This window comes from Corvus hawaiiensis, chromosome 8 (genome assembly GCF_020740725.1).
Source record: "Corvus hawaiiensis isolate bCorHaw1 chromosome 8, bCorHaw1.pri.cur, whole genome shotgun sequence".
Taxonomy (NCBI): Eukaryota; Metazoa; Chordata; class Aves; order Passeriformes; family Corvidae; genus Corvus; species Corvus hawaiiensis.
Genome location: NC_063220.1, coordinates 3,224,327 through 3,366,938, shown reverse-complemented (window position 1 = coordinate 3,366,938; position 142,612 = coordinate 3,224,327). Strand labels below are relative to the sequence as shown.

At 41.4% G+C, this 142,612-nt stretch overlaps 5 protein-coding genes and 1 long non-coding RNA gene across 11 annotated transcripts; 3 read left to right on the top strand and 3 right to left on the bottom strand.

Moving 5' to 3' along the window:
• Positions 1-58,391: 58,391 nt before the first annotated feature.
• Positions 58,392-66,060, bottom strand: TEX36 (testis expressed 36). Its single transcript, XM_048311986.1, has 5 exons — positions 65,955-66,060; positions 64,983-65,114; positions 62,893-62,973; positions 60,894-61,587; positions 58,392-58,452 (listed from the first exon to the last, which is right to left on the bottom strand). Exons 1-4 carry the CDS (start codon positions 66,003-66,005, stop codon positions 61,327-61,329), a joined length of 525 nt encoding a protein of 174 aa, XP_048167943.1. The 5' UTR covers positions 66,006-66,060; the 3' UTR covers positions 58,392-58,452; positions 60,894-61,326.
• Positions 66,061-67,647: 1,587 nt separating this feature from the next.
• Positions 67,648-89,291, top strand: EDRF1 (erythroid differentiation regulatory factor 1). Of its 2 annotated transcripts, XM_048310413.1 has the most exons (25): positions 67,648-67,799; positions 69,146-69,354; positions 70,739-70,805; positions 71,947-72,072; positions 72,566-72,690; positions 73,037-73,196; positions 74,424-74,525; positions 74,798-74,919; positions 75,587-75,698; positions 76,381-76,528; positions 76,603-76,711; positions 77,010-77,121; positions 78,065-78,325; positions 78,631-78,702; positions 78,816-78,966; positions 80,788-80,976; positions 82,023-82,223; positions 82,546-82,764; positions 83,866-84,089; positions 84,469-84,627; positions 85,055-85,204; positions 85,436-85,589; positions 85,862-85,977; positions 86,597-86,760; positions 88,484-89,291. In XM_048310413.1, exons 1-25 carry the CDS (start codon positions 67,734-67,736, stop codon positions 88,653-88,655), a joined length of 3,690 nt encoding a protein of 1,229 aa, XP_048166370.1. In that variant the 5' UTR covers positions 67,648-67,733; the 3' UTR covers positions 88,656-89,291. The 2 variants fall into 2 exon arrangements, with proteins under 2 accessions (XP_048166370.1, XP_048166371.1); XM_048310414.1 differs by lacking the exon at positions 74,424-74,525.
• An 812-nt stretch (positions 89,292-90,103) lies between these two features.
• On the bottom strand, positions 90,104-99,860 carry UROS (uroporphyrinogen III synthase). Of its 5 annotated transcripts, none has more exons than XM_048310419.1 (10): positions 99,393-99,860; positions 98,133-98,222; positions 97,407-97,490; positions 96,959-97,055; positions 95,697-95,771; positions 95,142-95,288; positions 92,592-92,675; positions 92,203-92,288; positions 91,528-91,626; positions 90,104-90,870 (listed from the first exon to the last, which is right to left on the bottom strand). In XM_048310419.1, exons 2-10 carry the CDS (start codon positions 98,193-98,195, stop codon positions 90,724-90,726), a joined length of 882 nt encoding a protein of 293 aa, XP_048166376.1. In that variant the 5' UTR covers positions 98,196-98,222; positions 99,393-99,860; the 3' UTR covers positions 90,104-90,723. The 5 variants fall into 5 exon arrangements, with proteins under 5 accessions (XP_048166376.1, XP_048166374.1, XP_048166375.1 ...); XM_048310417.1 differs by having other exon boundaries at positions 99,136-99,859; XM_048310418.1 differs by having other exon boundaries at positions 99,546-99,859.
• A 61-nt stretch (positions 99,861-99,921) lies between these two features.
• LOC125329079 (BRCA2 and CDKN1A interacting protein) lies at positions 99,922-107,767 on the top strand. The gene is made up of 7 exons (XM_048310416.1): positions 99,922-100,206; positions 101,628-101,702; positions 102,197-102,277; positions 102,975-103,067; positions 103,577-103,764; positions 104,917-105,094; positions 107,402-107,767. Exons 1-7 carry the CDS (start codon positions 100,069-100,071, stop codon positions 107,570-107,572), a joined length of 924 nt encoding a protein of 307 aa, XP_048166373.1. The 5' UTR covers positions 99,922-100,068; the 3' UTR covers positions 107,573-107,767.
• Positions 107,768-107,820: 53 nt separating this feature from the next.
• Positions 107,821-128,974, bottom strand: DHX32 (DEAH-box helicase 32 (putative)). The gene is made up of 11 exons (XM_048310415.1): positions 128,133-128,974; positions 126,287-126,477; positions 124,292-124,664; positions 122,209-122,454; positions 119,969-120,068; positions 119,695-119,853; positions 112,273-112,464; positions 111,115-111,264; positions 109,938-110,128; positions 108,915-109,096; positions 107,821-108,189 (listed from the first exon to the last, which is right to left on the bottom strand). Exons 1-11 carry the CDS (start codon positions 128,400-128,402, stop codon positions 107,997-107,999), a joined length of 2,247 nt encoding a protein of 748 aa, XP_048166372.1. The 5' UTR covers positions 128,403-128,974; the 3' UTR covers positions 107,821-107,996.
• Positions 124,660-127,975, top strand: LOC125329081. The gene is made up of 2 exons (XR_007205037.1): positions 124,660-125,318; positions 126,206-127,975. It is a non-coding gene; the product is annotated as an uncharacterized LOC125329081 (long non-coding RNA).
• Positions 128,975-142,612: the final 13,638 nt, after the last annotated feature.

Genomic DNA, 142,612 nt, shown 5'->3' with positions numbered 1-142,612 from the left:
GAGCACTCAGCTCTCACTGAAGTCAGCGTTCCAGGCATTTCCCAGAGTGTGTCTGCAGCTCAGGGGGGTACCTTGTTGGTTAACAGCCACTGCAGATCCTCGAGCAGGGAAGCAGGGCTTGCACAGCACAGCTCCTGCTCTCCCTGTCTAGCACATCAGCCTGCTTTGAGAGAACTCTGCATCTTAGGGACATAAATCACTTCATGAAAAAGTACAGAGTGAATGATTCATTTACTTTAAAGACACCAATCAAAACATTAAGTGTTGCTACAGGAAACTATCCATTTTCCTTTGGCTTAGTCAGGCAACAATTTATGCATATTTGCATTCATATATAAATTCCTCTGTTCAAGTCTAACTAACTCTAAACCAGTAAATCTCCAGCCTTCCCTCCTTTCCATGATCTCAGACCTTCACAGGACAACAGCACTGAAAAAGTGATGCACACAAACAACATCAGACCTGCCTGGCAGCCTCAGCCCCCTCTGCCCCATCTCCTGTGACCAGAGAGATGTCGATGCACATTTCCCAATGGGTCTCTGGGCTGAGCATGGCATGAGGTCCAATCCACTTAAAAAAATTATTCTGATTCATTGCATTTGTGGTTTTTTTTCAGAGTTAAACTGACAAAGCTCTATTTTCATACAACTTCAATATTTTCCTAATGACTTAACTGTCCCAAAAGCAGCTTCAACTAAAATGAAGTATTCAAAATTGTATCCCTACTAAAGATGAAAGAAGGTGAGCACTGAGTTGGAAGAATACCCTCAAGGTGCAGTAATTTTATTTAGAGTTGAGTTCTGCTTTATGTGAACCAGCAGTTTTGAGGCAATGGGTTTGCAGTTTGCAGCTATGGGTCTGATTCTGGCCTACACCCGTATGTTATTAAATAAAGCTGAAAAATATCCATAAGCAAGGCATGAGAAATTTTATGTGCTCTTTATAAATAATTATTAATTTAATTATGTCATTCAGATGAAACACTGGTGTTTCCTTCAAGTGTGCATTAGCATAATAAAAAGCTGCTTGAGAGGTACCAAAACTCCTGTAGCACAGCGTATTATGCATCCTGTATTTAACATTTACCCAGCGATATTTGGGAAAAAAAACAATTCCCTTTAATTCATGGAGCTGAAATTACACTCTTCCATTTACCCCCTGGAAAGGGAGTTATATCTGAGGCACTCTGGAGGGCTGGGAGGCAGAAGGGCCCACAGAAAACTTGTGCTGGGCAGAACAAAGGCGCGGGAGCTGCGGTGGGGAGCGAGCGGCAGCCGCAGCGCCGGGAGAGCGGGAGCACAGAGCACAGTCCATAAAGCCACAATGAATGGTAATGACAGGCAATAAAATACCCTTTTAAAAATCCAGTAAAGGATAAAGACTGTAGGCTGCAGCACTGACTGGCACTGCTGCGGCTGCAAAACATCAGCAGATTAGCATAAAGCATGGCAAGAAAGTACAACTAAAAATTATTCAGTCATACCAAATGCTTGCAGGGAATCTAGGCCAAGCAAGCAATCAAAATCAAATAGAAACAAGGTATCTGTAATCCCACAGTAAAAAGATTGAGCAACTGTACATTGCCAAGACATTTTAATACTCCTTTAGCCCACAGTTTTTGCAAACCATTAATAGAGCTATAAAAAGTGAGGAAAGCTGCACAATGCAGTTCAGACCAACACGGGAGTGTAATTCTACACCGATGTAGCACCAGTGTTAATATAATCTCTCTCATGTTACACAAGAAGCCCAGCAAGAGCATCATAAAATGCAATATGTATTTTCTCTACAAGCTTAAGTGTCTTTTAGCATAATTATTCCTGATGCTTCAGTTGTGGGAAGAAACGCTACCAATCTAAGCAGCAAGAAGGTATTTATTTGCCCTTAAGGTGCAATTACATTCTGGAAAATGGCTCTTTTTTAATTCAATGATCTACTCCTTTTGCTTGTTAGGGGTCACACACTGCTAAGACCAAAGTCCTTGGCATTAGGTGTCTGCTCCTTAAAAAGCTCAAGTTCTATATGCCGAGGTTTGTTTGTTTAGCCTTCCTGCTTTTTCTCTGGGTTGTTTTTTTTCAGCTCCTGCAGCTCTAGGAGAGTGAGTGATATCTGTTGTGGCACATGGAAAATCATCAGATCATAATTTAAAATTCCGAACACTAAATCTTTGTGCTGAGGATGCTCAAGGCAAAAAGGCCACTGAGTGGCTTTCTCTGTTGAATTGACAGAGCTACCAGTTAAGGGAAAAAAAACCAAAAACCCCAAGCCAACCTTTTATTTAAATTTTAATTTCAGCAGATTTGAAGTAATCCCATTTGAAGTAATTCCATTCATCCCATGGAATCTCTCCAAGGCGAGCCAAATCTTCCCATGCAGGCCCTGCAGTGAGCCCGGCTCCCTTGGGACGCATCTCCTGCCTGCCAGGCAGCACCACTGCTCAGTGGTGACAGTGCTCCCTCCCTGGGAACAGTCACCAACCTTACCAAAACTGCAAGCTTTAGTAAAAAACTCTCTTCTGCACAGCTGGGAGCCTTGGAAGGGAAACCCCAGGCTCTACAGAAAGGGAGAGGGAAGGAGGAGGGAAAGAGCCCCTTTATTTGATTCTTCCCCTTGGGGCTGACTTGCCCAGTGGAGGAGTCTGGGATGAGGGATGTCATCATTCCATGGCCCAAGTATAACAAATTCTACTACCTTAAATCACATTTTCCAGTCAAACATAGTTTCTATTGCAACACAATGATGGGGTGAGCCTTCGCTGGCATGAACTCCTCATCTGGGCAGCCCTAAGCCTCATGGATAAAGAAGGGGAAGATTTTTAAGGAGTAAACTTATTTTAGTGTTGCTAAAAAGAGGTAGGACTTTTCCCTTCTGGATCATGTTCTTTGTGTACCACAAAGATCCTCCAGTGTGCGAAATCCATGACTATAAAAATACACGGCAAGAGCTGCTTTTATTAAATGATTAAATGTTTCAGCTTCTCCCCTGAAACTGTGTGCTTCAGCAAGAGGATTTTGGAGGAACATATGCAAATGGAAATAATATTAAAATAATTCCTTAGTCTCCTGCAACCGTGTGCAGTGATTTAATACTATTAAATAGCAAACCCTTTTTTCATTTCAATATTTATCTTCAGTTTTTCTCAAGGAAAAATATTAAAAGGCGCCTGTACTTGATTCTCTGATTTTATACGACTGAGTAAAATTATTGTGCACTAAGCAAAGAAACTTGTACCTTCCAGCTAAAGCCAAAGACTCTGCAGAAAACATGGATCTGGTCCAAGGAGCTGTGGGCAGGGGAAGATGGAGGCAGAGTTCTCTTGGTGGGTCTCCAACTGCCCCACAGCTTGGCCTTGTGAAAGAACATGCACTTTTTGGGATTGCTGAGCTCTGGGAAGCACAAAGAGCACTGCACCAGAGTGCTGGGGGATTGCAAAGGCCCTTCAGCAGCTTTTGCTGCTATTCCTTGAGTTTGAGCACAAGCTGAACGGAGCCCAAAGTCAAAGCTGCCCCATCAGGCTGACACCCAAGGGTGAGCCCAGCGCTCTAAATCTCCGCATTGGTGCCTCCCCCCGCTGGATGTTCTTATCCACCAGGGCAGCTACAGGCACCTCCAAACGCCTTTCCCTCTGGCTGGCAGGGGGTTCAGAATAAACGTGGGCACAGCAAAAAATACATGTGCTCCTTAACCCAGTTTCAAGGAGCAACTCGGCACCGCCTTCAAAAAACCTCTCCTTGGCAGCCAGGGCTATTCCCAACCGTTGGGTAATGGGCAGGAGAAAAGGGTTTTTCACAGCAAACCAAGAGTGAGAGCAGTCAAAAGAAGGCATCCAGGCTGTTAGGCTTGAATGGCACGTGGATAATAGGCAGGAGAGCAAGCAGGGAACTCTGCCTCCTTCCCTGACACCGACTGTTCGTGTTTGTGCAGCACTTCAGCGCTGCACTTAGTTCATGCTTTACCTTAAAGTGCTGCATTTTAACTGGAGAGGAAACGTGCAGCAGCTTTCATGCCCCTGCTGTGTAACTGTGGGCAAGTGCAGCCTTTGAAATGGCAGCCTCTGAAAGCAAGGAATGTTGAGTTGTATGGAAAGGCTTTCTGGCATGGTACTGATGATTAGCGAGGGAATAACAGAGAATGAAAAGAGGGAACTAAGTCACTCTTGTCAGGCATCTCCCTTTCTTGCCTCTTGCAATATGGACATGTAACTGTGTCTAGAGATGAAATCTGGGATGGGGGATGTTGGTCACAAACGGAGGTTTTAATAATAAAAGCCCTGGGCACAAGATAAAAACTTGTAATTTGATGGGTTTTGCATGCACATGGAGTTGTGGCCATGGTTATGAACACATTTACACAATTTCCAAGAAAACAAAGAAGTCGGGAACTGAAAAAAGAACCCTCTCCTTTTGACCATTCAAGGTCTATGAATGAAGTTGGGAATTTGCACTCTACCTTATTCATTAAAATAGAAACTGCCATCACTTTAATGAGCAGCCTGAGGGTGGACAAAGTGCCTTGAATAGCTACGCACCATAGAGAACTTGGCATCCTCGCTGAAACATAATGTGGGATTGCAATTGTGGGATTTTTCCAGTGAATACGAAGTGATCAAAGATAACACTGCCCCCAAAAGAATTAAAACAGTGCAACATTGCATCAAGTTACAGCCAATGTCAATCATTACATGCCTGAGTGCACAGGATCTTTTAAATAATGTTATAGACATGCTGTGGCATTCAAAATATTCACTGAATTTCAAATTAAAATGCAAAAGCATGTTCCCCTCTCATCTGACCAGAATAGAGAACTCGAGGCACATCTTTCCAAATATTGCTCTAACGCCACATCATTTACCATCAGCTGGAGGACAGGCTAATTTTATGCAGAACTGGATGATGGGAGGACTGTCACATTAAATGGATTCCCAAAAGTTACCTTTGGCTTTGGTCTTGGGAGATGAGAAATTAACAAAGATGGAGTTACAAAAGATTGGGGAAGGAGAGGACTAATTGCAGACTGATCACCTTTCCTACTGTGAAAGAAAAAACCCTTGGCACAATGCAGAACTTGAACTCATCATTGTGTAGAGGAGAGTTTCTGGCATGGAATTCCAGCCTGAGCTGCTTGCTGGAAAAAAAAATGTTGCTTTATTTACATGCTAAAGGGAACCACCTCCTCGCTTTGGGCTGCAGATAAGCAGCCGTGGTGGGGAAGAAAAAGAAAGGGAACAGTACACCATTCTGGAAAAGGAGAGGGTGGGAGGGAATGGAGTAAAGACACATCAAAGGAAATATTTATAATATGCCACTGCAGAGGGGGAGAATGCAGAAGTCTTTTGCAAACATAACAGGGAGCTCAAAGTAATTTCAATTTCTAAAAAGGTCAGTGAGGAAATAGCAGAGAAAAACTTTACTCCAAGCCCAGGAATAGCAATAGAAATATTGGAGTATTTAACCTCAAAACCTCTATGAAAACAGCATGAAATTCAGTCTTCAGGTGGAAAGGAAAAAAACACCTTTCGTGAAGTCTATAGAAACCAACTGGGAGCAAGATAATCTACATGCTGTACATGTGCAATTAAGTGGAGGATGGAGTAAACAAATTTAGATCCCACAAAAACATGATCAACAGAAGTGAAGGGAACAAGTACACATCACCCACTACTGTGGTATTTTTTAGCATAAATTGATCCAATTTGGCTCTAATTTTCAACACTACAAGCTCATGGATTTGCACAAAGCACAGATTAGCCCAGGATCTGGCTCAGAAGCTGACAGAAATGATCTAAATCTCAAATAACCTCATGTCAGTCAAAGCCAGGCTCTCATGCTGGAGCCCTTGGCAAGCTCTGATGGCCAGGAGCTGTCCTGGGGATCCCACTGACTCCAAGAACATTCTACTTTCCCCTGAGCATGGGATCATCACCTTTTCTCTTTAACACCCATACTACTTTCAAATCTATGAGTAATATACAGCTTAATTTTGCTAAATGAATTGTAATTACAGTAATTCATGCCTGTAGATTGTGCCATTTTGTGGGAGGTTTTTGCTATGAGAGCCATTGTATCATCTTCTCTTTGGATCTACAGTTTGAGAACTGATCTCATGGAGCTCTGATAGATCAACTCATGTGTTATGGGTCTGTTTGGGTAAGGGGTTTTATTATGTAATTTCATCATTTATTTTTCTGTGAATAAAATTGCATTTCATTGCATGTCATTTCAGTCATTCACTGACAGCTCAAAGTCAAGAATGTGTCTGAATTTGCTCTTTGATTTAATTGTTTATATGACATGGTTTACATCATAATATTTCATGAAAGGAAAAGTATATAATAGACTTACAGGATTTAATTTAAGGTAGATGCTTAATTTAACATTCTTATAAATAAGAAATGGAGCAGTAGGAACAAAAGGGTTTTAAATGAGCAAGCTGTAGAACTGCTTATTTGAAGTGCTGAGAAGTGTGATCTGATGAGCAGACCACTGGACAGGAAACCAGAAACCTTCAATAGATAGTCCAGATTAGACCCAGCTTGAGATTGCTGTCTCAAGCAAGTTATCAATCTCATCTGAGGTTGTTGAGTTCTCTGTCTGACAGTGCTTAAAAGACCCAAATTTGCGATGTGTTTTTTTCCTTTAACTTTATGCCCCATTTCACATCAGCACTATTCTCAGCCTCAAAAGAACAGAAAAGATAATAGGTTGGATCTTCAGTCGCCCCTTTCACCCAAGCACAGTCTGAGCATGACCCAGTTCTCCTGTTCCCATGTCTGGGATCATCCTGCTTGTACATTCACTAAGGAACACCAAGCCTCATGGACAGAACTATCTCATCCATGCAGGGCAATGCCACACTGGTGTTGGAGATAAATTGTGCCAGGTCTATCTCCTGCACCAAGGCTTGCCACTCACAGACAGTCATTCAGGGACAAGGTTCCCAAAAAGCCCTAAGTGCTTTGAATGAATGTACATTACCATCTTCCCAGTCACCACTGGAAATCTCAGCTGGGCAGCGATTGATGTACACAAAGAACCATGGGGAAATAACAAAATACAGAGAGGGGGAACACAGCAAGCAGAGCACAAGCAGGAACAAAATAAACCTGGGGATGAGGTTGTTAATGTGAAGATCAGCAGCTTTCAGGAGCCATGTGCCAGACTGCATCTCTCTCCTCTCAGTTAGAGATTACTTGCACTGGTGGGATTTGGTGGGAGCTGGAAGACAGGCCCTCCCAAAGAAACAAGGTGCTGCCCAGGAGCTGCTTGGCAATGCCTTGCTGCTGTAGGGCAGAAGGGCTGCCTGTGCCACTTCTGTCCCAAATTCAGTAGGGAATGGGGGCTGTGATCTGCAGCCCCCCCAGATGCTGCAGCTCCCAAACCTCAGCCTATGTGGACCTGCTGCCACCACGCCCCTCTCAGCACCTGCTCTGTAGGTTGCCAACCCTCCTGCTAAAGGGCCAAAAAGAAGATTTGATGATCAAACCACCAAAGCAATGATAAAAACAACAAGAAAAAAACCTCCAACAACAAAGTCAAACAAAATACATATTCCCCTACATGTTCAGAAAGAAAGAATAAAATTCATTTTCTAAGATCCACGAAACTGAAGATGCCCAGCTGTGTGCAGAGGATTTCTGCACACAGGTTCCTGTGATCACTACCTGTGAGGATGGGAGAGTGTTGCAGAAGCAGCTGCAGGGTGAAGCTTTTCCTTTTCTCTTCCTTTGAGAGAGTAAACACAGACTTACGCAGTCAGGAGTTATTTTTAAATTTCCTTATTCTATATTAAGAAGAATAAACCGAACACTACAAACAAAGCAACATGAGTTCTTTTGTTCCTAATAAACAACGGGTTTTATACTTAAGTGCGTATATGAATCCTACACCTCAGGTCACAATTTAATCTCTCTTTAATTTAATGCCCAATTTAATCTCAATACGACAGCTAACAATTAAGAGAATGCATGTGGAGCCACTTAGTGTTTGATTGTATCGGCCGTGTATTGACGGCGGATACGGGGCTGTTTTCCCGTAGATCATAAAACTTCAGAGCAAAAGATTGCACAGTTCAGAGAAATGTCTCCTGTTCTCAGCAGCTTTCAGGATTAGGACTTTAATGAGCCATGACTGGCTCATACCCATGCATGTGTTGCAAAACCCCTGTAGTTTTAATAACCTACTTAATTAGCTAAATGTTCCATAGTGGACATTTTCAATGCAGTACTTCAGGTATGACACACTCTTTTCTATACTTAAATCTCAGTCCAAAAAATAGAGTTTGTAATAAAACCTTTGTACAAAGTGATCTTGCACAAGCTTTGTCCTTTTAGGCCATGTTCTAAGCATGGGTCAGAGGCCCCAAACATCAGTGAGCACCATCCAGGATTTGGCAAAACATGGGAACAGCCTCCTGGGCTCAGACCTCCAGTCTGTCATTTACTTGCTCTGCTTCCTTCTCTTAGCTGTTCTGCTTGGAGAAGAGAAGGCTCGGGGGCACCTTATATCAGCTTTCCAATACCCAAAGGGAGCTTCCAAAAAGGCTGGAGGGGGACTTTGGACAAGAGCATGGAGTGACAGGACAAGGGGAATGACTTTAGGCTGAAAGAGAGTAGGTTTAGATTGGATATTAGGAAGAAATTCTTCCCTGTGAGGGTGAGCAGGCCCCGGCACAGGGTGCCCAGAAAAGCTGTGGCTGTCCCTGGATCCCTGGCAGTGTCCAAGGCCAGACTGGATGGGGCTTGAAGAAACCTGGGCTAGTGGAAGCTGAGTGGAATGAGATGAGCTTTAAGTTCCTTTCCCTCCCAAACGATTCTGTGGTTCTGTGAAATGCACCATTTCCAACAGTATAGGATAATGCAACAGATAAGGAAAAACTCCTCACTCAGGTCATGCATTGTAGAGATGCAAAAATCCCACTTTGTACAAAGCAAGGGTGGGCTGTGCTCTGTGTTAGCCATGTTCACAGATTTCTATCAGTTTAAGTGTTTCAAATATTTGAATCTGTGCATGTGCCTCGCACAACCCCACTGCAGCAGGATTATTTCTAACACACAACTTTGCCTGGACCTGATCTGTTATGTTCCAGCATTCCTCAGCACAAACCTTAAAACTAAAATAAAATTACACTGCGTTTTAAAAAATCACACCCCAAGTGATTTTATATAGTAAACTATTTATTTTAAAACAAGATTAAATATTGTGCCTCACTGAAATATTTTCTCTTAGCAGAGAGCACTCAGATGGAAAATTTCATACATTTCAACTGATTTTTTGCCTGAATGGTTTTCACATATTTTTCGAAAACCTAGTTGTGTCAAATGATTTATTCTCCCCTAACAATACGGTACAAGTAGCTCGGAAGATGCAAGTGCTGAAATGGTTGACGGCAGTTGGCCAATTAAGTGCTCTCCAGCATTCTGATTTTTTTTGTGCTTTGCACATACTAATCCTTTTCTTAATGCATTGAGGTTCTATCCAGCAGAAAGAATGAGCTAACTGCAAGGCTTGCCACACGAGGAGTGGGGAAATGTACGGCGACATGCTCGTATCCAGGGGAGGTTTAGCCAAGTGTGAAGTAGAAAACACATCTCGGGAGGAGCAAACACCGAGGGAAGGGAAGGGGAAGGGGAAGGGGAAGGGGAAGGGGAAGGGGAAGGGGAAGGGGAAGGGGAAGGGGAAGGGGAAGGGGAAGGGGAAGGGGAAGGGGAAGGGGAAGGGGAAAGGGGAAGGGGAAGGGGAAAGGGAAAGGGAAGGGGAAGGGGAAGAGTAAGGGGAAAGGGAAGGGGAAGGGGAAGGGGAAGGGGAAGGGGAAGGGGAAGGAAGCCCAGCTGGGGCCATGGGGTGTCCCAGGAAGCAGGGGCAGGTGCCGCTTGGCTCAGGAGCTGCAGAAGGGCTCCAGGCACGGAGGAGCCCGGCTGGGAAAGGTCTCCTGGGCTGCTGTCTCCAGGGTGGCCCCTGGGAGGCCTCCCCAGCAGCACATCACTGCAGGAGGTGGTAACAGTGCTGCCTGTGCCAGGCAGAGCCAGGCGATTTCAAACAGCACAGCTTGGCTTGGTCCAGGCTCCTCAGGCTGCTTCTGGTGCTCACTTAGCCCCTCATGAGCTCTTGGGTACCATGAACACACAAACCTCTTCTACAGAAACATTGCTGTGTCCCATGGAAGGAAAAAAAGACACTCTAAAATGTGGTGAACTGTCTTCTCCTTCTATTAAGAAGTGGTAAGAAAGGTGATGCACGACTTTAAATAGTGTACAGAACTTGGAAGAAGTAACACAGATGTACAGTACATAAGCAGTGATAGCAGCAGAATTTTGTCCACTAAAAGACAGCACTTTGTCAACTAAAAGGAAAGAAAATCTAGTTTTATCTTCAGTGGATTTTTTTTCAAAACTTAAGATTTGTTTCATTAAACTAAAATCAACTTTCCAAGTATTCAGAAAACTTTCAATTGAATCACACTCTGCTGTCCCTGCAGTCTTTTCTTTCAGCCTTACTGATTATAAAGTAACCCCCAAAACATTTCTTAGGTTTTTCCTGGGGAGGAAAAATAAACCCCTAAAATTTCAATTGTAAAAACCTAAACTTGTATTTCAGAACCTTCCCAACTGCTGTCCTACTCAAATACCTCGTTAAGGAAGAGACACAAACATTTGTCAGGTTCAGTGAAGACACCAGATTTCTGAAGGCCAGTGAGGAAGACAAAACACTGTGAAAAATTCTGAAGTGATTTACAACCCAGACCAAATTTATTTATTGCAGATTTCTTTATCTAATCCTTCTCCTGCTGAAGTTATCTCTGCCTTCAGCATCGGATGTCGATGACAGAAGTATTACCACTACACATCAAAACATTGCTATAATTTCTCTCACATATCTATACCAGTCGCAACAGGTTGCTGTGATTTTTGCAGATAAAAACCTGCAAGAAAACTGTTTTTTTTCTTGTTAGCCAGCTGGAGTTAAAACAAGTGACAGCCAGAATGAGCAGACACTCCTGGCAGTTTCAATGAGAGGCTCTTAATTACAAGTCACAAGAGTAGGGGTCATCTCCTCTGAGGCCAGGACATTTGAATGCCTCCCTCTGGGTTACACCATTACAAGAAAATGTATTTGTCTATTTAGAACTTCAGAAAAATAAATAAATTGAGTCTGCAAATAGGTTTTTCAAGGTATGAATTTTGAAAGTTACAAACTTTGGTGTTAACATTTTAGGAAAAGTCTGAATTGCAGCTAGTCTGTGTAAAAATGCAGAGATGCTTACTAGCATTTAAGGACTACACCTTGAAGAGCTACCTATAAAACAGTGTCACTTCCTCACTGCTGTTGACATGAGTGCTGATGCTCCTACAGGGAATGGCCACCTGGCTTTGGCCATGTCCAGCAGACTCCGTTCTTTCCCACGGAGAGCTGCAGGGTGGGCTGAGTGAAAGCCTTGCTGGGATTCTCTCCTTCCACAATCCCATCCCATTTCCAAAGAGAACCTACATTCCCAGCATTGCTGATGGACTCAGAGCACTTCACCAGCTTTTAGCCTGGTCATTCTCTGAGCTGTAACTCCTAAAATAGGGTTTTTCTCCCTGGAGAAGAGAAGGCTCCAAGGACACCTTATTGCAGCCTTTCAGTACTTAAAGGAACCTGTAAGAAAGATGGGGACAAACTTTTTGGCAGGGTTTGTTGTGATAGGACAAGGGGGAATGGTTTTAAACTGAAGGAGGGTTGATTTTGATTAGATGTAAGGAAAAAGGTTTTTATACTCTGAGGGTGATAAAACACCAGCACAGGCTGCCCAGAGAGGTGGTGGATGCCCCATTCCTGGAAACACCTGAGATCAGATTGGATGGGGCTCTGAGCAGCCTGCTCTAGTGGAAGAGTGGAAGTGCTCCTGCTTATTGCAGGGGGATTGAAATACATGAGCTTTAAAGGTGCCTTCCAACTCAAACCATTCTATGAAAAATGGGAATAACCACTTTAGCACTGAGGTTGGACTGCAGTCCAAGTGAGGGCAGCACTGGGAGAAAGTCAAGGAATCTTTGCTGGGAATGCTGTCAAGAGCAAGCGGGACAAGATTTGTGCTCAGGGATCCAAATAAGAGCTGGGTATAAATTTCCTGAAAATAGATTTTCAATACATTTCACTCATTTTCTCCTGCGTTTGAACTATTCACTGCCACCTCCAGCATATTCCTTACTTGATCTGTCATTGGCTTTCTAGACCAACACATGGTTCCCTACTTTTGGGTACAGATTTATTAGGATTCCAGTTTTGTCTGAGCAACATGATATATGCTACTAAATAAAGGAGAGATTACAAATACAGGCTTTGGATATCAAGCATCATACTGTCCTCCTTTGTGAAAACAATTCAGCCAAAATTACATATATGGAAAAAAACAGTGTTAGTCAGGATGATTTATTAATTGTACATAACATGCCTGAAGGCAGATTGGGAATGGAATTCAGATGGATGGACACAGAGGAGGATTAAGCCAATAATGGCAAGGCATGGTGCAACTTCTTAGTCACAAACACTCTCATCACATGAAATTATTTTCACAGATGATGTTTATACTATAGCAGGAACTGCCTGACAGTTCCTCTCTTAAACATTACAGAAACTGAAATGCTGGTGTGATAAAACTTTTATGCTTACCAGAGACTTTCTGCAAGTCTCTTTCATATAAAAATTTGACAACCAAGCACTTTATTCCTAAGTCTGACAGGTACTCAAGTAATTTAATTGGGAAACTTGGTCTTCGCTTAAGCTCTGGCACATCAGGGCTAGATGGGACCCTTTCCATATGAAAAAGGAAAACAAGAAAGGAGATAAAAAAGTGTGGAAAATTGCACAAGAGACCACTCTTGTTACCTGAAAATAAATGCTGGGTTTTTTTCTGAGTGATTGAAAACTTTCTGTCATAGGGCTTAATTTAGCTCACGATTTATGAGTACTAGGCAGAAGTGTTCTGCACTGGTCTGGCTTGCCCATTAGCTGGCCATGGTGATACTTCGTGCATTCTCCCTGCAGTGGCCATTGCCAGAGACAGGCTATTGGAATAAACAGGCCACGCTCTAGTCCATCAAGGAAAGTCAAGAAATTCCTCTCTCTCAAAGGAGAAGGAGAGAGCAGAGGAGCAAGGATTGGTATGAGAGCCATGAGTGGCTTGGAAAAGATTTTTAATTTGTAAATAGAGGAGATCCCAATCGCATTCCCAAATGCACAAGTGGCCCTGGAAGTCCTACATTCAGAAGTCCTACCTTAAAGCCCCTCACCCCTCTCAGCTGGGGTTTACACCGACCTGTGAGCCTCAGCAGGGCCAACGCAGCACAGCCAACTCCAGTTCCAAAGAACCTTTCTGCCAACAGGAATAAGGCAAGACCAAAGAGGAGCCTCACATCGGTAATTAAACCTGAAAGGAAATCCACACTCTTTGATCCTCCCAGGTGCACGTGCTGCACTCCTTCCTTGCAATTCCCCTGTTTTGGTGAGGCAGAGGTGGGAGAAAGGCTACAGATGCTGTCAGACAAAGAGCTGGTCCCCGTTACTGTTGCAGATGGTGGAAGCAGAATCCTCTTTCTTTTCACACTATCAATTAAGCAATGTTGCCAAACCCACATCAGCTTCTCAGTCAAACATTTCATTTCTCAGCAGCCTGTGTGAAGTTTGAAAGCTACAGTATGTTCTGCCAGTGGTCTCCAGAAAGCTGCTTTGCATTGTTTTGCTTAAATGGCTACAAAAGTGCTGTCAAAGAGACACTGTCAACTGCAGCTTTTGTGTTTATGTCTTTTTTACTTAAAATAAAAAAAGAAAAAGAAAAAAGAAACAAAACCTTGTGGAGTTGAAAGAACCGATTTCTGCTTGTTTTATCAGTTCTTTTTACATTCCTTTGGCAGACATTGGATTTTCCTCTCTGCTATTCACAGTGCAAGCATATTCAATATTGAATAGACCTTTTTGACAGTTTTTGAACCTGGTCCATAAGATTCCAAATGCACTGATTCATGGGGATTTGTAAAGGTCCTGCAACATTTAAAAAAGTCTACCCCAACTCAAGAATTGTTTTACATGAGGATAATTTAAAACTTCTGCTCCTTCATCTGTGTGATTTCTCCAAGCCAGAAAGAAACACTTTCACAGCTGATTTGTCTGCCTTACGCACTGAGAGGGATACAACAGCAAACACTCCCTGCCTAGAAGTCAAGAAAATCTAATTATCTAATATTATAAGGGCTCTGCTTTTGTCTTTCAATACCTAAATGGCAGCAAAATGCTGGTGTTGGAAAGAATAGGCCACTGATCCTCATATTTTAATGAGTATCGGTGAGAACCAACCACTGGACACATTCAAACACAAACTGAATTTCTCTGTGATGGTTGTAGATTTTTTATTTTCTGCACACTCTCATATTTTGAGTTTCCCAGCAGTCTGGGTATATTTTTTTCCTCAGGTACCCCCTCCATTCCCCTAATGCTGCTTCTCTGACAACCGAAACCATGGCAGCAATAGTGCTTATGGTTTCAAACTGCTCCTGTTTTCTTACTTCAGGGGTATTTCCAGCCTGATCTTCACTCCGGAAAAGCAGATGTGAATCTGTGTAAATTAATAAATGACAATAGTGATGATTACAGTAATGTGTTACGAGCTATTCTCAGCTGCTTCCAGACACATGGAGTGGTGGTTACATTTTCTACTCCATGGTCAGCATAAAGGAAATAAATAAAGCAGCGGTTCCCAATTTGTTGTCCAGAGATTCACTGGAGTAATTCCCACATAAAGCAGTGAAGTCTACGGTCACTGAGCGCAAATTCAATACACAAGAGCCCGCATGTTCTAGTGGAAAATATTTTGGTAGCCCACAAACAAAAAAAGGATGAAAACCACTGAGGTCTGAAGCACATACAAATAGAGCATTAGATCTCTCACATGTGTCCTCCTGGGGAAAAACTCCCACAGAAAGCACCAGGAATTAAATCTATAGAAATGTCATACAGCTCTATGGAATTTCCTCTGAAGGCCTATAGAATTTAGTACAGCAGGGAGTCCTTTTCAGAGCCCTTTTTTTCCAGACAACTCGCAGAAGGATATAATTCTAATGAATAGGATTTAAAAAAAAAAAAGTAATAGATCGACAATAATCTTCTATTAAATTATTTCCCATAGAAGTATTGACAGCAATAGCAATTAACGTTATTTCATAAAACTGGAGAGATATATTGATTAGTGGATCCATTCTGTTCTGGCACAGAGAACTCAGGCGATTTATGTTACTATTCACTGTTAGGCAAAGGGGTTTGTTCTTTTTCTTTTTTTTAAACATCTGGAGTCCCATGAATAATTACTTTAATTAAAATAAGAGAGTATTTTATCTGCTCTCCTAGTCAAGAACTTTTCCTCATTGTACCTGGCAAATCCACTACTGCCATCATGTAAATACTTACTGGTCCTTTATCGTTTCCATGGATTTTTTGTGATTTAAGATGCAATTTCCCCTGGGGATTCCCAGCTCCCGGACTTTGCCTGAGCATCCCCAGGTCACACAGGGAGGAGCAGCCAGTAAAGCAGAGCTGGGCTGGCTCAGTGATGGACAAGGGACTGGTTCCATGGCCGAGACAAGCCTGGGGACAGCGGAGCTCCTTGCACAGGGAGTAAGGCAGGGGCAGCCAAACTGAAAAAGGAGAGGGAAACGTGGAATGACAAAACCATTTAGGTTGGAAAAGCCCTGTAAGACCATCGAGTCCAACTGTGCCAGCACTGCCCAGGCCACCACTAACCCACGTCCCCAAGGGCCACATCCACAGGGCTTTTAAATCCCTCCAGGGATGGGGACCCCACCACTGCCCTGGGCAGCTGTGCCAGGGCTGGACAAACCTTTGGGTGAAGCAACTCTTCCCAAATATCCAACCTAAACCTCCCCTGGCACAGCTTGAGGCCGCTCCCTCTTGTCCTGTCCCTTGTTACTTGGGAGCAGAGCCCGACCCTCCCCTGGCTGCCCCCTCCTGTCAGGTTTGCTTGCCCCAAGGGGTGGGCGACAAAGGAAAGGGGGAGGAGACATGAGGATACAGGCTCTGGAAACTCCTCCTGTCCCAGCTTTCTCCCTTTTCAGTTACAAAGGGGAGAAAAAAAAAAATGTAATGAAAACAACCTTACATGCCTTGTAGCGCAGGGGTTCGTGAACTGATTAAAATATTCTGCAGAAAATATTGAATCTATTTGCGTGTGACTATTTTCTCTAGATCCTCATTAGTTTTATCATAGATTCATCTCTAATTTTTCCTACAGTGAGGTGGCAAAATCAGATTTGCAAGGATATATCAGACAAAAGCAAAAACTCAGGGAAGGAGAAGCTGTTTCTTCCTTTGATGATGGAAATATAACTGGAAAGAAATTTTTTTTACATTTCACTTCTTCACTCCTCAAGTGTCCTTCATTCTGTCTTCTTTTCCCTCATTTACCTGAATATTAGCCTAATACAGGGAAGCAAAATATTGAATTCCACCAAATTTGGGGAGTCAACCTCACAGGAGCCTGAGCCTGATTTTTGAATTTATTTTTCCCAAAGAAAAACGTGCTCTCCATGTTAAATCCTAGCCCCACAGAAGTCAGTGGCAAAATTCCTAATGCCTTACTCCCCTGGGAGCAGGATTTGGCCCGGCAGGGATGGACAGTAGCTAAGCCCACCACCTCCCATCCCTGGAGATCTTCCCAGGGCAGCAGTAATCAAAATAATTCATTTGCAGTTCTAAGCCTTTGATGCATGACTGCTGAGAAAGAAGATTTGTGAAAGCTGTGACAAACTTACACCTCAGCTTTCAGAAAAAGAGAAAAAAATCTGTTACTGGAAAATTTGCCAATTTTTTCCCTCTAGCCCTTAATGCACAGCAATCCATTTGACCATATAATTATTACTTAAAGGAAAGGAGTTGGTAAAAGAAGCGTAATTTATGTGGGTGAACAAGGAAACAGATGAGATATATGGAAGAAATACTAGAAGAAAAATACAAAAATAATGCTGTATAATGCTGTCAGACCTAAATCAAAGTCAGAAAGGAAAAATGAGACGCTCGTGTACACAGACTATGCCCCCATCAGTTTTTGCTGGAGAAGGAAGAACCTTGGCAATCAAGATTATCTGATAATTACCTTTCTTAATGCATTAAATTCACTCAGCTTCACCTTCAGGCATTAGCTGAAGAAAATAATGACACACATCCTCATGGTTAATGGTTAAACCCTATTTCCAAGAAATCTATTACATGTGGTGTCACCTAGAAACCCACACAATAAAGCATCTTTAAAAGAAGCACTGATAGAAAAGGATGGCCTTTGGAAACATAAATAGCAGTTGTTTGCATCAAAACATTTTAACGTGCAGGCCTTAGTAATACTAATGAAAGTTTGATTGTCTTTGTTAATTAGCTCCCGCCCTCCTTTGTCAGCTGCAGAACAAACCTTCTCCTGCCAGCATCTCAGGATGCATTAGATATCATTAAACATCATTTTAAAATGAACATTTCATTTAAAAGAGATTAATTTTCAAAGTATGGCAGTGCTTGAAAACTAATCTGTAAAATGATACAGCTGCTGAAAAATACCTCCACCTCTTAATTCCCCAGTATTTATGGACAGATCAGTCCACGTGCTGCTGCTAATGAGGTTTGGAGAGCCTGTTTGATAATCTACCGGCTCACAAAGGGACTTTGCCAAGTGGCCAACCCCCTTCCCATAGGATGTGCAAACTAGCCTTGGGCCAGCAGAGAGCCAAACACGTCATCTTGCCAGTCATACAAGCTCTGGAAAGAATAAATTTAACCTGAATCTGCTTTTCATCCCTTCCTGCACATGAGGACACATCCCCTCGCAGGCAGCATCTCCAAGACAAAGTCGTGGTGGGATGATCCTGATCTCAAGGGACCAGATGCTCAATCCAGCACATTCCCCATGGTGCAGACCCCCTCCACAGCATACTTCTTTTCCAGCCCCTATCCTCTGCTATTTCCAAAGGAGTTATGGAGTTTCACCTTAAAATACTTTGCAGGGAGTTGTTGGGTTGTCCTGGGTGTTTGAATTAGTCACACCAGCAGGAACCAGAATCTTCTATGGTTCATTGCCATCATCATGGGGTCAGCATGGGAGAAGAAAAACAGACCAGAGCTTTGTAAATACAGAATGAAGCGTCATTTTTATGTAAAATTTGGGTTGGTCTTACAGAAACTGACTTTTTTTTTTTTTAATGAATAATTTGTTGCTGAAGAAATGGTCATTTCTACTCGAGAACAAGTGAGGTGTCTGTTTGCAGCATGCACAAATTCACATGCTTCCAGAAAAACCTGGGAAATGGTTCTTCCCAACTGGATGCCCTTTATCTGATGGTGCGTTTCCTCTACAGTGTAAGTTGGACCTTTCTGAGACAAAAAGACCAAGAAATTTTAGGTAATTCTTCTAAACGAATGGTCTGTGGACTCTGTCGTGTCTCCAGCTGCTCCACTGAAATACGGAGAAGGAAACCTATCAGTCACATCATGGAACTGCGTTAACAGTGCATAATGAAATGGAATTTGTTACAGGATTTGGGAAAAGAAATTAGAGATTACCAGGACAGCTGATTTTCTCCCATGCTAATATAACTCTGGTGACTCTCACGGGACTCCTGCTTGTCATGGATCTTAATTTAAGCCAACTCTTCAGCAATGTCCAGGAGTAAAAACAGAAATTTAATAACTTTGCTGAAGTCTCAGGAGTTGATGAGATTTCAGCATTATCTTTGGGCACAATAAATACTAAAATGGAAGCTGAATTGGCTTTTACTTGCTATCATTTGAAAGTGTTCTTGTTATTTTTTTTCAATGTGGATTGCTTAATTAGAAATACAGGTGCATTCACTGTGCTGTATTTCACTGCTTAGCTTAAAAAGCTATTTAAAAACTACTGATATAAAGCAAAACAAATACTTGCTGTTTAATTGGTTTTACTAAAAGCCATTTTAAATTAGTCATTTTTTAAATTAATTGATTTTAATTATACAGTGCAAATATTTATCTGTTAAGTGAGGACCCGTAAAATGAATACAGGAAATGAATAAAGGTGCCACTACAAGTGATGGAATGGAGATACTCTCTGTCAGTTACTAATGGTTGGCCATTATAAATAAGATTTTCCCTTCTGTTGTATGACATTATTTTGGATATTTTTTGTAGGGACTAACCATTAAAGCACTTCATGTATGACTCGCAGTGTAATTTTATTCTCTCAAAGTCAGGACTACAATGTACTTTTCCAGGGTCAACACCTACACAGTCTCCAATGCCCTGTGGAGTGGAGGTGAGCAGTGCTGACAGGGCCGTGTCCCAAACATTTTGTGCTGCACTTGGCAGAGCACAGCTTGGCCCAAGAGAGGCTGTTTATCAGTGATGCTGTGCAGCGCTGGCCAGGGAATGCCCCAGTAGCTTTCCTCAAGTTCTTATGGGTTGTGCTGGAGACCAAAAGCCTTTTTTATCATCCAGTGCCTGCAGCTGACGATCACATATTATCTGCAGATACCATGGCATTATTCCTCTCCTGTGCAGGACTCATGGAAAATGCTGTTAAGTCAGTCCTTCAGCTGTCCCAGGTAAAACAGCCACATTTAAACCCTGATTCTGCACATGTTGGTTACTTAAGCAGATTCCCTGGAGTTTACTGCAGGAGAAAAGCAACCCAGATTTGGTCATTAAATTTAGATTCTTTTCTCTCATCTTATTCACACAGTCAAAAAAAGGTACTTGTATCATTTTGCTTTTCAATGGATGGAATAAAATTAGCTGCATAACAAGTGTCCTTGATCATGAATTATATAAAGCGATGCATTTATTTGGAATTCCAAATACATAAAAGATGTAAAGACGGTGAATGAGAAAATACACCTGCCAAAAGAAGAAAGGATCCAATTTACCATGCATACTACAGATTATATTCCTAAAATGGCTGGAGCAGTCTGAAAATGTTATTCTAAGGGATGTACCCTGACAGTCCCCCTGACAGATGTACCTTAATTGTTGCCTGACTGAGATTTTAGGTACCTGCACTGGAGTCAGTGAGCAAGGCCAGGTGGGTTCATCTCATGGAACTGCTTAATCTTTAATGCAGTTAATGGAAACCCTGCAGCACCACAGAGACAATTCACTCTGTCCCCTGTCTGCATTCCCATCTTCCCGACAGCGATATCCAAAGTATAGCTGTGCCTCTAGACAGAAATCCAATCCACGAAAGTTAAATGTAAGGATGGTCATGCTTCAGGTGAGACCAGAAGTTCATCTCAGGCAGAGTCATCTCTTCTAGAGTGGCCAGACCAGTGTTCCAGTAAACATTTGGAAATGAAGGATTTCTTGAACAAGAGGTTGGTTTTATGTATTTACTAATCCCTCACTGGGTTTCCTTTCCATGAGAAGATGCACTTCTGCCTCTTTGAGGCTATGGGAAGCAATATGAACCTTCAGGTGCCATTCTCCACCTTAGATCCAGGTCTTAAAATCAGAATCATTCAGGTTGGAAAAGACCTTTAGGATCATCAAGGCCAACAGTCAATCCAGCACCGCCACCATGGTCACCACTAAACCATGTCCTTAAGAGCCATATCCACACGTTTTTTAAACACTTCCAGGGATGATGACTCCACCAATTCCTCTTCCAGGTTTTCTAGGTCCCTTCATCTCCGAGAGTGCTTGTCCATCAGATTAGCAACAGCAAGTCTCTGCTTTTGCAAACAAGTCCAGGGACAAAAGAGGTGGCCCTGTGATGGAGGCACTGAGGACAGTCAAACTGACTCCACAAGAAAATATCCTCTCCAAGAGATGCTCAGCTTGAGAGGACTCTGTCTTTGGTCCCAGCACTGCAGGTGAGCCTCCACAGCTCATGAGCCCAGACAAAATCTCCTCCCCGTTGAACGCTGCGTGCCAGCCAAGCAGGTGGAGACCCTCACGTTTTGGTGCCTGTGCCCTAAGATCCGTGACCATTTAAAATGACACCATTGATGGCTACCAAAAAAACCAAATGCAAAACAAAGGACCCAGTCCTGGCTCTATGGTTAAGGACCCAGAGCAATTTCAAAAGATGTAAGAAATTATCAAATTAATTTAGGTTCCTTCCAGGTCAGACAGTCCTGGGCAGCCAACTGGACTGGGTTCAGTCTGAGACCCTGGGCAGAATGGATTCCAGCCAATATTAATAATTGCTTTACTAATTGAGGTTCTTTGTTTAGAATCTACGAGTTATAATTTAGGGTCTGGGGCATCTGCCATTCCATTTCACAAAAAATTAAAGCACCTGGATGACAGTATCACTGTTTTTCAGCTCTTGTTGAGCATAACAGTTTTGAGATCTTGGAGTTTATAACATGTTTATTTTATATGGTTTGGTGTTCTCCTTGTTTCTTTGGTCCTTTGGAAATGACTAGAACCATGAATATCCTCTGGATGACAACCTTTGACCAAAGGGAATCACTGCTCAGCAATACAACCAGTTTTATCTGCATTAAAAAGGAGAAGGAGAACTCCACACCACCATTTTTCCACTTTATTTGTGCAATAATGTGAAAGCCCAGACCAACTCAGAATTATGCAAAATACCAGGACATGAAGCATCTAATTACATTCTGACTTTACTGCTATCACCTTAAGTCAAAGTAGGTGAACTATGAAGAACATGAAATAATTGCAATCAGTATCACATAAAATGCACTGTACATGATTTTAGAGTGGTTTTGGGCTAAATCTATCTTTAGCTTAGCCCCATGGTATGAAGTCCCATTTGTGCTAATAATTCCAAACCGCAGTTCAGGGGAGTGCAACAGAGCTTGATGAAAGCCAAATTTGGGGGGTGTCTGGAGTATTTAATTCCTCTGGTGCATGAGAAATTCCTCTGACTATGAAATCTTGGATATTACTCCATTGACGTTACCTCTGGCAGAGCCTCATGGAAGTGGTGAAAATGGAATCAACCTCTCAAAATCTGGGCCTTGCATAGCTGAATTTCCATGATTATATATCAAGATAGAAAACTCTAATTGCTTATATCTATGCAACATTTTATGAGATCTGCTTCAAGCCTGTAGCTATGAGATCTGCTACGAGCCTGCAGTTCAATCCATTTGCTCTTAAAATCAGCTTATTAAATAAATTTTTAAGAAAACCCTCAGCTCAGCTCAGCTCCTTTATCCTTTATTTATGCTTTGTTTAAAATTACCAGAGTTGATAAGACTGAGCGAGGTTGCTTTGCACCTCTCAGAAGATGTGTGCACGTTAAACATATTGGCAATATTTATTTATTCTGCCATCTGTCCCACCAGCTCCACATTCTCAACAGTTTGGCCTAGAGAGGGCCAAAAATCACCTGAGCATCATAAACTGAATCCCTGGCTGTCACCGTAACACATTGAGCCCACAGCTGCTGTCCTGCTGCCTGATTTAATGAGGTTCCTGAAGTATGTGGACAAGTATTCGGGCTCTTGGTTGCCATGGCGATGGAGCGGGCGCTTGGAGCGGGTGTCAGCAGCATTCCGATCAATGGGAATCGGCTCACGGCCCATCAGCCGCGGCCGGGCAGGTGCGCCCGAGCCGGCTCTGCCTGCTCGGCAGGGCTCAGGACACGGGACCTGTCCGAGGAGCAGCGCTCTGCACGGAGATAAACACGTTGTTTTTCGCTCTGTCTGTTCTCTCACTGTTTTGCAAACACAGCGTTCCATATCCTGTGAAGTGGATCACTTCCCTCCGGTTCCAGGAGAAACCTGGAATCGTGGAATCACAGATTATGCTGAGTTGAAAGGGACCCATCGAGACAAGCAGATCCAACTCCTGGCCCTGTGCAGGACATCCCAAGAATCCCACCCTGTGCCTGAGGGTGTTGTCCAAACTTGGTCAATACTACATTCACCAGAGGAAAAGGATTTGTTCATGCTTGACTCAAACGTATCTGAATTTCCCATCGCTTTTCGCAGCATTTACTACACTAGAGTAGCACTTAAATTTCTGAGGCCAAATGCTTTTCTACTGAGTCAGTTCCCCTGTTTTCAGAAGAAAAACATTGGTGTGCAATCTGTGATTCGTGTAGAAGTTTCCTCACCGAGAAGGAACTGAAAAGCAGAGTAACAATCCAGTGTCAGGGAGAAAACATGTCATCCCAGATAATTCCGGTCAGATTCCCACACATTTCCACCACAGCAGACAGGGACAGAATTTTTTCGCGTGTATTTTCAAAGCTACAATGTTTTAAGTGTATTTTTCCTTCTGTCCAGAAGCATGAAAGGGGTAATTTACCTATTTAAGTATATCTAGAACACTCAAACCTGAATGAAAGGTTGACTCAGACACTCGTCATGCCCAAAAAAGCCCAGCAATTAAACATATTTTAATCATTAGTCCAAATCTCAATCTACCACCTTATAGCCTCGCAAGACTATTCATCAAATCCAAAGGAAGCTGCTTCTTGCCCCTTTCTCAGCCCTTCTGACAGGACATTATCTTTCAGCCTGGAATATTAAAGCCCAAACAGCACCATTTCAAGGGATTAGTCACACATGTTTACATTGCATTGGCCATTCAACCTCGCTTGTCCTCAGATGGATCTTAACAATAAAGCAAACAGCTACACTGTGTAACAACCAAAGTGGGTAATCAAGGCCTCTGAACAAAGACAGGGAATTAGAGGGTTTGGGGTTTCTGTGAAAGCAGCAAAAGATGTCATCAAAGTTGGTACAAACTGACATTTAAGAAGGTATTACGTCAAGTCTCAAAAAATGCTGTAAGTATTTTGTAAGGGTAGGTGGAAAAGCACAAGACCATAATGACAAAAATTAAATCCCTCTGGGATCATCTTAGAAAACAGGATCCACATTTCAAGCGAAGAAATTCCCCAACGAACCAACTCCTCTCCGTAGGAAAAAGCATCAATAATCAGACCTGTTCCTGACATGGCATTTTGTCACTCATCAAATCCTCTGTGTCCAGAGGGAAATAAATTCCAAAGGAATTCACCTGGGGAGTAGGAATTTCCTTCTGTAAGAACTAATACCATCATTTTTGCTACAGTTCTGAGCAGATGTTTTACAGCTTATGCTGCTCACCGAAACGGAGCCTTCAAAGCTAAGCCCTCAGGAACTGAGTTGCACCAGCTCTGCACCGGAGACAGCACGGTCCGTGTCACTCCGTGGTTTGTCACTCATCAAGGTCGGTTCCAGTAAAAACACAGCAAACACAGCCCACACAATTTTATTTACAGCTGGAGATTTGTTTTATGCCATTTACCACAGTCACAGGTTTCATCAGAGGTGTCTTACAGACTGGATTTCCTCATCAAAATGGTACCATCTTCAAAGAGAGAGTGTTTTTTTCTAAACTTCCACATCCAATTTTCCTGTGGCAGCTACAGTGGCCAAGGGACGTCTACAATTTGCAGTATTGCTTCAGCTAACGGAATTTGTGACTTGGAGCCAATCCAAGACACGCTGATCTTCAGAACAAAATCCACTGCTCTGCTGGTGCTTGCTGCCAGTCCTCATCAGTCCTACCAGTCACGGGAAGAGGAGATTAAAGGCAAAGGCACATCCAAAGTCTCTCCAGTGAGGAGTGAATCATTTCAGCACTGCACCACAATGACACATTTCATCTTGGCAAACCTGTCCTTGGCAAGAAGCTACGTCTGCCATGGCATTTCATCTCGTTCTTTTCAGTCAAATTGGGTCTTATGGCATCTTTGTTACATCTTTGGCTTCCTTTGAGTAATTGGCATGGATGAAGTTAGAAAAGAGAATCTACAGTTCACCTGGAAATGGTGCTGAGGGCTGGTAACATCTCACCCTGGGACCACACGGGCTTCAGCGGCCAGTCACAAAATGCTACAGTTCATGTAAAACATCCTCCCACTGTTTGCACAGGACCTGGCCCCACCAAGCAAAGCCAAGACTAGAAGATCAATAACAAACTCTCCACTTAACCAGATATTCAGACTACTCTGATTGCCAAACCTATGAAAACTGTGTTTACTTTACCTGAGCCTTTGCATGGTATTTTCATGACGGTGAATCCTCATTTAAACAAGCAATAAAACAAATGACACTGACCCTCCCAGCATTGCAATGGCAAAACATCTGTTTTATTGAACCCAGAGGAACTTGGTTCAAGGTTCAGAACACACCTGAAGGAAAAAGTAGCACATTCCTAACAAAAACTGACTGAGCTGCCCAAGGGCAGAAAAATGAACAATTGCAATGATGTCTGAGACCTTCACTTTACTACAGGAGCAGCCAGACAGGTGGAAAAGCACTATGGACTGATCTGCTCATTGCTTTCCATACTGCACTATGAGTCTTTCCTTCCACCAGGAACATCTCACCTGCCTTCAACTTCTCAGACTGACCAGCCCAGAGCACCCACTGGGACAGCAGCAGAAACTTCCTGTAACAGGACAATGGGATGAAGGAGTTAATCAAAGCCATCCCTGAAAACCTAAGGCCGGTGTCTCCACTGACACCACCAGATAACTGCCTTAAAACTCGATAGTGTGATCCTACTCGTTTATTTCTGCAGTGGTGATTTCCACACAAAGCATTTCTCTAAAGCTGAGTGGTACAGGAAACTCTGTCTTGGGGTTTTTTTATTTGGTCTTTCTGTTTTGCGGAATATACAGAAATTAAAAAAAAAAAAGTTTTAAAATGTTTGAGATTGAGGTTGTTCTTACAATATACAGACTCCAGATTTGTAGTAGTAAATGAGAGCTCTGTTCCATCTTCTGCACAAAGACACAATTCTGACTCCTCTCCCAGCTTGGATATTAAAAGTTAACTTCAAATCCCTCCATGAAATGGATGTTTATTCTGGGGTTTTTTATATGCAGTTTTTGGCATAGTGTGATTTGGTTTATATTTACTTTTCCCCACCATAGCTATAATTTCCCCTTTCAGGATAGTGAAGTGTTCTCTAATTGGCTTTTATTTTGCTTCATACACTCTTTGCACCTCATAACAGAGCTTTGAAGAGCTCCCACTCTGCTGAAAGAATTCCTACAGAGGCTGTACTTGCTGTAAAATATGACGGCATTAGTTAAACGATACGATTCTCCGAACACATATCCCTGACATCAGCCTCCAGGAGTCTGTATTACAGGGAAGCATCAGTCCATAATAAGTCCATATACGACAGGGAGTGATGTGATCAGAGCATGTAGGTTACGGGGTTCTGGGGGTCCTGTCAGGACGGCCGGACGTAGACGGTGACGGATGGAGACGAGAGATCTCTATAGGCAGGTCTTGGGACACAGCCGGTTTATTGTAAAGGGCGTGGGTATTGGGGCACTGCTCAGAGCTGCCAGACTCAGCTCTGAGCAGGCCCAAGAGAGCAAGAGAGTGAACGGGTGAGAGAGAGAGAGAGAGAGAGTAGGAGCAAGAGTAGAAGTGGAAGAGAGGAAGAATGAATAGAAGTGTCTGAAGTCCTGGTTACAATACAATAAATCATCTTCTGTACTGAATATTCTAATTGTCACTAACCAATCTAATACAAGATACAAATCCTATAGCATTTACATACAGCCTATAAGAGTTCTTATATTACCATAGAGTGTTACATCTTAACTTCTAAAAACTACTCTTTGGACCCCTTCTGCTGAGCTAGTAGGGTCTGCTCTGACCCTTGGACCTGTTTGCAAGCAGAGGGTATTGTTCCATCAAGAGGGGATTACTTCAGTGGCCATACCATTGTTTTCTAGTTGTTCAGTAACTAAGACCTGGTATTTCAAAAGTGGCTTTCATTTCGATGTTGCCTGTAGTTTTCATATTCCCAAAATCTTTTGTCAGGCAATCATATTTCCAAGGCTTTCCTGTTTCATCTTCCCCAACAAGAGCATGTCCTACTGAAACACTTGTTCTTATGAAGTCCATGAATATTGCTTTTAAGTGTAAAAAAAGTAATCTATTCTGGAAAGACACTTATGAACAGAAAGGGGGAAAGAATACTCTCTGATCTCTTGAGCCGAGCTCTCAAGACATCAATGACTATGCACTCATTTATAATCTCCACTAATTTACTGGCTGCCCTAGAGACACACTTTGATCTTTGGGAAGATCTACATTATCTCTGCATTGCAACAGGCAATAAAAACTGTAACCCTTATAATAAAGTGGTCTAAATAATGTAGTCATAGCATCTAGCCCCCAATTCATCAAGGAAGATGCCACCTTGCACTCTACATTCTTGGCATAAATATTCATCACCAGCATGGGAAGGCTTGGCTGTGCACAACAAGTTTTGTAGTAGATGTCCTTTCTCTGCAAGTACATGTGCTGTGTGAAAGTCTGTATAATTAATGTCAAGGATCACTGCTACACTTTGAGCTGAGGATGGGAAGCTTGCTTCCCAGAGCTGGCTGGTTGATTGGTCAGATTGCTGTCATTAGAGGCTGTGGTTATTCAGGTTATTAATCTACAGTCTTGGGTACACATCGCAGCACCTCACGTTGTGGCTGCACAGGGATATGTTCAGCAGGAGGTTCTGCAGGGGAAGGAAAGCACATGGCAACCTCAGATCAGGGGCTGCAGGTGCAGAGCTGTGCTGGCAAAAGGAACCAGGTACCACGGGAGAGGTGAGGATCAGCACTGCTGCATGTCCAGCACTGAAACACTCCTGCTCCTCCACGTGCAGCTCTAGAGCTCCAGCAGCACCATCTTCTCCTTGCCGCGGCACTGTGAGTCAGGCAAGAGGGCTCTTACTGCTTCCTGTGATTCACTTCAAATCTCCTCCTGCAGACCCAGGCTCAGCTCACTCCTTCTCTCACTTGTCCTCTGCTCTGTCTCTTTTCTTTGGTGTTCAGCCCCACTCTCCCTCAGAGCGCCACACAGCCATGGAGCTGACACACTGTTTGCTGCCACAGTGCTACTTGCCCTGCCTGTGTGTCATCCCCTTCCCTCCACATCCCTACAGCTTAGTTTTTTCATTAAAGTCCAGTCCAGTGTCCAGCAACCACAAGAAATCCCATCTCCTACAGAAAAGCCCCATCATGCACCTGCTACTCAGTGCAATACAGAGATATTCCTCTAAAAGAAGCAGAAACATTCCTCTGAAGTTTCTGCTCTCACTAGTGGAAGTGGGATGTTCTGCAGTGCTGCAAAAAACAAGTTCAGAAAACCCCAATAAAACTCAGAAAAAAGCAAGGCACCAGAGCAAAGAGACATTTTTTAATATTTTGGCCTAAATAATGAATAAGGCTCCCAAGCAAACACTCTTAGGATTAGCCAAGATTATGAATGTTTCAAGACTGTAAAACAATAAAAATCACAGCCAAATGTAACAGCATTATTTAGCATATGGTACAGATAGAGGAAGAATAATAAAGTAATTAAAAGAGCTGAAAGTTCCCCATTATAGCTTCTGAATCTGTAGATCCTTTGTACAATTTCTTCATAATGGCAGAAAGCAAATCCAGCTATTGGGGCTAGAGGAAATCCCATGAGAAGCATTTTTCTTAATTGTGTATCTAAATTTCATTTTGCTGGAATAAAATGGATTAAATATTTTCTGCAGTTATAGGAGTGAGGCATAAAGCACCACCAAGGATCCCAGACCTCCTGTGCATTCACTTTCTGTCACCTGGGGTCAGTCTGGAAGAGAGATCCAACACAGAGCAGGATTCATGACAGCATGTTTGTGCCAGCTTGGGTTTGTCACGTCAGGATCAGCTTCCCAGCCTGGTGGACCTGTCTGGGAATCTTAAACAGCACAGTGCATCCACACGATCTCTTGGTGGGATACTTCCAACTGTATCTGGAGCTGAAATGGAGAGTGAGTTGCCCACTTGCAAGGCAGCCAAAGTTGAAGGAAAAAGCAGATTTGGTGCTGACTTTGCAGAGGTCCCTTTGTAACAACGCAGGTGTCACACAGGAGTGGGTTTGTTTCTTATGAGGAAGCACCTCTTCAGTGTCAGCAGTGAAATAACAGCACCAGATGCCTCCAGACCTGTCTGCACTTGTTGATCCTTGGATGCGAGAGACAGCACATGCACAGCATGGGAAATGACAGAATACACATCTGGATGCCAAAAAGCATTTACTGCAGCAGTTGCTCTGGGAACAGTCTTCCCCACCAACTAGATACATGCACAAGGGGCTGGAAAAATTACCATAGGATAGGCAGATCCAACAGCAGGTTAAAAGTTAACAGAAAGAGAAGAAACACAGCAGTATTTGGAAAAAGAGAATTAAATACACCTCCTGTCCCAGAACAGACCCAAGTTCCTGAGTGAGTAAAACAGAGAGAACTGAATTTTCACATGCAACCAAAGCCAAGAGGAGACAACATAGTGAGAGGCCTCAGCATGGAGCCCACTGCTCACCTGGAACTCGGCTGCAGGGAATAGGGAGACTCTGGCACAAGTGAGGTGCACAGAATAGCTCCCATAGTCACAAAGGAGAGGAAGCAGGAATGCCTTTTCTGGTGCAGAGGGCAGATGCAAAGGCCTGGTGTTTATATCCTGGGAACAGGAGCACCGGGTTTGGCCAGAGCTTAGCTGAGCCATGGCTGAGAGGAGCAAGATAGAAGGAAAAGGGCAGAGGGTGTATTTGAAACAGAGAACTGGGGTAGGAAGAGGAGCAAGGACCCTGGGGAGTCTGTGTGGCTCTCTGCTGGCCACAGGATGGAAAAGGAAGAGATTTCCTGTTGCTGTTGAGCAGACTCCCTGCCCCTATTCCTGGTGGCCGTACCTGCCATGTTTTCCCTCCAGGATGATGGTTTGCTCAGCAGCAGGAGCTGCTCTGGCCATGCAGGGGTTTTGCTGTAGCACTGGGAAAGGGCCTTGGCCATTCCACTGCATCTCCTGCTCCCGGCAACTGCCTCATTTGCCTGAGCCTGGAGGGGAACTGAACTCAGTGCTATTTTCAAGATGTCATAAAAATAATTTATTCAGTACCAAAAGACGCCTCTGTCTGATCAGTCTGACAGACATTAGATGCTCCATGGCTTTAGCTGCCCCGGTAGAAAGCCAGACAAATGATGGTCCAATAACTGAAGTACTATGGATTGCACTAATGAAACACAGGAGAACTTGATCCCGTAATTTGCCATGGATAAATGAGCTATTTTTTCCATTCATACCACATCTTGTCAACCATTCCTTTTGGAAAGGCTGAATCTCCATGACTGTGGGTGAAAGAGCTGAAATTAACTGATGGTATGTAACATTTATAGAAGTATGTATACAACAAGGTGGCTTTCCAGTAAGATGCTGAGATTCAAACACGTACTAATACCTTTATTTTTCTAAATAGTCTTATTTTTTAGGGGGAAAACATAGAAGTGTAGAGCAAAGCCAATTGTGTTCATGTCCTGGAGTGAATACACACATGGGAGAGCACAGCTTGTTTCTCTTTTCTGCAGCTCCAGGGCCACTCTGGCCTCACTTTTCTGCCCAAGGCCATTCCTTCCCCCAAAGTATTTCAATGCTGTTGCAATCTCTTCCTCAGCTTTGCAAGAACGACTCAAAAACTATCCAGACTGGTATTTTAAGAGTTTCAGTTTTTTGGTTTTCATTGTATTAAATTTGTGTTTCCCCTGTTAAAAGTTTTCTATTTCTGCCTTGCTGCACTATGCCCCCGTTTTGGAATTTCAGACACCTCTGGTGTGAAAATGAAAACTCCACTTTAACTGGGAGAGAAGAATCATATGCCATTTGCTGGAACATGTTTCACACCAAAAAGGAAGCAGGGAACATGCTTCTTCCTCATAATTACTATGGAATTTGTGCAGAAGGAATCTGACACAATCGACAAAAACATGAAGAAGAAGACATGTGTGTTAATGAAATATCATGTATTTGGAATTCATACGGAGATCATGACAGCTCATAGGAAGAACACACAGGAAACTCCAGCTGCAATCTTGCCATAATTTTAGCAGAAATAGCCCCATCACTGGGCAAAATGTCATGGTATAAAGTGATAATGCATTGAATTAAGAAAACTTTTAGGAAAATGATACTAGAGGTTCTTTTCCTAAATGGATGGTCATGTCTAACTAGGTTTAAGAGCAAATATGGCAAGGGGTCCTCACACAACAGAGCAGACTGCTGTTAACTTTGGCTGCTTCCTGAATTTTCAGTGAGATCTCTACTATAAAAACCATTTTGCCATTGCAAACATTAAGGAAAAAATTACCTTGCTGATCAAAGAATGCCCCCTTTTGGAACATCCCAATCCCAGAGAACACACGTATCGCATCAAGGTGGTTCTGAACACCACATTCATGGATTAAGTATTTTTCCCTGTTGGAGAAGCATGCAGTGCAGGTTAAAACCAGAGTTTACTTTATGCCCCTCAGTCATGAGCTGTTATAAAGGCAGACCAACGTTAACCACTCCTGTGTAGCCCCTGCCAGCCCATGGCTGCACCAAGCCACTCGTTTGTGCCATTTGCTTTTCAATTTCACAATTCCTTTCTAACTATATTGGCTTTTCAGCATGGCATTGAGCTTCACTTCCAAACCAGCAGCCGGGAAAAGTTAATGACCCAAAAATGACACTATTTTAAGCTCATGGTGGGCCAACCAATCCCTTCTAGCCATGGAGTGAAGGGTTTTGCCTCTCAGCCCTGTGAGGACATGAAGTCTGAAGGCTGCAGCACTCGTAGTAGTTCTGCCCCACTCAGGACCATTGAATGTAGGTGGCAGTACCAATTTTCCCTTCTCTCTCTACTTTCCATTACAGACGGGATGGCAGCTGCCTTCCAGTCCAGGACAAGATATTTCCCTGTGGATCAAGTGCTCAAGAAGAGGGGAGCACAGCATGGGGAGTGCTGGCAATTGCCTCTGGCCTTTACAAGGGTGAGTGACTGACGGATAAGCCAGGACTACATCTCTGAAGACAAATCTTGGGGCTCTGACCTTTAAACAATACCAAATCCCTCAGAAAAAAAAAATAAATTCAAGGCTTAAACTTCTGAGGAACTCTTTAGACTGCTTCAGATCCAGGGTTCCACTTTTAGAGCAATTCTTCTCAGCACTATTTTGGTTCTGTTGAGGAAAAAAAAAAATACAGGCACTACTTTTACACAGACAGGAATAGGGAAGGAATATGGGCATATTCTAGCAGCTGGAAAAATTATGCCTAGAATTAACCAATATAAGTGGACAGCATAAAGCAGGGCTGTTCTTTCTGATTTGTTTGTTTGGGGTTTTTTTTGAAATGCCACATACAGAGCCTTTATTACAGCCCCACATTCCACCTCCAGCAATGATGTCCAACTGCATCTTTTAAAAAGCATTGCATTTTAAGAAACATAAGAACACATTAACAATGGAATTAAGTAATTGGCACTATTTGTTACCCCTGATTTTTGAATTCCCATTGGCTTTTCTTATTTTCTCTCCCTCCCCTTCACAGAACAAGATAATTAGACAGAAGCAAATAAGATGTACAGAGCTAGAAAACAGAAGAGCCTGACATGTGTAGTGCATGCTGTCAGCCATATGGCATTCTATATATATTGTTACAGATGAAAATTGTACCACACACTGCGCTGTACATTAACACTGGAATGGTATACAGTAATTCATGGGCAGAAACTGATACTATCTGCTGTGTTGGCTAATAGATTTTTGAAGTTTCCTCCATAGCATTTTATTTTAAATGACAGTGTTTTCTATTAATGGGTGGGCACTGTCAGTTTGTTGACCCCGGTTGGGAAGGACGTCTTTTTGTTCCGATGGCAGCCATCATTTCTGTGAAGTGATGCATGTAAAAAAGCCAGGAAATGCAATTCACCTCACACGCAGCTGTCACTCAACCTGACATCTACATGTTGGAGTATTTTCTCAAAGTTTTCTCCATGTGACCTGCAAGTTAAAGATCAGGGAGGTTACTTTCATCCAGCCCATCCATGTGTCAATCATCCCCACCTAAAAATGAAAGTTACAAATAAACTGCAGCTCTATTTATACTCTGCTGCCTGTCCCATCTTTTCCACGTCAATCTCGCCGTCTCTCATTACAGCTACATCACGCTGCCCCCCTTCCTGCTTTGTGTATCCCAGATTAAGTGTCTTTGTTTTTCTGCCACTGTCCTTCTGAGTATGTAAAGCCCTTAATGCCTTGCCTCTCTTTTTCACCCTGTAAAACTTTGAAAAGAAACTTAGAAACATATTAGTGGTCTTTTTAAATCACTGCATGGCTACAAAGCAAACAAAACTCCCTTCTCCATGTGGACATGCAAGGGAAGCAAATACAACCCTGAAGCTGAAGTGTCTCAAAGAGAATAGAGTTGGATGGGATACTGGGAGGAAATTGTTCCCTGTGAGGTTGGGCAGGCCCTGGCACAGGGTGCCCAGAGAAGCTGTGGCTGCCCCTGGATGCCTGGAAGTGTCCAAGGCTGGACAGGGCTTGGAGCAATGTGAGATAGTGGAAGGTGTCCCTGCCCGTGGCAGGGGGTGGAATGAGATGAGTTTTAAGGTTTCTTCCCACCCAAACCATTCCGTGATTCTGTGGTTTCTTTCTGTGCCAGCTGTTGGAGCATGCTGAGGGAACTGCCAAAGGCAGAGCCAGGAACCTGGCTGTGTTTTCCAAAGTCCTTGGTGTATCACTGTCCTTGCCCAGCAGAGATGAGGGGTTTTATATGTGCTGAAAGTTGAGTTGAGCAGAATTATACCAAGGAAAAGAAAATACTACAGAAAACCAAAAACGTTACTGCAAATCATCTCTCCCAGTATTCAAACTCCTTCCTGTATTTAGAAAAATGCTTCATAAAATCCTGACCTCTTCCTAATTAACAGGGGCACCTCTGTTTCCCATCCCCTGAACACTGAACTGAAGAATAAGCTGGAAACTGCCCAAGAAATCTTGAATTACTTCAGCTATAATAAAACTTCATGGGAAGACAAGAGGACTCTCCTTCAAATCCAATGGCTTGGGATCAAGTTTCTTGTACTACCCAGGGAGATCAACTCATCTGAAATATCCATGAAAACACACAGGGAAGATTTGGGAACAGCTTCCTCTCAATTATGGAGCAGGACTATACAATTCCTTATTTTACTTACATTTTGTTGCCAAAAAACTAGTTTGGGTTTCAAACATTTTATTTGTTTCACTGTTAAATCCCAGTTCCCATTGGGAGATAAGGTGAATCAGGGCAAGGTAAGTAAATTCAGAGCCTCATCTCCATGCAGGCAGCAAATTTACTTGCAACAGTCTTCAAATGTGGTACATGGGGGTTTCAAACCTTGGCCACATCCAGGGAATCCAGAGGTGAAAGAATATTTTCTGCCTGTCTTCAAAGGAGTGTATTTCCAAGCACCATCCTTTGGGAAGTGCTTATCTGGCAGGCAAAAATAAGCTGTTGCAGTGCAAAGAGCAGAAAGTGAAGCAAATTACCTCCATATTTTTGGCTGGAAACATTATGCCAGGTAGTCCCTCTCACAGTCCTTCTCTTCTGCTCCATCAACATTTGAGTACTGCCTACAAAGAGGAGCTGGCTTCACAGAGAAGACACAGAAATGTCTCCATATATCCAAACACATCTCTGAATATCTCAGCAGGTGGGTTTTTTTTCTTAGTGGTGGGAAATGCAAATTCCAGACTTCCCAGGCAGAAGAGGGGGTTGAACCTAGGTCTGCTTCATGCTAGACAAGCATCTGACCCTTGAACGTAGGCAGGTTGGGATCACCACTTCCCTGGTTTCTTCTTTGCTTTCAAAGATTTCATTTGAAAAGTGGAGGTAAAGCAAAAAAAAAAAAAAAAAAAAAAAAAAGGAATGGTTTGATCAAATGTTGTATTTTCCTCCACAGTTTTAGTCTGGCTGCCAAATTTGGGCTGGGGGAGGAGGTCACCCAGCCAGAAGCACAATATGTTCAGTCTGCTGTGGCTTCCAGTGGATCTGCTCCCTTGGGCCTGCCAGATGGAGCTGCACACCCTCCTCTAAAGCCCCTCAGCCATATGCCAGGACTCACCCGCGACTGTGCACGGCTCCAGTTCTGCTCTTAACAACAACCAATGGAAATATTTTGATCCTTTGTCTCAGAGCACCCACAGGAAGGTTCTTCTAACCTGCCCTGAACTCCAGAGCAAGAAATAGTGCCCAGACTTCTCCTCCTCCAGCTTGTTGTGTTTTGGATGACGTTGAAATCTCTCTATTGGTGTAGGAGTTCACCAGGACTTCATCACATCCCATCAGTGGTGTGGCACAGTTACCTCACTGGTTCCCACTTCTCCAGCCATGCCAGAAGACACAGTCCTTCCTGCATTACACTCATGGCCACACGCTGTAGCAATAAACTGCCTACACAGGGCCCTGGTCATTTTTGGTCATCCCCACCTCATCCAGTGGCCTATGGCTTGTCAAACATCCCAAGAACCAGCTGCCCTGAAGAGCTTCCAGCTATTTTGAGAAACTTTCTGGAATAAGGAGGTAAAAAGTCTTCTGTGCTTCAGCTTGTCTCTCTGGAGACAAATCTCCTTCTCTGGGCTACAAAATGTGAGGAATTCCTTCTGTTTTCCGACACAGCTAAGCAGTGAGGATGGTGTTTTCGTAAGATGGTTTGTAGGAACTGGGGCTGTATTAAATGACATTTTACAGCTATTTTGACTGCATTGCTGTTTACATTTCAGACTTTCAAACCTACAGAAAACAGTCTAAATTTACCATTTAATCAAAGAATGGCCTCTGGATATTTTGATTTAGGAGATCCAGCATGTCCCAGCATCATGTTTGCTGCCCACACTCACTGACCACAGGTCTGTGCTCCCCTCTGTTCACAGGAGGGTTCAGGCACAAACCCCCCTAAGAAAGAGAGTACCCTCATAATTTTCTTGTGTCTCAGCTGGAGCACAGAGGAATGGACCGAGAAACAGGAGGAGTAAAATATTGCAGTGAACTTTTAAACTAAAATAGCAATAGAGAGTTAGATAATTAAATGGGAAACCAGATCCAAATGTCAAATAAGGAGGGAGACATCAAAGAGAAACAGCAATCTCTGATAAAGATCAAGAGAGAAAACCAAAATTTTTATGGCATATGCTGACAAATGGCTGAGGTAAAATATAACAAAGTAACTTGGTTTAGCAATATTTCTACAGATTGTCTGAACTACACTGCTGCAGAGATCAAAGGATAGAGCTGGAAACAAAATACCAAAAGAAATGACACACTACCCTTCTACCTCTTCCCCCTCTCACCGACCCCCCTCCCTTTTAAATTCATATTTCAAACCTAGGACTCAGAGGCTGGAAGTTTGTAAGAGTTTCTGGAAAGGTCACTCCATCAACTGGATGGGCGAGTGGGAACCTTTTATTAGAAATTTCTTTGCAGTATCCTGTTCTTTTCTGTCCCCATCAGAAAGGTGTTCTGAAGGCAGGTCCAGGCAGTCTCCAGCTCGGATCTCCTCTCAGCTGAGCACCAGATTTTCCCTGGGATGCTCAGCTCTCCTCTGCCTTTCTGTGTGGGACTCAGTCACATGGCTCCAGCAGATGGGTTTGCTGCAGTTTTTTTCCCAACAATGCTCCCATTGTTGTTATTGAAACTTCTCCTCCTGCTTGAGCCCAGTCCTCGTTATGTGCATATTAATCCCCTGGTTCTGATGACTGTGCTTCTCTATCAACACTTGCCATTTGTGGGCATCCTTGAAAAAGAAAGTAACTTCTTATTTTTGGTTTGCTTTGTTGACTTGCTTATCACTTTATCATACACTCCAGCTAAATATATTTGTCAATTGAGGCATTTTGAGCATTTTGTAAATAAAACAGCCATCTGTAATTTATTTAAAGTATATTTGCAGTAATCTCAAATGCTGGGACTCTTCCAATTATTTTTTTGTTCCCGTTTTTCAATTACTTAAAAATTAAAAATGAAATTTCATGAGGAAAAAACCCTGGTTTTTCCATTCTACTTGAAAGCCAGCTCTCAAGATAGCTGCTTTTCTGTATTATCAGGAGACTGGGAGATAAAGATTATCTCTGACTACATTCTCCTCTTACATGAGAACAAAGACTCTTTTAATAAATGAAACTCAGATTCTTCCTGCTCAACGAAAAAGGATTGCACTCAAAAATAAGATAGCCAGGTGAAATCCTGGAGTAGATGTTACCTGCAGGACTGAACTAGATTGAATGACTCTTTCTGGCTTAAATCTAGGGAAAGACTTGGTGGATGTAGCAGATGGACCATCTACCTGTTGCAAATGTGTGATAGTTAAAGGAAATTGCAAGGCCGTTGGAGGGCAAGGTTGGACAGGAAGCACAAATGTTGACAGATAAAAGTGGTTTAGCCAGTTTAAAATGTCTGCTTAGTTTAAACACAAAATTACTCTTCTGGGAAAGAATAAAACATCAAATGTGTGCAAAATGCTGCAGAGCCTCCGTGGAGCTCTTGTTTTCCACTGGTGTCTCCCCAGAAGTTGGCAAGTACCAGCTCCCATCTCCAGCCCCACAAGAGCAAGGCAGCTACAAGGCAAAGACAGATCACAGGGCCTTGATAGCAGGAAGAGGATGTTTACTGCTCTCCAAAGCACCTTCCCTTGCACGAAAGATGGATTATATGTAACACTGGTTAGTACTTCAAAAATTCAGGAGAAGGGGATTGCTCAGGATCACAAGGGTTAATTGCTACACTTTAGAAAACGGAGGTATGGGAAAGGACAGGCAATGAGTTGGACTGGTGGAGACTCACCCTGATATTCACCAATTCAATCTTTATTAGCAGACACCCCCAGAAATGAAGTGCATCCTAACTCCTTTTGATCCTTCAACTTCCACATTTGCCATGAAGAAAGTTCAGCAAAATAAATTGTTGATTTTAGGAAGCTATTTGTCCCCTCTGTATAAAACATGCTGACATTTCCTCCCTGTGAACCATCTTTTACCATTCATTATACTCATCCACCAAGTTTTTCCTCTGATGTCTTTCTATTTATAGTTCTGTGTCTTTTTTTTTTTTTTTTTTCATTGCCTCTTAGGACTGTGGAGTCAAAAAACAAATGTGGTGCCAGAAGAGACAACTGCCATTGGATTCTTCCAGGGCTTCCTAATCTGCTTCTGAAACTTCCTGGAATAAATCTCATCAGAGTGGTATGAGCCTGGGTTTATACAAGATAAATGTGAGAGCAAACTTTGGAAAGTTCCTGCTTAATCACAAAATAATAGAATTTTGAGGGACTTTTTGAGGTCATGTGGTTGATCCCAAGGCACAAACAGGATCATGATACCCAATGACTTCTGAGGCCAACCCACTTCCTCAGATGGCAACGCTACAAGCTGTCTGTAAGAGCAATTCCAATACTTTGCCTACCTCTGTAAAACCCGTCTGGATTTAAGATGATTTAAAATAGAGCTTCAAGTCTTGCATTCAAAACCAGACAAAACTCCTACTAATAAAAAAAGAAAAAGGAAAAAAGAATCTGGTCTGTGTAAAAGCTCTTCATGCATGGCTGTGTATTGGCAGAGATTCCCAAACTCCAAGAGCAAGGAAGAAATCCATCGCTGCTGATGACAAGCAACAGGAATTTTTCACTAGACAATAAAGCTTTTCGTTTTAATTCCCTGTGACTTCAAGATGCAGAGGATCAAGTGGTTTTGGTTTCACACTTCACTACCACAGTTTATTTGGTAACAGAAGAGGTGACAGATAACACCACACAGCATCCCAGGACACCTCTAACGACCAGACAAATCCCAAATACCTGTCTGAGACTCCATGGAAAATGTCTACCTAGCTTCTACATTGAGCATGGAGTTTAGTACATGTATTGGTGGGAAACTGTTGTTCAGTGGTGGTAATTAATGGTTGTAATTAAGTTCCCAGATTATAAGGCAAGTGATAATGAAGTGTTGATTGTTGCAGGTGAAGGAATGAGTATGGCACTGTATCCAATGGGGAGTTTGGTGCCTGAACAAAAGCACAAAACTTCATAAATTATTTTCTAGTCTTCACTTCCACCTAAAACAACTAGAAGAAAAACAACAAACTTGAAACAGATATTGATCTTGGTTCCACCAGCATTACATAAATTTAATACAAAATTACATCATTTCAATACAGTTTAAACCAGGATGAGTACATTGCAGACTGGTCATAAATCTTGCTTTCTGATTGAATTAATGACTAATACATGTCCAGCTACAAAATTCCTCATTCAATTCATAATTGCTAACATTGCAATCTCCCCTCAGTTTAAACCATATTTTTATCTTGGGCAGAAAAAAAGATCTTAACACAGCTTTGTTTCCTGTGCTGGCTCTTCTTCGGCTAGAAAGGGATTTGTGATTCCTTTTACTGTCCTTCAGTTCCCAGGATTATATTTACAAGAATTATATGAAATTTCAGGGAGGAAAAATACCTGAAAATGAGCAATTCTAAGTAGTTTATGGGGAAAACGGAGAAGGGAGAAAGTCAGGAGAGGAAAACAATAAATTGATTTTTGGTGATTTTAGAAGGGCTGAGGCATTGCCTAGAGCCATGATCCATCTGTCCTAGCTCAAAGCTCACCTGGGAACTTCCAGTGCCATGGGGTAACCTGAGTGGCACGCAGGTCCTTCCCACAGAACAAGGTACACCAAGCCCAAATGGAAAAATGACAACAGCAAATGCCTCCAGAGGCAGGAACTGTGACCCCTGTACAAAGGGACCTCTCCAGGGATCGCCCTCCCAGCTGGAAGGAGCTGGAAGAGGCTCATCAGTGTGCTTTGGAGCATAACCTCCAGGGGCTACTCCGGGGACTCAGGAGAAGGGATCCGATGGCTGAATGGGATCGGATACACCAAGGCACAAAAGTCACCTCCTGCCTCGGCTGCTACGTGACTCTGCTGCTGTTAATGTGCTGCCACTTCGGGATTGGGTTTCTCCTATTACCTGGATCAGTCAGGGATGCACAGACAGAAAAAGGAAGAAGAAAAAAATGGTGTGGAAAATCTTCAACTTCAGTTTAGACAGTGCTTTTCCTGGCTAATTCTCCCCTTTAGCACCCCCATCTCTGCCACAGCAGGCATCCACTCCCAGCAGAGTGCGATGGGACCTGCCTGGGCTGGCTGCTCTCCACTGTTTCCTGGGATCGTGTTTCCCAAAGAGACAGCCTGCCTTTGAGGAGAGCCCTCCTGCCACAGGCCAGGCACACAGGCAGGGGAGGGCGGGGGACTCCCCCACCTTTGATAGAGCTCGGGCCCATTCAAACCCAGATAAAAGGGAGTATTCACTCCCATGCTCCAGGTTGTAAGATGATCACCCACAGGTCTCAGAGCAGAACTTTCCCACAGAGCTGGGGAATACCCTGGGAGTTTCCTGCAGTTTGGGATATTAGCTGTTAGCAACCTGGATGGATCCACAGGCCATGGCAGTACAGGCACCAAAGCTGTAGATGAAAGTTAGGGGTAACAGCTGATCTAAGTTATTCCAATAAAATAACTCTGTGCAAGAAGCCACAGAGCAGCTGTTAGTTATTAATTACAATAAACTCACTACACCAGGAAATTGGCATATACAGGTACCAGAGTTATAACTAATCTCCAGCAACTGCTATCAGAACCAGTTTAGAGCAGAGGACTCCAGCGAATTTCTTCAACAATGGCAAAGAAGCCTTTGCAAACACCTACGTGTGCACGTGCAAATGTCCCTCTTACCCACAACCCAGTGTAAAACAAACATCAGGATATTAAGCTGGAATTATTCAAAATTTCTGAGTCAGATCTTCAACAACACAGGACTGAATTTGAAGGCCTTTTATTTTTCTCTCTGTTACAGGCCTTTATGGTCGACCTTTCTCCACAGTCTCCACAGACTTTATTTCCTCTTCTTTTATTATATAAAATCTGTGAGTCTCAGAAATAAAGCAGGAATCTAAAAACCTGGAATGTGAGCAATGCAGCAGTGCTGTTACTGTCTTCAGAGACATCAAGGCAGGCTGCAGTGCAGTGAAGAGGGCACCGAGGCAAAATCAATGAACACATTCCCTATGAAAAAAAACCCCTCAAAAGAAATAATAAAAAATTTAAGTCAAGAACTTAACCCAAAAATAAGTTTTCAAGGAGCAAAAAGCAAGAGATATTAAGAGGAAAACTACAGAGGAATGTGGCCTCAGTAGGATTATAGGCTTTTGGCTCTGATTCTTACCATGAGTAAGGATTAGCCTTGATTACACAACAGCTCTGCTACTATTAGTGACTTGCTCACTTGCCAGTTGCAATAAAAGCAATGCAAAATATATTTAGTTAATTTTGACACCAGAAAAGCAGCCACAGGGCAGTTATTTAATCACGATTATGGGAGAAAAGTCCCATTTTTTGTTATCTTCCAAAAGTAGATGCAGAGTCTGTTTTTACTAAAATCAATGTCATTATGCACATACTGTCATGCCTTCCAAAATCTCCTCTGTCTTTACCCCACATAAATAAACCAACCACCCTCTAGCCTCAATCTCTGAGACAATGCTTCCAAAGCACGTTTGGTCTTAAAAAAAGTCACGGTTCGGTTTGACTCGAATAATCTTTCAGCAGAATCAACCAAAACCATTTGCACTCTCTTCTCACATGGATTGCCTGAAATTTGAGATTTTCAGAGCTCCACTGTCCTGGTAGGTGGGGAACTCATCTGCAGCATAAACACTCCCACACACCAGCAGAGATTTCACCTACAGCAGTCATTTTGTCCAGGGGCTCATCACATTCTTAGTCAGATGATACCACCACAGAGGGTCATAAAAAGACTGAGCTCACTCCTGTACGTAGTTCAGCAAGCAGATAAATGCACAAGTTGGTCCCTCAATAAATTACATTAAGGCCTGATTTTAAGATTAATAGGATTTGATAGCTTCCCAGAGATGCTGCAAGTCAACATGCAATAGGTTTCAGACTTCCTTTAGAGCATCCCTCCCCTGTATGTCAAAGCAAACAGTCATTGGACTCAAGACAGATCCCACTTAGCCCTTTCCCTTTCAAACTGAGTACTCCATGTGTTGGTTGTTGGCTCCTTTTCCTACTGCTGTTCACTAGACCAACAGGAAAAACTAATAAGGCTCCTGCCCCATCCATCTAGAACTCAACGCACCTGAGAGATGAGATTTGAATTTCATTATTCAAAGGAGGAGATGGAACATACATCTGTTTATACAACACATTACATTTACTTGTGTAACTACAATAGCTGTCTGATCACAGCTATTCAAAAGACATTTTAGTGCTCAGCTCACTTCCCTCCTTCTTCTGTCCTTCCATCCCTCCCCAGCTACAGCTCTGACTGTTTTGGGGATCAGCTCTGAGTTCTACCTGGAGCTCTTCACTTGGTCTTGTCAAAGCTGATACTCAGCCCAAGGAGGATTCTCAGGCAGCTGGCAAACACAAGTAAGGAACAGGAGCACTTAAGGACTTGGACATCTTCAGGTCTACGTAGCCTGGAAGTTAAAACTTTTGGGAACCCTATTTTTGGGTTAGGCAGCAAATTTTACTTAATATTCATGGTACAGTGCAGCAGCCAGCTGAAGTGCACTTAAGACCATATTAGCTCTTGGAGGGGTGATCCTGACTACTCCACCCTGAGTGCTTCTCCTCTACTTCTTCAGATTCAGCTTTAGTGGTCCATGCAAGAATCTAAACTAAACTAAACTAAACTTTCTCCAATGAGTGTGCTTTTGACAGCATCACCTTGCTGATCTGAGTGACTGCAAAATTCCTCAAGCACCACTGCCAGTGCTGGGACACACCAGGACCACGAGTCTGAGAACCAGGAGAAAGTCCAGACCCTCTTTTTGGCAGCATTGTGGACTTAAACTATTTTAATTCAGTTGCAAAATAACTATTTCATGGTACTGCCCTGATCTTATCAAAGGTAAGTAGGAAGACACACACACACACAAAACTCTCTCTCTGGAGCATCCACTCTGCCTGTCTCTGTGTGTTATTCCAGGTGGGCAGGTCTCTGCTCCCAGGTCTTGGTATCACTCCATACAAAATCTCTCATTTCCAAAGGAACCAATGCAGAACTTTAAATCAGGAAGACAAAGGTGGAAAGAATGTTGTGGCTTTTGCTTTTCACTGAATTGCCCTCATTGCAATGGGCATGGCAGGAGAGAGGGGAAAGTCCAGCTCTGTTCCTGACAGGGGGTTTGTTCAAAGCGAGGGATGGCGGGACTTTGGCTGTATCCATTCAAAAGTAGCATATCATGCTAACTTTATCTGCAGTAGCTGCAAAAGTCTGATACAGGTGACACTTTAATCTGCTACTAATCTTTGAACTGATAAATACTTCCCTGTTTCAAATCCAATTCTCTGAGGCCTCTTGAAGGAACAGGATCCTGCTGATTAAAGACAGCGTTAACACCTCCAGTGCCTGGCCTAGATTTTCAGAGAAAGGTTCAGATACTGAATCGAAAGTTCAACTTTTTAAAAAGCTTTTTGCTTCCTCATTACTTGCGTGGCCAAGATGGAAATTTGCTATTTGAATTTTCAGACAAAAAGCATTTGGAAGAAGGTTTGAACTACTATTGTTAACCTTAGCTGTTTGTCATTGCCTGGAATCCAGAACTGTAAAGAACTGCTTTTACAGAAAAGGATTGTATATACAGAGACCCTTCAAGTCCTCTACTTTTTTTTTTTTTTTTTGTACACCACACAATACAGATTTTCCAGCACCAGAACCAAGCCAAAGGGAGCAAGCAGAGTCCTGTCTTTTTTCTGATACACTGTTACAGATTTATTAATTGTTTCTACTGATTTTGTGTTTTGTTTTTTTAGTCAGTAAAGAAATTCTTTCTTTGAAGGCACCAAGACTGATGTCTCCCTGGTCTTAAATAATGGAGCTGGTACATGGCTGAATAACTTTTTGCATTGTTTTATTTATGAATTGGCATATGTAGCTATAATTAGGGTATTTAAAACACATTATGCTATGCTAAGTAAAGGGAGAGATTTTTTCTGGAGTCTTTTCAGCTGGAAAAGCCTCTTTGGGACATTTGTGATGAACATCCCTGCCCAAAGACTGTGTGTACAGGAACAAGCTGCCCTCCCTGCATGCCCTGAGGGATGAGGAATGAGGTGTGTGTGGTTCCTCAAAGGTTTACAGCAGCACCATCTACCGGAGAGCCCCTCGCTCCGTGCCACACCGAGTGTTCTTCCAGGGACTCCGAATGAGAAGGAGAAGCGCTGACAACACTTTCAAGCGGCAGACACCGACCACAGCCACACGCGATGCTCAGAGGGGCCCTCAAGAGCCAGATCTCTGCACTGGGGCGGCCTCACCTCCAGTCCTGGGGGCAGTTCGGGCACCACAATGTAAAAAAGATATTAAACTATAAGAGAGTGTCCAAAGGAGGGCATTGAGGATGGGAAGGGCCTTGAGAGGCCGTGTGAGGAGCAGCTGAGGGCGCTGGGTCTGTTCAGCTGGGTCCATGCACCCATGGCAGGACAGGAGAAAGCGTGGCTGGACCCGATGATGCGAGAGCACCCAGCCCAGCTCTCGGCATCGGCACCTCGCAGATTTGGTTCTTTAGATTCTTGTGCTGTGGTTTCCCTTCTGGTAAACACAGGATCCACTTCTCTTCAAAGCAATACTTTGTAAAGCACTACGAGATCATAGATTTAAAATAGAACTCTGGAGAGACCTTGGAAACGTGAGAAAGACTTGGGTTCTGCGCTGGCTCCCCTAAACACCCTTTTTAAAAAAAAAAAATCTCAGAACAAACACTGAAAGTCTGTGCCTAAAATAATGTCTTATTGTGAAGGAGCAAAGGCAGTAGGGTGTAGATTCCCAAACACTGATCCTGATAGCTTCATTAAATGAAACAATTACTAACAGCCTCTTTTTTCTAAAGATCACTCAAACAATTTAGATGGACTAAGGAATGTAGGAGATGTATTAAAAATTCTTATACTGTATACCTATAAACATGTGCCCATCTCCTAATTTAAAGGCTTTAGTTCTGTTGAAAAGGAACTTGCAATCTTCTAGGACAAACTGTCCTTCACTTCATCTAAAGCTCTGCCATTAAATTCAAAGGCAGGAAGGCTGATCTTTAATGACATCCATCTATTTATACCTCGCTTCTTAAATAACTGTAGAAATCTCTTTTCAGTGTGAACAGACTACAGAATATTTGTAAGTGCAAGCTGGCAATACAATGCACAATTTTGTTCTGTGCTTTCTAGAAGTGCCATCCTCTCAGGTGGAATTACCGGGATTAACCTAAGGTCCATTAAAGGACAAAACCCTTCTTAAAAATGAAACCAGACCAATTTATCTCTTGGTTGCCAAGAAATGCATTTTGGAAAAAATCAGCTACTTTGCATTTTGAACATGAGATAATTTAGTAATGTCAACATCCAGCAAAATGGACCCAGCTAAAGTGACTCTGCCAAGGTGTAATTAAAGCTCACGTCTTAAAGGTTATAAAGCAGATATACCTGTACCCCACTGGGGCTGACTCCACTACACTGGCTAATTATTTTTTTTAGGAATAATGGCAAACCATGTCAGACATCTTGCTGCTGATTTAGTAACATTAAGCTTCCAGGAGACAACCTCTACCTTTCAGTTAAACCTGAAATAGCAAACAGGGCATTTAAAGAAGGGACAGAGAAATTCCGGCTGTTCACCTTTCCTCACACAAATACCTCAAAGCACATCACCCAATCTACAAAACATCAAAGAATTGATTTGAAGAAGTTTAAATGCACATCCAGACAGGAAAACATAATGAAAATTGCATGAATCTATTACTAAATTTACCAGGTTTTATTTGAACTATTTTGAAGGCTTTTTGCTTGAGTTTATTATTCATTGTTTAAATTCTTTGGGGAAGTTTTTCCCAATTGCTGTAATCACTTGTGTTAGCTCTTCCATTCCCACTAAACCCTTTCTAATACAGCTTGATCAGATTCAGGGAAAGCAATTCAGGTGCTGCTCTGCACAGAATCAACACAAGGCATTAAAATAGTTCCCTTTTATGCATTTCTGAAAATAGTCTTATATTTAACTCCTGAAAGTTATCCATCTGAAATTATATCCATTATCTTCTTACAGGAACTTCTGGATCTTTTTCCCAAGGGTCTGGAAAGAATTTAGAAACTATCTGTGTTATATCCATGTGGGGAGTTACAATGATTCTTTCATGCTTTGATGCAACTTTAACACCTAATTTCACTTCTTTCATGATGGCCAAACATCAACATATACTGGTTCCCTCATTTCATGCACCCCACTCCAGCATTTGTTTCATCTGCAAATTTTAACATCTTTTTGTTCACTCTGTATCCTCACTGTTAAAAGACTGAATGAGATGCAATAATAACTCTTGGGATACATTTCTGTAATTGTTTGTCACATTAGAAGTTGACTGTTCTGATGTTTTGAGGGTTTTTTTTCCAGGTTAAAAAGTAATTACCAAACTGAAGAAAAATTAGCTCTCTCCTGACAATTTACTTGTTCTACCAGATTACAATAGACATTTGAAAATCCAAATTTATTATCTGAACCAGTGAACCATAACAAAAAAATTCTACTAGACCAGAAAAGCATGATTTTCATATTAGCTATAATTTTCAAAAAAACCTTACAGCACAGTAATGATTAGATCTGGTTGGAAACAGGAATTCCCCCCACAAACTTCTTTTATTTTTTTTTAAATTAAGACAGAAATATGAACTCTTCATCCAAACCCCATCCATTCCGTTTTCAACAGAGAGGACCTTGATGATGCTACTGGGAAGGCTGACAAGAGCTGACATTTTCCATTGGATACAGACAAGATTTTGTCAAAAAGGAAGTGTTACTTAATAGTTTAAAGGTTTGAATGTTGAATTCCATCTAGTTTAGCTTACGTGTTGTTTTTCAATTTTTTGGTTTGTTTCAGCTCTGCCATTTTTTGACACACCAATACCCAGCCTTGCCTTTGTTCCTTATTACCTGCCACTCTTGATTTGGGTATATTTGATGTAATTTCTTGTTTATCTTTCCATCTTCAGTTGTTTGCTCTTCAAATTCCCTTCTTAGTCTTGCTTGACTTTTCCCTGTAATGTTTGTTCTTTCTGTTGGATCCATTTGGGCAGGATTTCCATTTTCTCCGTTTGGCTTGGATAACCTCTTAAATTGTACCAGCAGACCAAAAATCTGTGATGCTGATTGAGCAATTAAGATTCCTTAGGCATGTTAATGAAAGGACACTGACAAGTGACTGAGCTATATATAATCATGGCCTTTTAGAACACCAGTAAAATAAATTCACTAATACCAGGTCTTTTAGACCCCATTAGAGAGCAAAGTCTGTGAGGCAGCCTGAGCATTTCATCAGGTCGGCCAGGTTTGTGCTGGTTTTTGATGAGCTCCTCATTGCCATACATGAACTTTCCAGATGAGATTCGCTCGCCTGATTATTTCCCTGGGGGATGGGAAGAGCACAGCCCTAATTAGCAATCTACTTTGATATGAAATAAATATTAATTGCCTTTTCTAATCCGAAGGTGTCTACAATGCTTGCCTTTTACTATTAACAAGAACCCCCCCTTTTTTTTTTTGGTTTAAATTCTGAGATGTTTGTTTTCCTTTTACATTTAAACAGGCCTTAAACTTGCTCAAGCAACATCTCATAGTTACAGGTTTGGTTAGTGCTATTCTTGCAAAAACACTGGGAATTTTAATTCAATTTTCTGATTTCTAGAAAAATCTGTTGGATTGTATTTCTAAAATATCAGTCACGTGTAAACACTCACTTAAATTCCTTGTACAAACAAGTATAGATAATAAATACAATATCTATTCTTTGTAGTATTTAAAAATACTTATTAAACTAGTAAAGGAATATGGACTTAGCCCTGTAAAAGTACCTACATGGAATTAAGCTAACGAGCAGCTCCTGCTTGATGTTTAAGGGATAAGGCACCGTAGATCAGGAAGTCAAAGAGGTGGCTTTCCACAAAAGCAATTAGAAGTTATCAGTGCAGGGGAATGTTTAATAATAAGGTTGGGAAACAGGGCATGGGATTCCTGAGTGTGAGAAATGGGGGTGGAAGAAGAAAAACAGAGAGGAAACGAGAATTCTCCTTTCCAGTCCAGTGCTGGATTTTCCTCAAGTGAACCTTTTTTATTCTGTGCCATGTTTTCCTCTGAAAAAACAGCAAAACAGTTTTCTTACACAACATCCACAGAAATCATCTTCCTGTAAGAAACGTCAGGAATACAATGTAATTTTTACAGCTTCTCCTTTTCAGTAAGAGAGCGATGGCAACCTGGCAGAAATAAAGAGGCAGGCATGAAAGCCTAGGGAGGATTTTTTCTTATTATCACACCATCGCATCTGAAATAATTCCAGGATTCCAGCCAAGATCTTTGACACAAGTATTTGTAATGTTGAGCTAAAATACCAACCCAAAATGCAGCCAAACACTGTTTGCTAAGACAGAAATCCTCCTGCAGGGTTTCTAGATTTATCCATCTTCAGCAGCTGGGGGGGAAAAAAAGAAATCCAGAAGTTTTTCTGAACTGATAGAGCTTCAGGATTAAGGGTGATCAGTAGACAAAACATTTTGCAAGGCTTTTTATCCCTGCCATGGGAGTCATTTCACTTGAATGTTCTATTTCTGGAGCCACGGGGGATTTTTCAGTTTGCTAAGACAACTGAACACATTCTTCAAAACAATACAGTGGGTCTTTCTTGTGAGAGCAAAGCTAATCAAACACACATCCTGTGCTATTGATGTCAGCCAGCCACTCACGGCACTACTGGAGTCTCTGCTTTTAGGCCAACAGGAGTATTATGGACTGTTTCCTCCATCTGTTCTCAAAGCAAATGCCAAGATGGTCAAGGTGTCAGAACATCCCACTGAAAACCACATCAAACGAGTGACCTGAGCTGCCATGCCAGGACTGGAGTCTTTGCAGAGACAAAATCTGTAGAAATAAATAAGACAGCAAATCTAGAAAACATTGATAAGATAACTCGATGGGAACAGCCCTGGATGGGCTTTGAGGGTTTCAAAAGCTCTACCCCAAAATACCAAAAGGTGTAGTTAAGGACATATATAATGTGATCCCACATGGCTGCAGCCACCTCTTTGCAACCTGACAATAAAGATTTCCTTATCACAGACAGAAAGAAGAAAGATGGAAGGAAAGGTATTTACAGGATGGGTAAGTGAGGTGACTCAGGCTCTGAGAGGCTGGAAGAAAAGGAGAGAAATGGGAAGAGAGGGGGTGACTGACAAGGACAAAGTGCAAGAATGTAAGGAGGGTATTGGCAAAGAACACCCTTTGATGGAAACAAAACCACTTCCCACAAAACTGAGTGTGGGGTTTGATTAAAATCTCTCTTGGGAGCTGCATAATTTTTTGAGAGACTGGAAGGAATGGTACTCAAATAAGAACAAGTTCCTGGCAGACAGAAGCCAGGTAAGAATGCTCAGATATCCTTGATCTCTGAGCTCCTCTCAGTGATGGGATCTCAGCTGGCCTGGAGACACCACAGGGGGAGTGCAGAGGGCTCTGCAGGAGAGCTCGGCTCAGCTCCGAGTGCTCACACTTCCATCTGAGGTCACCTCTAGGAAATAGGAGCTGAGCACGTCCTGGCTGAGCTTTGCCTCCCTGGGGAGCCCAGCCAGCCCAGGCAAAGCTCTAAGAACACATCACATTCTTCCTTAAAATCCAGATGTTTACTTCAGCTGCCTGCTAGACATGTCTGAGGCTAAGCCAGCCCTCCTAGCCATGATTTCACTGCCATGGAAAGAGGCACTTGAAGGACAGGGGGCAGCTAAAGAGGAGAGAAGGAGCTGCCTTTGGCAAAAGCAGACAATACCACATCACTCCCACCCCACCAAAGATGGCAAAAGCAGCAAATCCAAATGTGTAGGGCTGTCCATCTCTCCCACCTTCCTTCCTTTCACTCCCTTTGCTGTAGCAGGAGGATCCAGTCCCTGACACCTCATCAGGGGCAGCAAAAATCAATTTTATCGGTGCTGCCAAAAGACCTAGATGAGTTCTGGCCAGCTGTGCCCAGAAAGGAGTTTAAACTCATTACAAATTCCAGGCAAGCACTGAAGTTACCAGTAAGGTTTTTTTTACAGCAATAGTCAGAAAAGCCTGTGGATTCCAAGCTTCCATTTCCATGTAAAGCACCACATCTCCCTGACTGACCGACCAGGCTATTATGATTTGTGTATTAAAGCCTTGTGTTTTCCACCTATCGAGTGCATAAACAACAGTTTAACCTTTATCCCAAGGCATGTACACCCTTTTACTCCCAGAAAAATGAATTCATGTTTAGCAGTCAAATCAGTATCAATCTGACCTTTAAACACATCAGTGTTTCTTGGAAAAATATTATGGCTGGGATGCCTACTGTGGTAAACAACATTAGCTGCTCCAACCCATGGCTGAGCCATGCTGTGAGGAACCTTATCAAAATAAGGGGGTGGAAACCAGCAGGGACTGCAGATCTTCTGACAAACTCCACAGGATATGAAGAACAATGTAAATGTAACAGTACTGGCAGATATATTTCTATATTACTGTTCCAGAGATAACAGCTAAGGTGAATCATTTCCCACCACCTACAGCACTGAATTATTTCAAATTCTGAAGGGACCATATTTATTTCATTGGTAGGTAGCAATTTACTTAGCTGAAGATCATTATATTTATGTGTCTGTGAAATCCTCACAATAATTATATATTTGAGCTGCCTCAGAAGTGCTATATATATGCTCATTAGTCATGTACTTCCAAGGATATTATCATTTTTTTTTTCCTTCAACAACCTTTGCAATCCGAATGTGAAGTACTGCACTGCACATGAACCTCAATTCTTATAGTTTTCTTAAACTCCAGTTTAATCAAACAGCAGGGTGGCCTATATTCAAATGCAAATGCTAAGAGTGCTATGAAATATCTTCATTCCCTTAAATGACTGCACTGTGGAGCTTATTTAAAACAGACCACACTGTGCAACAAAACAGAGGAGGACACGGCAAAAAAGTCCCATTTGATATTACTTTTGCCAGACTTCTCCAAAAAAGGTCATGAAAATGTTCAGAGTAGGGTAAGGAGATGAAGGCGAGGGGGTTTCTTTCGTTCCAGTCCTATCTGTGCCAAGCAGTCAATTATACCCCGTGGGTGGAGAGAGGTCCATTTGTTTTCTTCAGTGCACTTCACAAGTCTCATGTGAAAAATATTTTGAAAACACAAAACGTCACAAAGCTCTAAATGCAAATGGCAGTCCGTGGAGCCAGAGATTAATAACCCAAGGAGGATCAGCCTTTGACTTGCAGTACACACTGACATTAAAACTTACAGCCCTCAGACCTGGAGGAGAAGATCATGCTGTCCTTCACACCAGCTTGTTACCCTCTTCATTGTTCCTTCGAGATCACCAGCTCATTTTTTCCCCTGGTCCTTTTTAAATGCAAAACTGAGATGAGGTGCCAGGCTGCCACCCCTGGAGATGGATGCTGGTGGTTAATGTAAACACTCCACCCTTCTGCAGAAAGGTTGAGCCAAAGAAACCGAAGAGCTTTAAAAATATTAATCCCTCGCATCACTACTCTCATTCTGTCCAGTTTCTTATTTATTTGAATACCTTCCACAAGCAATAAGGAAATGGCCACAGTTGTATTTTCCTTTACCACCCCTGCCAAATGCAGAGAGATTTCATAGTTTGTTTCTCCTGGTTTGGCTGATGGATTTTTCTTTCTCCTTTTTGAAAATAACTGGGTACAAAAAGATTTAATGTAGAACTTGGTTTGATACACCAGCTCATATCAGTTACTCACTAGCCTTAGACTTGCCAAAATGACAAGTCACAGCTAAAATCAACAGGCAGCACAGGTAGAAGACTCAACATTACATCTCATGGATGCAGTGAAGGAACAAAAGCAGCCACGGCCACTGTAAGATTGTGATGGTCCAGCAGGAATGGACTACAGCTACCAAAATCTCCAAAGAAAAGGGCAAGAGGCTAAATTCTGATTCAGGCTGTGTAAGCATGGGTTGAAACAAAGATAAACAGTTCTCCCTCCTTTTGCTGGTTTGGAAAATTGAGCAGTGAGGGAGATGCTGAGGAATATCAGTTCCTCCTATCATCAACTCATTTCAGCAGTAACCTTTACTCTTCCCTTTGGCAAGTACCTTAGTGCAGGAATTTGCCATGAAAATCCTACTTTTAAAAGAAAAGTTTCAGTTTAGATCACTGAAGAATCAATTTAAAAAGCAAAAGTACAAAGTTTCCTGGAAACCACCTGCATAGCAAATGAAAATCAAGCAGTAACTGACTTTGAGGAACTCACTGCACCTCTCATCCTATATATTTATCTATATCTATGCCATAAACACACACACGACACTCTTGACTTTGCTTCTAGAACTAAGCAGTGCAGTTACACATAGGTTCTACCTTTTCAGGTGAGCACCTATTCCTACCTATAGAAATTTATTTATTTATTTATTTATTTATTTAGACACTCCATGGTTGTGGAAGCAAGCACTGAGCAAACGTAAATAAGCATAACTTGGCAAACAGACAGCCCCACTGTGAAACCCATCCACAGCAAATTAATCAGCCTAAAAGACTCTCACTGTTTGAAATTGGGCTTCCTAATCTATGATGGCTGCCACATTTAGTTTATGATGATATAAAATAAACATCACACCTTTAAACTTCTTCCAGGGTTGATAAATCAGCTCAGAGGGGATGACTCTCACAAGAGGATCATGCTTGTGGTTAGCAGAGTCCCACAGATACACAAGAGATGCAATTACGCTGGAATAGCCAATTCTTGAGTTCTGACATGGCTTACTATTTAACTAGCAAACAAGGAACTTTTTCAACTTAATTGCAGCCTGGCTATTCTAATGCTGATCTTTTCCATCCTTCTTTTCCTTTAACTACAGCCTTCATAGAATTTTTTTTTATTTTAATTCTTTGGTTGTTGATGTGCCCATTTCTTGGATCTGTTTTGTACCTGCTATGGATATGCACAGCTCCTGAATGAGGTAAGTGTAGTTGCTGATAAGATTCACCTCATCATAGCTCATTTGTTAGAAATTTGTGATTCAGATTAAAGGAATTTGCAGCATTAATTTCAGCCATGCACTGATAGAGGTTCTTAACAGCAGTAGTGCAGTGCTTCTGAAATGTATGAAATTACTGACACTCTTGGTGGAATGGTTACATTTGGATGCATCTTCAGGTGATATTGTGCCTTGTATCATACTGTAGGTATGTCTGATAAGGAATTTATAACTACAGGAGGCAGCACTAAATATGTATCAGGAAATATCTGCATGATCTGCAGTGTGTGAGGGGAGCTGAGCTCTGACCAGCGTGAGAATCCATGGAGCTGCAAGTGCTGATCACCACCTCAGTCATACACCAAGGACACAAACTTGTCCTGCCTGAAACCATTTCTGTCCCCCTGCAAGGTAACGCTTCCATCACCCTAAACACAAGGAACAAATGATTTTCACTAATTAACAAACAGCCTTGGCACAGGGCCCAGGCTCTGACTGCCCGTGCTCCGGTACCGGCTGGAAGGAGCACGGCAGAGCAACAGCTTTGGCAGGATTGGGACTTTAAAGGTCAAGTAATTACCAGTCTTTCGGAAGCATAAACTGCCTTTAAAGTCAGCAGAGCAAGCAAAAACTATTAGGAGATTCATCCAACATTTATCTTTTAACTTGTTATCTCTGATACACAAACTCATTCTTATACTGTTTGCATTGCAGTGCATAAAATATTAAAATTAAAAGGCTTAGGGACTTCTGGGGGGAAAGAAGAGAGTAAAACTATTTTAGATTCAGAAACATTTCATCAATATGTAGTGTATTTGCATACTGGAATCAGAGAGTCCTGATTATGCATGTTTATTGATTTTGGCTTTGTTTTGATTAATGATAAAACTATGATCTGCCTTGTAAGGTAGAAGGGCTTGAGGGAGCTCAGTGCAATACGAATGGTTTGTGTTTTAAGAAATCCTATTTATGCAAATAAGATCACATTCACATGCATTTTGCTCAAGCATGGTTGTAACAAAGCTCTCCAAACATTCTCTTTTATACTCTGGATAATTTGGGGAGGCATGTTTAATACAAAAATGCTGCATAACAATTACTTTTTTCTTCATTATGAATGACTCCCATTATATCACCTTGGACAAAAGAACAAGCTTCAATTCCCACTGCGCCTAATTTATTATCACAGCCAAAGATATTGTTTTGTGTCAGAGTGAATGGAATATTTCTAGAAATGGATTTCAAAAATCCTGTTGGGGAAGTTCAAGGGGAGTAGGGAGAAGTGAGGAAGAAAAAACAATCCAGAGCTGGTTGGAAAAGTTTTTGCATTTCTGGAAAAGCAATGTTGGCACGTTTGCCTCCAGTCTGGAAAGGGGGAGAGAGGTTTCCATCAGACAAAGCAGCTGTAGATGCTCATTATCAGAGTGCAAGGAAAACGTGAGGACAGACTCCCAATGTGTCATGTCCTAAGGACATCAAGAGTTGTGACAGATTCTATTCCTGTCTTTAGTTACCAGCATTTAGACCATACACTGAGCAGTGGACTGAAATGATTCTGAATTTATCCAACCAGACATCTGCACATCAAGATAAATAAAACTATCAGTTGGCCTGTGTTCTGACACATGAATTATCTCACAAATCTCAGCAGGATCTCTGCCTGTTTGACAGCTGCCATATTGGCTTCTGATATCTACTTTGGCAGCAAGATCAGCATCTAGAGAATTTGAACATCAGAGCAACCTGTGAATAAGTGAAGGACTGGAGGTGAGGAAAATCTTCCTCCCTAAGTTATATAATTCCCAAACACATTTTTTTTGACAACTTGATAGTCCAAAGCTGTGCTGTAGAAGAAGGATATGGAACAAAAGTGTCCACATCTGCAAGCAAGGCAGATCCATCTACTAAGAGACCCTGTGACAACTTCTTTTTAAAGGACAGTGGGGTTTAAAGGTTCTGTGGGCTGTTGGGGCTGGGGACAATAGAACACCAAGAGAACACCAATGGAACACCAAGAGAACACCTCCCCTCCCATCATCCTCCACTGACTCTGAATATTTGCTTCCACAGCAGTTCAGAGCTGCTTCATGCTGCAGGAAATCTGGTTGAACCCCTTCTCCAGGTGCTCCTGTGTATTTGGAGAGAGACCCAGCCAAGCTCAGAGGGAAGAGGAGGGGTCAGCTGAACAGCAAGTAAGGGTCAGGCTGCCATGCCACCATTCCTGCAGCTGAAGGACTTGATTTCTCTTGGAAATTTGGGCTCTTAATGTCTTCACTGGTTAATAAACCCTCTTCTACTTCAGGGACTCTGTTACATGAAATAGATGAAATGTTCATCGTGCTCTTCCAGCTCCAGCTGCTGGGAATTTTTCTCCAGTTTCAGAAGAAATGGTATTGCCCACAGAAAGCCTTTGCTTGACAGCGTTCTCAGGAATGCAGCATTCCCAGGCTGCAGAGCAGCCTCTGCTTCACGGCTCCGCAGGGATCCCCCTCTGGAGGTACTGAGAGTCAGGAATAACAGAGCCACAAGGAAAGAATGGGGAGATCCCTGCTATTTTCTGAACACAGCCCTCCCTCAGTGGGGAGCTCAGGGCAGAGGAACTGCTGCCACAGGGCCCTTCCCAGTTGCTCTGCAAGAAGGGATCAGCTAAGCCATGAGGGGACACACACATTTCTGCCTCCAAAAAAACAGGTTTCACTCATTTTTCAACTCACTTGAAAAGGCAAATATAGACTGAAATTTCAAATTTTGTAAGGAATTATTTAACCCAGAGGCTAAAGCTGTTTTATATTTAAGCCTGAATTTAGCTTGAAGCATAAAGAAAACTGTAGCATAAATTAGCACATATTGAAAACTCAATGCTAGAGAGATAAAAAGTTGGTTTAAATCCAAGTAGTAAACCAAAAAATGGATTTTGTGAATTTGCTGGATACCGTCAGTGATTAAATAAGTAACTGTAATCAGATTATAGTCTCTCTGAGACAAAATAAAATAAATTACTATTGAAAAAACCTTTGAACTTTGTCAGCATCAAACCCCATGAAATATTTCTATTTATGTCAGAATCAAGTTGTTGCATTTCTCTGACACAATTTGAGAGCTCACTGATATCAGTATAAATCTGATAATTCAACTCCCAACTGAAGTTCTTACACTAATATAACACATTAAAAAATCAAGCCGTTCAACACATCTGCCCTCCTATGGAACCAAACCGCATTGCATGTCATAAAATAGTCTGAAAATTAAATGTTAATTCTCATCTAAATGATAGCACGTTTAATTCAGAATGAAAATTAACATCCCACATGCACTGAAAACCTGCACAGCAATGCTGAAAAGCTGAAGTGTGGAGTTTAACACCAGGAACAAAGATAAGATTAGGCATTTTTTATGGATAATATTGTGCTTCTGTATCAACAGTCTTCCCCTCAAGCCCTCTTCTTTTTTTTTTAAGTCTTTAAACCGGGTGCTTAACTCGGTCCACTAAATATTTGCAATATGTTGATCATGCTGGTTTTTAATTTCAACTCAACTGAAGAAGCATTGTTTAAAAGAATCACTATATCCCAGGGGAATCAGGAAATTAAACTTTATTTAGTGGGTTTGGCTTTCCCATAGGTAGACAGAGCCATATAACATCTGATTACCCTGTGAGGTGAGGCACGGCTTGAAAAAGAGCCCTGCCAATGTGCAACTGGGCCATTGATTAATTGAGCAACAAGACGAGGAGGTTTGTCACTTAGGGTCATTAATGCATGCCTACAATGCCATTTGAGGCATGAGTGCCTGGTTGGTATTATAGGGCCTGAGCCCACAGAAGTTTACATCTGGGCACAGGACTTGACACTTGTGCTGCTCTGTTTGCATATGAACATTGCCATTTTGGAATACACTGGGCAGTCTAAACACAACCTTCCTTTTTGCGAGTGGTGGGGTGAGTTTTAAATTTATTTTCATAGCATGGTTTGAGTTACAAAATTTCTTTCATTTCATAGAATATTGAAAAGGATCACAAAAATACATACACATTGCTATCAGAGTAGTGCTCTATGACCACTATTTCTACACATCCTACAGCAAGGAATTAAAAGAATAGGTATTCCTAAGATTCTTCTGAATTTCTGAACCAGTTCAGGCAACCCGGAAAACCATCACCCTCTACCTGGTCTGCCAGAGCAGCTGCATTTTGTTTGCAATAGTTAAACACTGGCCTGGTGAGAAGGCACAGGATTTTCCCTGGTTCAGGGGGCTGGGCACTCACCTGTGAGCGGGCATTCCTGAATTCCTGAGTTCCGGTCCTTGCAGTCCCAGAGGTCGCCTCCAAGCATTTCTTTGCTTCTGTTTGAATTAAACTTACCTGTTTCAAACTACATTTTTTTTTCTGTGCACCACATTAAAAAATGAAAATTTGAAATACTTCACTTTCAGGTGAATATAGTGAAGAATAACAAGCTTGATCAGACAAGAGTTAACATGCTTTCCATAAAAGCAGCTGCTTGTCCAAATCATAAATTGGATGTTTTACTGGTTCACTCACACTCACTATGGCTAAACATCCAATTTAAGGTCAGTTAGGATTGCTTCCCTGTTAAATGGCCTTCCCTTTAATTAGATATTCCACAGATAATGTTTTAACAGCTTGTTATTTTATTACTTCGTTGGGGAGGCAGGAATAAACCAAGAAATTTGGGATGAGGCAGCTCTTCATAGTTTTTTCCCACTCCGGAGTGGAATGGGTCTCTGTCCTTGCCATCTACTGCTCATTAGACAATGTAGCAGCAGCAGGGAAGTCTTAAGGAAAATAATAATAATAATAATAATGTTTGTGTACTATAACTTAAAGATAGAGATGCCTAATCTGAAGTTTCTACTTAATTTCAGAAACTTCATTCAGCATGGTCAGTGTATCAACACAGACATTTCCATTAGATATAGGCCTGTACCCTTGGTTCAGCACCACCACAGTTACACCAACATTTTCCTCAGTTGGGGAAACATTAAACCAGGATAAGAGCATTTAAAGAAACTTAATATTATCCACACATGAATTATAGCACTGTAAATAAATGAGCATCAACTTTGGGTTTAGACAGAGCTGGGACACAGCTGCCACTGTGTAACTGTGCGGCACAGGGAAGGAAAAGGTCTCATCTCCAGTGCCACATCCGCATCAAGTTACTTCACTCTAACCTTGAGAGTACAAGCTAAGGAACAACATTTCAGCTACATGGAGTGATTACATTATGAACACAGTGATCAGATTAACAGCAGATGACTTGGAAGTCAAACTGCTGCATCCCCACTGAATTACCAGCTCCACAAGCAGCAGCACTCATACAACATCAGGGTCTCTAATGACTGTAAACAGCATTTCATTGGTCACAACACTTCATAAATGACACAGCCACAAGAGGTGACATCCAGCTTACCAGGGGCATCATGGGCCGAGCGACAGCAGCTTTGGTGGAGGTGGAGACCATGTCCTCACATCTTGTTATCAGCAAGCAGGGCAGAAAGAAGGAAAAAACCCCAAGCACACTGTAAACAAGTGGGTGTAACACTGCAGACACAGGCACAAGACTGTTACCCAGTACCCAGTACAGCTCCACCAGCCACCTGAGAGCCAAGCTGGCTTCAGCCAGGGCATGGAAACTTCAGTGGCTAAGTTGCTACTCTTCAGCTCAGCTCTATTAATCACGGAATCACAGATTATCCTGAGCTGGGAGGGATCCACAGGGATCATCAGTCAAACCCCTGGCCCTACACAGACACCCCAACAATCCTGCCCTGTGCATCCCTGGGAGCATTGTCCAAACGCTCCTGCAGCTCTGGCAGCCTTGGGGCCAGGACCCTTCCCTGGGGAGCCTGTTCAGCCCTCTGGTTTAACTTTTTTTGTTTGATTTTGAGTTCTGTGAATTTAAGTAACACACTGAAAACACTTGTAAATTAACACAAAAAAGATTTCCTAAGAGTGCTGTATAGACAGTCTCTACACTGATGCAGGCTCAGGAGAAAAACAGAGGGCAACAATACTCCTTGGAAAGGATTATAGGGGGAAGTCTGTTGTTTCTGTAAAGAGGGTGTTTGGGTTTTTTTAATAAAACAAGGCACAAAAAAAGTCCATCCTTATCAACACCACTAAGAACACTTAGGCTGATTTAACCCACAGTACGCTCACTCTGCTGAGCCTACCTACACCCATCTGATCCCAATGAACTCCTAACCAGAAGCACTTTCCTGCACTGACTAGAAAATTTTAGGGGAGTTACCAGCCTTACTTTTGTCTCTTCCATTCCCCAAGAAGCAAAAAAATCCATGTTCAAAAAAGTTTTAACTCAATAGGACCTTCTTCTCAGAGACATTATCATCACAAGATTAAACAAACTGATGGTTTCTAGCCAAAGCACACAAATTTATCTGGGGAATTCATTACTCATTTCCAAATTCAGTGTATCATGTCTCCTGTTATTTACCCAAGAAGCACTGGCAGAGCATGAGATCTGTCAGAATCACCTGTTTTATTCAACCCAGAACACTGTATTTCAGTTTATAAGGGTTTCATGATCTCTTCAGTTTCTTCTCTGGAATCTTTATTACAATATAGTTGGAAATATGTATTAATCCAAAGGTACTTTTTTCTTTTTTTAATCACATTTTAACGAAAATGAGAAGAAAAAAAAAGAAAAAGAGGTGAAAATAAAGAAATCTGGAATGTTTCTGTCGGTGTTTTAAGGCATAACAAACTACAGAAATTTATTTCACCACATCCAGTTGTAACGCTAAACCACAGATAAACATTACTAATGGAGCAAGAATGTGTTCCTTCCTTCTGATGGAGGTCCAAGATTGCCTTTTGGAGTTTGCCAAACAGCATGGGGCACTTCATTCACCATGTGATTGGCACACACTTCAGTTCTGAATCAGTTTGGGGATGAAATTGTTGGCTAAAGCTCTGGAAATTCTGACTCTGGAGCTGTCAGGGAGGCTGTCTTTACTTTGAGAAAAAGCAATTCATTTTAATAGCACTATGTTGCTTGGCTTTTTATTTGGTTTTACATTGTTCATTGATGTTTTGGATTTTGATGTATTGTGCAGCACCCCAAGAACTCTAACAGGGGCAACTTCATTTAAAAAATTAGTTTATTATTTCAACATGTGCTAATAAAATTGCTACATGTTTGGGCAGTCCAATCCCATCTATTTTGATGGCACACAAAAAGGCCATCAGCCACTGCATGCTGACACCAAAAGATGTATCTCTTCACTGAAAGGCAGAAATGTCATTTCTTAACTGAGCTGATGTTCAAGGAAGCTCTTACAATGCAAGGAATTCTAAGGGTCAAGGGTTTATTTTCCCATTTATCTTGTAAATAAAGGAAATTATCTCATAAACTTATGATTTATTTTTTTTTAGTCAACATTATTTTACATAGCAACAAGCTTATTTGTAGGATATTTTAAGACACACAGTTTGGCTTATTATTTTTATTGATACTAATGGAAATGATCCAGAAGAGGAAAACACATCATCTGGAGGTCTGACTCTACTGCCTGCCATATCCTAACGTCAGTGAATATTCTGGGAGCAGAGCGCTTGGAGGACTGGGTTTGAATTATCTTCCTTGGGGACATGTAAGTATAAAATCATGAATTATTTTAAGATCCAGTCCACCCCAAACTCAAACCTCCATGCAACACTTCAGGTCAAGCTTTTTTCCCCCCTTACAGCCATGAATCAAATTTGTGGGTGCACAAATGTTGTTCACAACACTCTTTCTTTTTTCACTTCTACAACTGCTGTGCTAGAACCAAACAGGACACTTATTTTGCACAGCAATCTAATGCATAGCTTCTTTTTTTACCTACTTTCTCTAATGGCTGGTCACCTGCCTCCTCAGCCATGAAACCTTTCAGAAATGTTTCTCTCTTACCTGAACACACACGGGTTTGGCTCCCTGCTGTGGTAATCCCTCGAGGATCCAGTTCCATTATGCTCCTGTGTCAATACAGGTGCTGTCAGCTGCCTGAGGTACAGCCCTGCCACTGATTCAGAAGCTGAATAAGCTTAGGTATCAAGATGGGGGTCAACCAGAATCAGATGACACAAGCACAATCCCTATCTCTGTTCTCTTAATAGAGATATGTCTAAAAATATGCACAATCTTGCTTTTCCTTATAATGCTCCTCTTCTTTAAAGTTTTTATAGTACTGTATGTTTTCAGAGTAATGTAAGGCTGTTGATCACAATGAACTCTCAACTGTACTGCCACGTGCGCTTTACACCAATGTTTATTCCTTCACCATTGGTTTGAGTAGTGAACAGTTCAGGTTTGCTAGGTCAGTGCTCCAGAAGTGTTTTGCTAATTAAGATGACTTGTATGGCTGCACGGCTTTTTCATCTTCGGGAGCAGGTTTGTTGCTGCACTGGTTTTGGGTGTGGTGTTTCGGGTAGCGCCTACAACCCCGGCCCTCGTTGTTTCCAGGGGTCGGATCTGCCACAAATGAGGTCTGGTAAACGGTTAAGAAGCTGTTGCTGTTGCTCTGGTCTGGTGCATGAGCCCACTCAAAGAAGTTATGGGAGGTGTGTCTCTGTTTCTCTGGATCCAACTTCCTCAGGCCCATGCCCTAGGGAAAAAAAAGGAAAGAAAAATTCATGCAAACATATGACTTCCAGTCACAGCTTCACAGATGAATCTTGTAACAGTCACTACCCCACTGGGAAGTGAACGAAGCTGTTACCACAGTGATTTCAAGAACTCATGGTCGATCTTTAGCAAGTTAAAAATAATATTGTCAGACTTGCCTGTATGAACATTTTTGGTTGCATATATAATGGGAAATCTGCTGACCTTCCACCTCTCAGTGCTAATAAACCACTTTTACTTTGCATTTCTGTAGCACACCATCTACTCAAGGCTATTTAGCTACACTTCGCTAAATTAATCTTCAGAGGCACCCAGAGAAATAGGTTAATAATTCTAGGTTTGGACTGCAATAAAGAAACTGAGACAGACCATGAAATCTGAATCTTCAATGCTATCCCTTGTGTGTCAAAACACAAAGAGACAGAGCCTGATTTTCACACTCCACAGCCTGCAGGAAATTTATCTGGAATTATGGTTGATCAGTATCTCTAAAACTATGAGACACTGCACAAAGTGCACAGAAATGGAGGTTACTCAGTGAATAATGAATTCCAAAAAGTCTAGGCCTGACAGAGCCCAAAGTCAGACAAACTCCCTATATCACAACTCACTGCTTTACTCATTATCCTGGGAACTGCACTATTTCTTTTGCTGCCTGGAATGATATCAACAATCTAAGGCAAGTGGAAGAACATGAAACTGTTGCCCATACAGAAAAGCCCAAAACAATTTAAATTCTAGTCAAAGTTGTGGCTTCTGCAGCATACAGTTAAACAGGAGTATTGTAAAGAGATGTGGATTGGAAGAGAATGCATTCTTGAGATGTACTGTGGGTATCTTAAGGTCCTTTGGTTAAATTTGTGATAAAGATGAGTCTGAACAAAATATTTGGGACTGTGAATTACAAGTGGCTGAGATCTCTACAAAAATTCATTGCAAGGCCAATCACTTTTAGCAGACTAACAGGGCATGTAACTGGGTACAAAACCAAAACAGGAATAAAATGCCTGCCAGAGACACAAATCATGGCTTTTTTCTTCCCTTTGAACTGTGCCACTCTCAGTGACTGTGTAAGCTGCTGCACACCCATGACAGTCCCAGAGAAGTCCCACGCCTATACCAATAAAAAGTGTATTTTTCTGTGCTATTTACATTTTTGTCTTCTCACAAATCTTAGCATTTATTCTTTCTTTTTTATACAGGGGACTGAAAAGATGCTGTATTTAATCTCTGGCAGACCAACAGATCTGAACTTGCTTGATTTGTCTCAGTACTGGGTACTTACCAAGTCAAAATACTCTGCTGCATTGCATATGTCGTGTCTGTTGTCATGAGAAGAGAATGGGAAATGGTTGTTTCCTGCTTTCTGAAAGAAAAGAAATGACAGCAAAAAATTATGAATTTTCTTATACCTTGTTTGGAGTCTATTAGTCTTAGTTCTTATAGTCTGAAATTACAGCTGCCTTTGTTCTAGCACAGAACACATATTCCTCTGTTAAATATTCAACTACACATTATTTTCTAGAGGTAATGTGGACTTTGTATTTTTTTTTAATAAAATCATCAGGAGGATTTGCTGAATATATACATGATTAATATAAAAGTGGGAATTTTCAAATAAGAAATGATACATTCTGTCTGCAGCAAAATGCTGGATATATGTCAGGATTGCCTTGCTTGATTAAGTAGTAGGCCTAAAGCTAATTAAAATAAACTACAAAAGGGACCTCAAAACTGAATTAGTCTGTGATTTACGAACTGAATGTCATGGACACTGCTTGTTGCAGGGGAAGTGGAGGAGGTATTAATTGCTTAACTAATTTATAATCTCATTCTTTAACATGATGTTCATCCAGTCTCTAAATGAAACTAGAGTTTCAGAAGAAAAAAAGGACAACAAAAAAGCTCTTTTAGAAATAATGAACATATTTGGCTTTTTAAATGTTTGTTATATATCATTGCAATATTCCAATTATGATATTCCCCCCAAACAAAAAAAGCAAGTTTTAATGTAACACAGTCTAAAAGAGGTGTTTCAAGAGGAGGGGAATCTGAATCAGTTCTAAAGATAAATGCAACTGGAGACCTGATCCAGCAAGAAGATTCACCAGACACAAAATCTGCCTGCATGGGGTCAGCTGCAGGGTCAGATCTCAGGATATTTGGTTTACTAGGCAGATTCTCTACCTTTTTTTAGGTATGTTCACATGTTCACTTGTCTCATACAGATTCAACCAGACTGTAGTTCAATGGGCTCATACATGTGTTTAAAAATAAGCACCTTCTGAGCGTATAAAATTTCTTACTAAATTATACTACTGCAATTAAAAGTCAATCTCAACATTTCAGGAATAGTGTTTATTACCAGTGCCTAAACAAACTTCCTCAGATTGTTCCGTTTTAGCCTTTAGTGCATCTTCATGCTCTCGTCACTGATCTCAGATGAATTCTTAATTTATGACAGAGAAGAATTTCCCTAATTCTATTTAAAAGTGGAGGGCTGGTAAAGACAAGGCATGAAACACCAGGTGAACAGTCACACTGGTGTTGATAAAAGGTCCCTCCACCCTGGTTCTCCTTTTCAGGCAGTAGCTAAGGCCAGATGTTCCACAGAAAGGTAGATGTAATATTAAAACAGTGTATACTCATGTTACAATATATTCTCCTTTTCAGTAGCCCCAAGCTTCCCTTTTAAATATTCCTTCCAAGTCCATTTCTGCGCTTCATTATAGCAAAACCTGCGAAATGAACCCACTGTAATTGCTGTGCTTATAGGAAATGGAAATAGAAAACGTTCTGTGCACAAAGTGGGTGGGTAAAGCAAAGCTCAGTGTGATGATAAAATAAGGACATGAAAACGTGCTTACAACACTGCAACATTTTAAATACTTGTGATTTAAAAAATAATGTATTTCTTTTCATCCTAAAATTTTTCACAATTTTTAAAGCAAGCCTTAAAAATGCTTCAAATGAGAAGCTTCTAACTTTTTAATGATCAAAAGAATAACCCTTTGTGTGAATATACTGAATTTCCAACAGCGGATCAAATTTCCATTAAACGTCCTTACAGGGCTTTACACACAGTCTGTGGGCTGAGATTGATCACAGTGTATTCGGTGTCTCAATAATAAAAGGGAAAATCAGCAATAATACAGCAAGACTTTGAGCAACCAAAATGATAAGTGAGTAACAGGGAAATATGTTTCCTCCGCAGCACAGGCAGCAATCACTCCATCCCCTGAGGCACTAAGTCTGCCAGCCCGCTGTGACTGCTCCGCCAACGACCCTGAGTGCTGTTCTTACTTACAACTTCGCGAGTGACAACTTGCAAAAGAGCTCCGAAAATCGGCTGTGTTGCCACAGGAACTGACTCACCTGCTCCCGAGCTTTGTATTCCAGCGGCATTCTAAATTCCGTTCCCAGAGCGGCTGCTGAGTTCAGGACGTGTTTAAGTGAAGCGCTTGTTGTTGATTCCAGCTCGCCCTGGCCATCTCCAGCGTGAGCAAACTAGAAAATAATGAAGATTATGACCCTTTAAAATAAAATCCAACTAAACAAACAAACAAAACAAAAACAACCCCACAAATAAATATGATCAGAAATGTGGGCAAAATGGTATTTGCCCATTTATCTTTTATTACTTGGATTGCAGCAGCACCTAGTGGCGTCTGGAAAAATGAGGAGCCTCCCACACACAAAGCTAAACCCTACCATAAAGACCTTCGAACGTAGATAAAATAACCAGACAAGAATTTTAGGAACCTTCAAGACAAGAATGCCCAGGAACTTTCTGGAAACTCTTTATACAGCAATAACCACCAAGGAAAACAACGACCTTCCTCCCCCCCCCCCCCGCCCCATGCTACTCCTACTGTTGTACAGGTTTGAAAACACAAAATTTTCAGGAACAGCTTAACCAAACATCAAGCCAAAGAGTTCAGAGAGTGAGGAACAGCCTGTGCCAGGAGTGTCACAGTGCCCTGGGATGCCAAGACATCCCAGCCTAGCACTTCCGATGGGATCACAGTGTTCTCCTGGAGGCGAAAACCAAGGCAAACCTTGGCTGGAGTCCTCCAGAAGAGAAGGAAAATCAGCCAGGGCTAACTATCAAATAAGAGACCTCCAGCATTGCTGGAAAACTGGAAAAAAAAATCCAGCCAGGCTTAGTTAGCAAGCCAGGACTTTTGCACACTTCCTCTGAATACCTAGGACACCGTTCCCTTATAAAGCTCAGGAATGGGAAGATTCATTTCTGGTTTAAGGACAAAGTCACCCTTAGTGCTTCTTTGAGAGTTTAAGGATAAAGAAGGCCTGTGGGGGACACGGGGACTCCTGCCTGACCCTTACCCAGTCACCAGGGCGCCGCTTGCCGGCCTGCTCGCACCCCTCCTCAGACATGGCTCGGTGTCACTGCCACCCCTGGACACTCTGCCAGGGCCACCGCGGCTCCTTGGTGACCTGCTCACACACTGGGGCATGTGTAGAATCCTCCCCTGTGACCTCAGAGCCTCCCTGGTGTTTCAGTGAGATCCACACAACCAAAAGCAACTCTGGGCAACGCTGCTCTTGCCCATGTGCTGCAGGGAAGGGGGAAATAACAGCTCATAAAAGCATTGAATGTTAAAAACAAATCAGTTCTGCACAATCACTTCAGTGACACTTTACAGCCTGAATAGGAATGCATGCAGAGAGTTGTTTTTGAGGAAAACCCCAAGGACGTTAGGGCCAGAATTTTTAAGATGCAACTTCCTTCTCTTTTGAAAATGGTTTTACACATACACACATCTTAATTGAACACACAACCAGTATTTGCAGAAGACCTGACTGCGTCTTAATGGGTTTCTTTGCTTTTGAGTTTGAGCACTGACTTGGAAACATCCCAACTCCGTAACTGTCAGCACACTTGGCCAGTGTAGCACAAACCAAAACTTTGCCTCCTTGGCCTTGACAGACTGTAAAGAAGATGACACTTGTGTCCTTTTTGGCTTCAAACTGACAGAGAATAGGTATAGATTAGGTATTAGGAAGAAACTGTTCCCTGTGAGGGTGCTGAGACCTGGGCACAGGGTGCCCAGAGCAGCTGTGGCTGCCCCTGGATCCCTGGAAGTGCCCAAGGCCAGGTTGGACAGGGCTTGGAGCACCCTGGGACAGTGGAAGGTGTCCCTGCCTGTGGCAGGGGATGGCACTGGATGATCTTCAAGGTCCCTTCCAGCCCAAACCATTCTGTGATTCCATGATCTATATGTATGTGTATGTGTGTGTGTGTGTATATATATAAAAAGATATATGTGGCTATAGATAGATATAGATGTAATTTAAGAGGCAGTCAGCATTTGTACTCTCTGACCAGTCATGAACTGTACTGCTTCTTGTGGTTTAGAGATTGAGGAATATCATCTACAAGGAAAAGAATAGATACTAAAAGTCCCATGGGCACTATTTAGGCATTACTTGATTGCTGAGGCCATCACAGCTTAGCTCTTGTCGAACTCAGAGTACAAGCAGAGGGCAGGACACTGCAATTTTCAATCCTCTCCCATGCTGACATATACCCCATCAAGTTTTTGCTTGTTTCACCAAGGTCCCAGTGATCCAGGCAAACCAAACCAGCCTGGAGAAAAGTAGGCTCGGGGGGATCTTCTGGCTCAGCTGTGAACAGCCTCAAGCTGTGCTAGGGGAGGTCTAGACTGGATATTAGAGAAAATTTATTCATGGAAAGAGTGGTCAAGAATTGGAAGGGGCTGCCCAGGAAGGTGGTGGAGTCCCCATACCTGGAGGCGTTTACCGGAACGACTGGACGTGACACTCCGTGCTTTGGTGTAATTAACGAGGGGGCTTTGGTGTAATTGACGAGGGGGAAATCGGTCACAGCTTGGCCTCGACGATCTTCTTTCCATATGTTTTTCGAACCTCAGCAACTCCGCGATCCCGCTGGGAGCGCCACACTCACCCCTCACGGAGCCGCCACCGCCTCCCGCCCCTCACGGCGCCGCCCTCAGAGCCCGCCCTTCCCGCGCCTTCTCGAAAAGTCTCGCGAGAGGCGGCGGTTCCCGGCCGGACGCCCCCGGGAAGCGGCGCCGCTGCCGCTGCCCCTTCCCGGCTCCAGCCCCGCTCCATTCCCGGACCATGGAGGAGCCCTGCTGCGCGGGTGCCGCTGCCCCGCTGAGGGGGGACGCCGAGGAGCCCAAGCAGGTGAGCGGCGCTGAGGGGGGCCGTGGTAGGTGAGGTAGCGGGGCGGAGTGGGGGGGGTCGAGCCGTGGTTACAGACGCAGCCCTCAGTGGTGTTTTAATTGAAGCGGTGTTTTTGATCCTTATTCCAGTTTGTCAGGGCCGGAGTGCGGTAGAGAACATGCTAATTATGATTAAGCGTTAATTGCGAGTAGTGCTGCTGTTGTTATGCTTAAGTGCATGGCATTTACGTAAGTGGTGTCCTGTGGAGCTGTTTTTCCCTCGACATGTGTTCGTTCAAAGCTCCTCGCACACGGGTGACAGCTGCCTGTTTTGCTGTGTTTGGAAAGAAATAGGCAGACACGAGGCTTATTTATTTATTATTATTTGTTAAGGCAGAAGCGTGTTTAGTTTTAATGTTGGTGTTAGTGAACACTTGGTGTTAATAAACGCCTACTTTCCCAAACTTCAGTGGGAGTCGTGTTCGTTTTAGCCTTTCTGAGTGATTTTGTGTTGTGTAGGCAGCTGACCTTGGTGGCACTTCATTTTCGTTCCTCAGTGTACCCAGGGGGGCGAGAAGATAGATCACCGTCACCTGCTTGGATGAGCCACAGTGTGGCCACAGGACCAGGGCAGTGGTTGTCCCCTGTGCCGGGCACTGCTGAGGTCCAGCCTCAAATTCTGGGACTGGTTCTGGGGCTGTTAGGTCAAGAAAGGCATGAAGGGGCTGGAGCGTGTCCAGGGCAGGGAACGGAGCTGGGGAAGGGGTTGGAGCCCCAGGAGTGGCTGAGGGAGCTGGGAAAGGGGCTCAGGCTGGAGCAAAGGAGGCTCAGGGGGGACCTTGTGGCTCTGCACAAGTCCCTGACAGGAGGGGGCAGCCGGGGGGGTCGGGCTCTGCTCCCAGGGAACAGGGACAGGAGGAGAGGGAACGGCCTCAAGTTGTGCCGGGGAAGGTCAGGTTTGACATTGGGAAGGATTCGTACATGGAAATGGTTGTCAAGCATTGGAACAATCAGTTGAGGACAGTGGTGAGTCCCTGTCCCTGGAGGTGTTCAAGGAAAGACTGGACGTGTTGCTCAGTCCTCTGATCTGGGTGACCATGTGATGATCAATCACAGGTTGGACTTGATAATCTTGGAGGTCTTTTCCAACCTAAATGATTCTGTGATAATTCCTGAAGTGGAGCTTCTGCTTGACACAGGTTGGAGTTGGGATAACTGAAAAGCTGTATGTGCTGGGGAAAGAGATAAGGGAATGCAGGACTGGATTTTGCTCGCTTACCATTAAAAATAACCTACCATAGAGCAAGCCTGATAGTTTTAATTGCCAGCAGTTTATAAATAGAAGGCTAATTTCTCTCTGGAAACCAGGGGTCGGTGTTGTTCCTCGGAGGCAATGAGGTGAAGAGCAGTGCTGTGGTGAAATACTCCTCAGCCCCTCCACAAGCAGCCTTTGCTCGTCTGCAGGAGAAAACAGACCTGAAGCTGCCTCCTGCCAACTGGTTACGGGAAAGTGCCAAGCTGGGACCAGCAGGGACAACCATTCTGGGCAACAGCAAAAAAAGTAAACCCTTCTCAAGGTAAATAACAGCAGCCCCTATATTTTTTTCCAGGGCTTTAAGAATAATTCTGATTGTGAACTTGGATCCTGTGTCATTTAAAGTAGAAAGTACAGGTTTTACCCTAGCAACTGCATATTGCTTTGTCTTAACCATTTTCCCCTCTATTTTTCATCTTAAGTTTTTGCCTCTATGCTCTGATCTCGTCTCCTTTGTAAATGATTAATGATGTTGATTGTTACTCTGTTCACGTGTGTGTTGACACCTTGCCTCAGACACTCAAACTGACTTTTTGTTCTTCCGCGGTTGGCCCAAATCAAACCAGACTGGTTCAGCCAGCCCTTCTGCCTTTGATAACAGGTGAAAATGGAACATGTGGTTCCCCTTGGAAGCCAATTTATAGCTCTTCTGGATGTTTAGAAACTGGACCTGGCAAATGGCAAATGAAGCTTCGTATTTATGTCAGAATTTCATATTTATGTCACACACACTATAGATGAAATTAGGGCCACAGCCAAAAAACAGGGTTCCCTTTCAGTGTGGATGTTGGCTAAATTGTTGAATAAGTTGAGTTCAGAGTGTTCATAAACAGGAGGCTCAAATCCTGTGCTGAACAAGCAAATTCGCACCAAATCAGCCAGTCAGTGAAATTTGACAGTTTGTGCAAAGTGTCTGTTTACATCCTTATCATCTCTTTTAGGAGCTGTACTTTTTGGAGCAGAGTAACATGTTTTTCAGGGATTTATGAATTTTTCATGTTTATTTTAGATACTGTGCTTGTCAAATAGAGGCTGGCAGTTTAATCTCTTTCTCTAGTGTCAGTATTAAAAAGCTGATAACCAAAGTATAACTTGCACATCATTTATGTTTTGGATTATAGTAGTATCTGGATTTGTTTTAAAGAATGATCTGTACATTGAAATATTCTAACTTAAGTACTTTGTAATTTCCTTAATGAGGGTGGAGGAAGAGACAATGGGTCTGTTACAACATGTAGGGCAGTTTTGGAAAATGTGAATAAGAGGTAAAATGAAATTACAGCTACTAAAATTAAAGTCTTTAACATGCTTAATACCTTAAAGAGAAATTCGTTGAAGAACTCTTCTTATTTTCAGTGTTAAAAGGAATCCTTCATTTTCTCTGATTTTTTTTTTTTTATTTCAGCAAAACTTTTAAGTGTTTTAAATGTCCTGAAATTAGACCTAGGCACTGTCAAAGATATATTTGAAAAACTTGCAGAATATGAAGATGAAATTACTTTGTTAATTTTAGGTCTCATTACACTTGGTGATGTTTAGCTGTGGGGTTTTTTTTTATGAAATCTTTCAAAGATTTAGTAGATATAAAAGATGGGTCTGTAATGTCATGCTGGAACTGTCTTAACTTGTAATATTTTTTTAAATAGCTTTGGGATGGCCTATGACTTCATTGACTCAGTTGGAAATGATGTGGATGTTGTGTCTGATTCAGAGGTATGGACACATCTTAAATTCTCTCATTCAAATTATTGCACTGCATAAACTTTTATTTTAAGATACTGTCATGGCTTCTGGCATCTTTGTGTCCTTTGGGGACAAGGAAAGATCCCTTAATGAATCACAGATCACCAAGTAAGGGAGTTGTGATCACTGAACAAGAAATGTAGAGAGAAAATCTTATTTCCTCTGGAGGTCTATAAATAATCTTCAGCTAAAATATGCAGTTGAGTGAATGCAGCAAATCAGTCTTGCAAGGTAGTTGTCTTGTGTGTTTGAAATCGGTTATTTTGATGTAAACTGTTACACTTAAGATGGTTTTTTCCCTGTTTTTATCTAAAAGAGAGCTCCCCTCCAACTTCTTCTTTCCTTTGATTTCTGTCAGCTTGTCAGCTCTTTTGGTGCTGGTAATAGCTGCAGAATTCAAATGAGGCTACTCAGAAGAGGAAACATACTCATGTACTGTGTTAATATTTTTCAGATTTGTATTCAGACTTAGGTCTCTGTCTGGATTGCTCTGGACCCCTGACAAAGAATTGGTATTCCTGCTGTGAAAATAAAGGTTTTAAATCCAAACCATATTGTTGTCATTTTTGTTGGTACCTGGTCATGATGATCCAATCAGAGAATGTGTTTAAGCCATGTGTGTGCTTTCTACTGATGGTTTGGCCTCTTTATCACTGTCATTCATGTTCTCTGCCTTCACCAAATGCATTTTCTTGTGGAATGGTCTTAAAATCCCTGGCGCTGTCAGGTTTCATTTGACTACATGTGCTGGGATAGAGTTAATTTTCTTCGCAGTGGCTGGTATGGGACTGTTTTGGGTTTGTCCTGAGCACAGGTTGATAACACAGAGGTGTTTTTGTTGTTGCTGAGCAGGGCTTACACAGAGCCAAGGCCTTTCCTGCTTCTCATCTAGCCATGCTGGCAAGGGGGTGGGAGTGCCTGGAAAACTGAGAAGAGACACACCCAGGACAAGTGACCCTGACTGACCAAAGGCTGGGGGGATGTTTGGAGTGATGGAGTTTGTATCCCCAAGTCACCATTACACATGATGGGGCCTTAGTTTCCTGAGAACTGTCTTTCAGTGCAGCATAATTGTACTGAATGTTCTCTCTTTTCACTTTTCTTTTGCAAGAACATTAAAAAACTCCTGAAGATCCCTTACAGCAAGTCCCACGTGAGCATGGCAGTGCACAGAATTGGAAGGACACTCCTGTTGGATGAGCTGGATATCCAGGAACTCTTCATGAGATCCTCTCAGGTGAACCACTTGGTTCTTGATAAGTGTTACACGTTGTCAAAATGCATCATTTCAGGAATAGAGTAGCCAGCAAGAAAATGTCTGGAAATTAGTGAGAGTTGCATGGGTACCAAAGCTGCTGTGTTCTGCAGCAGTTTACCCACAAACTACATCTGATGTCCTGTGTTTATGGTGTTGTCGGGTTAATATTCTGTGTCTCACTTTTGTGTAATTACTTCACTATTGCTATACCATTTGATTGATTTTATTATCAATGTGTATTTCTTACTATGTAGCCTCTTATATATCTGATTTTTCTAATTAAGTAAAATTTTCAGTAAGAACATAACTTTCCTAAAAGCTGTATTTTCAATAAACGACCAATTCAGGATTTCAGCTCTGAAGTTATTTTCTGGGTTTCTTGTTGTGGATGAGTATTTGTAAGTTTATAAGGCACGTGGTTTACTTTGCAGATGCTTCTTGATATTAATTTCATATTTCTTCTGTTGGCTAGACAGGGGACTGGACATGGCTGAAAGAGTTTTATCAAAGGCTGATTGATCAGAAGTGGCAAAGAAAAAAGAAGAGTAAAGAACATTGGTACCAGAAGGCAATACTTTCTAAATTTTTGTATTACAGGTAACCTTTTGTGTGCATGAAACTTGAATTCTGCACCACTTACTTCTGCCTGGTTCTTGGTCTTGAAGTGAATGTTAAAATTCCATTATGGTCTGTCTTATTTTCTGCTTTCTCCATATACAGAGGGAATTGAGGAATGAGGTCAGGAAATAACATGAAATGTTTTCACAGAAATTGAAGTATTTTACTTTAAAATTGAAATACTAAAGAATATAATAAACAGCATGACTTAATTAACTGCATGTCAGCCAAATCATTTGTTGGCAAGAGTGCATCAAGCATAACAACTCTAAAAATCGATCTGTTTGCATCTTGTCAGCTGAACTTGTAAATGTTTCCTTGTCAGCATTAATGGAGATGGAGCTGCTCAGCCTGTTCCTTCCACTTCCAAGCAGCACCAGGGGGGTCCTGTTGCAGGTGAGAGTGATGAAGCAGGAAGGGCCTCCTGGCCAGCTCCTTTTGAAATGCCTTCCTCGCTATCTGAAGACCCAGGTGCCTCTAACCAGGTTGGTGTGGACAATGTTTTATGTGGCACCACAGTGTTTGTAGAGCCACAGATGTTGAAAGGTTCTCAAGATGCTGCTGCAGCTCCCTTTGCTGAAAGGGCTGAGCTAAGGCATGAGGAGAATTGGCAGGAGGTGCAGTTCCTGCTTTTGCCAGTGGGTCAGAGCTGCAAATTTCAGATGTTTGTTCTATCACTGTAATGTTAAATTGTTATTTATCCCAGCATCTTTGAGAAACAAAGCCTTTGGCTAAGAGTAGTCATCAGTGCCTTTACCTAAAAGTAGGAAAATCCTGATACTCAGAAGATGTTTGGAAGTTTATGGTTCTGGCCTTTCTTTTTAAAGCTGCCATTAAAATCCATCAAAAGATGGTGGCTCTGAATTTATTAGATGAAGAGGAAGAATTCCTGAAAAAGGAAAACAGTTAAGCAACACTTAAAAATACTTGCTGTGAGATTACACAAGTGAAAGCGGAGATATTTACAGCAGTTATGCAACAAACTATGATTAGAATCAGGCTCTTGTTCAGGGCTTGTATTGTGGCTAAACATTTTTATGAAAACTTAATTCCTGTGGCTTTTGTGAGTAATATAAAACAGGAATTGATTAAATTTTGGAGAGTTAAAAGATCAGTTGTCTTCAGTTTGCATTAATGTAATAATGGTGCTACAGTTATGCTTGCACAGAATTAAAACTGATCTGCCAAATTTAGGGAGTTTCTAACCTACATTATCCATAAAATCGTAACTGCATGTATTGTGTGGAGAAACACTTCAGTGCTTGAAAAGCTTTTAGAAAAAGGACTCCTCTCTTCCACCCTCTTGAGGCACTAGTGCTGAATCCAGCAGACTGTTTATCATAAAGAAGCTGCTGTGCATTTGTACAGTGCCATTTTCTTCAGTTTATAAATAAACCAGTAGGATAGAGGTTTTGCTTCTGGGCACTGATAATCTGGTGTTGACCCTGGGTTAATAAGGAGCTCCTATAAATATTTTCTGGTTTCTTCCCAGAGCCTCTGAGAATATTACAAAGTACAATATTTTGGCACTAACTGTAAAAAAGAAGCATTTTAGTCACTGACTAGGGGCTTTTTGTAGTTTAATGCATATTTATTAAAAGATGTTGGAGGTAAAGGTTTTTCCCTTACATGCTTTTGTTGTTCATATCTTTTTTAATGGCCTGACTTGACCTCAGCAGCAGAATCACTCCTTATCCTTGTGCTTTCCACAGGGAAATGTGCCTCTTGAACCCTCATATCTAGTGGGGCATGTGGCCTCAGCGCCCAAAGAACAAAACCTGACTCCTTTGTTCAATGACGGGGAGAACAGTCAGGTATGCTTTATGTGAGAGCTGAACCCCCAGGTTAAACCAGCACCTCCAAACTGGGCCTAAACTGGAACTAAGGGCAAACCTCAGTCCCCTGTAGAAGTAGCTTTTGTGGCATCTGTAATTTTAAGCTCCTGTGAACGCGCAGCCGGGTTCGTCACGTGCTGGCTTTTGTTTGCTGCTTTGGCTTCTTGCTGTCTCATAATTCTACAGAATGTCACGGAGAGCAAGTGTTATACCACTGATTTACAGAACAGTTCTGTTTTCTCTTAATGAAGGGACTTAAAAATGACTTTGTTCGTAATATCTTGTGGACCTTTGAAGATATCCACATGTTGGTGGGATCAAATATGCCAATATTTGGAGGTGGGAGATACCCTGCTGTGAGCCTGCGTCTCAGGTGAGCTTGGAAGTTCACAAGATACTATTTATACCAGCCTTGACTGATTTGTTACTCTGCTTCCTGTTTAGCTGTCTGCATTTTTTGCTATTTTTATAAAAGTGGCCAGTAATATTTCTTCTCCTGGCATTCTGAATTTCAATTGTTGGGCATAAGCACTTTAAAACGTTACTGAGCAGTAAGACAGAACTATTCTAGTCCCAATTTAATGTTAATCCCTTCATTACCAGTCTTCCTGTTCCTTTGCATAGGCAAAGAATGAGCAAAAACTTGAAGCTCACTTGGTGTATTTGTCATCTTTTTAAGACACATCTAGGAATTAACAGTACCTTGCTCTGCAGTGAATTTTGGACGGTCTGGGAGAAGGTTTGTGCTATAATTAGTTGCAGCTAAAAGTGCTATTCCTTCTTATTATCTTGGTAATGGTGTGACATCTGAAGCCTGTTAAATGTGGGCAAAAATTCCAAACTGCTGATGGAATTCGAGCATATTCCATTGGAGAGAGCAGCACATCTATTTTGCTATAACTCATAAGAATTCACAAATAATTGTTTTAGTGTTCATCCACTCTCAGGTGACTTAAACCTAAACGCCATTAGTAAACATCCCTAATATTTCCTGAAGGGTAGATAAAGATTTAACTAACACTAGAAATATTTTGTTTTAGGGATAACAACAAGCCAATAAATGTGCTAACAGGAATTGACTATTGGTTGGACAACTTAATATGCAATGTACCAGAGCTTGTGATGTGCTTTCATGTCAATGGAATTGTTCAGGTAAGTCTGACTCTTTGCATTATGCCTTAAAATAACAATTCATTCTTCACCTTCTGAAATTGCCTCAGTTATAACAGATCCTTCACACTGCTCTGAGAAAAGATGACAAAAATCCTGTGTTGCAGAATGAGAAGCATCTTAGACAGCTTGCAGCAGTCATCTAAAAATAGTGTGTTCTTTCTTCCCCTTCCTTTCATGCATGCAAGATTCCTTCTTCCCCTGATGTTTGCGTGAAGGCAAAAATAAAAAATGCAACAACAGAAATCTGTTTCTTACATCTTGAAATCTGCAATGTTCCCTTGCCCAGACAGATGCAAGCTTTTGAATGTTTGTTTATGCTGTTTTACTGTAGACAGTCTGTGTTTCTGTTCTGCCTGGTAGCCTGGAGTTGTTTCCTAGGCTGACTAGGTTTCATTGAAGTAATAGATGTTGTGCCTTCTCCCCCTTTCTTTTCCTCATCCTTTGTTCTCCATTTACCATGTTTGTGACAGAAATGGATCCTTCTTAAAGCTTTGATTGAGTAGTGTAGTCAAGATGTGCTTGCTTAAGGTGAATCATAGAAATTAACTCAATTTATCATAATAGCAGCCTTTGTTTCTTTTAGCTGTTGATAGACTGATACATTAATTTTGGTGTCAGAAACCCCTCTTAATCTTGAGTTTTCATTTTCTTTTCTTTGCAGAAATATGAAATGATCAAGACTGAAGATATTCCCAATTTGGAAAACTCTAATTTTTCTACCAAAGTGATAAAAGATATTGCTCAAAATATCTTATCTTTTCTGAAATCAAATTGCACCAAAGAAGGACATACCTATTGGTTGTTTAAAGGTAAGAAGGTTTAGATCAGTTTGAAAAGATTGACAGTAATGTGATGTTGATTAATGAGAGATTTTCTTTTTCAGCAAGTGGGAGTGATATAGTAAAGCTGTATGACCTCACCACGCTTTGTGAAGAGACTGAAGACAAATACCAAAACCCTTTTACAATGCCAGTGGCAATTCTGCTGTACAAGTGAGTTTTTATCATTTTTGTTGCAGTACTTAATTCTTGGTGCAGTTGTATTCAGAACACAGACCAAAATTCATGATCAAATGACAATCATACACAAACTGGCTAAATCTCAGTCCCACTAGATTAAAACAGACTTTCCTTTTCACCGTTTCTCAATGTAAACTTTTTTGCTGACAAAGTCTCGTAGACACATCATAAAGTTTGGAAGATCTACAGTTGTAGAATATTGTTTAACATTTTTCTTCTAGCACAAAGAAATTGTCCAGGGGTTTCACTATTTTGTTCAACTTTCTTTTAGAGTTGCTTGCAATATGATGCTGAAGAAAAACCAGAACAAGAAACACTATGGCACAATCAGAACGTTGCTCTTGAATTGTCTGAAGTTGTTGGACAATGGCAGACATCCTCAAGTAAGAATTCAATGTTTTCTTCCACTTTTGTGTACGTATAACAGAAATGCTGTAATCATAATAAACCTGGTAATAAATAATGTGCTCCTTCTTCCTCCCAGGGGAGAGAATTTCAATTTATTTATAAACTTAAAAAATTGATTTTTAAAAGAATCCCCACGCTATTTTTTTTTAATTAGTAGTTTTTGCTGCCCCTTATTGCTGCACAAGTCTTCTGTGCTACTCTAAAAAGGAACTTCTAATTACATTCTCTCTCTTGTTCTTGTTGCCAGAGAGCCCTCTGGGAGCAGATCGTGGATAAAAAGTGTAAGATGTGAATATATGAACATTTTTACTCTTAGGATGGCTGAAAACTGGGACAGGCTAAACGGAGAAATTACAGTCTCCATCCTTTCAGATACTCAAAGCCCAACTGAACGCAGTTCTGAACAACCTGCCTGGATAAGTGGGTTGGGCTAGAGAGTCTCTAAATAATTTAGCTTTAAGCTATTTTCAACTGAAAATTCCCAAAGATGTGATGTGAAAAATCTGAATCATATTTAGAATGGATTCCAAGAGGAGACATGGCACACATTAACTAATAAGAATGTAGATTCCTTCTAAAGTTGTGAAAGGTTTTCAAAATCCCAATGGAATCCCTTCAATTTTTTTTTTTTTTTTTTTTTTTTTGCTAGCATAAGATCCTTTTGTTGTCTCCTGTGATCTGCAGCCTGTTAGTACAGGAAGTACTTGTTCTTTACCAGTTGGTTTTTATTCTCTTCTAAACTTGATCAGCTTGGATCCTTTTCCCTTCCAGGGAACTTGCTCAAGCTGTGTTTACAGGTTATCAAACACCTCTTTGCATGTCATCTGTACTCCTTATTCTAAGATAATTTATATTGTTCTTGCCTCTAAAAAAAAATTTAACTTGAGAATGAATCATTTTTTTCTCTTCTCTATAAAGATTATTGCTTCAGCAAACTACATGTTATCAGAGCTTTTTCAGCTGGATGAACCTAAAAAAGAAGACAATGCAGACTTCCCTATAAATGGAAATTCTGATGAAAGTTACAGTGAGGAAGAGGAAGAGATGCCAGACAGTGATGAAAATGGTTCTTACAGCAACAGTTCTGATCCCCCAGATGACAATAAAGCAGTGGCAATAATCAAATCTGTTGGGGAGTTGTCAGTACCAGAAAAATACAAGTCTGTGCATCGAATACGTGTAAGTGACTCTGTGGTGTTATTAAGGGTCTTCTTGGATGATTCAGTTCATGGGACAAAACTGGGTAGTGAAATTCCTGGTAGTTTTTGTCTCCAGGTTAACTGAAGTGGGCAGAGAAGCTGTTCATGAGCTGCTCACAAAATCTGAGGTGTGTGTTTTATGGTAGAGCAGGCTTCATGTAGATTTTTCCTTACCATATTCCACTTTGTCTTGATGCTGCCTCTCATTGGCATCTTCTGGCCAGGAATTTTTGTATTTTCTGTGTTGAACATTTCTTCTCTTCCTTCCCTGGTGCCTCAATGCAGCCCAGCTGTGCATTCCCTGTCTGCCACGGCACCGAGGAGCGCTGCAGGCTGGTGCTCAACCACGTCTTGGAGGTGAGTTCACTGCCAGCTTCCTGAAGATACTTCACCTCCCATCCAATTCTTCATCTACTCTGTTTGCTAAATATTGCTGTCTAGGTGAATGAAATGATTTCTTCCTTTTGCAGGGTTTGAAGTCTGTTGACAGCAGTGTTAAAAAAGAGGGTGACCTTCCTGCAGCTGACCCCAGCACTCCAATCCCGTTGAAATATGAGGATGAATCCACCAGTGGTGGTCCTGAGTCTCTGGAAAAACAGATGGCCTTGTTTCTAGACAAAAGTAAGTTGTATTATTGTGCAAATAAGACCTTTCCAGTGCCAGCACAAACTGCTGCTACTTTATTTTGATTGTCAAAACAGTGTGTTTAAATCACTAATTACACCATTGCCTAAGGAAAAGTGCCCTGAAAATTGGAGAACAGTCTGTTCCTTTTTAAATATGAAAAGAGACACTCATTTGAGTTATTTTGCATAGCAAAGAATCTCTTATTAGTCAACACATGATTTTACTGGACCCTATTTAGATGTGGCTTTCAGATGACTTCTGTAAGGACTTGGTATTTTGAGGTTTGGTATGTGGAGCACCTTAAGTTTTGTGGGTTGTTTTAAAAATAGGCTTAATTTCTTTGTGTGTGTGTGACCTGGATGTTTTCTGGAAGAATTTCTCCCTTCTGGCAGGTTTTGCTCCTCCGTTATGCTTGCTGCTTGAATTGTGTATAAAATGTTAACTAGGATTTTGTTTCCTTTCTTGTACCTCTACAACTGTGAAAGGAAGTGACGAATAAAAGATGTTTTGTTTGTTTAAATGCTCAAAATCCAGAAGTTTCAGACTACAGTCTCTCTCTATTTTATTTTGCTCTGGAGTGATGTAAAAAGTTCCAGGAAAGACTTTTCTTCTGAAAGTAGTAGAGCTCTCTGCAGGGCAAGGAGCCCTGTAAGCATAGCTCAGAAAGAAATTTGTCTTGCCTACTTTGGCAATTCTTTAGTTTTCCCTTTCTCCTCCCTTTGAATCTCTGAATAAGAAGCCAGTTCAGTCTGGAGTTATTCACACTCACAGAGATTCCTGGATCTGTGCTTCTGTCCATCCCTGCAGTAGCAGCAGTGCTGCTTGTTCACTTTTGTTTTCCAGTCCACGTGTTTGTTTCCTGTGATGTGCATTATGTATTTTCTCTGCCACATGTACATATTTACATACATATGGAAAGGTTAAGTGCTCTAAACTCTGGAATTTCTAACTTCAGGAGAACTACTCCGGACTGGTGTATGGATGCAGTGTGTGTGTCTTTAGCTGGGTGGGGTGTTACTGTTCTGGGTTTGTTTTTGTCCCAATAGAACATGTAGTGCTTAAGAATTTATTTACTGTATCTGCTTATTTTCTACTTGTATATTATTACAAGATAGTGGGTTTACAACTCAAGCCTTGTAGGTCTGCCTTAAGCAAGAGACTCATTTCTGTGTGCAGATATGGTCAGGGCAAAACTCTGTCCTTTGGTAGGGACAGGCCTTAAACCAGGAACAGTGACCTGTTCCTTTGGGCTCCATAACCACTGCAGCATCAAAGAAAAGCTTCATAATCTTATGCAGAGGATATCTTGAAATGAGTGTGAGAAAGTCCTTGGTTTCCTTTGTGGGAAGGACCAGGTTATCCAGGGTCTTGTGTGCTGGAGGCTAAACCCACAAATGGAAGCTTTCTCACTGGGACTGTTCATACAGAAACTGAGCATTTATCTTAAGGATGTGGTGGAGAACATGACTAATTCTGCCTGCGGCTTTCTTGTTCTTTTCTTCTGCTCCCTGAGGGAGTAATGTTGGCCCTTGCCCCTGTGTTTCACAAGCTGTTTGAGGTCAGAGAGGTCACCTGCACTGTCACTGTCCCACTGGATTCCAGTATCCTACTATCAGGTGGAGTGCATGGAAAAGTGCCATGTGTTGGGTCTGTTTTGCAGGTGATAAATGAAGTAGCAGACAAGCTGGCAGAACTCTGCTTGTGCAGGGCTGTAATCAGGCAATTCCCATTCTGCCTGTGCTGATGGAGTAGTGTCCGACCTCAGGCATTTGTTACAAAGGGGAGATCACTGACGAGGTTCTGTTCCTCTTACAGTGGGCTCCTTCCAGAAGGGGAAGCATTCCAGCCAGTCAGGAATGATTCCTGGATCATGGCAATATAAAATGAAACTCCAGCTCATCCTGAAATCATCAAGAGCTTATTATGTCCTATCTGATGCTGCTATGGTCCTGCAGAAATACGGGCGAGCACTGCGATACATCAAGCTGGCCTTGCAGTGCCATGGTAAGTTCCTTGAATGGATTTGCCACCTGTGCCACTGCCTGGAGATACCTGTCACCATATCAGATACTGCTGTGCCTGATTTATCCCAGTGGTGGGCAGTGACGAGTCTGACAAGCCTGTGTTTAAACTAAGTGTCCAGCTGAGTATTCAGGACAGAAGTCTGTAGTGAGGATAACTTTTGTCACTGATCGATAGAAAGACGATCCCATTTTGACAGATTGGGAACTTGAGGGCACATTGGGAGCTTCAGAGCAGTTGAATTTGGGAGAGTCTGCCCTGATGCCAAGGCCAGGAGAGTGTTCTGTGCTCCAGGTGATGCTGCTGCAAGCTGGTACTTTTTCCCTGGTGGTTCCCATGTTATTGAAATATATCCTTGACTCTGAGAAATACCAGACTTGTTCATCATCTGAATCGGATGCTCCTCTAAAATAGAATGCATCTTGAAGTATTACTGAGGAAAAGGGAAGAAGTAAAATCAGGCTGTTTAGACTAATACTGCCATAATGAGAATAACAACTGGGAAATGCCAGTAGCTTAGTGCTAAAGTGCTGCTATTTCCCTGCCCTAAGGAAAGGGAAGACTCCTGTCTTAGGGCAGGAGGAGGTTTATAAAGCAAACCCACTTGATCTTAGCACAAAGTGTCCATAGACCTCTCAGTAACTCAGAGCACTCTTCAGCTTTCAGTCTTTTATAGACTCGAGACTCAACTTCAAATTCTGGAAATTCAGCTTTTCAGTCTGTATCTCACTTGCGTTAATTTGCAGAAAGTCAGTTTTCCTTTAGTCAAATTTGAGATTAGCATTTGTAGTTGCCAGAGTGACTGCTCATCTTGGACAACACAGGGACTCTTTAAACTATCAGCTGTGTAGAGCAACTGTGACTTTAAAATAGGTTATTTCTTCTGAGGAGAACATGTGTTGTCACACTTACTCTCTGTATGCAGACAGGTAGCATTAAAACCCAATTATCTTGTCAGTCTGTGTCAAGCCTTTTGATGTGCAGTTCTTTTCTTTCCCCTCCCTCATCCATGTTTTTTTTCCCACCAGATACCTACTGCTGTCTGTGTGGCAGCATGCTTCCCGAGGTGCTGGTGTTCCTGTGTCAGTGCCTAACCCTTTGTGGAGATATCCAGTTAATGCTGGCTCAGAATGCCAACAACAGAGCCGCTTACCTGGAAGAATATAATTACCAGACTAAAGAAGATCAGGAGATACTACACAGCCTTCACAGAGAATCCAGGTGCCAAGGTATGATCCTGACACAGGAGAACTGCCAGACTGTGGATACATGACAGACATAAATAATCTCATTGGGTTTCCTCAAAACCATGCACTAGGAGAACTTGTGGCAGAGGGGTTACTGCACTTCACTTCTGTTTCCTTCAGAGAAACCTCATCCTGCCTGTCATACAGAAGGGGATTGTCAGTGTATTTTATGACATGGCCTGAAGCTGTGAAACAACTAAAGGCAGTAACTCTTTCAGTAATAAATAAAACCTAACTGACATAACTCTTGTACTTAATTAGAGGAATACTGTTTGACATGAAGGCTTTGCATTTTGTTTTCCAGGGTTTGCCTGGGCTACAGATTTATCCACAGACTTGGAATACCAGCTTTCTGTCAGCTGCAAATGCTATGAAGCAGCTTATGAAATCCTACTCTTCAGTAATTTAAAAAGCCAAAACCCAGAGCAGCACATCCAGGTGCTCAAGAGGATGGGTAATATCAGGAATGAGATTGGAGTGTTCTACATGAACCAGGCAGCTGCAGTGCAGACTGAGAGAGTGGGCAAGTATCCTTTTTCCATTCCTGACCATTTCATGGAGCTACAGCAGTCATCAAGTTCACTAATTGTATGAGAAATCTATTTCTGATTATAAAGAGGACATTTAAATGACTGTCGTTTTTTAATGTCCACTGTAATTATTTGTTTACAACACATCACTGTGGCTTGTACACTGTAGTTAATTGAGCTTAAACTGAGTAATGGAATGTGTAATTTGGAGAAATTCCTTTAAAATGTGTAGAATGCTCTCAAAAAGCCATCAAGGAAACTTTAAACTCTGTTGTGAAAGGGAGGGCATGTTGCATTCTTGATGTGTTGGGTTTAGCCCAGCATGAACAAGCAGCAGCTTAATTTAAACAGAAGAATAGCTTCAGTAAAGTCAGCCTGTGAAATTTTGGTAAGTAAATCCTTGGAAGCATTCCTTCTGGTTTATTTTTGGTGGGCTTTTTTTGAGGAAAAGCTTTGTAGGGTGAGGTGTTCAGTAGGGTTTTGTTTTTGAAAGCAAACCCAATGTCTTGTCTAGGAGTAAGAGTTCTCTAAACTAGAACAAGTGAGGTGTTGGTAGTTCAGTGTCAACAGCTCCAGTTTCCCAAGTATCAGCTGTTTACTGTAACCTTTGTCCAAGTAATATTTGAAGGATTTTGGCTTGGACTTTCAATTTTGTGATTTGTCATAATCTCTCTGGGTTTTTGCAGGTGTTATTTAATTGAAATCAAAGCTTTGAAATACTGAATTCTATCTGTCTGTATAAGTCACATTTTATTTGCTTAATACTGAAAATTTATAGAAGTAACTCCAATTCCCTGAATCATTACTGTGAAAACAAAATCTGGTGTATCCTGTGAGTCTCCTGGCCTTGGCATCAGGGCAGACTCTCCCAAATTCACTGGAATTCTTTGGGAAGTATAGTAGGTGTAATAGTGCTCTTCAGGTATTAAACCCTCAGCCATATGGAAGTCTGAGGAGTATTTTCTGTGAATTGGATCTTCAGAATCATTTACCACCCTTAAATTTTAAAAGATGGTTTATTAGAGAGACAAAAGTGTTTATTCAGTATCTCTGAGGAATTTGAGTGAGTCTCTAAGCCTTGTGCTTCACCCTAGTGAGTAAAAATGTCTCCACGACTGAGCAGCAGCTCTGGAAGAAAAGTTTCTCCTGCTTTGAAGAAGGAATTCAGAATTTTGAGTCCATTGATGATGCCACCAATGCTGCCCTTCTGCTGTGCAACACGGGGAGGCTGATGAGGATCTGTGCCCAGGCCCACTGTGCAGCTGAAGGGGACTACAAAAGGGAGTTTTCCCCAGAAGAGGCCCTTTATTACAATAAGGTAACTCCTCACTGGTTTAAGCAGGGCCCAGACCCCAAAATGCCTTTTACTGTGAGGTATTTGTGACTACTTTGGTAAATATGTTTAAATTTGGGTGGAATAACCTGGGATAGCTCTCCTGCTTTCATACTATCCTAATCCTTGCTGTGTAGGCTTTGCTGGTGTTGTTGAGGTTTGATTGCTGGGACATTCAGATGATGGTGTTGAACATAATGCAGTGCCACACACAAGGGAGAAGAACTGCATGGTCAGGATTAAAGAGATCATCAAATGGGAAATACTGAAGAAGGCTCAGGGAGATATTTTGAGTAAAGGGAAATTAATTTCTAGTTGTTACAAACGCAGGCAGAAACTGTGTGCATGGCTCTGTCCTTTGCAGGCTATTGACTACTACCTGAAGGCTCTGAGGTCTCTGGGTAAGAGGGATGTGCATCCAGCTGTTTGGGATTCTGTGAACTGGGAGCTGTCTACGACGTATTTCACGATGGCAACTTTGCAGCAGGATTATGCTCCCTTATCCAGAAAGGCTCAGGAACAGGTAACAGAGAGCATTCATTGTATCTGAAAAAAATGCATTGTTGTTGTCCTGAAAAACTGAACAGGGAGCAAAATGGGTATTGGAACTGTAGAATCATGGAATGGTTTGGGTTGGAAAAGATCTTAAAGCTCATCTTGTTCCACCATGGAACAAGATGGGCAGGGACACCTTACACTGTCCCATGTTGTTCCAAGCCCTGTCCATCTTGGCCTTGGACACTGCCAGGGATCCAGGGGCAGCCACAGCTGCTCTGGGCACCCTGTGCCAGGGCTTCCCCACCCTCAGAGGGAACAATTTCTTCTCAGTATCTACTCTAAATCTTCCTTCAGCTTAAGGCTCTTTCCCCTTTGTCCTACACTACATGCTCTAGTGAAAAGCCCCTCTTCAGGGATTTTTTCCCTTAAATTTGTATTTATTTATGTTGTAGATAGAGAAGGAAGTCAGTGAAGCCATGATGAAGTCCTTGAAGTACTGTGATGTTGATACAGTGTCTGAACGGCAGCCCCTGTGCCAGTACCGGGCTGCCACCATCCACCACAGGCTGGCTTCTATGTACCACAGCTGCCTCAGGAACCAGGTATTGCTCCAGACTGCTTTGGTTTTCTAAATTCCATCCTTGACATGTTCAGTATGTGTGGAGCTTGATATTTATCCTTCTACCTGTAGCTGGGCTACGTGTATTTAAATTATTGAACCAAAGAAATTAGTGCTATCTCACAACAGACAGTCTCCAAGTAAACCTTTCCAGTGGCTCCTCATGAACATGCAGAGGGTGGGGGATTCACTCTGTGCCCTCCTCTGAGTGCAGGTTGGTGATGAACACCTGAGGAAGCAGCATCGTGTCCTTGCTGATCTCCACTACAGCAAAGCAGTGCGGCTCTTCCAGCTCCTGAAGGATGCCCCCTGTGAGTTCCTGCGTGTGCAGCTGGAGAGAGTGGCCTTTGCGGAGTTCCAGATGGCCAGTAAGTGTAGCTCCGGCCTACAACAGCTTTCCAAACCACCACTACCTACTTAGTTTCATTTTTAGATAACTAAATTTACGTGAGAGCAGCAGCAATCTGCTGCTCAGAATGGAATTTTCCTCAAGAGAGGAGACAGGGCATTTTTATCTTGCTGGTTTTCAGCTGACTAGGGCAGTATGTGCTTTTTTTCTCTCTCTTGAAATCTTTAAATGTTAGAAAAATCTAGTCTGTAACCTAAGCCTTTTGTCCTTCATTTTTATGGGTTTTTTTAGGTCAGAACAGCAGTGCTGGGAAGTTAAAGACTCTGTCTGGGGCCCTTGATATAATGACCAAAACCAGGGGTGCATTTCAGCTCATCAGGAAGGATCTTGTGGCAGAGTGTGAACAGGTAAAGGAATGTCAGGTGGTGTGACACCTGCTCCCTTCTGGCTTGTGCCTTCACAAACAAATGGTCATTTTGCAGTTAAAATATTCCTTGGTTACTTCTCTGCAGATTTAATTGCTTAAAGAGTGTGGACAGAGCTAGAATCTATTGCTGTTCTCCCCTAGCCTGGAAGTGGATAAAAAAGGTTCCTTTAGAACATGATCCAGAGATGGATTAAAACATATTTTAACCTGGACTGCCTTACTATGTGAATGGGCTTTTTCCTGTGCAACTCTGCTGTCCCTTAAAAGGGCCCTTATTATCCCCTAAAAGTCTTCTATAAGATCTTCAGAATCTGTGAATAATAAAAAAAGTTTTCTCTCTCTCTCTTTCTCTCTCTGGTACATTTAATATTTAAATACCAAAATGTGGAGGGTTATCTGTAGCCAGTGTGAGTAATGTTCCTGGAGCCTCAATCACCAGTTACTTGCAGTATGTGCTGATGTGTGTGTGTGTCCCTTGCTGGCAGTTTGGGCAACACATGGAAAAGTCAGCTCGCCTGCAGGAGGGCTTTCCTGGCTCATTCCCTGTGTTTAAAAGGTGGAATTCAGTGAAATGGTTTTTGGTTGTTTCTCTCCTGTAGATCAGCAAGGATAAAAGTCCTGCTGAGAGCATGTCAGTGAATGATTCCCCTGCAGGCCTTAACAAAGAGGAAGTCTTGAAACTGCTTGGGATTTTTGAGTCCAGGATGTCTTTCCTTCTCCTCCAATCCATTAAATTGTTAACTTCAAGCAAAAAAAAGATTGGGTAAGTTGAAGCTTGGTGTCCTTTATCCTGACTGATGTGGGATTGGTGTGTGGCAGAGCACTTCAGAGTTCCTGGGGGAGAAGCTGCTGGGTGCTGCTGGTCTCTCTGTCCGTCTTGCTGATAAAATGTCAGTGGAGTTTGGCAAGCAGAACACTTGAGAAGAAATTCAGGCACATCAGTAATGCTGCAAATAGAGAGGGATGGATATGGGGAAGATGTGCACTGGTGTAGAGAATTTACTAATTCCTAATTTACTAATTCCTGGAGTCTTCTGTCCTGCTGCTGGGATTCAGGACAAACCTGACTTCTTTTTGTGTTGACTTGGAAGAGATGTTGGGATTTGGTGTGGCAGCAGATTCCTTACCCCACTCCTTCTGTTGGTTTGATTTGAATGTGTGTGGTGTTCCTTTTGGGATGCAGAAAATACCTTTTACTCCCGCAGCAGCAAGTGTGTGATGTTAATGTTACATAAAGTGAAGCTCTGAAAATGTGCCATTAGTTTTAAAGGATATTTTTAGGCTTGCAAGTTGGGTTAATGTTTTGGGGATTGAAGCACTGCTGATGCAAGAGCCGTTCAGCTAAAAGTAAACTGTGAAATGAGTTCATTGTACCCAGGAAGTTGTCTGCTGATAGTGGTGGACTGGTAAATAAAAAACATGAGAAGAGAACACAGCCCGGGTGTGTTTTCAGCTGTTTTTCAGGCAACGTTAGGAGCTTTCACCTCCTGAAAAAGAGCTTCCACAAGGTGGCAATCTGAATATGTGAAACACAGAGGATTAATACAGGGTAATTTATATGTTACCAAGCAGATGGCACAGCTAACTGAGTAAATGGGTTTAGTTCTGCTGTCTCATAACACAGGCAACTCATTTTTTGTTTTGAAGGGTTTTTACCCCCACATTACCTTGGCATCATTGCCTTGGGGTTTTGCACTGAAGATTCCACACAGGGAACCTGTTACAGTTTGAATGCTGTGAAATGGGAGTCTTAAACTTCTCGAAACTTTGAGGCCAAGCTTGAAACTACCTTTCATTTAACCTTTCTTGTGCCTTCTGTACATCCCGTGTGCATTTCCTCCCTTCTGCTCTGCAGAGGGTAAGTTCTGCCTCCTGCTTTAATAATGGGCTGAAAAAGGGAGGAAATTGGAGCTCAAATGCTGCTTCAGGGTCTCAGGTGCACTTTGGCAGAGAACAGGAGAACATGTGGGGAAATTAATGTTTGATAGCAAAACTTGCAGCCCGGCAGTAAAAATGGATGAAGTCAGTGTTACCCTCCCAAAGTGGAATCATGAGCAGAACAGAACTTGGCTGTGCAAATCGGAGGGGAAAAGTAATTGAAAGTAATACTTTGTTCTGGGAATACTTGTAACTTATCCCAGAAATACTTTGCATTTCAGTGGCTTTTTATTGACTACCTGTTCTCTGAAATAAATGAACCTGCCTGATTCCTGCCAAGTGTGTGATGAATTTAATTTGCTTCAACCTTTCTCAGTCATTCCTGAAGCACTTGCAATTAACCTGACTGCTGCTTGTACACTTTATATTCTATTCTATTTATATTTTGTGCTCCTGCCTGCAGTATAAGCAGAATGCTCTGACTGCAGTGCAGCGAATGGTGGATTGCCAGGGATCCTCATCAATATTATTTAATGATACTCTTGATAATTTGCAGAATGAAGAGCCATGCTCAGATAAAGAGTTGGGATTCTCTGCTCTCTTTGTAGGGGCACCAACGAAGAAGAAGCAGTTCTGAAAACAAACAAGCAGGTTTATTCCCTGCTGCTTCGTGCCACTGCCAACAAGGGGCTGTCCCTGCTGGAGCGCACAGAGCTCATCCTGAATTTGCTGGAGCAGCTGGCTCCAAGGAGTACTGAAGGCAATCCTGGAATGCAGTGAGGGCAGCGCTGCGGAGCTGCAGCACCAGTGCCTTGCTGGGAGCACTGGGGGTGTTCCCATGGGATGCTTGTGTTTATTGAGGGTGAGTTCTCACCACTGTTGTTCCATTGGAATCTGGGAAAGCACAGGGATTCTTTTTTATCCCCACAAAGCTCTCCTTGTTTGGCTCCCAGCGTTTCTTTGTTTGAAATGCCAGTTTGGAGTTCTGGAGATAAAAATGTAACTTTTTCACCATAGGGAAATTACTGATTTTTCTCTTGCAGTGATACCCATGTTTTGCATAAAGATGTAACCTCACAGCTGCTCTGCTTTGGTATTTAATGAAATGTGTTTTGTAAGCAGGGCTGCACTGGAACACTTTCCCTGCTAAAGGCAGCCCAAGCTGTACCAGGAGATTTCTGTGGAATATGTGGATGCACTTCTTAATCCCAGGGAGGATCCTGCACAAAAACCTGTGCCTTTCTAGCTTTGATGTGACTCTTGCAATTTATCAGCCATCTCTGGGATTTTGTTTTGGAAAGTGAATGGTTTCAGCTGTGTTGGAATTGATCAAGAATAGTATTACCTTTTTCAGACTTGAAACTGTGAATAAAGGAGAGGATATTTTTAAATAAAAGTTTATTTATTAAATATAAACTCAGCAGTCTGCCTTGTTCCTCTTGGTATAACCCTCCTCAGAGCAGCAAACTGCTCAACAGAATTAAAACTATTTGAAAGACAGGTTGGAGTTTACAGATTTTTTTCTAACACTGAGTGGGGTTTTACCTCAGCACCTGAGGACTGATTTTTGTAAATGTGTATCATTTGAAGGTAACATTTTCCAGAGTATAACATCTGCAGTCCTGATGTTCTTCTACAAATAAATGTGGCTCATTATTGCATGGTAACAGTATAAACCACTTCATGTAAAGGTAGAAATGGGTTTTGCATGCATGCATATGGAACTAGATGAGTGTTGAAGTCCCTTCCAACCCAAACCAGCCTGGGATTCTGTGATCTTCCAGCAGTTTGTATCCTTCTGAGATTCCATTTCATCCTGAGAAATGGAAGTGTTTCATAAGCCAAACACTTGTCCTGCTGTGCCCCATGTGACTGATGAAAGCACTCTGGAATTAAGTTTGTAGGAACAGAACTGGCCTCAGGTTCCCTCTTGTTCCAGGTGTGGAGCCTCTCACCTGGTTGGAAATTCAGGTCCCATCCTCAGACTTTAACTGAACTGTGCAGCAACTGAGAGTTTCTCTGTTAATTCAGGAACCTCAGCACTCTGGTAGCAAAACAAATGACTTTCAGGAGGATTATAAATGAGTATATTATGATTCAAATCCCCTGTGAAGCCGCTGGCATTAGCTGGAGGGAGCGTTAGTGCTAAATAGGATTATTTTTCTCCTTTCAGAGATAAACAATTAAAGCATAAACCACATCCAAAACAGACAACTCTAACACCATTATTAACTCTGCTAAGCCAGTTTATTTCCCTGTTAATAAATCCTCCTTCTTTACAGGAACAGAAACCAAAACCTCATTTTTAAGACTGTACTGTCAGGGTAACAAGGGGCAGCAGCTGACCTGAATTAGCCCCACACAGTGCAACTCCACTGCAAGAATTCTCCTACTCCACTAAGAATCTACAATTACCATTCTTACTTGAAAAGCAGAACAACAACCAAGTTTACAAAAGAAAATACTTCACTGGCATAGGGGGGTTTTTCCTACAAAAGAAGCTGTGCAATTTAAACTGATCATACAGAGCAATTCAAAGCCAGCCTGTGTGCTGGGGGATACCTGAGGTGAGGTGTGGGACTGATTTCAGTGTCTCAGTGTTCATAGCTGCTTTTCAAGGATAAAATGCTCACAGTGCACACACGAGGAGAGGGAATAGCTGGATGCTTTGAGGATGCTGGACAGATCCTGGATTTCTTAGATATTTAGGTGCAACCTTCTCACACCCATCCCTGACCAGGACAGTGCTGCATATTCCCAGAAAACACTTTCTTGCAGGACAACAGCTCTGCAAATTGGAAAACCCCTCTGAGAGCACCATATTCACCTTGCTGGGCAGGCTGGGCTCTCACTGGGGCACAGAACAGTTCTGTGGGTGCACGGCTCTGTGGATGCCAGCAGCCAGGTCCTGGGGCGTGGGGCTCCCTGCAGTGCAGCTCACGGGGATCCCGGCGGCTTCCAGGGCCTGGGCCGTGGTGGGACCGATGGCAGCAAACTGCAGGGACAACATTTACACTGTGAATGGTCAGGCAGGTCTGTGTCCTCACAGCTCAGCTTCCTGACCAGCTCAGGCTGAGCAGTTGCAGTATTAAAAGCCACCCATCAATGGCAGTTACTTAGAAATGACTTAGGGAAGATGAATATTTATTTATCTTGCCATTACAAACACAGAAAGCTCTGAGTCCCATGGAACAGGGAAAGTGAGAGGAATTTTAATCAGCTGCAGCCTGGTGCAAGCAGCGACTACTCACACTTTCACATCACTAAGAGGAAATGAAGTCTATCCCAATGGAGATGGGGGCAATTGGTTGGGAAAAACATTCCAGGTGAAAACAATTTCTGTTTTAAAATCCAACCCAGGCCAGGTTGGATGAGGTTGGAGCAAGCTGGTCTAGTGGAAGGTGTCCCTGGCCATGGCAAGGGGGTGGAACCAAGATGGGTTTTAAGGTCCTTTCCAACCCAAACCATACTGGGATTCTATAATTCTATGTAACATCATCTGTATTTGCTATAAACTGGGGTTTTCTTCAGAGAAATAAACACAAACCAAAGAGAAAATCAAGGTTTGCAGTGGTTGTAACAGCCCTTCTATCCCATTTGCCTACCCAAAATTTACTGCCTCTTGTATTCCACCATTTCCAAGAGAGGATACCTTGACTTGGTTGATCAAATCCCCTGAAAGCTTCTGGATGTGCTGGAGACAGAATTTGACACCGGACGGGCTGAAGAACACGATGCTTGCAGGGATCCCCTGGGTGAAAGCAAGCAGAGACTGGCACAGCTCCCTCCCTCCTCCAGCAGTGTCAGTGCCCTGGCACCTGGGGACAGGATGTCCTAGTGCCAGAGGGCAGGGATAGATGGGATATTGGGCAGGAATTGTTCCCTGGGAGGGTGGGCAGGCCCTGGCACAGGGTGCCCAGAGCAGCTGGGGCTGCCCCTGGATCCCTGGCAGTGCCCAAGGCCAGGCTGGACATTGGGGCTTGGAGCAGCCTGGGACAGTGGGAGGTGTCCCTGCCCATGGCAGGGGGTGGCACTGGATGGACTTTAAGGTCCCTTCCAACCCAGGCCATTCCATGTTTCTATAATTGTATCATCCTATGATGGAGGCTCCTACAAATGGAAAATTCAGAAAGCCAATCTTGAAAAATTAAAAACAATGATTACTTTTACACAAACCATGTAGGGCAGATTACTGCTGGATTCTGGTTTGAGATACACAGCTAAGATACCCAGTGCTATTTCAATTCCACTACTTCCAAAAAAGGAGTATTCTGGGAGGCACTGTCATCTCCCTTGGAAAATCCCAAACCACATCAGTGTCCAGTACCTGCTGGGAGAAGTAACTGCTCAAAGACTCCTGCAGATCAGGGTGTTGGGTTGTTTGATAAACAGTGAGGCTTTCCAGGGGTATGCCTGCAATCAGGATATGCAGTCATAATTAATTCATTCATTAATTTCTATTATTTCAATTCAGCACTCACAACATCCTAATTGCACTGAAGGGTAACTATTTTAGGCTAAAAAGACACATAAAAGCTCTGTGAAGGATTTGCACGCCCAGAGCTGTGGGCAGCCATCCAAGCTCCCAGTGTTTATTCCCATCCTCTCACTTCACAGCAAGTTCCACTTTTACTTCTCCCAATTTGGTCCACAAGCTTTAGATACAACTTTTCTCATCACTGACTAATTAAAACGAGTCTCCAGGGGAAGTTCAACCTTTTTCTCTAAGCACTGTAGGAAGTACTTCTCTTTTCAGGGCTCCACAAGGAAATAGGAGAGCTGAGGAATTGGGTTTCTCTCCTGTAAACACACAAACAAGAACTTTAATTAACTCAGGCCTCTAATAAAGAGTAAATGTGACTTAATACATTTTAAAGGTATCAAATGCTGATTTATCACCAGACACAGCTCTAAGGTGACTGAAAACATCTGCAGTGCAGCTGCAGCCCCGATTCAGAGGACAGAGGCTACTTAGGAGGAACATTAAAAATATTCCATAACTAGAATATGAATATTGGCTAAAAAGAAGATAACTTCCTTTGTAGAAGGGCAAGGGGAAGAGAAATGCAGTTTATCTCCTCCTCAACACAACCTGCCTCAATTTTATATTTAAGATCTGTCCCGCTCAATAAATGACAGAGCTCTTTCTGTATAAAAGACTATTCAGGCAGACAAAGAAAAGGACAATACTGTGCTGAGAAGTTTCAGTCTTATCTGCAATTCCATTGTCTTAATTCCCCAAGGAAAAAGGATTCTGGTTGCACTGCTGGGGTGGGAGTGGATATCCTCACTTGCTTTTGTCAAATGAGGAATTCAACAGAGGACTTGCTTTGCACAGTTTTGGCATTTTCTATAAATAAGAAACACAGAGAAAACTTCAAGATGAAATTCTACGCAGACTGATACAGCTTTGCATTCAGCTTTCAAAATGACATTATTTTATTCCTAATTCAGATTTGTTAATACATTTTTAAGAGGCAATTACTAGAGAAAAATGCTTTCAAGTGCTGGAAGGAGATCCTTGTTTTATGTAAGCAGAGATTCCTTGGGGATAAAAAACAAAGGGCAGCAGAGTGAAAATCAAATGGAAAGACCCCAGACACACCTGAGTGTCCTGACTGCACATTGAGGTTTTATTAGAAACCACAGCTATGCTTCAATTAAAATTAAAAATTAGAGGAAGAATGAACTTGGCTCAGAATGTAAAAAATATTTTAAAATAAGGTAAAATCAAAATACTTCAGCATCAATTCTCCTGAAATTCATGTCAGTCATCTGAAATATCAGTGTGATACCTGTAAACAAGCACTAATTCTTTTGGCACAGAAAAATTCCTTGGTATGCCTGAACAACACAACAAAGATTGGGATCTCCTGCTTCTGTAACCAAGTATTTGCCTTGAGGAGAGTAAAGCCAGCCAGTTCTGGAGTATAAATTCCTTTATTTCCCAACCCCTTAAATTGAAGTGGGTACCAAAGCACAAAAGGTGACAACAAAAAGTACCTCATTATTTCAGCTTTTATTTTTATTCTGACCATAACCTCTCATGATGTAAGAAATTCAGAGCTGTTCTTCTCATTTACTTATTTTATGCACAAACAAAAATGAATTTATACGTAACAGGGAACATGAGGTAATTTAATCTGTACTTCCAAGGTTGTTATAAAGCACTTGATCAGCTGAGAGCATATAAATATGCACAGCCCAATAAATCTTTGAGGATGTTTCTATGTCTCAACAACAAACAGGTTCCAGTGACTGAAATTCACTGCTTGGTTCATTTTTTTTCACCTTCACACAACACAATAAACAGGTATCTCTCTTGTCTTTCTGCTCAAAAAAAAAAATCCCTGGCAAATACTAATTCATGACAAGAAGTAGATTGTCCAGCACTAAAAAATCAGCTGAAACCATTCTTTGCTTTAATACTGCTGAACAGGGGAGATGGGTAATTCTTTACTTTTGATATATTTGTGTTGCAAGTATTTTTAATTTTCAGAATTTATTATTTAATCTTGTGTTGGCAACTATAATTTTTATCCTTAAATATTCCCTAGAGTTGAAGTATTGTATTTGTCAGTGAATTAGAGAGCACTGTGCCCAGCAAAAACAATCCTTGCCAGCTCCAATCCCACTTTTCCCTGTAAATCTCTGCTCCTGTGCAGACTTTGCTCAGCAGCTCTCTCACATCTGTACAAAACCTCAGCCTGTCTTTTCACAGCTTCTACTGAGCCATCCACTCAAAAAATAAACAGCTCCTAAGTCTAAAAATCTTCCTTATTGCTACTGGAAATTTTAACAAATTATAGTAAAAGCAGAGGAAGTCAACTCATGGACTTTAAAAATTCCCCAATAATCTGATAATAGGTTGAGAAGCATTACAGATTTAACCATAACAAAATGGTTAAACAAACTTTAATGCATCACTTTAACTTCTCCAAACCCACTCTGCTTTGGTGCTGAAAACCAGATCCCCCTGAAACCACAGGGTAATTTTGGGGAAAGCCACCAGCATTTAAACCATCTGATTTAGCAGCAATTTCCAATCACTACAGCTCTGATCTTCCAGTAAAAAGAAACTTTTGCCAGCTGGCTCATATAGTATTTGTTGATCAACTAGAAGGTCTAAGATTCCATGTAAATTAATATCTTGTATATGGATTTTGAAGTATTTTTGCCTCACTGTGCACCTGATTTTACCTCTGGGGAATTCTGAAATGATGGAAGGGACATTATTACCTTAACTACAACATTTTAGCCACTTACTTGAACAAATATATTCAGCTAATTTCTCAGCATTTCCAGACTTTTCTCCTTGTGGAAAAAGGCCAATCTCTTCCACTAGAACCAAAAAGCAGCAAAGAAAAAATACAGAAAGCAATGACAACAATTCAGATTTCCTGTCATAGAAACCTGGGATGAAAAGGGAGGCACAGCTTGATCCAAGCACACAAATAATTTGTGCAGAATCTCAACCAGGTTAGAATCCCTTTCACCCAATTTCATTTCCAAAGGCAATGACAAAACCACATGCAAATTAAGAACAAAGGGGTTTTTTTTCTGTTTTGACCCAATTTTTCAAGCAGTGACCATCACATTACAACAAAAGGAGCAGAAATCCAGAGGCTGGATTATATCCATGGATATCCTTAGCTGGAGCATGGATAATTCTATTGTTTATATAATTACCTCTCTTCCAAATTATCCAGTTCTAAAACTTAAATTTTTTTCTGAGCACCCATGAACAGCAGCTGCTCCTCCAAAAATTGTACTTACGAGCCAGATTTAGCCAAGATTTCTTTTTTTTAAACCCCAGCTTACCTAAAGAAGCTGTAGCTTTTCCTACCACATATGTTGGTTTGATATTCCACATTTGTTTAAGAGATTTTGACCAGGCTGAAAAACATTAAATTGTACTAAATTAAATTAAATTTAAGCACAAGGCAACAGAATGTGAATGCTAAATGACTATTTGGACTTCTGTTTAATCTACAAACACAACAGAATAATAACTAAAACTCCACTACATATGCAGTAATCTGGATGTACCAATCCTAATGGATCAAAAATAGTTATACCAAATTTTTTTATTATCTTGTTTTAAACCAGAGCATCAAAGGACACTGAATTTCTTTCTGGTACTCCTGGAGGAGAAAAAAGAAATACAAACTACAACAGTAAAAATTAAAATCAGAAGGAAAAAACCAAGGATTTATTGCCTTTGAAAGGAACCCAAATAGGAGCTACCGACTCATTTTATTATTAAAATATGTATTTCCCCAAGGTCCTAATCAAGATGGGGGATGAAAACTAAATAAGAGATTACTTTTGACCTAAAATCTTAATATATTGTCCTCTGCTGCTGCAAATGCTACAAAAAGCTGAGGGTCTCTGCATTTACTGCTTACTCAAGGGTGTAACCTTACTCACAGGACATTGATTTGTCCACAGCCCAAAAGTGAGCAGATAAAGTAGAAATTCCATGCCAGAATCACCCAGCATAAGAATTTGGAAGAGTTTACAAGGACTTGACATTTCACTGTGATGGGTATTTCTATTTAGCAGGATTCTTCCTCACTGTTGGCTTTTATGCATCAGCACTTCATGCATCAGCACTTCCTCAGCATTTTCTAGCTAATAATTAATTCACTTGAGAAATTTCTTATTCAAGCCAGAGAAATCCCTTTTTCTGCAGCATTTCATACGAATTATACAGGCACAAAAGTAAGGGCCAGATTTTATGAGATGATCTTCTCTTTAAGGGAGGGAAGCAGTTAGCAAGCAAACCAGGCACTGCAGCAAAATATTCCTTATGCATGAAAGAACCAGAGCTAAAAAAGCTTTCATTAATTAGTAATTTGCACCAAAAGCTCCTTCCTTTCATTTTGAAGTACGGAAAACACAACCCTTAAAAGCTCAGTGTAGCATGAGCCCTTTATGAGACCAAAAGAACTGTGAGATACAGTTTTCTTTATAAAAGCCATGCTCCAAATATCTACTGGTGGGTGAAATAAAATTCAGTAAAATCCAAACTGCACAAGATGCTGAAAGAAAAAGACCAAGGAACGTCAATATGTACTTGCCTTCCTTTTTACTCTTCTCTTTTAAACACATCTTGATGGCTTCTAATGCTCTTGGACTGGTAAAAACCAGGCCTCCATAGCACTCTGGATGAGAAAGCTACTTAGAAACAGTAAATTTAAGAAGTAAAAAAAAAATAATTAGTAAATTAATTAAAAAAATAAGTTGATCAATTATTTATAACCTGGTGATGAACAGAAGAGCTTCAGTAACTGTCTGAAATGCCCCAGTACTTGTGACAATTTATGGTCACACAACTCGGATGTGAATTCTGTCTGACAAAATTAATTCTTTAACGAGCAGGGGCAAAGTCCCTGATGTTGTACATGGAGTTTTATTGTACAAAGCTGGTTTGTGACAACACAAAGTACCACAAAGAGGATGATTAAATGGGATCCTGGCAACCAAGTCCTGTTGGAAATAAGACAAGGGAAAGACTTTCAACCTTACCTTCTCAAATAAGCTGTCAAGAGAGATGAATTCAAATGACAGAACTGGGATCAACGTTGCTTCCAAGCTGTGTGATCCTAATTCCTATCAAGAAAAGGTTTGCAGCTCTTGAAATAAGTTCCAAACAGTATTTTTTAGTTAGTTAGTTAATATTACAACATATTATTAAACAAATAGCTGTGGGACTGTGGCCTCCTGAGGTACAGGAGACACCAGCACATAACTCTGGAGTCCCCAGGTACCCACCCAGTCCTGCAAATATCCCTGTACATTACATCTCTGTAATTCTGTCAATAGGCTTCCTCTAAAGAAATAATCCTCCTATAGCAGGAATTCTTACTCTTATGAGTAAGATTTACTCACATGACCACAGGCAGTAGCAGAAGGGACCCCAGCATCATGTAACCTCTATTTCACATCACAGTCCCAGTAAAAATACAAAGAATTTCTGTAAACTTAATTCTGTCCATATGAACATCATCAATATTAATTAATTCAAATGAAACTGCTGTAATATCAGCACTTTACTGAGAGCTTTACAAGAAATTCAGTACAAATGTCCCAAAATTAATATTTTTTGCAGGAAGGGCACATTTTCTGGGGTACTTTTAGCATAATTTCAGACATGCACTCCTAATATTAAGGACCTTTTCCCACTTGAAACAGTTGCATTCACACTTAATAAAGAAGTGACACATTTTTTTAGTTTTCTTAAAGTTTACTCACTTTAATATATGGATCTGGTCCTGAATCTTTGTCTTTGGGATCCTTCAGCAGCAGAACCTTCATCGTTTACCAAGGAAACACAGCAGAACCCTGAAATACAGGAATGGAATTTATCTACATTAGATCTAGAGGACTTTTTTACTCCAACAGTGACTTTAACCGCTCCAAGAACTCAGTTGCTACCAGTTGTACTGCTCCTTACACAATGAGTAAGCACTTAGTGTGCATTCTCTGGGCAGGAGCATCCACCCTGATAAGGGCAGAAAATAATATGCTGCCTTTAGATAACACTGCTCGAGGAAGAGGCTCCAATGAAACTCATCAAGGGGAACACATTTTAAAGAATATTTTGTAAAAGCAGTAACAAGCCCTAAATCGGCAGCATGTTCTGCAATGGAATCATCGCCTATCTATTAAAAAGTTATTTATTCCATGTTTATTCCAAGTTAATTTCCATGCTTGCTTTCCCCCTCTGCTCATCAAAATGAGTACGCAAAGACATTGATTTAATTAGATGCATTTGGGATCTCACCCTTTTCAAAAAGGTTTTTTAAAAATTCCATGTATGTGTGTCTATATGCACACATTTATACATCTATAATAACATAGCTAATATTCATATGCCTTCTCTGATACTCTAGGAAACAAGGCAGGATTGAAAACATCTATTCTGCCATTAAAATGAGAGATGATAGTTCTCAGTTCCTTAGAAGCTGACTTTGGGGCTAAATTCAGAGTTACAAAACGTAAGCAAATACACCAATAATACAAACAGAAATCCACTTTCTTAGAGCACATTGACCCTGATTATCAGTGTGGTACTTTCCTGATAGATGACACACATAGGAAAATTCATCTTCCTCTAAATTCTTCCCCTGGATATCAGTATTCAAATTTTGGCAATGACCTAAGTGCTCCCAGAGCAAACACAGCTTTCAAAATAAAAACAAAAAGTAAACACTGGCATGTTTACTTTAACGGGAACATGAAAATTTAAACCTACTTGAATTGTATTTACAAAGCTGGAATTACATCCCAAGGCTCTGTGCCTTGCGTTTCTTCTGGCTGGCCAATGCTCTTCTTTCCATGGCCTCACTAACACGCACCTTTCTTCATAAATTAGACACAAAGTGTTAAATGGAACACGTTCCACACAACTGAGGCTTGATCATTAATGACCATTTCTCCAGCGCTTAGGATATTTCAACGCATTTTCCCGATCGGCATTTTTTACAAAGACCAGAATCACGTTGTGCTTACTGTGCTCTCTTTATCCCCCCTTTCTGCTGGTTTGTCTGGAATTATCCAGGGAATTTGGTTCACGGGAAGCCGGGACACAATTTTTAGAGCAAGCAGCGGGCGCCTGATTCCTGTTTCAGCTGGCAATTTTTACTAACGCTAGTTTTTACTTACAGGAATTTTTGCTAATGTCGGAGATGCTCAGGACACTCTGTTCCTTTGAAAGCACAGAATCCCAGAACCACTGAGGGTGGAAAAGCCCTCCAGGATCATCGAGCCCGAGCTGTGCCCGATGCCCACCCTGTCCCCAGCCCCGAGCCCTGAGTGCCACGTCCAGCGCTTCCTTGGACACCTGCAGGGAAGGGCACTCCAGACCTCCCTGGGCAGCCCGATTTAACTCCTGACAGCCCGATTTAACTCCTGACAGCCCGATTTAACTCCTGACAGCCATTCCCGTGCAGGACTTCCCCTTGGAAGGAAGTGACACCACAGCGCCAAGAGGAAATCCGGGTTTGTGGGGACCGGGGCGGTCCGGGACGCGCCTCCCCCTTCAGCCTCCTCGGCTGCCCGCGCCCCTCCGCGCTCCCCCGGCGCTGCCCGCCCCTCGCTGTCGCGACATTCGGCGACATTCGGCGACATCCCGGACTCGCCGCGCTCCGGCCACAGCGCCTCCGCCGAGCCGCGCCTGCGCAGCGCCATGGCCACGCCGGCCAAGCGCCGGGCGCGGGGCCCCGCCGGGGAGCGCGGCTCCCACAGCGGCTCCGGCAGCTCCGAGGGCTCCGACAGCGGCTCCGAGGGCTCGGGGTGCTCGGACTCGGAGGAGCCCATCGATGAGGTGAGCGGGAGAGGCCCCGCGCGGCCCCTAAAGGAGCGGCCGGGAGGGGATTCGGGACGGGGATGGATTGGGGGATAGTCGGGAGCAGGTTCGGGAAGGGGTTGGGAAGGGGCTGTGCCCGGCGAGGCCCGGCGTGGTGCGTGTCCTGTGGGAGGGCCGGGGACGCGTCCCTCGGGGTCGGTGACCTGACGCGTGTTCGCTGCGTTGTTGTTGAAAGTTTTCAATTTTTTTAGCTGCCTTTGAAAAGTTGGGCTCCCCGAGGCCTCAGCTGTACAGCCCCGGCCCTTGGCGTGCCCGCTCAGGTGTGGGGCTGGAGGCGGCTGCTTGGAAATGGTGCTGTCAGCACAGAGGATTTGCTCTCTCATTATATTTTGCTATATTTTATTATTGTATTTGCTTGCTTCCTTTTATTATAGAATCCCGGAATAGTTTGGGTTGGAAAGAACCTTAAAGCCCATCCAGTGCCACCCCCTGCCATGGGCAGGGAACACCTTCCACTATCCCAGGGTTTTCCAAGCCCCGTTCAACCTGGCCTTGGGCACTTGCAGGGATGGGGCGACCTGTGCCAGTGTCTCCTGAATTTTACTGCCTCCCAAGGGATTGTGTGCCTGCTTTCTACATTACAAACAGGTCTTTAACACTGTTCTTCCAGTAGACGACAAAGGCCATGACCTCGGTGTGGGATTGCAGAGAGTTAGAGGCTGAATTGGTGACAAAAGTAAGGCTGAGTTGTTGAGGTTACTCAGGAAGTGTAATTGAATCTGGCAATTAAAAGACAAAGTAACTCTGAATGATCTTGAACAGTGGAATAAGTAGGCAGGGTAGCCTTGGCAGGTGTGACTTCCAATATAGAATACCAATAAAAATGTTGGTAGGCACACAGCATTTGTTCTGGAAGGAGAAGCAACAGCTCCCATTGTGCTTCTGTGGTGCCTGGGTCTCATCATTTGCCTGCTGAGCAGAGTTCCACACTGGGGTTAATGATGCCAGGAGGATTTGGGGAAATAGCAGAAATGGGGGTTTTGATGTAATTATTTCAATGTCTGCGGCAATCTTCACCTTTAGCTAAGGCATTACACCCCAGTCCTGCAGTTCCCTGGGTTTAACTGCCTGGATCAAGCCTCTCTGCAAGAAGTCTGTGTGGCTACAGTAGGTGTAATTGTGTGAACCAGATGGCAAGAGCAAAGCATTAAAGGTTTGTTCTCTACACAGTTGGTGGGTTAGTTTTGAAAAGTTAATTTCACAGATGCTCTCTGAAGATCACAGGAGAAATGATAACAATTGCTGAGATTACTGCAAGGTGGAAATAAGTTCTGTTTCTGCTCTTTGACGTTACTCGTCTTCAAGTATTTTACAGTTTAGCTTTGTTCTGATATAACTTCTTGCCAAATGTGTATGACATTCTCTGTTTTACTCCACAGGAAGTGAACGTTGAATTTGAAGCACATTCCATATCAGACAATGACTATAATGGGATAAAGAAGTTACTACATCAGGTACTGTGACTATCTGTTAGCTTGGCTGATTTGTCCTTTGATAAATAATATCTGAAGAGTTATGCACAGACATTGGTTCACATTCTCTGTACTGATTTATAGTTTTTATATATTACTTTGCTTCCTTTAATTAGAGAATCCCAAAATAGTTTGGGTTGGAAGGGACCTGAAAACCCTTCTTGTTCCACCCCCTGCCATAGTGGACACCTTCCACTACCCAAGGTTGCTCCAAGCCCCATCCAGCTTGGCTTTGCACACTTCCAGGGATGGAATAGCCACAGCTTTCAGATCATACCAAACTCCAGAGGATGCAGTGGGGAAATACCAGCGTGTGGAAGGTGCAGGAGCAAGCACTTCAAGCAGCTGATTATTAGTTTTTGCAGTATTATAATGAAGGAATTTAAATAAAAAAACTCACTTTATTTTCTACTAAGTGGTCCATGAAATACCATCAGTGCCTAAAACTTAATACTTTTTTGTTTCCTGTCTTCCAGTTGTTTCTAAAAGCTTCTGTTAACACTGCTGAATTAACTGATATATTAATACAACAGAATCATATTGGGAGTATTATCAAGGTAAGACAGATTTTACATTTGTAATTGAAGTGCAGTACTTTTTATGTTGAAATGACATGATTTCTGCATTTCAGAAGGGGATCCTGTCTGTGTTATTTGTGTACTTTCTTGCTTTTTTTGCTTTGAGAATAATTCTTCTATGGGAACTGAAATTTTCCATGCCACTTTCAAGAAAAGAAGGAATTTGATATATTACTATAGCTGGTTTCTTTTTACATGTGGAAGGCTTTTCACTCTCTGAATTTTGGTGTAGTAATGCTGAAAATATTATTACCATCTCCATAAGAAATGGGATCTTGTTACTTTCCTACAAAGACACAGCTCTTTGTCCCCCTCCCTATCAAATCTTCATTGCTCTGTGGTTGTTAAGACATTCCAGGTTTACTTCCCTGTGTTAGAAACTGAAGGGAATTGGTTTTGCTTAATATACTGCCATCCCCTGGGCCAGGATGCTGCTTATTGAATGTGATCTGTCAACTTGTAGTGCCTTTCAAAGGACTCTGCTGTAGAAGATGCATGAGCTGGCTCTGAGCACAGTGAGATGTTCAGGGATGCAGCAGAATTTGCAGTGTGTGTTTGTGCAGATTTCCTTGGTGGTTGTCATGTGCTGAGCATCTTCTAGAAAGAAAAACATCTTTTGCTACAGAGTGGAAATAGAATGTCAATATGAGTTGTTGCTTTTCCTTCCATTCAACAGCAAGCAGAAGTGCAGGAAGACAGTAGTGATGATGAAGAAGATGATGATGAAGTTTTTGGTTTTATAAGCTGCTTGAACTTAACAGAAAGGAAGGTTGGTATTCCTCATTAACAACAGTGATGTTAAATGAGGCTGCATCCTGCTCTCTGCCCTGTGTAACAAGCCTGGACAGCTGGACCAGCATTTGGAATTCCACTGTGGAGGACTGGAGTTGTAAAACTTGTACATGGCTAAGCTTTTTTCTGAATGTAGTAACTTGCTGAGGGTCAAACATAAAGCAAAGAATGGAATAGAGTTAAAACTAGGCCTAATAATTCCAGGGTAAGTGAGCTGTCAGTCTCGTGTATTTCTTCACTTTGTTCTTCTGCAGTGTGGAGTTTTGCTGTGGTGTTGCAGTTCCTCATTCCCATCACTTCACAACCTTTGTTTGCCCTCAGCTCCAGATCTGGGGAACAATTTCAGAGAAATTGTTCAGTGCTTTAGAGGCTGCTGAGGGAAATTGCCACCAGGCCTGTAGGAAATGCCCTTGAAGTTGACATTCAAGGTTTTCTTGTGTAAATAGTTGTTGTACCAGGTAAAGAAAATGCAACTTGTGATTGCAGGGCACCCAGTGTGCTGAGCAAATCAAAGAGCTGCTCCTGAGTCGCTGTGAGCAGAGCTGTGACCAACATGTGGTGGAGCAGCTGAGTAAACTCCTGAACGACAGCACAAAGCCTGTGGGGCTCATCCTGAGTGAGAGGTTCATCAATGTCCCTCCACAGATTGCTCTGCCCATGCACCAGCAGCTCCAGTAAGTTTGTTTATATTTTTTTTTTCCTTGCATGATGTTGAATGGTATTTTTTCTTCATATTTTTCAGAACTCTTATGTACATAGAGCTGTGTTAAGACAGCTGATGCTATAGATATAAGTAAAACATGAACAGAAAAATAATTTTGTCTCACATATGGTCTTCAGTTAATTTTTAAAATATTTTTTATGTCTTTATAAAGATACAAAACTTTCTCAAACTCTGTAGAGGATATAATTTGAGAACATGTGCAGTTCTACAGAAATAGCTGTGTGTATGTTGCAATTTATTCTTGTATTGCAGGTTATTTTCACACTGATCTAGGAACATTTAAAAATGAGAACGTTTTTAGCATGCTGATAATGGGCAGCTTGGGTGTTTCTGTTTCTGTGTTAATGTCTGACTTTGGAATGGGAGATTTGGATTGAGGGAAAGGCTTAAAAGGTGGTTGTGTTCTGGCCCATGTAAATATGCAGTGTTTTGGTTAGTTTCAAGTAATGAAAAAAGCAAGTAAAGTGTTGGTTGATCTCTACCAATTCATGGATTTATATCAAAAGCTGGGTGAATGTAAATAAATTAATCCACTGCAAGACAGCATTACATTATTTTAGTGCCATGCTGAGAACTGGGAACAAGGAAATTTTGTTGGATCAGGAACTCCAGTAGTCAAATAAAGATAATTTTTTTTTAATTTCATTTTTTTCCTTCTTTCCTCTCATGTGAGATGAGATTAGAAGTCAGATTGAGGTCACCACAAATACAGCCCTTGTCACAGCTCAGCTTCAGATCTCAGCCTCTTTGTCTTAAAGGTTTTGGAGTGACAACATGTTGAACACGAGGGTGGGCAAGAGTATTTTCTGTCTCTTCAGTTACAATTCCTCATGGAAGTGATACTGTGATGTATTTTTAAGGAGAGTTGCACTGTGAGTGTCCTGTGAACTATGGGAAAAAAATTCCATATTTTCATAGTTTAAAAGTCCAAATAGTATGCTTAAGTACCAGGAATGCATCTGCAAAATTGATTTTCTGAGGCACTCATAAAAGAATAGCTGTAATTTGAATATCCTTTCTATACCAATACATTATAAGGTGTACTTCTATGCTTGTTTAGGGTTTAAATTGTGTAAGTGTGTAAGCATTTATTCTTCTTCAGGAAGGAGCTGACTGAGGCACAGAGAACAAACAAACCTTGTGGAAAATGCCACTATTACCTCCTTATCAGCAAGACCTTTACAGAAGCCACAAAGAGCAGTTCTAAGAGGAAGGAAGGGAAAAACCAGCCAAAGGAGGAATTAATGTTTGCAAATGCAGAGGAAGAATTCTTTCATGAGGTACCATATGATTATTTAATTCAAAATCCTTCTTTTTCTTTACATATCATCAACAGGAGATTTTTCACCTCAAATTCAAGGGGAGCTTTTATCAAGATGATCACAAATACTTTTAAATTAAATCCAAGGTGTTTTGGAATAGCTTTGAGAGGGGAGCAATCAAACTCTTTCTGTGTATTGATTTATCTGTTTCCTCCTGGGTGCCTGTTACTCAAAAAATGCTCAGAATTAAAACTTCTGGAAATCCCAAGAAGTGGCTCTTGCTTCCCTTTTCTGTCTCTGTTCTACTCAGGGCAAGTATGTTAATTAAAACTGCTAAAACACTGACATGGAAATATTACTTCCCATTTCCTAAGGCAGCCTGTCCACAAAATTCTGCTGGTCCCAAGCCAGATCAGGTGAGGGGAAAACGCAGGAAATTAAATTAAAAATGTGCTTTGAAATGCAAAGAATTTTTCATGGTTTCTTTTGTTCCCAAAGCTTTAAAACTACTGTTCTCCAATATTACTTCTTTGTCAAGAGCCCATTATTTTTCATTTCTGGCAGTGCCTGCAGGGCAAAGGACTTGCACATGCATGGGGTGGTTAATGGCAAAGGTTCCTGTGTGTAATCATTCTGACAGAAGCTGTGATGGGGCTGTAATTTTATTTCTTGGGAAGGAGAGAAATGTAGGTGGGGGAATTCACTGGTAGCTGCAGGGAATGGTGGTGTAGCCTCTGTGCAGCAGCAAGTTGGGGATTTTGTTTTTGTCTTCCTGCCACAGCAGCTGAAACAGCTGAACCTGAACTCTGTGTAAAATGTTGTTGAAAAGCTGCTCGGGAGAAGCCTGTGATGCTCATGTGTCCATGGTTGTTCTGTTCTAGAAGGCCCAGTTTGTATTTATTTATATATTATATATATATAAAAAATATATATAAATAAATATATATTTATATAATATAAATATATAAAATGATAAATTTATATATAAATATATATTATATATATTGTATGTAGTATATTTATTTATTTCTATATATATATTATATATATATTAATGTATTTATTTAGCTTTGTTATGTATTAAAGGCTAATGGGGTGCTTTCATCTAAACTCCAGTAATTCTTGGCTCAAAAGGATAGACTCAAACTGAGCATGTTTTTCTTTTTAACAGTCTTCCCAGTGTTTTAAAAAAATTCATTTTAAACATTATGTAGGGTATTAAATTAAATGTCTCTCCATACTTAGTAATGTGTGTGTGTTAAATTAGTGCTGGAGTGTCTGTCCTCCCTGATTACACATAATGTTAATTAGATTGCCATAAAATAGCATTAAATGTGGTGAGGCAGACACTTGGAGCCATATCAAACTGAGAGAAGCCTTTTTCTGCACTTGCCTCTTCCCTGGGCTTTATTCTGTTCCTTAAAATGATAACCAGAAAATCTATTATAACCAGGCTTGGAATTGATTAAAGGTGCTCAAATTGTTCTTGAACAAAGCCACTCAATTAATGTGGTGATTCTGCCAAAATGAGATTTAAAGCCTTGATACATTGCTAGTGGAAAGCAAACCTGAAAGGAGAGGGGATCTTAATTTTCCCACAAAGGGAAGGAATCAGGTAAGTTTTTCTACTTGATGGTTCAGCTCAGAGTTCTTAATCTGACTTGTGTGAGAACTGGAAACATTTATTAGGTACAGTTTTCTTATCCGTCAGGAATTTTGTCTGGGAAAGCTGATGAAAAGGGACTTCCTGTATGGAGTTTATATCCCTGTAAAGAAATAGCACACATTATAGACACTGCCTGTTTGGAGAAGCAGAAATAGATCTTCCAGTGGCTGCAACCATCTGGAGCCTTTCCAAGAGCTTTCTGAAATTCTCCTCAGGATTCATATGGGTGCCCATCCCCTTAGTATTTGATTTCTTCTCATATTCTTACAGATTTGTTAATTTTTAGGACTCTGAGCAGTTTTAAGAGTAGGCCCTGAAAACAGCAAAGCCTCAAAACATTGATTTTTTTTTTTTCCCCCCCCTCTCTCCTAGTTTGTTTTTCTGATCCCAAACTATAATGGTAGCAGTCACTCTAGAATTTATGATAAAATGGATGATTTTAGAATGGATGATAAAAATTCCGTGAAAAGAAAATTGTTTAAAACACTTTAAATGGTGGATTTTTTGCTTGGTCTTTTTGGTGAACCCTTTAAGAGGGAACAAAACTTTTTAATAAGCATGGGCATAATAGGTTAATTATTTTCACTTTGTTGGGATGATGTATTATCTTCATGCTAATTAAACATTTTAATCTGAATGCTTTTATTTCTGTTGTTTAGAAAGCCCTTCTGAAATTCAACTACTCTGTGCAAGAGGAAAGTGACACCTGTCTGGGTGGCAGATGGTCCTTTGATGATGTACCAATGAAGCCTTTGAGGACTGTTATGATCGTTCCAGCTGATGGAATTCATGGAATTATGGATAAACTGAAAGATTATCTCTCTCTCTGAGCTTCCCTACAAACACCAGGTTTTTATAGAGCAGCCATGCAGGACTGTGACTTGGCAATATTTTCATAACTGCTGTTGAGTCCACGGTTTTGTGCAACCAAAAATATCCACCAAATTAATATTTTTAAATATTGCATCTTGTTTTCCTTTGGTAACACCATGAAGCAGTCAATAAAACTCAGTGTCAAAAGAAAACCTGAGTATCTCCTGAATGTGTTTTTAACCAAAGCTAAATCATGAGGCTTTGTTCCAAAATAGTGCATTCAACCACTTTTGTTGAGAAAAGTGCTTTTTCTTTTTGTTTCTGCTGTTAAATACATTTCTGTCAAAAGTTTAAAATAATTTCATGGGTTAAGGTGGGGAGGTACTTTGGATATATTGCTTTTATTTATTGTTGTCCACTATGTGATAGTTCAGTCTAAAATCACTGAATAACACATCTCTGCTCAGTAGGAGTTCGGGGAAATTCCTCATTTTCTTTGCTGTTATTGTCAGTTTTCTGTTCCTCCTTTGTGGCTGAAACAGGTGCCAAGTGATTGATGACTTCCTGCAGAATATCCTTGCTTTCACTTGGAGGAAGGTTGCTGAAATAATACTGAGGTACCAGCTCTGCAAATCTGGGGAGGAAATTAAACAAAACATTATTAATTTTTTAATTGAATTTTGAAATATTTGAATCATTATTTCCAGGCATATATAAAAGGAACTACAAAGTTGATATTTCAACCCAAAACTCTGCAAGAATCCAAGAGTCTCTCCAAGATGCTTTCAGCAGCCTTGCATTGAATATCCTCAGCCTGCACTTGAGGTGCAGTGCAGTTCCCAGTGCTGCAGGTTGCATGAAATAGCAATTTCCCTGCTTTAGAACAGAGTGGCTCAATAGCATTATGAAAAAAGCTCTCCTATAAACATGGGAAATAGAAAAGATGGGAGAGTGAAATGCATATTCTTCATGTAAAGAGATTTTTGCAAAAGGAAGGCTCTGGTCTCTCTCTGAATCCATAAACAGTCCACGATTCAGCTGGCTGGGTACAGAAAATATGTTAAGAAAACGATTTGCTGGAAAATCGGTTTTCAGGGAACAAAGACCTTCCCAGCTCGATTAATGTGTGAGTACACTGCTCTGGTAACTCTGAATTTTATTTTCTCTGTATTTTACTTTGGAAGAAACTTTTGCAGCTAATAATGTGGTGTTTTTCAATTGATTACAGTTACAGTGGCAAATAGAATAGTGAGGGCCTGAGATCACAGATCTTCCCTTTTTTATTTTTTTATCCCCCTAAAGTGAGGATTTTGTGGTGGATTTAGGAGTGAAGGAGCAGCTTCATCACAGTTCACTTACAGATGGGGGGAGATCTCAGAGATGACTCTGATGGAATTGCCTTCTGAGATGCTGAACTCGTGGAATAAAACCCACTCTGGAATCCTCCTGGTGTTGTAATAGGATGAGAAGGGATGGAGCTGGGCCACTTGTTTGTGTGTTAGCATTAAGTAGTTCCCTGAGCCATCCACATCACGAGCCATCTAAAAAATAAAAAATTGAGAGAGTTGTCCATTATTTAATTGATCAGTGCCTAGTAGATTAAAATCAGAAATTGGACTTCCCTTCAGCTACTTTTAACTGGAGAGGCTAAACTTCTCCTCAAATTTGTGTGGGAAAACTTGGGACTGGATACCATGAAATGAGACTTAAAGAAAACGTTGATCTATGTGTTTGAAAGGAAGCTGCAACAAATAAGTGCAAAAGTATCTGACTTTGGCTTTGAAGGGTCTGTGTGAAAACATACAAACATATTTTCTTCAGCATATATACTTGTCATAGGCTTTTAAATACAATGTGTCAGCACATGAAATGTGCAGTTGGGAGGGGTCATTTTTGTGTTGGGGTGGAGCACAGGGATGTGAAGGAAAGCCTGGGGACTCAGGTGGGAATAAATCAATCTAGTTTATATTTACAATCAGAGGGTGCCTTCCTGAGATGAACAAGCTGTGTATTACATACACCTAAATATATCCAAGTAATTTCTCTATTTCCAGGCAATTTTCACAAAAACAGCTTCAAAGGGGGAATAATTCCTAAAGGAATATTTCAAGTTCAAGAGTTTTTTGAGGCAAAAGAGTTCTTTGAGTGAAAGGCATATTGGCAGTTTTCTTATTGCTGTGTGGAGTGTGTGAACTGTGTGCAGCGAGAGATGAACCCCAGAGAAAAGGCTGGAATGGGCAGAAGTGTTTGATACACTGGGAAAAAAAATGGCTTTTATCCTTTCTGGTGATCAAGAGATTTCACTAATGAACTTAAGTTTTCTGAAAGCATTCTACATAATTTAACAGTGCAGGAAGATGAAACCACAGTGTTTTTCCTTACATGCATGAAGTAACCAGATAAAAGAGCTTTCTTAATGCTTAGTAGATTTTCTTCTGATCCAAAATCTGGTTCTGAAATGGGAAGCTCAATGCGCTTCATAATCTCCACCAGCTCGGCTCTGATCATCTCTGCCATGCTCAGAGCAGAACAGCTCAGGAAATAATCACGGCACCATTTCTCATTGCTGAAGTCTGTGGAGGAAAAAAAACCAGTGTTTTGACTTAAAGCAGAATCTTACCAATGGGTGCAATCCACAGAGATGCTGCTCTGTGAAATGCTTTTGCACTGCTGCAGATGATGCCCAAAATTCTGGTAATGAGCCATACAGACAGCTTAGGCTCAGCTTGCAAAGTAAGTGGGCAATACTTGATATCCTCACTTAGTTTTATAGAACTGCAGCTATTTCTTTCTGAATCAAATCCCTTCTTTGCTCTAAGTAAAGCTTCTCAGAGAATGAGTAGCGATTCTATTTTTCAGGCCTTAAGGATTCAGGCCAGGATATGGAGCTGAAATCACATCTGTGGTGCTGGTGCTGATCCTGCATTTGGGTAAAGGACTGGTTCTCCTGGAGCTCCCTTCAGCATTCCACATGACTGAACAGGAAGGAAGAAATCCTGCTTCCCTGTCTCAAGTTTTTACTCAGTATGTGCAAATGTATCCCTCTGCTGTCTCGGGCTAAATGAAGCAGAGCAGGATGTTTGAGCACAGGAAAATGCAGTGAAGAGCTTCTGCTGCTCTGCAGTCTCCTGCCTTTTATTTGGCCTCCTGTAAATGCAGACTTTGCTACTTTCCACTTTTCCCTTAAATTTTCCTTTCAGTTCACAGCTATCAAAACCCCACCAGAATTGTTGGGCTGTTGGGGGAATTGAGGCCCTCCTCAACACCTTTTATTCATCCTAAGCTTGGATTTTGTGCTTCTACAGGAAGAACCATCATTCTGGTTTTGCACAGCATCACGTCAAAGGACAATTGGAATAGTGGTTATAGATCCCTGTTGGGTAAAGGATGCTCTCTCAGGTAGTTGTTAATTAATTAATTAATTAATATTCATCAGCAATAGCAACTCCCATAGGTTTCTCCCTGCACATCAGCAATTCTAGAAAGAATCATCAGATCTTTGGGTTTGTTTTTTTGGTTTTGGTCCCAGTGGGCTTCATTTTGCCTCGGGCACACTTGCCTGGGTCTGTGGGGTTGGCAGTGGCTGCCTTGAAGGCGTTGAAGACGTTGATGAGGGTGAAGTGATCTCCTGCAGGGTGGGAGAAGCGGCGCCAGCAGGTCAGAGCGATCTCCTCTGTGCCAGGAGGGGCGTGCAGGAAGCAGTTGGGAGCTGAGGAGAAAACCGAGTCAGTTTGGTTTTGGTGAAGACGCAGAGGTGCATGCACAAAACCCCACGGGTATTTTTGGGTTTTTCCTTCCTCAGTTGCCTTTAATCCCCAGTGTTGGATTGGTGCTGAAGAACTGAACCTGCTGCATTCACTAAGGGTTTATTTATGTGAGTGTCCTTTCAGTCTTGTTTAGTTAATGTGTGCTGCAAACACAAAAGCAGGTGAGCAGCTTTCTCCCAGGCTGGTACCAAAAATGCTGCATGATGGCACAAACCAATTTATCCAGAATCCAAACAAAATATTTCTTTTATAGAAAACCACTAAATTTATTGATTTAATGCCTTAATTTGCCCCTCTGTGTTGAAATCTGTGCTTTCCAGTGCATTTTACTTTTGTGTCTTTTGAGATGGTTGACCTTTTCTAAAATTGAATTGTGCCTGTGCTCAATCATTTACATTTGTTATATGTACTTTAAAAAATTATCACAAGTTAAAAATCAACCCAGTTTGGGCATAAAAAGTTGTCCTGCAAGGAGATCAACTAAAGCCTCTTGATATCCTGTGGTTCATGTGTTTGCTGCATAAGGCTCCAAGGTTATGTTAGTTTTATAAAATATTTGAAGTAGAGAGACAAGATCACAAAGAAACTCTTTCTAGGTCAACAGTTCAATGTTGTTTTATAATTAGAACTTCCCCTAATTTGCTGCACCAATCTGTAACAAATGTAGATTAATATAAGAATGTTTCATTTTGAAGGGATGTTTCTGACAAAAGGGAGGAAGCCTATGGGCAGCTGAAGGCTGGAAATGGAATGCTCTGTGGGAATTCCTTACTTAGGTTTGATTGTATCCTTACAGTCAAGACTTGCACAGCCAGACATTAATTTACTTGAAATAAGCAGGATGAGAATAACAAAAATTTGCTTTTTTGTTGCTTTTGTGGATAGATTTGGAAAGAGTTTGGATTGGGCAGGTGGCACAAGGCCTGCAGTGAGAGCTGACCCGGGAGTACCTGTTACCATGGCTGCAATGGTGAGCATCTCATCCACACACTCAAATTCACACGAAGCCAGCAGTGCCTTGGACAGCTGTGGATCCAGGGGGAATTCTGACATAATAATCCCAAATTCAGAGAGGTTTCCGTCGTTATCCAGCGCTGCCAGATAATCCAGATCTTCCAAAGCCTGCATCAGGCTTTCAGGAGCTAAGGAAAAGGGAAGAGAATTCCGGTTCTTGAGAGTGGCTACACAGAAATGAATGTCTGGATTGTCATTATAATATTTCAGTTGTGTATTTCCTGTGGGGAAATGAGAGGAATCAACTTCTTTTATTTGACAGTGAGTAAGAACAAAAACTAATGGATGAATGGAAGGCTGAGAAAATTCTGGAGGAAGAAAATACAAGGTAACAATCATAGAGTTGCACATCTCTTTGTTGTTGCTTTTTATGTCAGAACAATTTTTGTCAAAAGCCCAGACACAATCCTGAATTCTGTATTTGCCCCTAGACTGTGTCAAAACTGCTTCCATTTTTGGCAGTTTTCAGGTGAGTTGTTTTGTGTTCGTTCTTTTTTTAAGAGGGATGGTCACATTTGAGGGGTGCTGAGATACAGGACAGCTCTAGGAAAGATCTTTTTTAACCAGAGAAGCATTTACAGAAGTTGTAACTGTTATTCTTGCAGGTATTTGGAGATCTCTTGGTTGCCTTTTTAATTATTATACTTTTTTTACATAGGTTCTCATGATACCAGAAGAAAAATGGGATTGTAGTAAAAGAAAGTATCTCCCTAGCAATTGGCTGTACTTTCTCACTCCACAAAACTCAATGTTCAGTTTTCTCTTAGTGTGGGTTATAACTTCCTTACAGCCTCCATGGGTAGAAGTGAGAACAGTGAGGCAGCAAAAATAATGAGGGAATATAGGAAAATGTCCTGAGAGGACAGGATTAAGCAAATCAACACTTAAAATTAGAACTTGAGCAGGTCTGTAGGAAATCTGATGGTGATAAAAGTAGGTCAAACAAGCATATGTGGCTCCAGTTCTGGGGCTGGGGAGAGGGAACCTGAACTTGAAGTTGTCAGGTCTACACTCCAAAAAATTGTTGCCAGAGCATGAAAGACAGAGGTGGAAATTTGGGAACTCTTGAAGTGTGAAGGTTCTTTAAAGTTCTTTCCTCCTAGCTCTTTTCAAAGGCAAATTTCTATTCCAGGTTGTATTGAATGCTCAATAACTTTTATAGGTGCCAGTTCATTTATATTCACAACTGCTCTCCAACCACTGCAGCAACTTTCTCCTTACTCCATTCTACGGAACTGGTTGCTATTTTCTCAGTTCTATGGATAACAAGTTAAATTCCAGTCCCCTTGAAGCTGGTGGCAGAAATTCCATTGCAGCAGGACTTGGCCTGGTCCCCAGCCCTGAGAAGCTGCGCTGGCCATTTGTCAGCTTCTGTGGGCTGCTGTCAGTCTGCATTTTAATGTGAAAAAAATCCCTGAATAAAATAACCTGACCACAACCACAGCTGCCCACACAGGCAGGGGGTGTATTTGCACTTGGATCTTCATTAGTAGATGAGTAGAAATAATTTCTTGCATTCATTAAGAGTGGGAATGTGTCTGGCATCACCAAGATTAAAAGCAAAGCAAGGCTGTAATTAGCTGCTAGGTCGCATTTAGCCACACATTCCCCACACTTTTTGCAAGAAAATCTTGAGATGGGGTTTTAACTTCATTGGCAGTGAACTGTTGATTGCCAGCTCTCTGTAATTAACTACTTATAATCAAGGAAAAAGTAAGATGGGAAGCAAACAAGCACCTGTTGTTTTTAACCTCGTTCTGTTACTCATGTCTGAAGGGAAAAAATAGTTTATTAATTCCCCTTACATGAACTTCTCCAGAACTTCTCCAGCATGTGAATCTGCTAATGTGACTTCAGTTAAGTTTAAAACACCCAGTTTTCAGACAAATTCTCTCAGGAGCCTGTAAATTCCTGTTAAAACTGTGGACCTGCTTCATTTCAGTCTCAGAGTTCTTACCTCTGCCTGTACAATTCTATCGAGAGAGAACATTTATTATCAGATATGTGAGGTTTAATGGCATAAACAATGAGCCCTTGCAAAAGCTAAAGCATCTGAGAAAAAAATACTTAAGAATTTTAAAGAAATGAGAAGTAGCAGCTGATGATGAATACGAGGCAGTGACAGGAAATAAAAATCAGTGATTGAAAATACAGGGAGAGTAAAAGGGTCATTCAGATGTGTAGTAATTACTAGGAAATCATGGAAAGCTAATTTCCAGAAGTCAACAAAGTAGTTTGTGCTAGAGCTCACAAAATATATGGTTATATGGCAGCCAATTTCAACCCCCTGATAGCATCAGTAATTTGCATTTTTATGCCCTAGAGTTAGTTGTCTTGAGATTTATAAGCACAAATTACTTCCCTGTCTTGCTATGAGTGTTCTGGAAAAAAATAGAAAAAACGACTCCTGGAGTTTTATTGCTCTAGAAAGGACAAGACAGTAAAGGTGGATTAGAGCAGGTGAAGGAAGAGTAAAAAAGCAAAAAATAAAAAATTAGAGTAGGGCTTTGTAGGGCTTCTTGCCAGCACCAGCCACTGCTGCCTTGAGGTGTGAACCACGAGGATTTGTGACTCCACTGCTGCTTTCAGAAGAGCAAAGCTAAAAAAACCTCTCAAGATGTGTCCTGTGCTTTCAACAAGAAACTGTCACATCCCTGGAATTTTAGAAGGTATTTCCTAACCTGCTGTTTTCTTTCCCTGGTCTGTGTTCTTTGGCTGCTCAAGACTGGGTTGCTCTGGACTCTTTTCAGGAAAGCAGACCAGTTTTATGTAAATACAGATCCTGCTTTTGATCCTTTTTAGGCTTAGTAAAGCAAATATATAACTAAATGTTACTGTTAGCACTGGAATCGTTTATCTGAGACTTCCAAGCTACTTAAAATTATATTCTTGGTTTCATATTTTTGTAACTTTGATGTGAACAGAGTAAGTTCTGTCTCTAAAGGGAGACCCGCAGTCTTTGGTACCACATCCCACATGGCTGAAAGTGAAATGCTCAAGGTGTGATCAAATAAATTCTAAAGTATTATTCTTGTTGCATTAGGAAGCGAGTTATTTAGGGATTTGGTCAAATTTCTGTAATAAGTGGATATTAGAGATAGGAATGAAACTTAAATTTGATGATTTTTAGTAGTCCATTTAACTGCTCTCCTGTGCTTCTTTGGGGCATCCACAGCTCCTGTTTTCTGGTCTCCTACTCTGCAAATGCTGAGTATATAAAACACCTTTTTTGATAGATTTTTTTCCTTCCATGGGAATAACTTAAAAAGTTAGAGCTGCCATGGATGTCAGGTGAAGGGATATTGTCTTTAAAGAGCTGATTCTCTGCCTGGCACACCACAGGTTTTGCAGGTTCTGTTGGGCTGAACAGCACAGAGAGCTGCCAAAGTAATTACTGCAGGGAGAACAGTCCTGGGGAGCGGTGTTTGCTGTTCCTGATTTCCAGCATTGCTCCTTGGATAGCACACTGAAGAGACAGAGGAGTCTATGCCAAGTTTTCCTCATATTATGCACAGGTTTTTCTTCTGCAAGCACAGAAGAGTCAGATTTCCTCCTGATTCTCTTTTTCCCCCTGTAACTTCTGAGTCAGGGTTTTTTATGTGTCTGTTTTGCTCTGAAGCCACCAGTTCTGTAACTATTATTTTGCAATGATAGTTGATCATTAAGAATTACTTTCCCAAACTCGTACTTTGCAGTCTTTCCATTCCCCCTCATGCTGCTTCATCACTCCTCCAGTCTGGCTGGTGATGGTCCCTGCTGGGCTTTTCTGCCAGCAGGGACAGCCAGGACAGGGCCTGACCTGCCTTGTCCTGACAAAATAGACTGAATAATGTCTGCACACATCATTTCATTGATGAAAGCCAGAATTTAAAACATCAAAGAATTAACGAGTAAATTTAAGGTAATAAATCTGCCCTGAATGGTCTCTGTTGAGCAGACCTTACATGGTGCATTGAGTTTCTGTCTTTGACAGTCCCCAGTGAAAATATGCCACCAATTTATTCTTCTGAAACCATTTGAAATGATATAAATTTATACAACTCTTGTTATTCTGGATGTTCTAGAAATATATTCTCCAGGGGGTTGTAAAAGCATAGCTCTCAAATGTCATGGCATCCATGACCATAAAATTACCTGAAAATTATTTAGGGAAATTGGGAATGAATGCGGAATCTGTAAGTGCTTTCACCTTGACTCCCCACAGGAATTTTACATGGCTTCATCTTTATAATGATTTGCTTAGTTTAGGTAAGGATTTTCCAGCGATTTACAAAAGTACTCAGTGCTGCTGCAATCTATGGGACTGGAATTCTTTTGTCCCATTATCAACCCCAGCAAAGATCAATCTGATTAACTGATCAAAATGTAAACACATCCCTGTTGTAGTGGCACTGGAATCCCACTAATGCACTTCGGAGCTGCAGTGCCAGATTCATTTTCCTCTGGCTCATGAATTCCAGAAAGGGGAACAAGCTCTGCTGCATTTGCTCCTCTCGATTATGGCATGAATTAAATGCAGCAGCTGTAAGCCTGACATGTTTGTTGCTTTCATAATGCAGTAATGAGTCAGAGTTAATCCAGGCTTTTATTTCTCCTCAAAGAGCAGTGGAAAAAAGAAAAATCCCTTGTGCACATTGTTGCTGAGCAGAAATAAAATGTTTTACTGATGTAATTTTTGTTTCTTATCTGCTGTATGTTCTCTATGTGCAGGAAACAGATTGTGAAATACTTCTTGCTCTGAATTTCAGTGTCCTTCTGATTTGTTTGCTCACCAGTTCATGCCTGTGCCTTACTCTGCCATCTCAGTGAAAACTTTATTTTGTTTAGGAGAAATTCACCTAAAATTTATGCCTTGAGGTGACCACCTAAAAGCAGAGGCTAGACAAAAATAAGAGAATAAAAGGTAGGTATTTATACTGGGTCACAGGTTCTCCACACCTTTATAAGTTCGGCTCATTTGCATATCAGGGTTAATTCTCCAATTATAACTTCAGTTAATGATGTAATAACCCCCAGTTTGCCCCCCCCTTCTCTAGGCTTTAGTTTACACATTTTGGGGCCTGGTGTCCTTGGAGAGCAAACCTAGAGAGGGTTTGTTTTGTCTGACCAGCGTGAGAGAACAGTAGTTAACAGGAAACTTCAGAGTTACTCACTAGGCAGTGCAGCATTTGAAAAATACAAAAGCTCAAACCTAAGGCCTCCAAGCCTCTCTCTGTTTCAACTGCAGAGAAAGGTGAGAATGTTTGTTGGACAGAGGAAAGCCCGTGGCACGTGAGAGGTGCTGCAACGTCTTTACTCCCTTTACTGAAAGGGGCCTCAGCTCCAAGGAGGTGAAGAGCCATGGAATACTCAAACCCATGGCAGGGGCTTGAAACTGGAGGATCTTTAGGGTCCCTCCCCGCCCAAATCATTCTTGGGCTTATGTGCTTGAAAGCCTGACATGTTTTGAGTTTTGTGAGTTGGTCTAAGACAAGAACTGACTCCCCTGCCAAATGCCTCCCCTCAGTATTCCAGTTTCTTTCAGACAAGTTCACAGCAGGCACTTCAAACTCTGTGTTCTGACTGTGGGAGCTTTACACTCATCTCTGGAGGATCGTGTAGGGATCAATCTAAAAGTGCTACTAGGAAAAAAAGTTCACTGCCTGCTCCAAAGTGGAAAGCAAGCCAGTGTGTGATGTATCCTGGGTAAAAGAAGAGCTGTGCTGGATCATTAAAGCTCTCTCTCAAATGTTTAATTGTGTAGGACAGGAAGGAGACAAGGAAATTGTGCAGACTTTCTCCTCTGCTTTCAGAGGACTCCTGCAGTGTTTGTGGGAGTTTTCCCTCATTCAGGCAGTTTGTCCAGCATTCCTCACACTGTTCAGTAGTTCCTAAAACTGTTCAATACCTGGATGGGGCACTCTTGATGTAGTTAGCAAAAACTTTGTCATATTTAATGTCCATCCAAGTAAAGCCCATACATTTATCAAATGCATTTTTGACACATCAGAACAATGCTTTTCTTCAGCTGCATTATCCAAAAATACAGCCAAAACTTAGAACTCCTACATCTGTGAAACCCTTAAGTGCCTCTAGCATTTCATGCTCTCTCCCCATTGCACCTTTAAATCCAAAAATGCCAAATGCTTTCCCTAATAAAATTTTACTAATTCCTTCTACAGTTCAAGAACAACTTTCTTCATATTCAGGAAAAACACAAATATGTTTAAGTAGATTTTTTTAAAATAGTAAAATACATTTAAATTTGAGTGGAAGCAAACTGTATTCCATAAGCATTTTCCATGCAGTTTTTGTGGATTAAGCACAGGAGGTGACACTCTCAAGGCCAAAAGACTCCAGTTCTCATTGGTTTTGAATTACCATCAGACTGACCATGTTTTTTCTGATTTCTTTTAGGCATGTTTCTACTAAACAAGCAGATGAGGGAAAAAGTAGAATAAATTCTTCTTAAAAATTCCAGTTAACTATCTATTGCAACATCCAACAGTGGGGATTAACACTTTACTACTGATTAATTACAGTGCACAGCACATAGAAGAGAAGTGATCATTCCAATTTTGTGTATGTGCACGAGGAAAGGCAGGACAATACAAAAGTTTTTCTTGTTTGCACTGGAAAATTATCAGAATGAAGCCAGCAATCCCCAAACCAATGAAACCAGGACTATTTCCTCTCACTTTAATGAGTTTCAAAGCAACAGCAGAACTTGCAGTGGCACTTGGGTTTTGTGATAAGCCAGAACAGAGGAAAATATCCTTCTATAGAAAAAACCCTAAATTATGAAGTCAGGGGGAAAAACTTGGCAACTTCCTTCAGACCCTTACCTCAGAATTCAGTGTCTTCCCTGCTTAGTACTGAAAGTGTATTTGGGTTTATTTTATAAGGAATATTGTCCTTAGGGGGCAGCCCATTGTAAATTTGAGGTGGGAGATGCTGGAGGATAAGGAGGAAGCTCATTTCCTCCACACACGTCCCCTAGGTAACAACAGTGGTTTATTTGGGTTGTAAACTTTTGATTAAAGGAATATATTCTGTTGGATATCTGTACAATGCCTCGTACAATGGGGAACAGATTTTCTTTGTGGGTTGCAGGAAAATAATATGGAACCTAGATGAGAAGATATTTGGAATATTGACTTTTCTTTTTTTAACATTCCAATTCCATTCAGATACTTTATGGTCTTTTTTCTAAGTGCTATTGAGCTGAGAACTGCTGTAGCAGGTAAGTGGTAAAAGCAGGGTGATATTATCACAAGTCCTTAAATAAAAAACGGTCCTGTGAGCAACAGGGCAAAATTAAACCGTAAATAATTTCTAAAATAACAATAAACATATGGCAAATTGGTGCATCCCCTCACCTGGGCTGCTGATGAAGTCACAGTGTGCAAAGCCTGCTATGTCCATCCTCTTCAGGAACAGGACCATGCTGGTGAGGTTGGATTCCTGAACTTTGGCTGGAACTTGTGGCTTCATTTCCTTATAAGTAAATTCTTCAGGATACAAGCAGAAGATTTTCCCTGAAAGAGAATTCAGGAAAATTACCTTTTTTAAAATGCTTCCTCCGCGTGTTGCCACGTTGGTTGCATTAATAATTTGAGCTAATGGATTTAAATTTTGAGCTAATATTTCTACCTGATGGAGACATGCCCAGAATTTGTTTATGCATCTCTGCTCGACTTTGGCTGATAGGCTGGGTTAGAACAGAGTCTGCTCTGATTCTAGGATTGTACACCTTTAAATGAAAGAGATACCAAGCATCAGATAAGTACACAAGGGCTGCAAAAATATGAATGGTCTGCACTGAATTTCTCTCTAGTCATTTTACAGAAAGGGCAGTAACAGTTTTCATTTCTTTTTATTTCAGCAGCTTGGACAGGAGAGCACTCAGCACCCTGACAAACTGACAGATGTTTTGCAGTCACGCTAAGTGTGCTCTAAGATAAATGTCTTTTTTTTTCCTGGAGAAATGTACCTTACTAAAGCAGAAAATGGTCTCATCAAAAAACCCATCAAAAAATATTATTTCTTTCTTCCAGTGACAGAATATCAACAGCTTCTGATAGCATTTTGTTCCCCAACTCCAGATTTTTGTCTTAATACTGAAACCTGGCAATCTGGAATAGGGGGCAAAGGCTGTATTAGAGATATATGATGCCATGTTTTATATTTTTCTTAATTATGCTTTATTTTGATTAAGCTGAGGAGCTGATTCACTCACTGCTCTGGCCACAAGCCTGTAGTCTCCAGCAAGACATAAAACTGCCTGGATAAGGCAGCTTTCCACTCCTGTCTTTTGAGTCAACTCTGTCTGCTTTAAGCAGGGTTTTCATTAAAAAAGATAAAATATCCTTCAGTGCAGGGAACAAATTTCTTTTCCTGCAGGTAAATTGCTGATATATCCCAGCTGCAACACTCAGGTGGGATTTTGGTCTGCACAAAACTTTGCCTCTTCCCTCTGTGCTCAGCTGCCTTTGAGCCACAAAGACTGAATGAGAATTTGAACTGGTGAGGGAGGAATAATCACAGGACTAAACAAAATAATTGAATTAAAGGTAAAAATTACATCACTGATAGAGGTGATTTGATAGATATCAGGACTGTTGGATCTGTTTTGTTCCCATTGCTTTGTATTTTAAATTAACAAAATTTTTAATTCGTTGAATTTCACTTTGGGCTTCAGGTTATCATGGAAATGAAATTCACTTCTGTCATCCAAGAAAACTGCAGCTGTAGGAATAAGTTTAAGAAATAAGCATGGTCTAATTGAAAACTGCTTTTAGGCTCTTTGTCCTTGCACACAAAAGTGTGACTTTTTTTTTAGCTTGCCTTGAGACTGAGTTAGTTTATAATTCCCAGTTTAAAAGCATTTAAAATGACAGATTTTTGCAATGAAAATGAAAGGTACTGGTAGTTCATAAGCTTTTCCCTGAACTACTTGCAAGGCCAATCAAGGATTAATGATCTCTGCTCCAAAATTTTAGGAACACCTAACTACAATTTTGGTTATTCCACCTTGTTTTCTTGAAAGGAACTGTATTATGTTGTTTCTTTTGCCTGTTACTGGAATATTTACTTTAAGTAGGAAAGTTACAAAGCCTGTAGCAGTGCAGCTCTCCAGTCCATGTTCCTACACAGTTACTCATTCCCTAGAACATCACTTTTGTAGAAGTAAAAGGAATGAGAGATTTCTTTTTTTGCAGCTGCACTAATCCTTCCCAGAGTGGCAAACAAGAACTGAGGCCAAACTTAGAATGAACTGTGGAAGATCAAGTATTAATTAGATAAATTGCAGCATTTGGAGGTACTTGGATGGGAGCACATGTCCAGGAGGAGCACAAGCAGCTTTAAAAAAATAGAGATTCCCCCTGTGAGCAATTACTAAGTCATTAAATAAGGGATGAGATTAATCTACTAAACCAGGAGATCTGCCAATAGGTGCCCAAGAACTGATTGTATTTTGCTGTATCTGTAAGATACTGAAAAGAGAGTTATGGCTGAAAGGCCAGAACTCAGGTGAGAGGTATTTTGCAAATGAATTGTCATTGGTTTGGTGCCCAACTGAGTGGCAGTTTCAGCTGGGAGCGTTCACCTGGCTTTTGAAACTTCAAAAACTGATTTCTGATTAAAGTTGAGAAGTAATTGTGATTTCTTGCTGGGTTTTCACATGAGATGTCCATGAAAATGATTTAAAGTCTATTAATTTGCTTGTTAAAAATCTCATAGAACCTGTGCTGTGAAAGAAGAGAAAAACATGTGAGCCTCCAGACGCTATTTGCATTAATCTGAGCTGCACAATTCCCTTTCCCCTGCCCTGCAAAGGCCCTCATGCAGAGTTTATTTTTGGCAAAGTGCTTCTGGTTCCCTTCACTGACCTTTCTTCTCTCCACACCAACATCGATGACAAAGGTCACGTTTTTAGTCCAGATCAAAGATTCTCCAAAGCTGGTGGTGAGTAGCACTTTCCTCCTGTATTTTTTGCAGTATTTCTGTTTGTCTTGAGTTGGTTTGGGAGTCAGGTCTTGTTTTGTGGGGTATAAAGGGATGGGGATGAGTTCTCCAAGGTCAGGGTTTAAATTGGACTGTTCCTGTCTGATCATCTGATAAGCTTTTTCAATTTCCTGTAATCAAGAGAAATACATTTTTCCTCATGAAATTATTATATTCTTAGTCCAATTACAACACCTCAAATGGTCAAAATACTTAGAAACCTGCCTACTTTCCCTTAATTATTATGTTTAAGAAGATATAAGTATTGTAAAGGTTTGAATTTTTTTCCCCTCATGATTAATAAACTCTATAAAGATTTAATAAAGTCAATAAAATGTCCTTAACTTGTGTTGATGGGACATCACCTTTAAAATAGTTCACAAATCCAGGGGTTGGATATGAATTGCAAAAGTTTTTGTTGTTGGTTTAGGGTTTTGTTATTGAGGGGGTTTTTAATAAGAAATCATTTATGTTCTGCACAATTTTTTGAAAGGCACACAAAAATAATTCATGGGCTTGCTCAGTATGAAAGGGAATTTTTTTAAAAGCATTTTTATTAGCAAATGTTTTGCAAAATTGGAAAGCCAGACTGAGTTTCTCTTTGAGAGTGGCACCACATTTACAGTAGTTAGAGGTTGAAAGTGCTCTATAAAAATTGTTATAAAGATACAAGAATGACATGTAATAGCAAGGCTGGCAGCAGGGCAGCTCATAAATCCTGATGTTCTTGGTTAATTCATATTTTTGTTTAGTTTTAAAGACAGTTGAGTGCTTGGGAACAGTGAACCATTGCCAATATGAAACTTTAAATCACAGTTAAACAAGAATTCATGGGATGTTCTGGTTCATAATGAGTCTTCTGTTCATTGTGAGGGAGAAAAATGAGTGATCTCTTCTCAGCAAAGAAGAAATTCTTATTTTAGTTTTGAGGGTAATCTGCCTGTCAAAAAAAACCTTTTAAGCAGAAATAAAACTTTCTTCCCAATCCTTTGATATGGAAAGGGTGTGTGTTTTTCTCTGACATTACCTCTTGTAAATAAGGGGACTAACACAGAGAATTCATTACTTCATCATTTGTAAAAGTTGTGTCTATGAGGTTTAAAACTGATTATTAACATTATTAAAAGTGTTTCATATCCATCCCCCTTTTTACAGTGAAAAGCAGCAAACATCACCTGGGTAGTTTATGGTAAATTATCTTTGCTTGTGAAAAGTCATTATTTCCTGGTGAATTTGTTGTTCTAAAGCAGATTTAATGACACACAGTGGAAGATTGGGGATTACGATCAGGATAATAATAATAATAATAATAATAGAAATATTTATTTGATTGTCAGATTGCTTTGACAGCTATAAAGGACCTGCTGGTGCAGTGAATTTAGGGAATCACTGCTGTCTGCAGAGATTCAGAGGTGCCACTATTTAGAATGGCCAAGCCCATGGAGATTCCTGGGTTTTCTTTCCCACCTCTGGAGTGACATTTCCCTCTTGCTGTTGTGCACACCAATGGATGGGAAGTGGAATCCAAATGGAAAAATCTCGTTGGGATGTTTAAGGTAAAAACATTCCTGTGCAGTAGGACACTGATGGAGACTGGACCTGTGTCCATGTGTCCATTGCCACAAAACAGGGATAACACCAAGTGTGGGATGCCCAGTGCCAGGATAGGTTGCAATGTATTAAATCCCTGCCCTTGTGGCCTGTGCCCCTGTGTGCTGCTTTTTGCATCACAGAAGGATGGTGGCCTTTCTGTATAGAAAATGTATATATTAGTTACACAATATTTATATGTTATATAGATATTTTATAGTGTTATGGATGCCATGACTTCTTTGAAGGAAAACCGTGAAATGATAAAACCTGGTGGCACATCTGCTGTCTTAGCTCCTGGCAATAAGATATCTATCGGTCAGATAAAAGCACACATTTCCTGATTAAAATCCCAAAGAGAACAGGTTAATAACTTACTTGCTCACATGCCAGGAAGATGACAATGTCCCCCTTCTCTTTGGTGTGGTGTATCTCAAAGAGCAGCCTCAGAGCAGACAGGAAGGGGTCCCTGTGGATGCTGCAGGAGTACACGACCTCAGCGCGGTGCCTGCTCTGCACTTGGATCACTGGGGTGCTGCCACAGAAATCCTGCAGGGTGCTGGACATGTGGGGGGCAGTGAGGATCACCAGCCTCAGCTCTGCTCTCGCTCTCAAGACATCTTTCAGAAGGCCAAGCAGTGCATCTGTTGCCACAGTCCTTTCGTGCACATCATCCAAGACAATGACACCATAATGGTTCAGCAGGGGCGTGGACATCATTTCCCTCTGGAGCATCTCATCTGTGCAGTACCTGCAGCACAGATGCACAAAACTCTACCAAGCTCTTGGAAATTATTGTGAGAAATGAATTCAGTTTCTTGGGGGCAGCTTGGTTCTTTGTGTTCCAACAAGAAAGATTTGATAAGAACAGAGAGTACTTTGCAGACACATCACAGCCTCAGTCACATGTTTAAATCCTTCCTTAAGTAGCTACAAACCCGGTGTGATTCAATGCCACTCAGTGGCACGGTGGTGGAAAGGATGCTCCAGGCAAAAGCAGAAATACTTCTGCCCTAAAATCATAACCTATTTATCTTCCAAACTATCTAAGCATATCACATGCCATAAACAATTCCTGAGCTAGGAACTAATCCTTTTAGAAGAGGAAAAGAAGGTGCACTTGAGGCAGAGCCTGAACCAAGATGAGCAATTAACTTATACCAAAAGGCCCTTCTCACTTCTATCCCTGCTGCTGGAAGTTTTTTAAAGGATATTATTTTTGTTGTGTTGCTCAGCAGGACTTGGAATTCTTGAAGCAGGTTTTGATGTCTGAGAGGAAGGGATTCATCTCCCTCACAACAGGAGCAGCTGCAGGAAGTTCTACTGCAGGATGAGGCTTAAGGAGTTCTCCACGGAAAGAGAAAGGACAGGCAAGAGGAAGAGTGGAAATTGATTTTCAGAAGTGGTGAGTATCCTCTTCTGCACTGGAAACCAGTAGCTGAGAAAAAAGCTTGTGATCTGGATATCATAGTTTGTGCCTGCCATATTAAGGACCCAGAGAAAATAACTCTCATAACTTTCTGGGAGGCTCAAGAGCTGAATCCCTGTGTTGCTGCCATCACCGGCCTGTACTTACTACATTAAGTGCATTTCTTATCTCCCAAAAATCCCCCTGGATTCTATTTTCCTCTTGTTTCTGGGTATACCCTCTTTTAGCCATGTTTTTTGATTGCTTTTGAATTTTAACCTTACTTTGGGAAAAACTATCCTATGTTCTCTTATGGTAATGAACACTCCTGTATTGGAAAATAGAAAAAAAGAGTAGAGGAAAAGAAATAGAGGTTACTGAGGTGCTTAATGAAGTTTTGCATGGACAGTAACCTCGCTCTCTTAAATCTCTACTTTGATTTAGCAGAGAATGTCTCCTTTAAGCCTTTTAGTTCTTATTGAGTCATCCCAAAATCTCTAAAGAGGAGACTGAGGGAAGAGCTTATTGCAGTCTAAAACTTCCATGTGAGGGAAAAAAGTGGGGGCGGGTACTGATCTCTGCTCTGTGGGGGTCAGGACTGAGGGAATGGCCTGAAGTTGTGCCAGGGGGGATTTAGGTTGGATATCAGGGAAAGGCTCTTCCCCCAGAGGGTGCTGGGCACTGCCCAGGCTCCCCAGGGAATGGTCCCGGCCCCGAGGCTGCCAGAGCTCCAGGAGCGTTGGGACAGCGCTGCCAGGGATGCCCAGGGTGGGATTGTTGGGGGGTCTGTGCAGGCCCAGGAGCTGGACTGGATGATCCTGGTGGCTCCCTTCCACCTCAGTACATTCAGTGATTTTAAAATACTCTACACCTTTACAAAGCAGCTTTGACCTGCAGCGCTGTCAGCCGCCACCTCCTCCAGCTACACCTTGGCCCGAAGGCCTCCAAACCCCAAACGCACCAACCTCAGGATGGTTTCAGCGGTGCCACAGCTCTCCAAAGGCACGGAATACCCGACCTCGTGGCCGAGGTTGACGTCCATCTGGTCAGCCACGCGCAGGGCCAGCCCCAGGGCGGCCTGGCGGAGCACCTGCGTGCACACCACGGCCCTGCGGGGCCGCACGGCCAGGCAGTGCTCAGCACACCACTGCGGGACCTGCAGGGACACCAGGACACCAGGGGTTAGTGCTGGACCTGCTTAGCTGGGACTGGAATTCCGAGCAATTGGAATTCTTTCAGCCCCATGGAACAACTCAATCAAGCTGGGTGCTCGCTGCTCGCCGGCGGCTGCGCCACGCACGGGAATTATCAATGTCAGCACCTGGGATCTCTTAAATTCTCAACAGGGACTGGAAGGTTTATCTGGGAATTGTTCCGCTGGACTCAGGCGAGTTGGAATTTACTGCAGAAGGGGCAGAAGTGGCCTCTGGGGAGCAGGTGACAGCAGGGTCACTATGAGAATGTGCTGATGGATCCAGCGAGCTCGGTGCTGTTGAGTTCCGAGCTGGCTCAGCAGCAAACCTGCCCCTGCTGCTCCATACCCATGGAAAACATGTCCCAGGAAAAACAGGATTTCAAGCTGACAAATGTCACAGCCAGTATCTGTAATTTCAGATGAATTACTCTGCAAACAGAGATAACTGAAACTGAACTGCTGCCGGAACTTACACAGCAGCTCTCTGATTTATATATTTACATAACATCAACACTAGAAAATATTCATGTGTTGTTGTTATGAGAAATTAAAATTGCATTATAAATATTATTTTAATGGACATATTAGGTTTCAAATCCTTCATTTAAACTAGGTGCATCAACCACATATAATTTATTTCTGGATAGTTATATGCTTTTCTAGAAATGCTTAAAAACCAAGCAGCAATGTGCTACATCTTATTAAAGGTTCAATACAAATTTCCTTGTTAAAGGGCAATTTAAAATCTAACATTTCTTAGCAAGTTGTTTACTATTACACAAGTTTTTTGTGTGTAAATTACAGTCAATAACAAGGGGTAAATTCTTGGCACTCCAAAAGTTATTCCAGGCCTCAGGTGGGTGTGTATCATTTTTATTGGAATGTAGGAATTTTCAGGGAGAAGTGTGATGTCTCTGGTTCAATATGTGATCTCTAGAAACGTCCAGCATTGAAGTCTCTAGGATATATGAAATGCCCTGCAACAGTAAATATCCTACAGCTTTACCTGCAAGAAAGTTTTCTCCTGATCCCAGTCATAAACAATAATATCTTGGCTGGTAACACTTGAAAATTCTTGTCTGCTCACTGTGACAACAGACCTGGGTTGTTATATATTGTTAGAGCAGAATTTCATAGTCCTGGCTGATATTTGTGTGCTTAGACTCAACTGAGATCTTGGCTTCAGTGATGTCTTTTAACATGAGTTTTGTAAAGTAATTTTGTGCTGTTGCAGAGAACATTTGCTCCTGGCTGAAGGGAGGGAAAGACCATTAATTCTCCCTGAGAAGCAGCCCTGCTGATTTCAGTCCTTCACTCCCTGAGAAATTTTTTCACCTTCTGACAAACCCCCTGTATTTCTTTCCTGATACAGCACCAATCAGAACCAAAACTCAAAGTGGAAATTTTTTTGAGTACTAGAAGAAAGTTATTAAAATGTTTAATGTATTTTAAATCTGTATTTGACCGCATTAATCTTTATTCACTTTCTGTATTTCACTTTCCCTCTCTGGCCTTAATACTTGGATCACAATAGTTATAGTAACTCTGCAATTCATACCTCATTAAATGTTCTAAAAATACATTTAAAAACCCCCAACCAAGTCTGTTGTACTGACCTGGGAGCTCTTGCCAGTCTTAGCATCTCCTGACACAATCACAATTTGATTATGAAGCAAACTTTCCATGAAAGTACATTTCTCCTTCCATATTGGAAGCTCTTCTCTCTCTTTCATCAGTCTATAATAACGGGAGGAGTAAGGCAAGCCATCAAAAGGATTAAGCTCTAAATCTTCTCCACAGACAAGTATTTCCTCTTCATCCCCATCGCTGCCGTCGAGCAGTTCTGAAAAGCAGTGGTTCTCTGGAGAAAAGGTTAAAAACTCCATTTTTCTTACATATATTATTCCCAGCAAAAGCACATTAGTGATGAAAGGAGTCCTTTGTGTGCTGATTGATCATTCTGGCCCTCTAAACCTGAGCAAATCCATTTTTCCTCACTCCAAGATTAGTATTTCACAACTCTTGGGTTTAAAAGTTCAGGCTCGGAGTCCAGCTGCCTTTGTGGTCTGCTTGTCCCACTCCGGGTGGTTTAACAAGCCCAATGAGCCTCGAGAAAATATATTTTAAAAAAATCACCCAAAATCTTCCAAATGGCAGTGATGAAACCAAAAAGATGTTAAAGAGAAGCTGAGCAGCTTTTGCACTTCAGCGTTAAGCCCAGCCCACGCGCCCCAGTGTTTGCTCTTGTCCAGGCTGGGGAATAATTGGGAAGAGCAGCTGAGCCTGACCTTTGTGGCTGCTGTGGGAGGCTCTGGAGTGCTGATTGTGATTGTAGGGCTGGCATGTGGGAGCTAATCCCGGCACAAAGCCTGCACCCCTGGGTGCTGCAGCAACGGGCAGGGCTCTGCCTTTGCGCTCTTTGCAGGGTTTAACAAGTCAGAGTGGCACAGGCTCTTTTTATGCACCCTGTGGATGAGCCCAGAGGTGTTGGGAGGCTCAAACAGCTTTTACCACAGTTAAAATACACTTAAAACATTAAAAAAACCCAGAGTGATGTCAGTTCTAATCCTTCAAGGGCACCAGAAGTGGCCTTGAAAGATGGTGGAAGAAAAAAATTAGATGTGAAGCAATTCCAGCTCTGAGGACTCAAAAGCAACAAAATAGTTTCCTAATCTTAGCTGAGCTCTACTGTAAGACAAATATTAAATAACACTTTTTGTTTTAGCTCCAGAGGGAAGTTTCCTGTTGAACCGGGATGCTGATAATGTCCAGTTTTCATGCTCAGTTAGGTCATTCAGCTGGATTTGGATTCCGCTTTTCCTCTGACCTTCATAGATCCCTCTGATCCGCCCTCTGGTTTGTCTGATTTTGTGTTACTTCCCTCCTTGTTTGTTGTTGTAAACTCCCTACCCTTGAGATTTCTGCCTCTCTCAAATGGGTCTCAAATTACTCAATAAGGCATAAATGTCATGAGGGGATTGGAAGTTCACTCCCACAAAGGGTTTTTTTGGTAAAATTCATCTTAAAATGACATGAAAGATTTCTTTCTGGTAAAATTAATCTTAAAATGCCATGCAGCAAACACGTGAATTGCTATTATTCTGCATTTTTCTCATTTTTCACATATTTAGCAGCAGCAGCAGCAGCACTCTGTGCTCTCTGATTTCCTCATTTGCAGTAGAGGCTCATCTCCTAAACCCTGAGAACTGGACAGCAATATTTCCTGGTCCACTGAACAAATTGGAATTGTCACACCACAGCAATTTTTTTTTGTTTTTCCTTTTTGGTACCTGTAATACAAGAAAGCAGATTAAAACGTTACCAAACCAAGAAGAACATTTACTATTTGAAAATGAAATATTCTGAAATTAATATTCCTTTCATGATAATGTTTTAACAGACCAGGTTGTTGACTGATGGACATTTTTTACCTCTGCTAAAATAGGTCCTGTAAAACTTCATTTTTCTTTTCAGCCAGGCCCTTGAGGACTTACAAGATGTGCATTTTAACCTAGTACAGAAGGATTTCATTAATTCTAATAAATAACAGAAACACTCTCTGCAGATGAGTGCTTTTAGTAAATGAGGGTATAAGCTGCTTTCAAAGATTTCAATGAGAACTTTGCTATTGATTTACATTATATATTGTTGTGCAAGTGCTGATGATAATGCACTCTAGGAAAGGAATAAATACCACATAACATATTCTGGATATTTAATAAAGACTTCTTAATATGTAGGTGCTCTTTGCAGCTTTGCTATTAAATCCTTCAGGGGAGGAGGATTTTCTATGTGTAATTTAAAAGAATTTGGATCTGTAATACTGATGGCATTACAGAGATCTTTCTTCCTCATTTTTCTTCCCACATTTCAGCAGAAATATTTTGCAATAGCAATGGGAATTTAAGGGTATCACTTCTTCTTTTATACCCCAAGAATGTTGTTTCAATAGATGGGTTTGGATTAAATTTACTTTATAATGTAGTGAATAAAGCCTGTGAACTATGAAGGTAAAACATCCTGCCTTTTAAAAGCAGAATTGCAGTTTATGGCTGTTAAATGAGAACCAGCAGATGCTGTCAAGAACAGTTCCTCTTTCCATCCTGTTTTCCAGCACAGACTCTCTGATGCCAAACTCCTCCAGGGCACATCCAGTGGGATGTGGAACAGCCTCTTTGCAGCTGGAAGTGGAGGGGCTGCTCCTAACCTTGAATTACTTCTGTCCTGAAGGCTTTGCTAATTTTCCCTTCTAGCATAAAAACCCACACAAGATGTGTGTTGGTACATTTTGATATTTCCTCTTTCTCTTTGTGCGGCTGATCCATGACCCGATGTCTCCCCTGCACTTCAGATCAGGAGCTGGGATTCAATTTGAGCTTTGTTTTTCCTAATGAGGCCAACCAAGGGCTGAGTTTTACCTGCCCAGACAACTGAGGTTAGTCCTTGGGATTGGATTATCTTGCTGAGCCTCTGTTTTTGCATGATCTGAGACTGTTGGACTCCAGGAGTATGAGTGTGTCCAGGATCAGGAGAAGCCCAGGCTGGATCTGGACCTGCAGCTCATCATCCACAGCCCAAGGCAGGGGCTGCAAGGAGGAAAGCTGGGAGAGAGCTACATTTTGGCACATTAAATCCTCATGGAAGATGTTTCCTGAGATAAAAGTGGGGCAGGGAATGGGACAGGGGTCTCCTAGTGCATAATAAAGCTGATCCAGTCACCTGTGTGAATAAAGCAGCTACAGAGACTGCAGGGGCAGAACCTGAGGTGAGAATGTCACTGTGATTTATGGAGTCCTGCTGCTGCAAATGACACTTTAATAGTCTCAGCAGGAATTTTTGTTGTTGTTTTGGTTGCTTTTTATGCTGCTGTGAATATGAAAGCTTGGTGCCTGGCCAAGAGACAGCAAATAAATGTGAAAAAAAACCCTCATTTGAAGACTCTGTTACTTGTCTCTTGGCCACGGACAGCAGCATTTAACCTTGCTTACACTGTAACTAAATTACACTTTATTGAGCAAACTGTAAAACCAAACCAGAGAATTTTCACCAACAAGAGAGGCTGCAGCAGCACAGATGTGTCACACTCCTATTGTGTTTTAATTTCCACTTAAGATCCTGCTGTCTGGTAAAATATTACTTTTGCATTACTGCTCTTAAAAGTTCTGACAGCTAGTGATGGATTGGGGTAGAACAAAGTGTTTCAACTCAGGATATTAAAAAAAAAATCTAATTTTAACTCACTGGTTGCCCAGTATTGGATGGAAATGTAATAGGAATTGAGCTGAAATTGTGCATGTTTATGCAATGTACTTGGCTGGGATGTTATTCCAGGACCTTCAATCCCAGGTCAGCTCCAGGAAAGAATTGGGATGGACTGGCTTAGTGTGAAGCACTGTCTGAATGCCCTTAGTGTTCAAAATTAGAAATAAAAGACAGCTCAAACCAAGTTTTCTTTGTGTATTACCATATTCATCACCACATTTGCTCAATAAAACCATTGGTTATTTCATTATCTGCAGTAAAGCTGGGTTAGGACACCATCCACAGAACTGTCAGCCCCACAGCAGATCTGTGTTTTTATTCCTCATTTGAATGAGGACAGAAAAAGCAAACTCGTAGCTCTGGGTGCCTTTTGCAAGTACATTTTTTCCTGAGCTGTTTCAGAGAATGGCTTTAAGCACACTTTAAACACCAAGACAATTTAAGACAGATGATAGGAGGCCTAAGTGGAATTTTATTCTAATTTATTAGGGTGGGTTTTTTTTATTTAATGGGATATCTTAATCTGTTTTCTATTCTCTTGCTGTTGTTTAGAAAAGCAAGACCAGCTTTGTGTTCTCAGTTCATTAGTACAATATTCGTGTGTGCTACAGACTTAACGCTTTCCAGAGCCACAGGAGGAGGGAGAAGTAGAGACAATTCACAGGGAAGAGAATTAAGAATATTTTGAATTTGGATTAAAATGAGATGAAGAGTCAGCTAAAACAGTATTAGTACAGTTTGTTCCAGATGACAGCAATGAGGGACAAGGAGTTTGGGTGGGGGCCAAAATGTCTGGTGGGGCAGCAACAAAAACTGGAGTTGTAGCAGGGCAGGGAATAGGGAGACATTGGGCTGTTTGAGAGAGCTGCTTTGAAAGCTGGTGAGAAACATTCTCTGGAAGTTTCCTGGTACAAGTTGGGAACTGTATCGGTGAAGATACTGCTGATGTGGGGGTGTTTTTCTGTGAAGGCAGAAATATTTTCACAGCCTGGAATGTGAATTTGTGGATTTTGAGGAAATAAAGGGATGTTGAGTGGTGAAAGAGGAAGGTGCTCAATGCAAGGGAAAATGAACCAGGTGGGGTTATCACAGATAAATACAGGTGGTGATAAGATTTATGGGCAGCTGACAAGGTAGCAGGTGGAAGGCAAAGCTTTGGTCACCCAAAGGCTGTGGCAGGGGGTGAAAATGAGCCTTGATTTAACCCAAAGGGTTGGAGAAGCAATTATTGGGTTATTCAAATGACCTGGCCCAAACGAGGAGATGTTTCCAGCAGCAGCAGAGGCGGCTGCAGGCACTGGCAGAGCTGCTGTGTCAGCAGCAGGGGCTCAGCCCTTGTTTGGGGAATTCACGGCTTCAGTTTTCTTTACAGCTCTTGGCAGCAGGCGTGAAACTTTGAGAGTGTTCATTGCCGCTCTGATGGATGGAGGAGTGAGAAGCTTCTGTACTCCAGAATTAATTTTCTGTATTCTAAGGTCTTCCAAATGCCTCTTTAGCATTTGATTGATGCGGCTGCTTTTTATGTTTGCCCAATAAAATATATTACACACACACCCCCCAGGTGTTTTCATGGCACAGGTGTCTGCCTTTCCCTGCACTGAGGTTTATTCCTTTCTCTGTGGGTATGGATTCCTGATGCTTTAGATCCTGCAGAATGGAAAAACATACACAAAGGTAATTTTGTTTATTTATTATTATATAAAAAAAGAATTTTGTGGCTACTTTATTGTAACTACAAATTCTATTGATTTCTCTCAGGTTTTAAAGATTTGTATTTATTACAGAATCACAAAATACGCTGAGCTGGAAGGGACCCACAAGCTTCATCGAGCAGTAGCTGTTCACCCATGCTAACTTTTAAGGAACTTGTAACTTAATAACTTATTTAATGGAGCATGAGATGTGAAAATGTTGCACATTACAGACATTTCTGATAAACAAATCCTGCGTGGCCCAGGGCTGCAAATAAAAACAGAGACAAAAGGATGAGAACTTTGCCTTTAGGAAGGATGGCCTTTGCCTGCTGGGGTTGGACATTGTTTTGTCTTTACTGTTTGTACTGAGCTGCTGATGTCAGGGCTGTTCTCCTCTGGTCACGCAGCTCCTGTCACTAGGAACTGGCACAGATCAATGTGCTCTGAAATAACATTTTGGTTTGTGTGGCCATTAGAGACTGCTCCACGTGACACTGCCCTGGCTCAGTGTCCCTCTGTGCATCTGGGCACTGGCACTGCTGGGTTTCATCACAGACCTCTTGTCACAATGTCACCATCAGCTCAAGGCCCAGAAAACCCCACACTGAGGCTCTGGTCACCTTTTGTTTATTATCTTTTGGCCAGGCCACTGGGAGTTTTGTTGCAGATATAAGGGAAGTCAGTCTCCATTTTTTTGGCCTTTATTTGAGCCAAAATATCCGGGGAGCCAACGTGAGCTGGCAGGGCTCTGGTGTGCCAGTTCCAGCCCTCCCTGTTGTGGTGTGTGCAGATGATGTTTGGGATGAATGTCTGCTCCAATACAGGTGCAGAACTAAATGTTTGGCCTTTGAACTTAACAGGAATTTCTGAACTGGTAGAAATCAAGCCAGATGTTCTTTCAGAAAGTATTGCTAATGTATCTGTGATGTGTGTGGTTAAAAGAATTATGGAATTCAGCTTATTTTATGGAAGTAGAGTAACTCTTGAAGTGGGGTCAAACTTTGTTAGAGTTTTCAGCTGCAAGCAAAAAAAGTAAATGTTAGATAATGAGTGATCTCTTGACCTTAAATTTCTGTTCACCTCTAGAAGAAAGCAAAAATAATTTTACATGTTGATTAAGAAATAATCCTGCTTTATTATTTTTTTTCTTCATTCTCAGTAACTGTGTTGTGTCTTCTGAGGCCATTTCACCTTTTATTTCACCTTCACTTTGAAAGTTTCCTGAAAGATAACTTTGATCTTCCTTTTTTAGTGCTAAAGCAAACTGCAGCCCTAGAACCTTCTATAATGTGTTAGAAAGGGCTTCACGGTCATGGGAACAAAACCTGGTTATGAATGAAACCTGAAACCTTTTAATAATAAATACAGTGATTTAAAAAATTTTAGAGCCTCTGAAATGGGGGGTGGAGAGAAGATAATGTCTTTACCTTTTGTAGGTGTATTTTGTTTTACACTTTGTGTTATAGTTGGATAGGATAAATGATATTGTTTATTTTTAAGGTTTTCATGAGCTTTGCATGAGGTGTTGAATATTCAAATTCACCTGCTCATTATTTCTACACTTTTTATTTTTAAGTTACTTCCAGTCATGGCCTTTATTGAATAAATCATTAATAACAGTCTTGTGCAAGTGGGACAATAAATCACAGTTCTAGGAAGTTATAAAGGAGGGGGTTTTGTTGGTTTCTTTCTCTGTAGGTAAAATACATCAATTAATAAGCACTCTGTTGTGCTTTTCTGCTTAATGAAGAGCAACAATGTTTGATGAAACTCCAGTGAAGGGAGACAAAGGGGATTCAAGTCAAGGGGTGATGGGGAAAAGCTTTTAAGAAATAATAGGTCAAGCAATAAAATCATGCTCATAAAAATCTGAGTGCAGATAAGATTTGGTTTCTTGGGTGGGGAGCCCAGATAATGTCATACAAACATGGATTTGAAAATCCTTCAGGAAATGTTTGAATTTTTAAGTTCCTTGAGGTAGGATGTGGTTACCCACAGAGGTTGGCAGCGATGGAAGTGTCCAAGGCCAGGTTGGATGGGTGCAAAGGGATGAGCTGTAAGGGCCCTTCCCACCCAAACCTTTCCATGCTCTAAATGCTGCTCCACAGCTTTGCCATGAACCTTCTCACCAGGGAAATGAAGCTGTTCTCTCAAATGTGCCCTGACAAAGGAATGTTTTACACAGAAAGGATGGAAAACCTGCTGGAAGCATTGCTACCACCTGGGTGGAGAACATGGAATTGGTTAATTAGTTAATGCTCTCTGGGTGTTGCTGAGCCTCGTTATTTCCCTGTGACCCCACCACCTTTGGCTGCCACCGTGTGCAGAAGTGATGGAAGCTCTGCAGCCAAGGGTTATAATTAATTAATAACATATTAAGAATACCCTTGAAAGGAATTTTTGTCATGAGAGAAGAAGCTGAGTTACCTTTTAGCTTAGAGGGAATGAATGCAGAATAGAGTGAGTCAGGGAGAATAAATAATGAGTGGGTTTTGTTGAATGCTGTAGGATTTTTGTTGCTCACTGGCTTAAAAAATTCAGTGTTTCTCTGTTTTGGTTCAGCATAGTTCAGCTCCCAGCAAACACTCCTGGCTTTCTCAGAGTAGTTTCAAAGTAAGTACATCTTGCAATGTTTTAAAACATAACTGAAGACCAATTTGATTTTATTTATGGTTACTCCATTCACAGCCTTTGTAAATAGAAACTTCATAAGGAAATCTGGAACTATTTTAATGGAACTCAGGTAATATTTGTGCTACTGCCACCTGTAGAGTTTGATTTTTTTTGATTCTTTATGAAAGGAAATCTATGTCAAAATGATATTTTCAAGAGTCAGGTGCAAGTGTTGGTATCCTTGGGCATCCCAGCTCCTGAGGGCTGTGGGGGTGTTTTCCCAGCTTGGCTCTTTCACCCACTGGTATTGAGAATATTTCCTTGCCAGCCTGACTCCCAGACATCCTAAAAATGTACAGAACCAATGGTTTTCCTCACCTTATCACTGGAATTGCGTCTTCCACCCTTCTCTCGGTTTTATAAAATCTTTTCTTCCCTGAAGATCTCCAAAACTAAATTTTCTTGTCTCTTTTCACATTTCACACAGACTTTTTTTCCTCGCTTATGTCTTTTTCTCATTATAATGGTGCTTATCAAGAGTCACATTTTGTTTTCAGAATCTTTCTTTTTATGTCTTTCTTATATCCAGATTTATTGGAAGTAGAGTAACCAGAAACAAGGATTCTGCTTGGGTTCTAAAATCACTTAACTGAATATATCTTGCCTAATTAAATGCCTCCATATGGATTTTTGCTGTCCTCACTTTTGGTGTTTGTTTGGAAAGCCGTGAGTTATATTTTATTTATTATAGGAATTTTCCTTTTATACAGGCTGGAAATTCAGTATTTGAGGTTGAGAAGTTATTGGTTAATTAAGGAGCAATTAAGAATATATATTATAATTGCAATATGTTTCTTTTGCCCGGATTATATATATATATTTATGTCTATATAAAATATTTTTATTTTATATATACTAATGTTTTTATTTACATAATTTATATATTATTTTATTATATTTTTTAATAGATGAACATATTTTTAAAGAAAATAGAAGAATAGAAGGGAGCTTTGGAACTGTTATTTTAAATTCTTGGTACTTTTTCTTTGGTTGTTGTTGTTTTTTGTTGTTTCCTAGATTTGCTTGCTTTGTGACTCAAGCTACATGTGTGTGTATATATATATTTATAAATATATATTCATATCTGTGCAGCAGCCCAAAGCCTGCCTGCAGCATCTCAGATTTGATGGAAAGAAATTTCAGAGATTACCAAATTTCTTTTCCCTATAAATCTTTTTATACTGTGCATAGAAAGATTTACAGTGAAAAATAGAGGCTGCACTAAAGCTGACTGCTCAGTATGGCAACCATAAAGCCTTTCCATAAAATAACTTTAGATATAATTCCTCCATGAAACAGTGAATTTAAAAGTTGATTCTGTTACTTAGGTACAGATGCAAAATAATTTCTGTGTGTATTTCTGTATGTTTTGTTCTCCAGCCTCTCATAGGTACAAGTGCCAAATCAAACAATAATATGATTTTTTTGAATGTCCAAAATCCATCTTCTCATATATGAAATATTTATATAAAATATATAGTTGGTTTTTTTTTGTTTTTTTTTTAAATATTAATTTTTAGGAAAAAGAACCATCAACAAACCACATTTTGTAGTTAGAGAATTGTTGCACCACCATATTCAGCTGCTTCGGGCTCCAAAGAGGCAGCAGATAAAGAGGCTGATAAGGACAGTAATTGTGATATGACAGGAGATCCAGTGTTGCATCCTAAAGGAATCAAATATTAAGGAAGTGCAAGGGTTATGTGGAGCTGCCTTCAGGTTTGCAAAGCACTTGAAAGATGGGAGGGATTGAAACGCTGAATATTTGCTGTAAATGTATATTTCCAGAGAAAAATGTAAAATTAGATAAAATTAGCTCTCCCCAACAAACTCTTGGCAGCTCCACTTGTACCAAACCAGTAGTTTCTATGTGCTTAAATAATTCACTTTTTAGGTACTGTCCCAAATAATTCCCGATTCTGTTTCCCTTTCCTTTGAATTAAACACCAAGTGGTGGTAAAAATTCAGAGTTTGGGTATAAAAGCTCCACATTTTGGTTGTTTTCCTGCAGAAAAACGCATTTTCTGGGGAAATGTAGTAATTTGCCAGGGAAAGTTTGTCACTAGGTGGCAGGATTAGACTGTGCTAGTGCCAGCATTCCTTAGGGTTTGGCCACTTCTTTCTATTCCCTAAACACCCCTTTGATTACACCCAGCATTCAAAAGCACCGAAATGTTACCGTAAATTCTAATAAATGCAATGCTTTTGAATGAGTTGGGGTTTTTTAATAGCAGCCATACCGTGCTGGACTTCAGAATCATTGTAAATATTTCATTAATGTTCACTTTGAGATCAAACCTGTTCATTTTCTGAAGAGTATTAGAAGTATTTTTCTATTCAAATTTGTAATGGTGTCTAAATAAAAACAATTTGGTTTTCCAAAGATGTCCAACATTCAGATCCTGCCTTACCCACACGTGCAGATGAGGTATTTATTGTGAAAATGGCGCGCTTTTTTGACCCTAAATGCCATTTTTCCTATGAGAATCCCCAATTCCCAGCCCAGTTAAGGATGTGACAAATTAGATTTTTCCTGTGTGGGCCAACTTGAAATCTCTCTGGCTGGGGAGGTGGGGAAAAGTGGCAAAACTCTGCTGTAAGTGGCCAAGCAGTGATGGTGGCATTTGCATTCTGCTCTCCATTTATTCCATTGCAAACAATCCTGAGGTCCCAATGGAGGCTGGAATACTTTGGTGCCCAGATCTGACAGATGGAGCAGCTGTGCAGAACCTGAGGAGATTTTCTTTTGAGGGATAAAGTAAAAGTTTGGGAAACATTGGAGGGATGTCTCTGATCACTTGCTATGCGCTGAACTCTCTAGGATTTTTGAGAGAACAATTTAAATTTCATTTTCAGGGATGTGCTACAGGTTGTGAGCCAAGAGTGTCCTACACACATGGATTAAAGGTCATCAGCCCTAAAGGATCCTTCACTATAGTCCAGTCATCCCCGTGTTCCCTACCAGAAAAAAAAGCACAGATTTTAAATTATAATGAAATCACTAATTCAAAACCTCCTTACATCGGTTTAAATTGAAGAAAAAAATGCTTAAGAAATGTGTTTTCTGAGCAGGCATGAGGGAAAACATATAATTCTACTTTAATACTCAGTTTAAATGATATGGACTAAAGTTATAATGTAGATTAAATTAAAGTTATAAAAGTCTCTAGAGTGCTTCCTGACATAATTTTTAAAAATGATGAATAAAATATTGCTTGATTTCCTTCTTTTTCTTTTTTAAAAGATTTTTAAAGTCTTTTTTTTCCCTCAGCCAAGTACTGGTTGTCCAAGGTAAGCAGGTGGAGAAGCATCTGTGTACTTTTATGTGGATTATCTCAGACCTTCTGGATTGAGGAAGAACATGATTATGATCCCAGGTTTCTATCAATAGAAGTCTAGACATGCACGTCCTTAGAATTTTTTAGTGAGAATATATTTGCATTTCTTTTCAGGTGTCTGAGCCACAAGTCAGTGACTATTTTGCCTCCAATATGTTTTCAACAACTTCTAAAGCTGTTAAAATGGGTGCTGAAGGTGCCCAGTGGGATGAGATCACTTATAGGAGGAGTTTTCTTAGCACCAAGAGCAAGTTCTGTCAGTGGGGGACGTTCAGCAGCCAGGAGGAGAATATGAAAATCATTAACAATGAAAGTTAGAAATGCCTTTTTTACCACTAATAGATATTCTTAGGCTTGAATAACATCTGCTTGGAACCAGCCAACTCATTCTCAAGTTTGTCAGGAGCCCTTGTTTTGCACAATTTTAGATAACACCTGCAATGACTTCAGGAATTAATTTTTTACCAGGAGCATTTTCATTAAATCTCCAAGGTGGAATTCCAGATTTTTCCCACAATGAAGGAGAGCTCTCCTAAAATACTAATATATGTTTTTACAGATGTTTTAAACTGATAGTGTTGTATGGAATATTTGAGGTTTAGAGGCAATAAAGAAAGCTTCAGTAGATTCATTTGTTTTGAAGCAGAGCTTGCAAAGCTGAGATTTATTTCTTCATGCATTTGTTACAAACCTTCAGCTTCTCAGGTAATCAGAGCTTGGTTACAAGGATTTTTTAGTTGAGAAGTATTGGACATGTTGCTCAGACCATCCCAGGCAGCATCTCATCTCTGCCATAACCTAAACCAGGATTTTCTTTTCAAATTCTTGCACGTGGCTGCAGTGGAACAACTGTGGAGACTCCACTGCAGTAGAAGGTAAATTATTGCAGAGATTAATCACCCCTGTTCCAAAGGTACACCTTGTTTCTGCCGTGTACTTCATTATTTCAGCCCTCAGCCAGTGCATCTCTGCCTTTGCCACCACATTGAAGGGCTGAGGTGTCAACATCAATTTTTGCCCCCTGTTTGGACACTTTTAGCTGCATTCGAGCTTTTATATCTCACACCAGCACAAAGCAGGAATCTCTTCACTAGTTTTGCTGTAGATATCCCATATATCCATATATACCATATGTATGGTGTGTGGATGTGTGTAAATCCTTGTGGAGTAAGTAGGAAAAGAAGGATGGTTTAAGCCTGGAATAACTTCTTGCACCAACTGGGTTTTGTTGTGTCTGATTAACACTCAAAATATTTTTCCTCTGGTTTTTTCTAATCATTTCTGCACATTATAAACAACAAAGCAGAATGGGTTTCTAATTTGTATTCAGCTGGAAAAATGTTCTATAAATCAGAAGAGAAGTTTGCTCTCCCCCTTTGGTGCAGTACAAGAGAATTCTGTTTAAATGAAGCATGCAATTTTAATCAATTGTACCCTAAGAAAAGAAGACAAACAGCTGCTGCTGGTTAATTGGTGAATGTCTCCACCAATGGACTCATCATTTATTCACTGCCTTCTATTCTGAAAATAAAGGTGTTAGCACCCTGCAGTAGCACTGCCTGCACACTTGCAACTGAGCAGCTCAGATTACACATGAATTTATTTCAAAAGACAAAGATGTGACCTTCACCCTCCCAGCTCCATTGTCTTCATCTGAAAATCACATTTCCTGTGAAAGGTCAGATCTCGTGTGTGAAACCAAGGGAAAAACATATGTAATCCCTCTAGCTGAAAGGTTCCTTTCTTCTTAGGAATTATACCAAATCTACAGAATCTGGAAATTTCCCCGCTCTGACAGAGGGTTCTGAGGTAGAACCACAGACTCTGTGGGCTGGAAGGGACCCTCAGAGGTCACTGGGTCCAGCCTTTGGCTCAGATTGGATCCAGCTCCAGGTCTTGTTGAGTTTTGAAGCTTCTCTGTGTTCCAGTTCCAGTCTTTTGCCCCTTCATGGTAAAATAAATTGTTTCCTTACATCAGGTGAGAATTTCCCACCATCCAGGGTGATTTCCACCTGTCCTTCCACTCTGCACCAGGGGAAGAGTCTCTCCATCATCTCTTTCCTTCCTCTCCTCCATAGCTCTTCCTTACTTCTATTTGTTTTCCACAACCTCTCTGTTACTTTCATTTATAGCTCCACATTCAGGTTGGGACTTTGTCCTGCTCCCTCTTTCTGACTCACCATTTGCAGTGGAGTTGCAGGCTTTTCCAGGGAAATATAGGAGTGAAATACAAAACTTCAATGTGACAAAACTTGCAGTGATTGATCCTCCTTTCCTTCCTTTTCTCTCCAGTCTTGTTCCCTTCTGCATCCCCCTTTCTTCTCATCCTCCTTGCAAGTAATTTTTGCAGCAGCTGTGCTCAGTTGTTCTGTTCTTATCTTTTGTTTTGCCCTTGCCTCTAGGTTTGTTCTTTGTATTTTGGGTTTGCAGTTCGTTTCTTTGAGCCTTCCTTGTCCTTGTTTCCCTGCTCCATCCATGGTGTGGCTGTCTGGGCCTCTCCACATCAGCCTGGGACTATTCCAGTGTTGGGTATTTACCTGAAAAAATATTTCCTTTGGGTTACCTGGCTGATAAACACAAAGAACCATAAAAATGTAAAATCCAATCATAAGATCTGTTGGGGGTTTTTTAGTGAAAAGAAGTCAAAATGTATTGATAACTAAAAGGATACAAATACTTAATTTGATCCTGTTTCGTTTCCTTTAAAAGGTATTTTTAAGACAGGCTCTGCAGCCATTTCTGAGTCTCTGAAGAAGGCCATATCTGAAATATTTGGTCACAATAATGATATCAGATCTTACAGAGCTCTGAATAACCTGTCACATGAAGCAGCAAACTGAGAATTGGGGTTCTGTTGTTCGAGTAATAAAGTAAAACTAAATATCAGAGCATTGTATTATTAAACATGAAGATTAATCTTCTACAGCAGTGGCTTAATGCTGTGTAAATAGAGTGAATGTGTCCAACTATATTTTGGAAAAAAGGCCTTGTGCTTTGCTTTCCATAGGAGAAGCAATGAACGGAGAACAATTCCATGGGCTGTTACAATGTGGAGGCTTTTTTTTTTTTTTTTTTTTTAATAATTCAAGGAGAGTAAGAAAATGTTCTGGTCTGAAAGAACAGATTTAG

Bases quoted from the DNA above. Each gene is read 5' to 3' on its own strand.
- TEX36 (XM_048311986.1), bottom strand. From the start codon at position 66,005: ATGTCTGAGGAGGGGTGCGAGCAGGCCGGCAAGCGGCGCCCTGGTGAC. The intron at 65,115-65,954 runs GTAAGGGTCAGG...ATTATTTTCTAG, and splicing joins AGCGGCGCCCTGGTGACTGG to TTTGCTCACGCTGGAGATGG. The intron at 61,588-62,892 runs GTAAGTACCCAG...TTTTTTCCCTAG, and splicing joins CAGCAGAGTATTTTGACTTG to GGCATGGGCCTGAGGAAGTT.
- EDRF1 (XM_048310413.1), top strand. From the start codon at position 67,734: ATGGAGGAGCCCTGCTGCGCGGGTGCCGCTGCCCCGCTGAGGGGGGAC. The intron at 74,526-74,797 runs GTATGCTTTATG...CTCTTAATGAAG, and splicing joins ATGACGGGGAGAACAGTCAG to GGACTTAAAAATGACTTTGT. The intron at 80,977-82,022 runs GTAAGTTCCTTG...TTTTCCCACCAG, and splicing joins GCTGGCCTTGCAGTGCCATG to ATACCTACTGCTGTCTGTGT.
- UROS (XM_048310419.1), bottom strand. From the start codon at position 98,195: ATGAAGGTTCTGCTGCTGAAGGATCCCAAAGACAAAGATTCAGGACCA. The intron at 95,289-95,696 runs GTAAGCTGGGGT...TTTTCATCCCAG, and splicing joins AAAAGCTACAGCTTCTTTAG to GTTTCTATGACAGGAAATCT. The intron at 91,627-92,202 runs GTACTGGACACT...GCTTTCACCCAG, and splicing joins GCAGTTACTTCTCCCAGCAG to GGGATCCCTGCAAGCATCGT.
- LOC125329079 (XM_048310416.1), top strand. From the start codon at position 100,069: ATGGCCACGCCGGCCAAGCGCCGGGCGCGGGGCCCCGCCGGGGAGCGC. The intron at 100,207-101,627 runs GTGAGCGGGAGA...TTTACTCCACAG, and splicing joins CGGAGGAGCCCATCGATGAG to GAAGTGAACGTTGAATTTGA. The intron at 105,095-107,401 runs GTACCATATGAT...TCTGTTGTTTAG, and splicing joins AGGAAGAATTCTTTCATGAG to AAAGCCCTTCTGAAATTCAA.
- DHX32 (XM_048310415.1), bottom strand. From the start codon at position 128,402: ATGGAGTTTTTAACCTTTTCTCCAGAGAACCACTGCTTTTCAGAACTG. The intron at 112,465-119,694 runs GTGAGGGGATGC...CCTTTTCCTTAG, and splicing joins TGACTTCATCAGCAGCCCAG to CTCCTGAAAGCCTGATGCAG. The intron at 109,097-109,937 runs GTAAGGAAAAAC...TTTATTTTTTAG, and splicing joins TATCTGGTTACTTCATGCAT to ATGGCTCGTGATGTGGATGG.